The 144,179-nt window shown below is 44.0% G+C and overlaps 1 protein-coding gene across 2 annotated transcripts; it reads left to right on the top strand.

The window, feature by feature from the left end:
• Positions 1-18,010: 18,010 nt before the first annotated feature.
• On the top strand, positions 18,011-117,621 carry LOC120945384 (TRIO and F-actin binding protein). 2 transcript variants are annotated; one of them, XM_040359514.1, is made up of 14 exons: positions 18,011-18,272; positions 43,438-43,494; positions 45,454-45,522; positions 53,786-53,875; positions 56,088-56,197; positions 67,981-68,404; positions 78,705-78,800; positions 79,154-79,301; positions 87,447-87,561; positions 100,972-101,131; positions 103,395-103,508; positions 106,636-106,722; positions 116,557-116,720; positions 116,885-117,621. In XM_040359514.1, exons 1-13 carry the CDS (start codon positions 18,267-18,269, stop codon positions 116,716-116,718), a joined length of 1,638 nt encoding a protein of 545 aa, XP_040215448.1. In that variant the 5' UTR covers positions 18,011-18,266; the 3' UTR covers positions 116,719-116,720; positions 116,885-117,621. The 2 variants fall into 2 exon arrangements, with proteins under 2 accessions (XP_040215448.1, XP_040215447.1); XM_040359513.1 differs by lacking the exon at positions 18,011-18,272 and adding an exon at positions 42,752-43,251.
• Positions 117,622-144,179: the final 26,558 nt, after the last annotated feature.

The raw sequence follows: 144,179 nt of genomic DNA on the forward strand, positions 1-144,179 counted from the left end.
CTTCCTGAGATGTAGCTGTGAAGTAACTGGAGATGGTAGGTTTGACATCCTAGGCATGGGACTCGCCCCTCTCATTAGTAAAAGATGGAAGGACGATGTCCTGGTTATAATGAAAGGAGGAAGTTACCCTTGGATAAAAATGGTCTGAGGGCTTCAGAACCACTCTGTCAGGGGAGAACACTAAATAGGGGTTCCGTAGCCATAAGTGCTTGTATCTCCGACGTCCTCTTAGCTGAGGTGATCGCAATACGGGAAGCCATCTTCAGAGCTAGGTTCCACGGTGAGACTAAGTTGAATGGAGAAAAGGGTGGATTGGACAGGGCCTCGAGTACTACACAGAGATCCCCTGTTGGAAAGGCTGGCCTCCTAGGTGGTCTGATCTTACGCAGGCCCTGAGGAACAGAGTGACCGGGTGATGAAGAGCCCATCTAGTACCCGTCATGGCTGAAAGGGCGGATACTTGCACCTTCAGGGTACCCAGGCCCGGGCCCTTGTTAAGCCCTGACTGAAGAAATTCAAGAATTTGAGATGGGATTCCAATCTCTTTGCTGCGACGACACGAACCTCTCCCAGATCCTAGTATAGGTGACATCAGTGGAGCTCCTTAGAGCTTGTAATAAGGTTGATATTACCTCCTGAGAGTATCCTAGTTCCCCTAACCTAGCCCTCTCAACTTCCAAGCTGGCAAATGCAGCTTCTCTGGGCTGGATGGAAGAATTGCCTCTGATGTATGAGATCCCAGGTTACTGGAAGATGTATTGGAGGCCGCGTACCTAGTTGTAGCAGGGTCGTAAACCATGGCCTCCTCGGTCGGAACGGTATTAGTACAATAACCGTGGCTGAGGACCTCCGAAGTCGGGACAGGAATCTTGTAATCCGAGAAGTTGGAAGAAAAATGTACCCCAGCTCGAAGCTCCATGGAAGAGCTAGGCAGTTTGTCCCTTCGGCTGATGGAAAGTGGGCTCTGGACAGGAACCTCTGACACTTGGAGTTCTTTGGCGTGGCCACTAGGTCGACTTCTGGTATTCCACAAGTTTTCGTAAGAATGGAGAATACCTGTTGGTTCAGGGACCATTCGTTGTTTGAAAGTGTCTCTCGGCTTAGGTAGTTGGCCAACAAATTCTGTATTGCCGGGACGTACACTGCCCATAGATCTAACAGGTGCACTTGTGCCCTTTCCAATATGGGCAAACTTCCTCTTGAAGCGTGCGACTCCTGATGCCCCCCTGTATCTGGATACATGACACCGCTACTTGTTGTCCATCCTGATCAGGACACTCTTCCCCTCTAGAAGAGGCGCAACGGCCAGGAGAGTCTGAAAGGCTGCTCTGAGCTCTAAAATATTTGACACTATGCCCTGAGCCCGAAAGTGCCACTGTCCTTGGGCTACTTGGTCTAGATAGTGTGGACCCCATCCCCCCTGGCTGGCGTCCGATGTTACTACTTCTGGACTTGGGGGAACTGTTGGAATGGACTCCCTGAGGTTAGACGGGTGTGTCCACCACCATACTAATTGCTTTACCCAGTTCGGGATGTGAATGGTTTGGAGTATTGACGTTCCATTCCACTGCCTGAGAAAGGAGTTCTGTAAGACTTGCATGTGTCACAGGGGCCACTGTATCAAAGGTATGGATGCTGACATGGACCCCCGGGTACTGAGGCAGGCTCTGACAGTAGACGTCTGGATGATAGCAGATTCTGTACCTTCTGGAGTAAGGGCTTCAGCCTCTCTTGAGGGAGTTGCACCCGGTACAACCTGGTATATTATTCTGCCCCTAGGAACACCCTGACTTGCTGAATGCTCTGGGTGCTGAGGCGATGCCGAATGGGGGGCACCAAAATTGGAAATGAGATTGATAGATTGAGAACCGAAGGGACCTCTGGAAGGCGGGATGATCGGGACGTGAAGGTAAACGTCCGAAAAATCTAGGAGATAGCATCCAGTCTCCCACGTCCACTGTCAACAAAATGGACTGAAGGCTTTTCCAATCTGAGGGCCTCTATTTTGATCGTCTGTTGAACCGCTTTAGGTCCAGGACTGGACGTAGATCCCCTGTTTTTTTTTTTGTTTTTTTGTACCAGAAATAAAGGGGAATAAAACCCCCTCCCTTTCTGGTGCGGAGGTACTTGGTAGGCTGGAATGTGTTCCCTGGCAATGTGCCCATGAATTTCCAATTGTGACCGGTCTTGATAGAGGATAGTGTCCATGAATCTGTTATACGAGTTGCCCATATCCGAGCGAATCTCTTGAGTCTGGTGCCCACCTGAGCTGGGTGGGCAGACGGACCCTCAAAAAGGACTTCTGCTGTTCCCCGGCTGTGATAGCCTTGGCTTACTGTAAATACATGAAGGAGGGTCGAGTCTTCCAGTCCCTCCTAAATTTCCTGCCGGGACGGTAGGATCTAGCATCCCTGTACTTGACAGGAAGATCGCGTCTGTAAGCGGGGCCCTTCTGGGGCTCTGGTCTCCTATCGGAGGGAATCAGCCCGGATTTTCCCCCGGTAACCTTGGAGATGGCCAAGTCCATCTTTGTGCCAAATACACTTGAGCCGCCATATGGAGTTTTGCACCAGTAGATTTTGATGCTGTCTCCGCTATTCAGGGTCTCAGCCATAAGGCTCTTCCCAGTCATGAAGTCGCCCCCTCAGGAGCCGTAAGCCAACTTAATTTCCCTGCAGGGAGGAGAATATCTTCCCCTGGTCGGCTCCTTCTAGAATGGAATTCTCAACGTTAGCCGCCCATGCAGCGATAGTTTTAGCTACTGCCGCCGTGGTGATAGCCGGCCTACTAGCGTCTCCTGTCGTGGAGCAGGCTTCCTTCAGTTCTATATTGATTTCACGATCAAGAACGTCCCGGATGGTAACTGCATCTTCAATCGGTAGAGAATTGTCTCTAGCGAGTCGCATTAAAGATGAATCGACCGTAGTTGCATTGATCAAAGAATTGATCCTAGACTCCCACAAGGGGTACAATCTGCAAACTTGTTGCTCATACTGGGCCGCTTATGCGATCTCCCCCACTCATCCTTTATAAGGTTTTCTAGCTCTTTGATGAAGGGAAATGATTCAGGACCCCCTTTTCAGCACCAGGAAATATTTCTGAACCTTCAGAGGTTCTGCCATAACCCCTTCACAGCCGATCGCTTCCTCGCTTTAATGGGCAAATGGTTCAACTAAAGAAGAGACAGTCCGACGCCTGCTCACACTCCTCATTCTTAGAGAGGGTTTTTGCAGCCTGGCGTAACGGCCGGGTGCTGGGCGATGTGCTTGGGGAAGGATCGCCCACAATTGATCCCTGTGCGATTCTCCTAGGAGCTCAGTATATACTCTGGCCTCCGAATCCTTGGTTACTTCAATGAAGCACAAGCGGCAGGCCAATTCCCCTGGCAAGGCTGGCGCCCCGCATATTTGGCAAACATTTGCTGTGGTGCGGGTACGATAGCTTCATCTGGAAGGTAATCGTCTGCGGTGGGACCGACTACGACAGGAGTGGCTGTGACGCGAGCGGCTATGCCTTGATTGAAGAAAGCAAGAGGGTAAGCTTGAGTGACTTCTTGCGCCTTCTGCCGGAAGCATGGCTAGAATCTCCCTCTGTGCCGCAAACTTGCGTCTTTTGAACCGATAGGGCTACCAAAACTGTAGCGTCAGTGGCCAAGCTCTCTTTTTTGTCTCTTCTCTACTTACCACCTTCTGGACGGCCTCTATACCTGGTCAGCTGATGGTGGTCTGCGAGGGCAGTGGCCCCCATGAGGATAGCAGGGAGACAGCCCGGAAAGGTGGGAAAAAAGAGAGAAGGGAAAACATTACAATATGTCCCCCCCCCCCCAACATTTCTATTTATTAAATATAATGATTTATATACATATATCTATCCTTATTTTATTTTTTATTTTTGGATTATATTAATTGTTTAATTATGGATATACTTTCTCCTATAATATGTTATAAATTAATATATAAATGTATTATATCTTATATCCTATTTTTTTTTGTGTAATCAATTGGCCCAGGCTGAACTGGGACGAGCCTGCACACACCTGGTGCAATCTTCACTCTGAGTAGAGCAGAGCAGCAGGACTGCAGCCAGAACTACAGAGCGATAGGACTGTTTCCTTTTTTTTTTTTTTTTTAAACGGCGCCGCCATTTGGAAGAGGGCAGAGGAGACCGGCGGCATCATCACTGAGCTGCGTGCATGCGCAGAGCGCTGAGGGGTACGCGGCGGTGACCCCGAGAGTATGGGGTGTCAGAGGAACCACAGGGCTCAGCAGAGCTGAGAAAAAAACAACAGGCAGACAAAGGTACAAAACGGACTAACCTTAGGTGGCAAATGTAATGATACAAATACCTTTGTGGAAGCACACACTGCACTGGAAGGAAAGACAGAGCGAAAGTGGGGACCACTGCGAGATTTGAAGCTTCTTTAAAGCTTGCTACAGATGCCAGTATAATTCCAGAGCCCCTGAGACCACCAGAACGGGGGTTCCCACCATAAAGCTCATTTAGAGACTGTACAGGAGGGACTTCCAAACAGGAGAGGCTGAACCTGCTGGGGCGATCTGCGGTAAGAGGCATGCTTCTTGCTTGTTCGTCCAATCTGTCAGGTGAGGATAAAAAAAGAGAATGGTGCGGGGCGTCTCCCCTTCAAATTTATAGCTAACCAATCCTGTCAGGTTGTGGGGGCGGAGTCACAACCCAGTGTGTGCTGCCATGAATGCGTCAGGAAAATCACATTGTATGATATTTTTAAATAATTAATTTGCATTTTATTGCATGACATAAGTATTTGATCACTTACCAACAAGTAAGAATTCCGTCTCTCACAGACCTGTTATTTTTTCTTTAAGAAGCCCTCCTGTTCTCCACTCTACAAATTACCTGTATTAGCTGCACCTGTTTGAACTCGTTACCCGTGTAAAAGACACCTGTCCACACACTCAATCAAACAGACTCCAACCTTTCTACAATGGCCAGAGAACTGTGTAAGGACATTAGGGATAAAATTGTAGACCTGCACAAGGCTGGGATGGGCTACAGGACAATAAGCAAGCAGTTTGGTGAGAAGGCAACAACTGTTGGCACAATTATTCGAAAATGGAAGAAGTTCAAGATGACAGTCAATCTCCCTCGGTCTGGGGCTCCATGCAAGATCTCACCTCATGGGGCATCAATGATCATGAGGAAGGTGAGGGATCAGCCCAGAACTACACGGCAGGGCCTGGTCAATTTCCTGAAGAGAGCTGGGACCACAGTTTTAAAGAAAACCATTAGTAAAACACTACGCCGTCATGGATTAAAATTCTGTAGCGCACGCAATGTCCCCCTGCTCAAGCCAGCGCAGGTCCAGGCCTGTCTGAAGTTTGCCAATAAACATCTGGATGATCCAGAGGAGGAATGGGAGAAGGTCATGTGGTCTGATGAGACAAAAATAGAGCTTTTTGGTCTAAACTCCACTCGCCGTGTTTCAAGGAAGAAGGATGACTATAACCCCAATAACACCATCCCAACCGTGAAGCATGGAGGTGGAAACATCATTCTTTGGGGATGCTTTTCTGCAAAGGGGACAGGACGACTGAACCGTATTAAGGGGAGGATGGATGGGGCCATGTATCGCAAGATCTTGACCAACAACCTCCTTCCCTCAGTAAGAGCATTGAAGATGGGCCGTGGCTGGGTCTTCCAGCATGACAATGACCCAAAACACACAGCCAGGGAAACTAAGGAGTGGCTCCGTAAGAACCCTCTCCAGACCTGAAACCAATAGAAAATCTTTTGAGGGAGCTGAAAGTCTGTATTGCCCAGTGACAGCCCTGAAACCTGAAGGATCTGGAGAAGCTCTGTATGGAGGGGTGGGCCAAAATCCCTGCTGCAGAGTGTACAAACCTGGTCAAGAACTACAGGAAATGTATGATCTCTGTAACTGCAAACACAGGTTTCTGTACCAAATATTAAGTTCTGCTTTTCTGATGTATCAAATACTTATGTCATGCAATAAAATGCAAATTCATTACTTAAAAATAATACAATGTGATTTTCTGGATTTTTTAATAGATTCAGTCTCTCACATTTGAAGAGTATATATGATAACAATTACAGACCTCTACATGCTTTGTAAGTAGGAAAACTTGAAAAATCTGCAGTGTATCAAATACTTGTTCTCCCAACTGTACGTACCAAGAATTACACTGTCATGGACAAGCAATAATGTCTGGCAGCTTACCTTCTCCTCATGTGTCCATTAGAGCCCTGACTGTCTTCTGGCTGCTTTTTTATCATCTATCCTCCCTGTATGGCCCCACCCCAGGCCATCCCAGGAAGTCTATATTAACTGTTGCACTGCAGGTCTGCTTTGCTGTTCAACTTTGTTTGTTGCTTGTGTTCCTATCTGCCGTGTGCTACGTTTACCTTTCTACGTACCGAATTTGGCTTGTCTCTGACTATTCCTGTTTGCCTGTGACCCTGACCTTTTTGCCTGTCCCTTGGTTACCCTCGTCTGCCTGTTGCCCCGGCCTCTGCTTGCCCATCACTATCCTTTGTGTCCTCAGCGGCTGCTTCCCCTCTCTCCCTATGGAGCGTGACCTGGGGGACCCCAGGGGCTGCGACCTGGGTTTAGTTGCAGCGAAAGCCATTCTCGCCACTAGAGGCTCTGGTGAACACCTGCTGGACCTTAGACTCCGCAACCTGGGGAATCTTGGGCTCACGTTTCCTGTCCATCTGCAGCAGTCAGCTATTAGGTTCACTACCTTGCGGTGCACCCCTGTCTCCAACGGGGTGCATTTGTCACCTGGCCAGAGGTGACCTGACATACACCCCAAAATACATTTTACTGAGCAAAGGATAAAAAAGTTACAAAAAATGGAGTGGGGAATTGAGACTTTAGATGAGGCACATAAATGAACCACATGTACAGTAAGTAAAACATTTATTGAACAATCATTTGCATAACATAGTATGTCAAAAAGTGAGTATTATGCCACGTACACACGACCGTTTTTCAGGTTCTAAAAAATGACGTTTTTAAGGGGCTAGAAAAAACAAAGTTTTCTTCAACCCGATCATTAAAATAGCCATGCCTACACACGATCGTGAAAAAAAAATGCTCTAGCAAAGCACGGTGACGTACAACACGTACGACGCAACTATAAAGGGCAAGTTCCAATCGGATGACGCCACCCTTTGGGCTGCTTTAGCTGATTTTGTGTTAGTAAAAGACGGTTTGTTCTTTTCTGTCTGTTACAGCGTGATGAATGTGCTATCTCCATTACGATCAGTAGTTTTACCAGAACGAGCGCTCCCGTCTCATAACTTGCTTCTGAGCATGCGCAGATTTTTCACCTCGTTAAAGCCTACACACCACCATTTTTTACAACCTTAAAAACGACAACTTTAAAAACGTTGTGAAAAAATAGAGCATGTTCGAAAAAAAATGTGGCCACGGTTGTGTGTACGCGGCATTACAGTAAAAATGTTATATTGGTGAAAGGACCATGAGCAATTGCATAACATAAATAAATCTCCTCTTTTTTTTATATATTTTTTTTCCTGTGGTTTTAGTAGTGCAGTTGTCGAGAGAGGAGAGCATTGGTCCAGGCAGCAGGCAGGGACATAGTCAGTCACAGTGAAAGGTATTGTTCAGGCAGCAGGCAGAAATACTGTCCATAGTCAGTACAGGCAGCAGGCAGAGATATTATCAGCACAGCCAAAGCATTGGTACAGGCAGTAGGCAGAGATATGGTCTGCAACAGCCAAAGGAATTGTCTAGGCCAGGGGTGGGCAATTATTTTTTCGATGGGGCCACATGAGAAACTAAAAATATTTTGGAGGGCCGGGCCAAAAGGCTAAACTCAATACTGCATAAAATCAATTGTATTTCTTTATAAAAAGCAGTAAATATCATTGTTGGACAACTGGTACGAGTACTTGTTATAGACATGGCACAGGAGGGGGACAGAGGCTGGGGACATGGCACAGGAGGGGGACAGAGGCTGGGGACATGGCACAGGAGGGGGACAGAGGCTGGGGACATGGCACAGGAGGGGGACAGAGGCTGGGGACATGACACAGGAGGGGGACAGAGGCTGGGGACATGACACAGGAGGGGGACAGAGGCTGGGGACATGACACAGGAGGGGGACAGAGGCTGGGGACATGACACAGGAGGGGGACAGAGGCTGGGGACATGACACAGGAGGGGGACAGACGCTGGGGACATGACACAGGAGGGGGACAGACGCTGGGGACATGACACAGGAGGGGGACAGACGCTGGGGACATGACACAGGAGAGGGACAGACGCTGGGGACATGACACAGGAGGGGGACAGACGCTGGGGACATGACACAGGAGGGGGACAGACGCTGGGGACATGACACAGGAGGGGGACAGACGCTGGGGACATGACACAGGAGGGGGACAGACGCTGGGGACATGACACAGGAGGGGGACAGAGGCTGGGGACATGGCACAGAGGCTGCAAATAAATTATCATATCACTTCTTCACATCATCAGTTTGCTGTGTCTTCCTCCTGTGCCCCTTTCACCTCTCCACAGACCTGTGGAGAGGTGAAAGGGGCACAGGAGGAGGACACAGCATACTGATGATGTCTAGGTAGGATAGCACTTCACACTCTGCTGCTGGACTGAGGAGGACTCACCAGACAAGGCCAGGGCAGTGGCACTGAGGGCAGGCAGCAGGCGTCGCGAGGAGTCCTACTCCAACGAAGAGAGTGGAGACCAGGGTCCACTCCAGGTCCGGGCACCAGCATGGCGGCTGGCCGACTGCTACAGTCAGTCAGTCGGGCGGGCAGAGCAGGCAGGCAGGCGCACTGGTCGGTCTCCGTCTGCCTTCACTCAGTCCACTCCGTCACAGTGGGGGTGCGTCTGCAGTGTGTCCACTACATCTGCTGCTGTGTGCTATCCCGCCGGTGCCGCTCTCCACAGAGTCCACACATTCTACGATGTTCCTCAGTTTCCCCGCGCTGCTCTTTTGAATAGGCTGGCAGCAGTGTTGTTAGCGCGAAAATGTGCTTTGATAATTGGCTGCGTGGCGGGTGGTGGTGGGCTGGGCGGTCAGAGAGGGCGAGGCTATGCATAATGTAGGAGGACTAGATGCTGCCTGCGCTGCGGCTCACATTCGGATCTTTTTACGGGCACATTTCCCTTATTACGGACTTTTACGAACAGGGAAAAAGTGCCTTTTATTTACGTACTGTCCGTAATTCTACGGACGGTTAGGGTTGTCCCGATACCACTTTTTTAGGACTGAGTACAAGTACCGATACTTTTTTTTATGTACTCGCCGATACCGATACTTTTTTTTAAATGTGTCCCCAAATGCAGCCATGTCCCCCGTATAGCAGCCATGTCCCCCGTATAGCAGCCATGTCCCCCGTATAGCAGCCATGTCCCCAGTACAGCAGCCATGTCCCCAGTATAGCAGCCATGTCCCCAGTATAGCAGCCATGTCCCCCGTACAGCAGCCATGTCCCCAGTACAGCAGCCATGTCCCCAGTATAGCAGCCATGTCCCCAGTATAGCAGCCATGTCCCCAGTACAGCAGCCATGTCCCCAGTACATCAGCCATGTCCCCCGTACAGCAGCCATTGTCCCCCTTACAGCAGCCATTGTCCCCCATACAGCAGCCATTGTCCCCCGTACAGCAGCCATTGTCCCCCATACAGCAGCCATTGTCCCCCATACAGCAGCCATTGTCCCCCGTACCTACTGTTATCACCGCGGCGGGGAACATTACAGACAGCGTTCGTTTGAACAGCTGTTTTCCCCGCTGCGCATAGACACTCCCCCTTGGACGGATCTGTCCAATCGCGAGCAAGGGGGAGTGTCTATGTGACTCCCCCTTGCTCGCGATTGGACAGATCCGTCCAAGGGGCAGTGTCTATGCGCGGCGGGGAAACAGCTGTTTAAACGAACGCTGTCTGTAATGTTCCCCGCCACAGTGATTAACGTGGCAGCGGCGGCGGCGGAGGGGGGGGAGTATTCTATTTTAGTATCAGGGGTATTAGCGAGAGTACGAGTACTCCCGCTAATACTCGGTATCGGTACCGATACTGGTATCGGGACAACCCTATTGGCAACACTGCCCGGGGGCCGGATTAAAAGGTCCGCCGGGCCGTATACGGCCCGCGGGCCGTAGTTTGCCCAGGTCTGGTCTAGGCAGTAACATGGTCAGCAGAGCTAAAGTATTGGTCCCAGCAGTAGGAAGAATCCTGGTCCATTAACAGGCCAGAGTCAGTACAGGTAGCAGGCAGTGGTCCGTTCAGGGGGTAGGCAAAGGCATGATTAATTAACAAACAAGGATCAGTCGGCAGAAGGCAGAATATCAGGCTTAGGACCTCTGTCAGGTAAAACTTGGACACAATCTCTTCAAAGCTTCCGGTCTCCAGACTCTAATTCAGGAATTAAATAATCAAGAGAAAAACAAAAACTTAGTTTTCTCTACTCTGAAAAACTATTCTGACGCACCTCACATATGTAAGACCCCTCAGAGTGCAGGGATCAGGAGTGCGTTATGACATCCAGCATTCTCAGTTGGACCACCAACGTTATAGGGTGGGGAAATTGAGCCTGCAAACATGATACAGTTGTAGGTATCTGAAAAACATTTGATTGGGTAGACCCTGTTAACATTTAATATCGTCAAAGCTGAGAAATCTACCACGAGATACAATATCTCCCAGAGTTTTAATTTTAAACCGAGCCCACAGCACAGGATCTGGAATGGACTGAAAAAGAGGCAGCCGCGGATTACCCCACAGTGAGGTATGTGGAGACCAACTATTAGATTTTTAAACCTTTGTCCGGACAATATCCCATACTCTGAAAGTAGTTTGCATGAAGGCAGTAATGTTTGGATTGGACTGGGGCCCTCTGTGAATCAAGTTCCGTAGTTAGGAGTAGGAGCCAAGCAATGCCACCCTCCCTAGGGTTTTAGGTAATAGTAGAGCGGTTTTTGCTAATCTAGGGGTGTTACCATTCCAGATGATTATACAATCCAGATTATTAACCACTTCCATACCGGACCTATTTTGGCACTTCTTTCCTACATGCATAAATCATAATTTTTTTGTTAGAAAATTACTCAGAACCCCCAAACACTATATATGTTTTTTTAGCAGACACCCTAGGGAATAAAATGCCGGCCATTGCAACTTTTTATCTCGCACAGTATTTGCGCAATCATTTTTCAAAGGCTTTTTTTTGGGGAAAAAAACGGTTTTGTGAATTAAAAAATAACAAAACAGTAAAGTTAGCCCAATTTTTTTGTATAATGTGAAAGATGAAGTTACGCCGAGTAAATAGATACCTGACATGTCACGCTTTAAAATTGCGCACACTCATGGAATGGCGCCAAACGTCAGTACTTAAAAATCTCCATAGGCGTCGGTTATTTTTTTTTTACAAGTTACAAATTTAGAGTTACAGAGGAGGTCTAGTGCTAGAATTGTTGCTGGCGCTCTAACGCACGTGGCGATACCTCACATGTGTGGTTTGAACGGCGTTTACATATGTGGGCGGGACTTACGTGTGTGTTAGTTTCTAAACGCAAACTACCGGGGATAGGGGCGTTTAAAAAAAATATATATATTATTTTATTTTACTAAATTTCTTTAATTTTTACACTTTTTTTGACATTTGTTTTTTTTAATCACTTTTATTCCTATTACAAGGAATGTAAACATCCCTTGTAATAGGAATGGTTTGTGACATGTACTCTTTATGGAGAGATGCAGGGTCAATAAGACCCCACATCTCTCCTCCAGGCTGGAAAGCATTAGATCGTGAAAAAAAATTCACCGATCTAATGCTTTCAGCCGCGATTGCGGCTGTGTTTACATTCCAGCACCCGGGCGTGACGTCATAACATCGCGCCCGGGCCTCCGACGATCATAGAGATGACTGATGACCATCTGGTCACCAGTCTACTCTATGGTTTCCATCGGACGCCGGCGGATCGTTTCTCCGGGTCTCCGATGGCAAAGGAGAGCCCAGAGAAGCACCGGATGGCGGCGGGAGGGGGTGGCGTCCCCTCCCGCTGCCTATAAGAACGATCAAGCGGCGGAACCGCCGCTATGATCGTTCTTATGGTGCAGGAAATTCATCGGCTGAAAAGATGGATACCTGAATGATGCCTGTGGCTGCAGGCATCTTTCAGATATCCCCACTGAAAGTCCAGGACGTCATATGACGTCCTTGGGCTGGAAGTGGTTAAAAAGTGTATTCAGTATATGGACCGGGGTCTGCCTAAAAAAAGTTGAGTGCACATGCTTAGCTTCATATCCGGCAGTTGTCTTTGGGAAAAAGATGTATGAGTGCTGCCAGCATTGCTGCAGAGGTTGAAGGGGTCAGCCTGTCAGTGCTCAGACTGGCTGTCATCCCAGAAGGAAGCCTCTTCTAAAGATGATGCACAAGAAAGCCCACAAACAGTTTTGCTGAAGACAAGCAGACTAAGGATATGGATTAATGGAACCATGTGCTGTGGTCTGATGATGAGACCAAGATAAACGTATTTGGTTCAGATGGTGTCAAACGTGTGTGGCAGCAACCAGGTGAGGAATACAAAGACAAGTGTGTCTATCCTACAGTCAAGCATGGTGGTGGTATTGTCATGGTCTGGGGCTGCATGAGTTCTGCTGGCACTGAAGAGCTACAGTTCATTGAGGAAACCATGAAATCCAACATATACTGTGACATACAGTGGGGCAAAAAAGTATATAGTCAGCCACCAATTGTGCAAGTTCTCCCACTTAAAAAGATGAGAGAGGCCTATATATATATGTCATCATAGGTATACCTCAACTATGAGAGACAAAATGTGGAAACAAATCCAGACAATCACATTGTCTGATTTAGAAAGAATTTATTTGCAAATTATGGTGGAAAATAAGTATTTGGTCAATATCAAAAGTTCATCTCAATACTTTGTTATATATCCTTTGTTGGCAATGACAGAGGTCAAACGTTTTCTGTAAGTCTTCTTATGGTTGTCACACACTGTTGCTGGTATGTTGGCCCATTCCTCCTTGCAGATCTCCTATAGAGCAGTGATGTTTTGGGGCTGTAGCTGGGTAACACGGACTTTCAACTCCCTCCAAAAGTTTTCTATGGGGTTGAGATCTGGAGACTGGCTAGGCCACTCCAGGACCTTGAAATGCTTCCAACGAAGCCACTCCTTCATTGCCCGGGTGGTGTGTTTGGGATCATTTTTATGCTGAAAGACCCAGCCATGTTTCATTTTCAATGCCCTTGCTGATGGGAGGAGGTTTGCACTCGAAATCTCACAATACATGGCCCCATTCATTCTTTAATGTACACGGATCAATCATCATGTTCCCTTTGCAGAGAAACAGCCGAAAAGCATGATGTTGCCACCCCCATGCTTCACAGTAGGTATGGTGTTCTTTGGTTGCAACTCAGCATTCTCTCTCCTCCAAACACGAGTTGTGTTTCTACCAAACAGTTCTACTTTGGTTTCATCTGACCATATGACATTCTCCCAATCCTCTTCTGGATCATCCAAATGCTCTCTAGCAAACCTCAGATGGGTCCGGACATGTACTGGCTTAAGCAGGGGGACAGGTCTGGCACTGCAGGATCTGAGTCCCTGGTGGCATAGTGCGTTTCTGATGGTAGCTGTTATGTACTGGAACGTACCTTGTAGCCAGAGCCTAGTGTGCAGGAGGAGGCCTCTCTTACAGCCCCGGCTCTGGAGTTGGGACAGCAAGCTCGGGAGCGCGGCGAGGTAGGAGTGCCTGGTGATGATAGCAGCCCGGCACCGTTGGTGGTCCTTCGGGACGGTGGTTGTAGGAGACAGCGTCTCTGGAGCTGGCACAGGCACTGGATAGCATGAGCTGGTGAAGCAAACCGGGTTAGCAGATAATCAGGTGGGTTAAGCAAGCGTAGTCAGATTCAGGCACATGGTCTGGTAACGATGGGCAGGAGAGCAGAGCGGAGTCAGAGCAAGCCAGGGGTCGGAGTGGAGAGGGTCGGATAGTCAGACGGAGCCGGGTCGGTTTGAGGTAACAGGTTACAACAGGTCACAGGTTTCACTGATACAATGCTGCAGATCAGACAGCAAAGTGTCACTGCAGCTGCTTGCTTTTTAAAGGCTGAGTGGCGCCAATCGCGCATTAACGAGCACGCGCGCGTTCCCGCCGTCGTGCACGTGTAGTAGGCGCATATGAGCGCGCACATATGCGCGCATTTGGCACATATCCGTGTGCATGTGGGACGCGCCTGCGCACATGAATAGGTGATTGGTGCTGATTCTGACCATCAGTAAGTGTGCGCATGCGTGCACGCCGGAGCCTATTGGCAGGTCCCTGACAGTAGCCTTTGTTAAGTTGGTCCCAGCTCTTTGCAGGTCATTCACTAGGTCCCCGTGTGGTTCTGGGATTTTTGCTCACCGTTCAAGTGATCATTTTGACCCCATGGGGTGAGATCTTGCATGGAGCCCCATTTTTGATTTTGACGGTGGGGATTCGAGTTGTGGGATATGATGGTCGGGAGTTGTGGGACATGACGATCGGGACTCGGGCTGTGGGACATGACGGTCGGGAGTTGTGGGATATGACGGTCGGGAGTTGTGAGATATGACGGTCGGGAGTTGTGGGATATGACGGTCGGGAGTTGTGAGAAATGACGGTCGGGAGTTGTGGAACATGACGGTCGGGAGTTGTGGGACATGACGGTCAGGAGTTGTGGGACATGACGGTCGGGAGATGTGGGCCATGACGGTCGGGAGTTGTGGTATATGACGGTCGGGAGTTGTGGGATATGACGATCGGGAGTTGTTGGATATGACGGTCGGGACTCGAGTTGTGGGATATGACGGTCAGGAGTTGTTGGATATGACGGTCGGGACTCGAGTTGTGGGATATGACGGTCGGGAGTTGTGGGACATGACGGCCGGGACTCGAGTTGTGGGACATGAAGGTCAGGAGTTGTGGGATATGACAGTCGGGAGTTGTGGGATGTGACGGTCAGGAGTTGTGGGATATGACGGTCAGGAGTTGTGGGATATGACGGTCAGGAGTTGTGGGATATGACGGTCAGGAGTTGTGGGGTATGACGGTCGGGAATTGTGGGACATGACGGTTGTGAGTTGTGGGATATGACTGTCTGAAGTTGTGGGATATGACAGTCGGGAGTTGTGAGATATGATGGTCGGGAGTTGTGAGATATGACGGTCGGGAATTGTGAGATGTGATGGTCGGGAGTTGTGGTATATGACGGTCGGGAGTTGTGGTATATGACTGTCGGGAGTTGTGGTATATGACTGTCGGGACTCGATTTGTGGGATATGACGGTCGGGAGTTGTGGGATATGACGGTCGGGATTTATGGGATATGATGGTCGGGACTCGATTAGCGTGACATGACGGTCGGGAGTTGTGGGACATGACGGTCGGGCCTCGAGTTGTGGGATATGACGGTCGGGAGTTGTGGGATATGACGGTCGGGAGTTGTGGGATATGACGGTCGGGAGTTGTGGGATATAACGGTCGGGAGTTGTGGGATATAACGGTCGGGACTCGAGTTCTGGGATATGACGGTTGGGAGTTGTGGGATATGACAGTCGGAAGTTGTCGGATACATACCTCCCAACCCACACGGATTCTGCGGTACTTTCCCGCATAGACACTTTTTTCCCACAGTCCCGCGATAGAGGAAATTTTCCCGCACAGGAAGAGGAGCCAGTGGAGGCGGTTGGCGGCAATACCTGTGGAACCCCCCCCCTCAAAAACTTGGACGTCAGAAAAAAAAGGCGCCGGAACATAACGGTCAGGAGTTGTGGGAAATGACGGTCGGGAGTTGTGGGATATGACGGTCTGGAGTTGTGGGATATGACGGTCAGGAGTTGTGGGGAATGACGGTCGGGAGTTGTGGGATATGACGGTCGGGTGTTATGGGATATGACGGTCGGGACACGAGTTGTGGGACATGGCGGTCGGGAGTTGTGGGATTTGACGGTCGGGACTCGAGTTGTGGGACATGACGGTCGGGAGTTGTGGGACATGACGGTCGGGAGTTGTGGGATATGAGGGTCGGGAGTTGTGGGATATGAGTGTCGGGAGTTGTGGGATATGACGGTCGGGAGTTGTGGGATATGACGGTCGGGATTTGTGGGATATGACGGTCGGGAGTTGTGGGACATGATGGTCGGGACTCGAGTTGTGGGATATGATGGTCGGAAATTGTGGGATATGACGGTCGGGAGTTGTAGGATATATACCTCCCAACCCGCACGGATTCTGCCGTACTTTCCCGCATAGACACTTTTTTCCCGCAGTCCCGCGATAGAGGAAATTTTCCCGCACAGGAAGAGGAGCCAGTGGAGGCAGCACGGGAGGAGGAGGTAAGAAGATATCACTGTGCGCCCCCCACTTATCCACTAATTAATACTGTAATGTCGGGGCGGTCGGCGGCAGTCCCTCCTTATCAACGGTAATGTCGGCCGATTGACGGCAATAGCACGTGTCGCCCCCCCCTCAAGAACTTGGATGTCAGAATAACAAAATAAATGTCGCCGTCCCGCGGTAGCACCCCCCCAACAACTTTGATGCCAGGTAAAAAAAAATTTGAATGCATGTCCTGCATGAATTTTGAAAAGTTGGGAGGTATGATGTAATGGTCGGGAGTTGAGAGGAATGATGGTCGGGAGTTGTGGGATATGACGGTCGGGAGTTGTAGGATATAATGGTCAGGAGTTGTAAGATATAATGGTCGGGAGTTGTGAGATATAATGGTCAGGAATTGTGGGATATGATGGTCGGGATTTGTAGGATATAATGGTCGGGAGTTATGGGATATGATGGTCGGGAGTTGTGGGATATGATGGTCGGGAGTTGTGGGATATGAAGGTCGGGAGTTGTGGGATATGACGGTCGGGAGTTGTGGGATATGACGGTCGGGAGTTGTGGGATATGACGGTCGGGAGTTGTAGGATATAATGGTCGGGAGTTGTGAGATATAATGTTCGGGAATTGTGGGATATGACGGTCGGGAATTGTGGGATATGACGGTCGGGAGTTGTGGGATATGACGGTCGGGAGTTGTGGGATATGATGGTCGGGAGTTGTGGGATATGACGGTCGGGAGTTGTGAGATATAATGGTCAGGAGTTGTAAGATATAATGGTCGGGAGTTGTGAGATATAATGGTCAGGAATTGTGGGATATGATGGTCGGGATTTGTAGGATATAATGGTCTGGAGTTATGGGATATGATGGTCGGGAGTTGTGGGATATGACGGTCGGGAGTTGTGGGATATGACGGTCGGGAGTTGTGGGATATGAGGTCGGGAGTTGTAAGATATAATGGTCGGGAGTTGTGGGATATAATGGTCGGGAGTTATGGGATATGACGGTCGGTAGTTGTAAGATATAATGGTCAGGAATTGTAGGATATGACTGTCGGGAATTGTGGGATATGACGGTTGGTAGTTGTAAGATATAATGGTCGGGAGTTGTGGTATATGGCGGTCGGGAGTTGTAGGATATAATGGTCGGGAGTTATGGGATATGACGGTCGGTAGTTGTAAGATATAATGGTCAGGAATTGTGGGATATAATGGTAGGGAGTTGTGAGATATAATGGTCAGGAATTGTGAGATATGACGGTCGGGAGTTGAATGGATATGACGGTCGGGAGTTGTGGGATATAATTGTCGGGAGTTATGGGATATGACGGTCGGGAGTTGTAGGATATGACGGTCGGGAGTTGTAGGATATAATGGTCGGGAGTTATGGGATATGATGGTGTCACACAGGTGAGAGCTGTGAGGCGGCGACACACACCTCCATGTCTCAGCCTGGCAGAGTGGGAGGAGGGCGGCGGCGGGTGTGAAGTTCCTTATCAGCGGAGTGTAGACATGACAGAACTAGTCCGGGTGTCGCGGGCTTCCTCCACATGGAGACACACAGGCAGAGGCCGGCCATGGAGGGGGGAGGGAATGAGGGAGGGGGAGGTCCCGCTCACACTAAACTTCCTCACTGACTTTTCTGCCCCCTTCCTCCCCCTCCCCCTCCCGGCCGGTTCCTCCTTCCTCGCCCTGTTAGTTTTTCCTGTCCCCTCCCAGGAAGTTTGTAGAAAAAATTATAGGAAACCCACAGAGGGAAAAAGGTTAGAGGAAAAAAGGAGTGGGATAGTGGTGGTGAGGAGGAGGTGGGGGCTGGGAGGGGGTCCGAAGTCTTGTCTGTCTACACCTCAGGCTGGATCGTCTGTCTGTGTCCGGAGGGCTGGGCACCAAGATGACGGTGAGTATGACAGCGATGTGATTGTATGGTGTGTGTCCGGGGATCGCATGGAAGATGGCAGGTACATGGGGGAGAGGGGTGATGTCATATATAATTCCTCTGACGTCACCACGGACCATTGGACAGGTGTCCTGGGCACACCTAGATGTCACCCCCATCTGTACAGAGCCCATGTCTTATGTGTGTGATCTCTGGCCATGCACTCCTCCTATTTCCAAGTGTATCCGAACCCCAGACCAGCAATGTAATCTGTTGCAGATCTCTTATTCGCTTTCATTTTCACCCAACCAATAAAGCTCCATTCATAGGGGTGATGTGGCCTGGCATGAATGACAGTGGCAGGACTCTTCTGCCACCCAGGGCCAGGAAGTGTGTTAGGTTAGGGAATGCCCATGGCAGGAATCTTCTGATACCTGCAGATGTTTCTGCCACCTGTGAGTGGCAAGCTGTGGCCGCCGGGCCCTGTGCACACCAATTACCGGTAAGTGCCAGGGATTATCTTTTGGTGATTGCTGCTAGGTGCACACTAACTACGTCCAACAGCGATCACCACTGGTAATTACTGGCCGGGCGGACAGCCACAGAAAGCTGTGGTCACCACCGACCTGTCATTGACGTGAACAGAGCCACAGGTATCTGCTCACAGGTGGCATAAACAGCTGCCGGACCCTGAAGATTCCCGCCGCTGTCATTCGTCCATGTGAATGTAGCCTAACCAGGGTGGATTTGATTTAAATCATAATTTTGTAGGTGCTATAACTATTGCGCAAACCAATCACTATACGTTTATTGCAATTTTTTTTCCACCAAAAATATGTAGAATACATATCTGCCTAAACTGCGGGAAAAAAAAGGAATTTTTTTTAAAGGCAAAAAGTTAAAAATATTGTGTGTTTTTTTTTTTCAAAAATGTTTATAGTGCAAAAAATAAAAACCGCAGAGGTGATCAAATACCACGAAAAGAAAGCTCTATTTGTGGGAAAAAAATTATCAACATTTCTTTGGGGTACAGTGTTATATGACCACGCAATTGTCATTCAAAGCGTGACAGCGCTGAAAGCTAAAAATTGGCCTGGGCAGGAAGGGGGTGAAAATGCCCGGTATTGAAGTGGTTAAAAAGAAAAAAAAATCATTGATTTTTATCCCCCCTCGAGCCTAATGCTGGCCATACACTATATGAAAAATTGTCCCAAATTTTAGTCATTTAGACAGTTTGTTTTTCGGCCAGTTAAAGGGCATAAAATCGATAATTGGTTGGGACGTTTTTGAGCCGAAAAAACGAAAGGGACAAGTTTGGATATTTTCTGCCAAACGAACGATAAATTGAAAGGTTAATGTGTTTCCCGTCCGAGCTGTCTGCACTAAGGATATGTAAAAAAACTAACAAAAAATGCATTCATTTATGTCCACTGAACAACTTATCGGTCATTACGTGATGGCACTATCGTTTGCGCTCATGGCCGAATGTTTGTTTTTCGAAAATGGGTTTGGCCGATTTTTCGAGTAGGGTATGGCCAGCATAACACACTTCCTGTGCCTGGGTGGTTACTTCACACCTCTGCTGTATGAATGGAGGAAGCCCTGCTTGCTGCTCGGCTGATATGAACTACAAACATATCTGTATCCCCATCTCTGTTATATGAGGGGTAACTGGTAGTTTAAAGGAGAAGTACAAACTTCTGTGGATCAAAGGAGTGCAGATTGTTCTGCACTTCTGTGACCCGTTTTCTGCAGACAGTGGGCTGAAGCCTGCTGTTAGCTGACATCACAGAGCTGGTCCAGACTCGGAAAGATCACGAGCCTATGGTCAGGATCCGCCCACATGCCTGGCTCGGAACAAGGCTCAGCCTCCCAGCGAGCCTCTGAGAGCCTGAGCCGGCTACTCCCTTCCCCCCCACAACCCAGTGCTCCAGTGAGCATGTGGGGGGCAGAGCAGACAGTGGTGACTGACCATCTCTGCTCAGGGAGCTCTGAGAACCGAACAATCAGCAGTGTTTGTTCGCTTGGTTCTCAGCCTTAGAGCCGGTGGGGGACAGATCCTGCATCCACCTAGGTAAGTAGGATAAGTGCCCATACTTCTCTCTTTAAAGGTAAATATGGCCAAAGCGTTCTTGGCTATATGTCTCCTGTAGGTCAAAGGAGTGTACTTACTCTCTCCTCTGACCCAGAATTGGCTAATATTGGGCTAAAGTCTACTATCAGCTGACATCATGGAGCCACTCCAGGCTCTGGAAGGATCCTAGCCATATTGTCGGGATCCACCTAGATGCCTGATTGACAGGTAGCCAGAGCCAGCTATCAATGTGGCATCTGGGTGGATCCTGACAATATGGTTAGGATCCTTTCAGAACCAGCCACCCTCCCCTTCTCAGCCCAGTGTTCCAGTAAGTGTTGGAGGAGCAGAGAGCGGTGACTGTCAGTCACCGCTCTCTGCTCAGAGCTGACTGAGAACTGTGCCATCAGCACTCATGTGATCACTTAGTCCTCAGGTTTAGGGGGTATAGGTGGAAGTGAGTATAAAGGTTTATTTTTTGACCAACCCCAAACTTCTCCTTTTATTAGAAGCATTTTGTATAGATGTTTGATAAGTGCAGCCAACACCTGTTGATCTTGTTTGTCAGTTCAGAGCCGTCCTGTGTCCTCTGCCTACTTCCTGTGTTCTAAAGCTGAGCTCAACACACACAAAAACTTTCATAAACATACAGCATGTTTCTCAATACCAACACAGGATATACATCCACTTTGTGAGCACCAGATGCCTTTACAAATCAAGATATTTTTTGTAACCGTAGGGATGATGCATAGGATGTGCAGACAGCTAGGCTATGGAAGGGGCCCAGAAGGCTCCACCCACTAGAGGCTATTTGGAGAAAACTACAGGAGGGGCAGAGACCAGACCAGTCACCCAGTACATGGAGAGAGCAGCAGTAACCAGTCTTAATTGCAGAGGCAACGTTTCACACTGCATTACTGCACAAATCTGAAAAATACACAAAACACACCAAGATTCCAGTAAAAATACACATGCCTCTTGTATTTAGACAATATTTGTAGTAAAGCTTTAAAGAGAAAGTAAACCCTCATACATTTATTTAATTTTTTTTAAAACCCTGCAAGAGAATGTCATATTGAGCTAGTATGCATAGCATACTAGCTCATTATGATCGACTTACCTGAGATCGAAGCCCCCGAAGTTCTCCTCTGTGCCCTCCGCCACCATGTCTCTGACAATCTTTCTGTTATCGCCGCTCCGGCGCTGTGATTGGCTGGAGCGGCGATGACGTCACTCCCGTGCATACGCATGGGACCGGCCGATCCCTGCGCATGCGCAAAAATTCAGCATTAACCCCGAATTTACCATTCACAAAAACGGCACGCATGCGCCGTAGACATCGGTGCCCGTTTTTGTGAAAATATCTCCTTAACTGTGTAGGTTAAGGACATATTTCTTGCACCTACCTTAATCTAGGCTTACCTGTAGGTGCAAGTTGTGTGGTTGGCTTTACAACCACTTTAAAGTTTGGTTCACACCGACAGGTGCAACCAAGCATGGGCGTATTTTCATGTGTGTGTGTGTGTGTGTGTGTGTGTGTGTGTAGAAAATCATTCATTTTAGTGGGCTGCCCTACGTATGAGAAATGCAGAAAAGAAGTCTGACTCTTCCTAGCCTAAGGCCCCTTTTCACACAATCGGACCAATCAGTCTGTTTTTCAGGCGGATCCGATCGGCCACCTATTGTCCTCTATGGGGAGGCGGATGCCAGTGGACATGGGTCCGCTGACTTCTGATCTGACAAAATCCAGTGAAAACAGACGGATGACGATACATTCGCCATCTGTCCAGCAGGTCGGATTGGATGAAAACGGACTGGCTGTCTGTTTTCTTCTGATCTCGCCATAGAGGAAAGTGGGACTCTCACAGGTCCATCTCTGCACAGTAAGCGGAGATGGACCTGTCACCGGCCTGCTCAGCGGGGATCAGCGGAGCCCGTCAAAACTGATCTGCCTCGTGTAAAAGGGGCCTAAGGCCGGCCATAGATAGTTCCTGCTGAACAGACCAAGTTTCAAATCATGTATGGGCAGGCTGAGTGTACCAAGTAGATTGATTAACTTGGGTACAACCAGCCTGCCGAATTCTACATGCAATTACTGCTAGCGGCTGGTATAGCTGCTAGCAATAATCATTGTCTTCTTGGCTTGGTGGGAGGGATTCCCCTGTCAACACTGTCTGGGGGCAAACAAGGTTGTGTGGTTGCAGGAAATAAATTTGCTCTGTGTATGGCCTGCATAAGCCCTTCTAATTCTTATCTTGGACTATAGAATGATCAGCCTTTAAGTTGTAGAAATCTGGAAGTGGGAATTGTTCAGTAGATTAATCAATCCACAAAAAAATGCTGTGTGTTGTCAGCCTACATCAAGGCTTGGGTACTGAGTGCATTTAGAAAGTTCACCGTATTTTTCCTCAATACAGCTGTATAATAAGAGTTGAGTGTTTATTTTTCATTTTCAAACAGTGCTTTAGAAAACTGGCCATGGGCAGACATATGCCCTTTGTATACCTGTGATAGAGCTGTGCAGGCAGAAGGCACAGAGCCAGTCAGATTGGCTCTGTGCCTTGTGATTCCACAAATCTTAACAGCGCTTGTTTTTACCTCCTGAGTGCCCGCCATTACTTTCTCTGCTGCTGTTTACTGATGTCACAGCTTCTCACAGGTTTGACCCAAAATTTAGCTCATCACTACTTCTAATGAAAGTAATACTGATCCCACAGACTACCAACAAAAGGGAGCACATTGAGCAGCAAGGAGGTACACAGGGCATATTGAGCATAAGCACACTGACCACCAGTGTTATAGGGCATCTCCAACATTTTAAGGGGCACCCACCATCAATCGCTATAATAAGGGCACAACTTCTGACCAAACAAATCTGCAGATTGTTCTGTGTATTACTATTCCTGACCCCCTGCATTTTGACTGCACTGCATATGCCATGTCGTAAACTAAAATAATTTGGATGCATTTTAGTGAAATGCTAGTCTCTCAGAAAATCATGTTTTTACATACTAAAAAATGGCCTGATAATGAAGGCTGTGTATGTACAGTGTATGTATGTATATATGTGTGTGTGTGTGTATGTATGTAATAAATATATATATATATATATATATATATATATATATATATAATTATATACACAGTGCCTTGCGAAAGTTTTCGGCCCCCTTGAACTTTGCGACCTTTTGCCACATTTCAGGCTTCAAACATAAAGATATAAAACTGTAATTTTTTTTGAAGAATCAACAAGTGGGACACAATCATGAAGTGGAACGAAATTTATTGGATATTTCAAACTTTATTAACAAATAGAAAAACTGAAAAATTGGGCGTGCAAAATTATTCAGCCCCTTTACTTTCAGTGCAGCAAACTCTCTCCAGAAGTTCAGTGAGGATTTCTGAGGCCGGAATCACACTAGTGCGTTGCTTTTTTGAGCTGCGTTGTCGTTGCAGATTTCTCTAGAGGGTGTTCTGCAGATCAACTGCGGTTTAGCTGCAGATCAGGTGCGAATTTGGAGACCTGGGAGAACTTCCGGGTGAGAGGAGAGTGGGGGAGAATTGTATTGAGCTGAATGAGAGAAACTCCTGCAGAGAACTGAACACATGTGCGAATCAGATGCGTACCCATAGAAGATAATGGGACTGAATTCGCACCGCAAGACATAAAAACCGCATGCGGTTTGGAGGCAATACGCAGTGCGGATGCATCGCACATATGTGAACCAGCCTCATTGAAAACAATGTATTTTGAAATGTCCTGCGAATTAGATGCGGTTTAAACCGCACTCAATTCGCATAGGTGTGAACCTGGCCTCAATGATCCAATGTTGACCTAAATGACTAATGATGATAAATAGAATCCACCTGTGTGTAATCAAGTCTCCGTATAAATGCACCTGCACTGTGATGGTCTCGGAGGTCTGTTTAAAGCGCAGAGAGCATCATGAAGAACAAGGAACACACCAGGCAGGTCCTAGATATTGTTGTGGAGATGTTTAAAGCCGGATTTGGATACAAAAAGATTTCCCAAGCTTTAAACATCCCAAGGAGCACTGTGCAAGCGATAATATTGAAATGGGAGTATCAGACCACTGCAAATCTACGAAGACCTGGCCGCCCCTCTAAACTTTCAGCTCATACAAGGAGAAGACTGATCAGAGATGCAGCCAAGAGGCCCATGATCACTCTGGATGAACTGCAGAGATCTTCAGCTGAGGTGGGAGACTCTGTCCATAGGACAACAATCAGTCGTATACTGCACAAATCTGGCCTTTATGGAAGAGTGGCAAGAAGAAAGCCATTTCTTAAAGATATCCATAAAAAGTGTTGTTTAAAGTTTGCCACAAGCCACCTGGGAGACACACCAAACATGTGGAAGAAGGTGCTCTGGTCAGATGAAACCAAAATCAAACTTTTTGGCAACAATGCAAAACGTTATGTTTGGCGTAAAAGCAACACAGCTCATCACAATGAGAACTCACCATCCCCACTGTCAAACATGGTGGTGGCAGCATCATGGTTTGGGCCTGCTTTTCTTCAGCAGGGACAGGGAAGATGGATAAAATTGATGGGAAGATGGATGGAGCCAAATACAGAAAACCTGATGGAGTCTGCAAAGGACCTGAGACTGGGACAGAGATTTGTCTTCCAACAAGACAATGATCCAAAATGATCCAAAACATAAAGCAAAATCTACAATGGAATGGTTCACAAATAAACATATCCAGGTGTTAGAATGGCCAAGTCAAAGTCCAGACCCGAGAATCTGTGGAAAGAACTGAAAACTGCTGTTCACAAACGCTCTCCATCCAACCTCACTGAGCTCGAGCGGTTTTGCAAAGAGGAATGGGCAAAAATTTCAGTCTCTCGATGTGCAAAACTGATAGAGACATACCCCAAGCGACTTACAGCTGTAATCGCAGCAAAAGGTGGCGCTACAAAGTATTAACTTAAGGGGGCGGAATAATTTTGCACGCCCAATTTTTCAGTTTTTTTATTTGTTAAAGTTTGAAACATCCAATAAATTTTGTTCCACTTCATGATTGTGTCCCACTTGTTGTTGATTCTTCAAAAAAAATTACAGTTTTATATCTTTATGTTTGAAGCCTGAAATGTGGCAAAAGGTCGCAAAGTTTAAGGGGCCCGAATACTTTCGCAAGGCACTAATAAAAAAAAAAAAAAAAAATATATATATATATATATTTGTGTGTGTGTGTGTGTGTGTGTGTGTATATATAATTATATATATATATATATATATATATATATATATATATATATATATATATATATATATATATATACACACACACACTGCATTTTTTTTTCATTTTCTTTGGCATATACTTTGAAGAATAACTAAAGAATAATAATAAAAAAAAATTATATATATATATTTTTTTTACACTTTCCTTCTTGTATGTGTCTGCTGAATCTGCTCAGTGTGAACCTTATCCAGCCCCCTCATTCGGCTCGGCAGCAACAGATCACTTCAAATAGTGTACTACTGCTACAGGGAGAGGATGCACTGCTACAGCTCTGTCCAAACCTCCGTTCTGTCAGGAAGTGCTGTGATGTCATTTTACTTTCATTGTAAACACAGTGAAGAGGCATTGTTCTTCTTTGTATTTACATTGCCTTCTGACAGCAGTTCTATGGAGCGCTTATTAGCAGGAACAAAAGCCCAGAAGCTGATCACTTCAGTTCCACTGACCTCCACTGACAGCCGCTGGTTTCAGCACTAAAGCCCATCAGGACTGCTGTCACTTACTATGCAGCCTTTGGTGCTTCAGTCCTGAATATGGCAACAATTGTCCAGAGGTGACCATAAGAGGGAAACACAATTTATTGTTAATGAAAACAAAATCTCAAAACAGATGTTCAGGAAGAACTTAATTTGCAAGAATGAGATAAGGAGAAAAAAACATGGCTGTACTTCTTTTGTGGATGCATTTCAATCTCAAAGCTGGGCTTAACTGTAGATTAGATTAAAGGAGATTTTCACCTTTTACAAAACAGAGCTCCATTTAAAACTGACAGCCGCAAAGGCTATCGGTATTTGTAGTACATTGATTCACAGAGATCTGTGAACCAATGACGTGGCCATGTAGATGAAGCCGCGCTCTCTTTGAATTTTGGCATTGAGTACGGGAAGAAGATCCCTGGCTCGCTGTCACAAGGATTGGTGGGATCGGGGGACGAGGGGGTCTGATGCTGAATGTGTTACACCCTAAATATGGGTGTTGCATGTTTAGAAAGGCAAACTTATTCTTTAAAGTTGCCACAATTTGAACTTTCCTGGAGTGCAGCCGGCCTTTTCTCCTTCTTAAACTCATGTCATTTGCAGGGCATAAGATGAGCCCCTACCAACACCTGGATCCTTAGGGCCCTTTCTTGCCGCCTTTCCATTCAGGGCAGTTTTTCAGGCAGACCTGATCGAAAGCTCCAAGGGCAGTCTGATGTAAACAGACTTGTGTCCGTTTACACTGACCTACTTCCGAATCTGCCTATAGGTCAGAATAAAAAAGGCTACCTCCTGAACCTAAATGTGATGGATCAGAGGTAGCCTGATGTAAACAGACAAGTCCATTTACATCTGGCCACCCATAATGTTATGGACACAAACTGAACAGTTACGGATGAAGCAAAAAAAACTAACATTCGTTCTGTTCAGCTATGCTTCAACAGGACATTCGCTTACTGATCCCCTGCTGAATGGAATGGAGGAGCTCTGTGTGAGAGAGCCCTAAGAGTTACCTGGTCTAGGACTGGGGAGCGAAACGCTCTACATGTTTGTCTAGAATGAGCTGGGCTGTAAATGAATAGTGATACTTATGAAATAAAATAGCTGAAGTGATTGTTTTGGATAATGTTTTTAGAACTCATGCAGAAGGGATGTTTTACACCTTTTGCTCCTGGCAGGAAAGAAGCAGCTTAAAATATGCACTGAGTGGGGAGTGGCTCATCGAGCGCCGCTGCTTGTCTATGTAGAAATCGGACCAAAACGGACAGCATGTCTGTTTTTCATCAGATCTCATCCGATCCGCCAGGACAGATTGCCTGATTTTTAGCAGATCAGATGTCAGCGGACATGGCCACCGCTGACATCTGACACTACATAGACTTGTATGGAGCGCCTGTTCAGGACCGCCGAATAAACTGACAGGCGGACCGAACGGTCCTCCTTGTGAAAGGGGCCTAAAGCAGTGTTTTGCATGTGTGTTTAGGCTTGTTTCTGCTGTTTGCATCTTTGGTGTTATTGCATCCTATTGCCCAGAATATTATATTATTTATTCTACCTATTAGAAGGCATTAACGGGCAAAAATGCCTAAACGCATCTGTTTTTTTTTTATGGCCAAAAGCTTCTCTCCTTAATCTGCTAGTGATGGGCTTTTTTCCCAGTCTGTAAATGCTCCTCTTCTAATGTGCAAACCCAATGTTCATGAGGCATAAGAAGTTGATATTCTTGATGAGCCCTTGTGTTCTATAAACACACAAATGGCAAGGATGTATTTAGCAGACTAATGGCAGGAATACACAATAAGAAAATCGGGTGAAATATTTTCTACTCGTTGATGCCCAGCAAGTAATACCGATATCGATATTGTGATTGAAAAAGGCAGATTGTAAAAACAGTGTTGTATTGTTTGCGAACAAACGATATTCTATTCGTTGGTGTGAAGGTCGTCCATGAACCATCTCTTGAACATTATCACGCATGAGCGGAACTAGTAGACGTCCCCACTTGTACGTGAGACGTCAACACTTCTTATGAAATCGATTGCTCTTTTAAAGATTTTTTTTTTTTTTTTTGATTGGTTGATGTTGGCAATGATTTCAGCAATGAGGACAAGGTGCTCTGGGGTGGGGGACACAGAACCCCCTCACCCATGTTGAGGGCATGTGGCCTGGTATCGTTAAGGAGGTGTGGGGGGGGTGCTCGTTTGTCACCTCCCCTTTTCTGACCTGCCAAGCTGTGTACCCGGTATAAGGGCCTGGTATGGACTGGGGGGAACCTACGCCGTTGTGTGTGTTTGTTTTTTTACAATCAGCTGTTAGCGGGAAGCCTACTGACAGCTGATGAGTCATCCGTTGTCAAGGACGCGACGGCCTTGCTTGGCAACCAGATATTTGTCAAAGAGTTTTTTCACAATTTTTTTATTTTACATGCTATCACTGCACCAGAGGAAGAAATAAATGCACACAAAAATACTGTGAAACATTCTAGTGTGCTTTTATTCAAAGAATGATCTTCCTCTGGTAAAATGTTACAATTTGTTTTCATTCCTAAAGTCAAGGCAAAACATTTCCACACTGATACATTGTATACTGTTAATTTACTGGTTAGGTCAGAGTTCCCCTCTGCCTACTGGCAGGTGATGAATAAAACCCCTTTAAGGCTGGGTTCACACTACGTTTTTCCCGTCCGTCAGCCGCAAACGATTTATATGAAAAAACGTATGTGGCTGAAACGGACGGGAACGTATGGCACCGCACATATGTGCGTTTTCCATTAACATTAATGTTAAAGGAAAACGTATGCGGTTGCCATACTGTTTTAAAAACGACCGCAAAACCGTGGTTGAACACGGTTTTGCGTACGTTTAAAAAACGTTTTGCCAGCAAATCGTACGCACCCGGATGCATCCGAGTGCATACGATTTGCAATGCATTGTCTATCTCTACGTTTTCCCGTCCGGGCCCGTACGTTTTCAATACTGAAATCGTATGCGGCTGACGGACGGGAAAACCGTAGTGTGAACCCAGCCTAACACTGAAGGCTTTTTTCAGGCGCTAAAGGGCTAAAAATATGTGTAAAGCGCCTAAAAAATGCCTCCCCTGCAGCCCCAGTGTGAGAGCCCGAGAGTGCGAGAGTGCTTTCACACTGGGGCGGTGTGCTTGCAGGACGTTAGAAAAAGCAGCATCTTTGGAGCTGTGTATACACCGCTCCTCCACCACCTCTGCCAATTGAAACAAATGGGCAGCACTGCCTGCAAAGCGCTTTGGCGCTTTTTGGGCACATTTAACTCCTTTTTTTTGGCCGCTAACGGGGGTTAAAACCACCCCACTAGCAGTTGAAAAGCGCCGCTAAGATGATGGTAAAGCGCAGCTAAAACTAGCGGCACTTTAACGCTAACACAGCCCACTGACATTGTGAAAAGGGGTCTAACTAATGTGCGTGTTCTTTAGTAAATTGACTTTAATGATTTACAGTGCCTTGAAAAAGTATTCATACCCCTTGACATTTTGTGATATTACAACCAAAAATATTAATGTACTATATGTGATGGACCAACACAAAGTGGAACATAATTGTGAAGCGGAAGAAAGATGATAAACATTTTTACAAATAAATATGTGAAAAGTATGTGTATTTGTATTCAGTCAATACTTTGTAGAAAACACCTTTCACTGCAACTACAGCTGCAAGTCTTTTTGGGGATGTCTCTACCAGATTTGCAAATTTAGAGAGTGACATGTTTGCCCATTCTTTACAAAAAAAAAGCTCTGTCAGATTGGATGGAGGGTGTCTGTGAAGAGCAATTTTCAAGTCTTGCCACAGATTCTCAATTGTATTTAGGTCTGTACTTTGGGCCATTCTAACACATGAATATGCTTTGATCTAAACCATTCCATTGTAGCTCTGGCTGTATGTTTAGGGCCATTGTTCTGCTGGAAGGTGAACCTCCACCCCAGTCAAGTCTTATGTAGACTCTAATGCCGCGTACACACGATTGGAATGTCCGACAAGAAAAGTTTGATGTAAGCTTTTGGTTGGAAATTCCGACCATGTGTAGGCCCCATCGGACATTTTCTGTCGGAATTTCCGACAGCAAAAATTTGAGAGCTGGTTCTCAAATTTTCCGATGAGAAAAGTTCTTGTCGGAAATTCTGATTGTCTGTATGCAATTCCGATGCACAAAAATCATACGCATTCCTGGAATCATTGAACTTTTTCTTGGGTCGTCGTAGTGTTGTACGTCACCACGTTCTTGTGACCGTGTGTACGCAACACAAGTTTGAGCCAACATTCCGTCTGAAAAAAAAATCCACGGATTTCTTGTCGGCAATTGTCCTGTATTTGGCTCCATCCATCTTCCCATTAACTTACCATCTTCCCTGTCTCTGCTGAAGAAAAGCATCCTAACAACATGATGCTGCCACTATCAAAATGCACAGATGTGAACTAGGGATCGACTGATTATCAGTGCGGCCGATATTCACTTCTTTTGAAGTATTGGGCACAAACGTACCCGATTATTACCGATTATGCTTCAAGGGGTTTTACCGGGGTGATGCCCGCAGTCCTTCAGAGCGGACGGTCAGCTTTATTGTAATAACAACCAATGCGGCTCAGCAGCCGCTCGGCTGTTATTACAAGCAGCGGGAAGTGATGTCCACCGAAGACCGAAAAAAAAAAAAGCCGATGCTTCATTTCGGGTCTCGGGATCTAGTAACCCGGAAGCGATATCATGACCTAACTTTCTGGATAACTGGCATCTTTGTTTCCCTGCAAAGGTAAAGCATAATGGGCTACTATGCATCTCATAGTAGCCCATTATGTGTCACTTGCCTGAAACCGAAGCCTGCAATGTCACTGCTGTCTCCTGTTCCACAAAGCGTCCATCTTTCTTCTGGGTATGGCGGCTCTGTCGCTGTGATTGACTGATTGACCGTGGAGGTTTGGGAGATATTTCGAGCACCTACAGGTAAAACTTAATCTAGGCTTACCTGTAGGTAAAAGTGGTTGTAAAGGGTTTACAACCACTTTAATGACACCAGTTTAAAAAAAATATAAAGTATTCAAAAATGCCAATCTTGATGTTTTTGAATACTTTCAAGTGCAGAGGAGGGGTTTGGGGTCTTATAAACCCCACCATACAGAGTACCTATCACTGCCTAAGGCTGGGTTCACACTACTACACTACTTTCATCCGGACCAAAGTAGTATCCTGTTCATGAAAGTAGGATGGATGTAGGACCAATGTAGGATAAATGTAGGACCGATGTAGCAGAGCAAAGTAGGATGAAAGTAGTGTAGTAGTGTGAACCCAGCCTCATACTGTTATTAAGGGATTATAACATTTCTTGTTGTGACAACAATAACAGTGATAAATGTACAGATTATCAGCCTAAAAGGTGGGCAAAACATCAGTATCGTATCGAAAAAAACGATATCGTCGGTTCCCTAATGTGAACTACATCTATAGCAAACCATGTTAAATGGGCTGTAGTGTGTTTTTGCAAAACTGAAAACTCGCTAAAAAATGCATCGGTGTGAACCAGGCCTAAATCTAATTTCTCCTATCACCTTCCAGGACGGCACACCTGAGAGATGAGGGCTCCTCCCCACAGGAAACACAATCAATTGACAATTTGTTATAAGTCCCCACCCTTCCCCTTGATCCCCAGTATTGATTGTGTTTCTCCCGAACACAGCGACATTTTTGTTTTAAACCTAAAGACCGGGGAGGGTCGAAAGGTACCCCTGTTGAGACAGGTTTTAGGGAAGCCGGGGAGGGCTGAACTAACCTGTAGGCTTGGTCCATCTCACAGGTCGCTCCCAGGCGTGCACCAGAGCTCTGCGCTGCGGTGAGGCGAGCCATCGCTGTAGTGCCAAGAAACGCCGCCACGGAACTGCTCTCTCCTTCCCGGGGGGGTTGCCGCCATTGGGAGCATTGCGCTCCAAGCCTCTCCCTGAGAGAAACAAGAACCGCGTCACCGGAGCGTGGGCGGTTCCTCACAGTGCAACCAGGAAGTGACGCGACAGCGTGGAGCGGTGGAAGTGGTCGGCTTGCGGATAGCCCTGACAGAGGTACCGACAGCCAGGACCCAGTCAACCTTCTCATGGAAGAGGATGGGAAGACAAATGCGACTGCAGGCAGATCCAGGTCGGGGGGTCCGTGAGTAAAAAACCCCTCTTGGAAAGGTAGAAAAAAGGGAGTGAGAGTCCCTGACTTTCAAGGAACAGCCAGAACAGGAATCTGGATTCGATCTCGCCTTACCCCTTTTTCTCTCCCCAGTACAAAACAGCAGTCTCAGGGGAAGACTGATTATTATTATTATGTCTTATGTCTCCTGTCTTACAGAATCCCCCCCAGTGGAACCCAGGAGGCCCCAAATAAATAGTCTCCTGCCGCTACAGGGCATAGCTCCTCTAAAAATAATAAATATGTGGGTACTGTAAGGATAAACTCCCACTCAATGTCCTTTTTTTTCTAAGAATGCACTAATAACTTAGCAGGGAAAGGGACTCCTGCAATATTGAATTACCTCTCATCTATGCAGACGGAAAGGCCGGCAACAGTCAAAACTTTCCGTGAAGCCACCAGGCAGTCAGTAACCTAAGGTCTGACATAGAGGAGCTTATCCCTAGAGAAGACGCATCCTCCCAGGAAAGCCTCTCCAGAATGGGACCTAGTGCCTTTCCCCCACCTTCACAATCGCTCCCTCTAGCTCAGGTAGAGGAAGCAAAGGAGGACAGGGAGGATATGGAAAGCCAAGCAGAACAGGACGCCCCTTCACCCTAGAGGGTCTGTATGGACTCCTTCAGGCAATACAGGCCTCTGAGGAGATTATAGAAATCCCTAGAATATTTTCATATAGGGGGCTGAGCAAGGCTCAATCCAGGGTGTTTGTTTTCCACTCCAGCAATCCCTAAAGGATTAAAGCCAGCTTCTATGAATCTGACAGATAGCTTACAATGGTGCTGTTAGAGATTTTTTAGCCCCGCAAAAAAACTAGAAACCACTTAAGGTAGGGGCATAGGCGCCCATAGGGGGCATCCTAGTGAAGATATTACCCTTGAGGGGGTTGCTTATTAGTTGCAACATCTTCCCAAGTTCCTCCTTACACTGCTGTTATATCTATCAGTGTGTAAGAGTTAATCAAACCTCTTGTGGCTTAGGCAACAAACCACTTAGGGCGGTATGAGAAGCATAAAATGCTAGCCTGCAACCCTTAATTGAGAGTTTCTCCTCTGGTGCAAACCTCTATGAAAAAGCTATGAAAATAAGCCTGTATTTAGTGTGAAGCCCTACAGGTGTCTGATTGCCTCCAGCCTAATGGCCCGTACACACGATCCGAATATCGTACGACGGATCGTACAACTTTTTTCGCTTAATAGTCGCAAGTAAAATGAAATGGGTTATTAAAGTCACAAATTCTCGTACGATCGAAAAAAATAATCGGAAGTGATGTCACGTGTTATGTATTTGTATTGTATTTTCGGACGACAACTGTACTGACTAAACGAAAATCGTACGATCTGACATCGTACGAGGAAAATTTTCGTGCTTGTCCGATCAAATAATATCGGATGAACTGTCGTGATCGGCTCTCGAAAGTAGTGTACACACGATCCGAAAATCGTACGATTCTTCATCGGACGATCGTTTTCGTCCGATATTCAGATTGTGTGTACGGGCCATAAGATTGTGATCACCTCTTCATGAGAGATCTAATTGATTTCTGGGTCTGTGCTCATTAAGACCTTAAAGGCTTGGACTCACTCCCACCTGTGTGTGGACCAGCTACATCTACTCCGACCTATGCAATAGTAGAATGGCAGCTACCACTATGGTGGTATTGTCACACACCTCAGACTTCCATTATTTGGAACTACCATGTTCCTTCTCTGGTGGATGAAGGATTACTATCTGGAGTTCAGGCTATGCCTAGGATAGATTGTTGGCCTGACCGCACATCAGAAATGCACAACATTGGGAGTTTTATCTTGTGTCTTTTCTGTTATATAAATATCCTATGGCTCACCAGAAATGCATAATGTTGATTATGTAACGGTACACTGTTGCCTATCAAACGCATAACATTGAAATGTTGGTGACACTTCTATTGTATAACCATACACTGTTGCTATTCAGAAATGCTCAACATAGTTTTATTGGTAGTGACATTTCTGTGGTTTATGCGACTTTACAAGGTTGCTAGTCAGAAACGCACAACATTTGGAAGTTGGCTTGTGTCTTTTCTGTTATAAATATCCTATGGCTCACCAGAAATGCATAATATTGATTATGTAGCGATACACTATTGCTTATCAGAAACGCATGACATTGAGTTACTGATAGCGACATTTCTGCTGGTTATATGACTGTACAATTTTGCTAATCAGAAACGCACAACATTGTATTTGATATTTATGTAGGTCAATTGACCGTACACAGTTGCTATTCAGATATGCACTGCATTGAGTTTTTTGTTTGCTAGTTACATCTCTGTTGATTAGATGACCCTACAAGGTTGCATTAAGTTACACATTAAGTTGTCGGCAACATTCTGTTGGTCATATAACTGTACACGTTTCTAATCAAAAAATGCATAACATTGTATTGCTGGGAATGACACTTCTGTGGGTTTAGTGACGGTATACTGTTGCTATTCAGAAACGCACAGCATTGAGTTTTTTGCTGGTGACATTTCTGCCGGGTATATGACTGTGTAGTGTTGCTAATCAGAAATGCACAATGTGATTGTTGGTAACATTTCTGTCTTATGTCCTATACCCTGTTGTTCTGAAGTGTGTTAGTGCCACTCTCTGCTGCTTATGACTGCAGGTAGTCTAGCACCAGCAATACACAGTTGAGGTCGCATATGTCCTTTTTTTTGTTGTCATACTGGCTATGCGACTGCATTTTCGTGATCATCAGAAATACACAAGAGGTATTGGTATTATTTCTGTTGGTTATATGACCGTACTGCGGTCGGTATCAGGAATACACAACACTGAAGTTTGTTCTTGTCCTCCTGTTTTGAATCTATTACCTTAGTTTGCTGTACATCAGAAAAACACAGCAGTGGAAGGTGTCTGTGTCTTCTGTGTTTAATTACTCAGAAAAACACCATATTTGCTAGTGTCCTTTCTGTTGGATGTAGGACCTTAACCTATTAAGTGTCAGAAGCACACATTTTAAGCTTCTGTCCTTTCTCCTTGCTTAGGTTATATGGTACCGTATTACATTTTAGAAATACACATTTTAAGTTTGATTTGTGTCTTCTCTATCCTACAGGTGACTGTATATCAGAAAATACAACCGTAAAGGCTGGGTGTGTCTTCCTGTTTTGGTATTCCATATTAAGCCTGAGCTTGCTACCCTTCAGAAATACAGGGTTTATGACCTGTATATCTGTGATATTAATTATATATCTGTCACTTTATTTCAGACCTTATTTTCCATGCACATGGAAGGAACAGGGTCTCTGATTGCAAAGATTCAGTCCTTTACATCCAGGCATACCAGAGACATTCCCTAGACCTGAACCTAGTAGGGTTTTAGGACACTGGAAGAAGGTCATAAAATCATGATTTTTTTTTAGTAAGAAAGGGGTTACGCTGTTAGGAATTGTTTGCTTGAAGATACAGCATCAGAGCTTATCTGACTAGTTCACCCAATCCAATAAGTTTACAGCTCGCTATGTATCCTTCATGTCACCCCCTTGGACGAACTGGATGTGACTAACCAATATTCGTCTTTTTACTCCTACTATTGAATTAAATCCCTCGTGGTAGGGATCTGCTTAACTTAACACTCATTGGTGCTTGGAGTGGATTATGATCTCAAACACCGGATATTTACAAAAATACTGTATTTTGTTGGCGTGTGGCACTCATGTGTTTGCCCTGAGAATATAGGGTAAACTGTGCCTGCGCGTTATACGCAGGGTGCTGTGGAAAGTTTCTTCCCCGACACTTTTGTGTTTTTCTGTTATATACCAATAAATGCAGTGGTTATTCGCAGTTCTTACCAGGCTCTTTTTTTGCGTAGTTTAATGCATCTACCCGCAGGGCTATAAGGAGACTGGGGATATAGAACACTTTTACATCTGACATGTCAGCATTTAGATGGGAAGAAACCCAGAAGTTGGCAATGCCCAGGGGAAGATTGGACATACTTGCCAACCGGCTTGCAGAGCAGCCGTTTTGACCTGTCTAGCAGTGTGCGTTGGAGACAGGAGTTTTGTCCGCGCGCGTTGGCTGGCGTTTGAGTGAGCCACGCCAAGGCATCCTGTGGTCCTGACACTGACCAATAAGTGTCCTCGCTATAGAGGCACATGCATTCCGATGAATGGGGGGGGGCAGGTGGACTGAAGGGGAGCCACCCCTCCTTGAAGGTGCAGGAGCACACCAAACGCCCTGCTTGGTTACATACCTGTCCAGTCATTTGAGTCCAGGGAATAAGCTTCCCTTAATCTAGTATCCTTAAGTGGGTTTATTTCCTTGTTTCACCATGACTATGGCAAACAAAAAGGGGACCCACAAGGATTGCCTGTCAGGAGACCTTTTTTCTTTCTTCTCCTGAACAGACTAGTGGCTTAAAACCAGATGTTTCTTGGTTGATCAAAGTAGTTCCTTGTTTCACAGAACAAATCTCTGATTAAACTTCTTGGTGGTCCTATGCAGCAGTTGCAGACATTATCGACCACGATTGCTAGAATATTGGCACAGCCAATCTTTCTATCTTAAAAAAATTCACAGACTCTCAGATTTTTTTTCTTTAAGAGCACATGCCACCTAGATCCTGCATCCAAAGAGGAGACCAGGGCATAGGTGGAACAGACCTGCAGATCAATTACATGATCCAGCTAGGATACCTTCATCGCACACTAGGGAGTGGAGGTGTTGAAATAAGTCAGACTCTGACATTTAGCAGAAAGACCTTGCAGGCAAGGGTCCCACCCTAAAGTAGGCCTGTTGGTTACTTGATTATCCTCTCAGGTGTGCCGTCCTGGAAGGTGATAGGAAAAAACCTACGTTAGACTTACCGGTAACGGTATTTCTACGAACCTTCCAGGACGGCAGGCCTACTACCCGCCCTATGTGGAGGGAAAGATAAGCTAAACGCTAGGTGGTAAGTACCTATACGGAACAATGTCCCTTGTGAACCAGTTCAGGTTTACTTTATTACATACTGGGGATCAAGGGGAAGGGTGGGGACGTATAACAAATTGTCAATTGATTGTGTTTCCTGTGGGGAGGAGCCCTCATCTCTCAGGTGTGCCGTCCTGGAAGGTTTGTAGAAATACCGTTACCGGTAAGTCTAACGTAGGATTTTGTCGCTTTCCCTGAATAAGTATGCATATCGGGTGTTCTGACTTTGCTGGCTGCATAGTTTTTCCAGTTCAGTGGTCTGGACTATTACAGGAAATAGATTGGCATAACAGCCAATTGGCATACTCAGTAAGGGATCAGGAGTGACATCTTCCGTATTTCTCTCTTCCTTTAAATAACTGCATAATAATTGCAGGGCGGCATTGACCAGCAGACATACGGTTAAGCTGTAAATATGAATGGTTAGCTGTTTGCAAAAGACATTCTTCTCTCAATTGCCTGGCCTTTATAGAACTTGGCACAGTGTTTACATCCTCTGGAACATATGACAGTCTCCCGGGGCAGATGTGTTCTCCGAGAGGCTGACAGCGGGTGGTATCTGTGTCAGGCTGGTTCACAGGGAATAATGTCCAGTCTGATTGACCCTTCCATCCTCTAGTAATACATTGTCCTCCATCTTGTGACATTATTTGGAGTGCTGAGGGATGTAAACACTGGGTGGGCCCTGTACAGGCACAGGGAATTTCTGCTTTAAACGGCTACGCTTTTGCATTGCCTACTGTACTGTCATTTTTTTTAACAAAAGTACAGATATTTTTTGGGGGTTTGAACTCCCACATGCTGTATTGAAAGCCCAAGCAGTGACTTTCCAGCCAAAGGACCAGGAACCAGTTTAGTGCACTCTTATGTGGCTTGAAAAATGTTGTTTCAGTCCATTTTCTGCTGGTTCTGATGTTGAAAAGTTTGTGTGGGGCCTGCCCAAACTTAACAACTGTGTAGAAGGACTGAAAGTGTCTTCTAGCTCCTAAATCGCAGGGACCATATTCTAGTATTTTATCCATCCTTCCACTATAACTGAATACCGAAGGCTGAATGGAAAGGGTTTCGAGCAAAAAAAAAAGCTGAATTGTAAAAACAAATCTAATCTTAGAGATTTCTGTAGAATAATTACTAAAAATTTAAAGCGTTTGCTAACCCCAAAAATGTTAATTATCCTGCTCCTTTTAAAGCATGTTATATGACACAGTGCCGTGTCATTTGGCCCCCTGTAACACCTAAAAAAAAAAAAAAAAACCTGACTGATCTTGCCAGTTTCTCCCCACCCCTCTGTAAACTGACCACAGTGTATCATAACTGCTGAGCCCTGACGCCGTGGTCAGTTTGTGCCTTCGTCACCAGCAGCCTGCTATCTGCTCAACTCTCCTGTGTCCTCCTCGCCTCCCTGTCTGTTTGTGAGCTGCCCCTCCCCACCTCCTGCTGATGTCATAACGCTACCTTGTGTACACCATCAGCACTACCTCCTATAGCAGGGTCCCCCTCTGTGAATGATATATAAATGCTGTAATTACCTAATTTAAGAGCTGAGATTGTGATCACTGAGATTGTGATCACATGACCAGCCAGCTCTCTGCCTTTCCTCCTCCTCCCTCCTCCTTCTCCCCTCCAAACTGACATCAGCAGGGGAATCTCAGCCCCGCCTACTGCATCTCTCAGAAGAGGAAAGGAAAAAGCTGGCCAGTCATGTGATTGCAATCTCGGCAGTGAAATTAAGTATTTGCAGCATTTATTTTTATAAATGACACAAAGGGGGATACTACAATAGGAGGCAGTGTTGATGGTGTATACAAGTTAGAGTGGCTTCATTTGCATGCACGCGGGAGCCGCCAGCAACGACGCACACGCTTGCTTCAGTGTGCATGTGGCGATGACATCGCCACATACAGGGGATATCTCCTAAACCGTGTAGGTTTAGGAGATATCCTGGGTAGTGAGCTGGACATTTCATAGATGGGCAACTCTTATCCTCATATTGATTAGTGGTTCCAAATTAGAAACTACTGAAGTAGGGAACAGACACAAAAGATGCATTCTGCATCTTTCCAAATAAATGTTCTGCTTTATTATGACGCAATTAAAGGGTTTCATACACATGATTACGTAGGTATCACATTAATATTACAATTGTACTTTATGGTAACAAGGGGCGTAACATAGGCAGACTAATTCTAATCAGTCTTTTTGGTTTTGGGATATCCTCTCCGTATAAGACGACCCCCTTCCTACTAGTCTGTCTGGAAGCTGAGGGGGTAGCCAGAACAACCGCTGACAAACATTTTTTTTTTTTTTTTTTAGCTTTTTTCAAATCTCTCTGTGCCATTACATTACATAAAAAGAAAAAATCGCGCTACAAGCTTGTGAAAAATATATAACCCAATGAAGGCATATGCTAAAACGAACTTCAAAATGAACACTCCTCATGTGCAAATCGTGAATACATAATTAAGGAAACATTGATTGCATTAAAAAAAAAGTCCATAAATATAGTGAATAAATTAAGTGTTGCATCAATGACCAAAGCGAGGGAAACAATATTCCTCCACCAGTGTGAAAGTCCTTAGTTGGTATATTCAAATTATATCACAGATGAAAGTGACAACCCACCCACTGAAATCCTCCACCGACAGAGCACACAGATCTGCTTACAAGATCCCAGTGGTCCCTTGATTATGAGGGACCCCAGGTAGCATGTAGATATGAAAAAACTGCTGGGCTTTAATGGACAGCCTGGTGGATACCAAGTTACATGAGCATGGAAAAAGACAAAAATGCCTCGATCGTGTAAAACCTTTAAAACTTTAATGTAAATAAAAATGTACACACTAAACACTCACAATTTTGCAGTGGTTAGAAAGCCTTAAGTCTGCTGTGCCGGCCGGACACAAGCAGACAGACCCGTCCGTCTAGGGCATGGGTCTTCAAACTACGGCCCTTCAGTTGTTCAGGCACTACAATTCCCATCATACCTAGTCATGTCAGTGTGGTACAATGCCTCATGAGATGTGTAGTTCTACAACAGCTGGAGGGCCGTAGTTTAAGGATCCCTGATCTAGGGAATCCGAGCAGTACAGGGGGGTGACGTCAGTGCGCCGCTCGTTTCGCCCTACTAGTTTCGTGAAAATTTGCACAGAGGCCCTGCTGGGAAAATGAGTGTTCTGCCTATCACGGAACAGTCTGAGGAGGAGGCGCGGCTTTTGAATAATGGATGCCCGCAGCCTGACTGAGACAGGTACTGGCGTATAAGACGACCCCCGACTTTTGAGGCATTTTTTTCATCCAAAAGGTCGTCTTATACACCGGAAAATATGGTAAGTCTTATTATAGGCTTACCTGTAGCAAAAAGTGGTCTGTAAAGGTTTACAACCACTTTAAGGCTGGGTTCACACTACGGTTTTCCTGTCCGTCAGCCGCATACGATTTATATGAAAAACCGTATGCGGCTGAAACGGACGGGAACGTATGGAACCGCACATATGTGCGTTTTCCATTGACGTTAATGTTAAAGGAAAACGTATGCGTTTGCCATACTGTTTTTTAAAAACGGCCGCAAAACCGTGGTTGAACACGGTTTTGCGTACGTTTAAAAATCGTTTTGCCAGCAAATCGTACGCACCCGGATGCATCTGAGTGCATACGATTTGCAATGCATTGTCTATCTATATGTTTTCCCGTCCGGGCCCGTACGTTTTCAATACTGAAATCGTATGCGGCTGACGGACGGGAAAACCGTAGTGTGAACCCAGCCTAAGACTGGTACTATAGAAAACCTCTACTCTCCTAATCTCCATAACATAGGAGGGTGGTGTTCTGTAGTTTACAGATCACTGGATTTCTGGTGGATATATTTCACAGACCAAAGGGGAGAAAAATAAGAGAAGTTCATTGTTAAAAATTGCATGTATACAAACAGATGGACTTCTACCACTTCGACCATAGATGGATCAAAATGTGTCTTCAGGGCCAGTTCACACCATAAAAACGCAGTCCGGATGCATCCCAGATGCTTTTCAGCATGCATGTTTTTGATGCATTCCAGTGCGTTTTTGGTTCATTATTGATGCAGTCCAGTGCATTTTTTTTCCTCCCCATTTTTTTCTTAATCTAAAATAAGGACGTGTGTTTCAGTGCATTTTTTATGCATTTTGCAGCGTTCTAGTGCAGAAAAAATGCAGCATGTTCTACTTTTTTTTTTTTTTTTTTTTTTTGGGGAACTGCAAGCACTGGTGTGAACTATGGCATTGAAAACTATATGACCTTCTTTCCATGCATTTTTTTATGCAGGAAAATGCACTGGACTGCATGTGGTGTGAACTGGCCCTTAGCGCATGCGCCAGTGACGTCAACAGCTGCTGCTCTGTGGAATATCTCCTAAACGGTTATATGCTTACCTGTAGGTAAAAGTAGTCAAAATGACTTTACTACCACTTTAACCACCTAACGACCGCCGCCTGTAGATATATGTCCACAGAATGGCACGGCTGGGCAGATGGACGTACCGGCACATCCTGTACATCTACCCAGCCGTGGGTCGTGGGCGCGCGCCCGCAAACACGGTCCGAAGCTCCGGGACCCGATCACCGCTGGGGTCCCGTGATCGGTCCCCGGAACTGAAGAACGGGGAGAGCCGCATGTAAACACGGCTTCCCCGTGCTTCACTGTGGCAGCTGCATCGATCGTGTCATCCCCTTTATAGGGAGACACAATCGATGACGTCACTCCTACAGCCACACCCCCCTACAGTTGTAAACACACACTAGGTGAAACATAACCCCTTCAGCGCCCCCTGTGGTTAACTCCCAAACTGCAACTGTCATTTCCACAATAAACAATGCATTTTTTGCTGTGAAAATGACAATGGTCCCAAAAATGTGTCAAAATTGTGCGAAGTGTCCGCCATAATGTCGCAGTCACGAAAAAAAAACGCTGATCGCAGCCATTAGTAGTAAAAAAAAAAAATTATTAATAAAAATGCAATAAAACTATCCCCTATTTTGTAAACGCTATAAATTTTGCACAAACCAATCGATAAACGCGTATTGCGATTTTTTTTTTTTTTTTTTTTTAACCAAAAATATGTAGAAGAATGCGTATCGGCCTAAACTGAGGGAAAACATTTTTTTTTTTATATTTTTGGGGGATATTTATTATAGCAAAAAGTAAAAGATTTTGAATTTTTTTCAAAATTGTCGCTCTATTTTTTTTTTTTTTTCTTTTCTTTCTTTTTCCTTTTCCTTTGCATATTTCTTGTATTTTAGGCTGCAGTCATCTGGTACTTGTGGAGTTGTCATCACTGTGTCCCTCTAAAACACTCTGCGTTGATATTCATTACGGTCTCTCTGCTTCTTTTCATTAACCAGCTGTGTGTGTGTCTCTTCATTGAGTGACTGTTACTTGTATCTGTGGTATTAAATATCTGAAACCCTTGGTCATACTCTGTTAAAGGGTAGTCTCACTTTTCGCTAGTCTCTTATATGGCATTCACAACCTGAAACTAAATCTGCTCCTATACCTCAGATGTCTCTTTGCCCTGCGAGGATTCTGGCCAAGGGGTGGGAGTAACTTGTGTCCCTCTCCTACACCCAAATGTAACTGGAGAAGGAAAGGACTGGAGAGAGGGACACAGCTAAATGTCAGATAAGTCAATGCTCATGGCACTGCAAATATACATTATAGAGACTTATACTTTAGAAATGTAAAAATTAGGCCTTTTTCTTCAGCAGTTTATTTTTGGCTTTGTATTGTACAATTACTGGAAGGACTTGGAGATGAAAGCAAGGGGGCAAGTGACATAATATAGGAGGGGAAGGTCACAGAATCAATTGCTTTTAATGGTGCTTTCTAAATTTAATAAGAAACATGGAGAAAAAGAGCTATTTTTCTATAATGTGAACCAAGGATAGGAGGAGGAGATAGTCGAGTATGGAGTTGTAAACAAGACGGGTAGATCAGGAAGTAAGACATTTCTATGTTGTCCAGTGAAGAATCTGCAGATAGAGGTTCCAGCACAGATCTGGAGGTATGATGTCTTGGAAAAACTTAACTGCTTAGTATAAAATATCTTATCCTGCTGTATGTTCTTTCTTTTTTTTTTTCTTCCTCTGTGTCTGATCTCTACTACAGATACTCTGTTCATACCCTCTGATTTCATTATGTTGCACTTGTTATGATCTCCATACATCTAATTGGTTGCTCTTCCCTACAGCCAGACCTGCTGAATTTCAAGAAAGGATGGATGTCCTTACTCGATGGCAACGGAGAGGTGAGAACATCATCTTTTGTCATATAACACGGTAACATGTACAGTATAATATTCAGCTTTGCACTTTGTCATTGCTAGTAGAATAAAGTTGGTCAGTGTATCATGGTTTATGTTTGCTGTAACCAATGGTGTTCTATTAATGCTTAACATTCTGGTAAACGATCACATGTCATTGTTGTGTTGCATACAGTAATTCATTCTGTAATGGTTTTTATTGAAACTGACATTGTTTTAATGTCTCTAAATCCCATTAGATTATCAACGTTTAGCATGAGTTTTGGTGGATTGTGTAACCTTTATGTTATCCTCGAGCCTTTGTGTACAGAGGAAAATTGCAGTGGTACCCAGATTGGCCAATCAGGTTCTATCTTACAATTTTTAAGGCAGGATATGTGTTTTTTTATTTTTTTATGCTGCATTTTAGTATTTGATACTGCTTCAGGAAGAGGAAACTATTGTTATCACCAATAACATTTGTGTGAAGTTGGTTGTTCTAAAAACCGTCCACCTACTTGTACACGTCAGTGCTGGGTACTGTAAACAGCACAAAGCCTGTTCCTAATTTCCCACCTGTACTTATGAGTCATTGGTAGTTGTGTTTTCTGCATCAAATACTAGGAAGCACTGAGCATGCTGCAGGAACCCTTGCAATGCCTAATTTTCATGCGTGTGTGTGTGTGTGTGTGTGTGTGTGTGTGTGTGTACCTGGCATAAAAAGATCTTTAGGCAAGGAAGCACAAATGCACCCATAGACCAATGTGACAGTAGAGAGGAACCTTTCTCCTTGATGGAGATGGCAAATAATGGAAAATGTAATAAAGTATGTATCAAGTCACTTGATCACTTGCTGTTGCCATCATTTTTGCCCGAAGTCTGCTTAGTATTTATGTGTCTATTAAATATAACATGCCTAGCAACTGGCATATTTTGCATGTTGGTACCTTGAGGTTTGTATCTTTGCTATACGGTGCCTTGGAAAAGGTTTCATACCCCTTTGACGTGTTTCACATTATGTCATGTTACTCCAAAAATTTAAATGTATTTTATGTGATAGACCAACACAAATTGGCACATAATTGTGAAGAGGAAGGAAAATGATAAATGGTTTTTAATTTTTTTTTTTTTTTTACAAATATGTGAAAAGTGTGGTGTGCATTTGTATTCAGCCCCCTTTACTCTGATACTCTGTATACATACACACACACACATATATATGCGCACAGACACAGAAAAATGAAGGGAGTGTGTGCTGTGCTCGCTGCATCCCCCTACATTGCAGTACTTGGCTGTGTGTGGGAAGGTACTGTATGGCAGTTGATAATGTGTGTGCGCGCATACACGTGTGTGTGTATGTATGCATGTATATATATATATGTGTATATATGTATGTGTGTGTGTGTATATATATATATATATATATATATATATATATATATATATATATATATATATATATATATATATACACACACACACATACATATATACACATATATATATATACATGCATACATACACACACACGTGTATGCGCGCGCACACACATTATCAACTGCCATACAGTACCTTCCCACACACAGCCAAGTACTGCAATGTAGGGGGATGCAGCGAGCACAGCACACACTCCCTTCATTTTCATTTTTCTGAGTGTATAAAACAGTCTGCTTTAGTTCCCAGTTCAGTTCAGTTTGGTTAGGGATTGGGAGCTCGGTCTGTCCTGACAGCTTTTCTCTACCAGGAAGCTGTGGCATCCCTGGGGACCTCTGACAGCATTCCTGTTGAGAGAGGCTGGTTTAAACAATGCAGTTGAATATACAGTAACCTTTTATTGATTTGGTTGCTCCTGTAATCAGGAGGCAGGACGAATTGTATCTATCTAATAATATAGGTGTGATGACTGCTGCTGTATGAAGTTGAAAATGATGCCATGCACCTTAACATATATTCTTGCTTTCTTAGTGGAAGAAACACTGGTTTGTTCTCACAGACTCCAGCCTCAAATATTACAGGGACTCTAATGCTGAAGAGGTAAGAACGTTTTTTGGGTGGTGTCAGGAAGACGTTTCATTGTTATTAAAAGTAGCATGCACAGCACCATATTACTTTCTACATTCCCCACAATCTTTACTGTGGAAAAAGACCAGACTAACTGGTGTAATTGACCAAGCGATGGCCGCTTTAGCAGGGTCAAGTAGGAGATTATATATATATATATATATATATATATATATCTCTATCTCATTTTGTGAAGGTGCTTTTTTTTGGCAGACAGTAAGTTACATTATTTTCCCTTTATCGTCTTTCAGGACAGCACCTTGAGAGCGTGGCTCCACCCACTTGACAGGAAACACACCTCCACCAAACTTCTTAAAAGGGAGGCTCCTTCCACTTATCAGTCTTTGTTACCTCCGGCAGGAACACATGTGGGGGTTAGGAGCTCTCTAGGTACTACCTGAGAGGTCTTATCTCCCTACTGCACCTGTTTTTTTCTTACCTCAGAGAGTCTGTTTCTCTCATTCCCTGGTAAGAGAGTGCCTTGTGCATGGGCTCCTTATCCCTCATCGGTGCTCAGTGAGCCAAGGACTGCTCCGGGATTCTGCTCCTTGGCAAGGTAGAAGGCACGGACATCTTTTTTTCCTGCCTGGGCAGCCGAACGCCGCCACCATCTTGGGAAGGTCAGTCAGGCTGCTTCCCCCGGAAGTGAGGTAACCGGAAGGGGCGGCATCCTACGAGCGGGCGCAGGGCATGGACGTCATTTCCGCGAGGAAGCGCTGAGGGAGGGGGGAGGAACTGGTCTGGTGCCTTGTTAGCTGGTTCTGGTCTGGTGCAGTGGCGCTAGTGGAGTTCGCAACCGGCAGTTTGGCCACCAGCATCAATCTGCTGCCTCAACATGGATGCAGGATCCGCAGAGTGAAACAGGCACTGGCACCAGCAAGGCCCAGGTAAGAGGTAGACTGAGGTTCTACCCTCATTTACTATGGGGTCTCTCTAGCTCTCTTCTCCCTTGGGGGGGGGGGGTGAGTTTTTTTTTTCCCCTGGTGGCGGGGGCCTGTTTGGGCACATGAGTGTAGTGGATCTCTCACTGTGCACCTGTGGTGAGCATCATGATTGGTTTTCAGGCTGACTCAAATGGATGGTTTTGTCTTTTTTCCTGTTTTTTTATTTTCCCTTATCATGGCAGGCCAAGAGCTCTGATCCTGGGAATAAAAAGAAATGTCCTTCATGCAAGTCTAAACTATCTGAAGGCTGGAAAAAAGCTTTATGTCAGACATGTATTGACTCATTAGTGAAGGGGGAAGCATCTTCCGCTTGCAGTGACATAATCGCATCTGTTAAAGGACTGAATAGTAGCATCCAATTCTTTTTTAAGTCCTCACTCACGAAATCATCCATGTGACAGACCTCTACCTCACAATCCTCACAAGACTCACTGTTCGTCCCTGTAGTGGAGGCAGAAGAGAGTCCTCTGAACCAGGAAGGTCCTTCCCCCTCACATTCTCAAGAATCGTATGAGGAAGAGGATGAGCTGGAGAATATGTCTTCAAAATATAAATTGTCTTTGGAACAAGTTGATGGCCTCCTAGAAGCTATTCATGCAACTTTGGTATTAGAGCAGGGAACGTAAAGAATTATCTTTACACAACAAGATGTATGCAGGACTCAGTGAGCCCAAGATACGTACCTTCCCAGTCCATACAGTAATTTCTGAAGCGATCAAGAAAGAATGGACTGATCCTGAAAAGAAACCTTTCTTTGCTAAGGCACACAAGAAAAGGTTTCCTTTTGACGAAGACCCAGCAGCTCCCTGGAATAAAGTTCCAAAACTCGATGCAGCCTTTTCTCAAGTCTCAAGATCTAGCATTTGAGGACATGGGGATTCTGAAAGACTCCATAGATAAGAGGATAGATCAGCAATTAAAGAGGGCTTGGCAATCCATCATTGGCAACCTTAAGCCAGCAATGGCGACTACTTGCGTCTCCAGAAATATGGAGTATTGGTTTTTTCAACCCTGTCAGCAGCTGTAGCCTATCAGAATGATGGCAAGATCCATGGCCCTTACTAATTCAGTTGGCTGTGGTTAAAAACCTGGCCTGGGGACACAGCATCTAAAAACAAGCTGTGGAGAACCCTTCCAAGGGGATTTATTGTTTGGCCCTGATTTAGATGCAGTGCTCGACAGAACTGCAGACAAGAAGAAATCTTTGCCTGTCAAGAAGAAAAAGCAGACAGGCAAAAGGTTTTTTCGTCCTCAAGGGGCTCAAGAACAAAACAAGCCTCAAGAGAGGAAGAAAGGTTGGTTAGGGCAAAAGGGAAAGGGCAAAGGTAATGTCCTTTTCCATCCTCTTGTGGCAACCAGCAAAACACAATGACAACCGGTTGCAGGTGGGGGGAAGACTTCAAAGTTTTCTCCCTTTCTGGGCAAGCATAACAGAAAATCAGTATATTCTCTCTATGCTGTCCCAAGGTTACAGAATAGAGTTCTCGGACCCTCCCCCAGAGAGGTACCTGTTAACAAATCTACCAAGAGATATAGTCAAGTCCCTAGCAATGAAGAGCCTGTTGAAGGATCTGATGAACCAGGGGGTTGTAACTCAAGTACCACAGGGGGAGCTTTATCAGGGGTTTTATTCCCACTTATTCATGATAAAAAAGCCGTCCGGAAGTTTCAGACTTATTCTCAACCTGAAGCCGCTGAACAGATTGGTCCTATACAAAAAATTCTGTATGAACTCAATCTTCACGGTCAAAAATCTTTTGACAAAGGAGTGCTTTATGGCATCAATCGACCTGCGAGAGGCCTATCTGCATATGCCCAAAACCCCTCAATCCCAAAAATGTCTAAGATTGGCGGTAAACATGGGAAAAGAGGTCGTGCACCTCCAATTCAAAGCCCTCCCCTTCAGCCTTTCCTCGGCTCCGAGAATATTTACAAAGGTCATAGCAGAGGCCCTCGCTTCTCTTCGCTTACAGGGGGTAGCAGTAATTCCATACCTGGAAGACCTGCTCTTCTTTTGCCCCCTCCAGGGAGAAATTGTTGGAGGATCTCGAAAGAGCTCGCAGCCATCTAGAGGCATTGGGCTGGATCATAAATATGGAAAAATCTAATTTCAACCCAACCCAAGAGGCACAATTTCTGGGGTATCAGATGAGCTCAGTGGAGCAAAGAATTTTTCTCCCAGAAGACAAAAAACTAAAGATACTAGGGGTCGTAGCCTCCTTACAGACGAATCAAGAGCTATCAGTCAGACAAGTAATGTCAGCTCTGGGAACCCTTACCTCATCTATGCCAGTGGTGCAGTGGGCAAGGCTTCACGTCAGGCCACTTCAGAGTTTCCTCCTGAAAATATGGGATCACAGGACAGAATCTCTGGAGGCAAAGGCAAAAATACCCACCAAAGTAAAACAATCGCTTTTGGTGGTGAAGTCAGAAAAACCTTTCAGCAAGGCTGTTCTGTTCATTTCCAATAGAAAGAGTGTAACGACAGACGCCAGCCTATGGGGGGGCACACCTGGGTCAGAACTATGCTCAGGGTGTTTGGTCCCGGTCAGAAGCAGAAAAGTCCTCCAATTGTAGAGAACTAAGGGCAGTGGCCTTAGCTTTGGATGCCTTCTCCGCAGACCTTCAAGGTGCCCATGTTCAAGTCTTCTCGGACAATGCCACTACCATAGCCTACTTAAACAGGCAAGGAGGCACAAGAAGCAAGACACTTCAGCTTCTCGCCTTAGACATCCTAAACTGGGCAGAAAAACATTTGCTGTCCTTATCAGCGGTCCAACTCAAAGGCACTTTAAATATAGTGGCGGATTTTCTAAGCAGAAGACGGTTTCAGGAATCAGAATGGACCCTAAATCCGAAAGTCTTCACATTGATCACCCGAGCCTGGGGCCAACCCCAAATAGACCTATTTGCGTCAGAAAAAAATACGCAACTTCCGGTCTTTTTCTCCATTCATAGAAACGACAGTTCCCAGGGAACAGATGCGTTAATACAGCCTTGGAACTTCCAGCTGGCTTACGCCTTCCCTCTGTTTCAACTAATTCCATTGGTACTGAGGAAGATTCAGCAGGAGAAGGTGGAAGTAATTCTAATTACTCCATTCTGGCCAAAAAGGGCTTGGTTTACCACCATTCTTCAAATGTCAGTCAGGCCGCCTTGGCGGCTGCCGCTCCGGCAGGAGTTGCTTCTACTGGGTCCGATATGCCATCTGGAGGTGGCCTGTCTAAGCCTCACGGCGTGGTATCTGAGAGGCAGTTATTGAGACGAAAAGGTCTATCTCGACCACTTGTGACTACCTTACTTTCCATTGAAAGTTGGTTACCAGGAAGATCTATGCTAAATACTGGAAGGTCTACAACTCCTGGTGTCGCTCCTCTAATAAATAGAGTGGTGAAAAATCTAGTGTCAATTATAGAATTTCTTCAGAATGGAGCAGAAAAGGGCTTGTCAGTCAGTACACTTAAAGTGCAGATAGCCACATTGGGAGCTTTCTGGAAAGGCCTATATCTTCAGAGCCATTAGTGTCAAGATTTTTCAAGGCGATTTCTAGGTCCAGACCAGCTCCCGTGCGACACTTCCCCAGTTGGGTTTTGTCAGTGGTTCTTCAGTCACTATCTAAGGAACCCTTTGAACTGCTACAAGACATTTCTCTGACGTACCTTACTCTCAAAACTGTGTTCCTAGTGGCAATTACGACAGCCAGAAGAATCGTTGAGCTGCACTCCCTGTCAATAAAGAAACCCTTCCTATCCGTCTATATGAACAGGGTTGTACTAAAGACTGATCCAGCCTTTCTACCAAAAGTGGCGTCAGCCCTGAATCGGTCGCAGGAAATTGTCAAACCAACCTTCTGCTCTAACCCATCAGGGGAGAAGGAACACCAATTTCGCATGTTGGATGTGAGAAGAACCTTACTACATTACCTTGAAGTGACCAAGGATTTTCAATCTTCAGACTCCTTGCTCATACTTTTTTTTCAGGGAAAAAGAAGGGCCACCAAGCGTCTAAGGGGGCAAACCGCTATTCTGGAAGCCTACTCCCAAGCAGGGCTATCTCCCCCATTGGGAATTAGAGCACACTCTACTAGATCTCAGGCCACTACATGGGCAGAAATAGCTGGTGCCACCCCAGATCAAATCTGCAAGGCGGCTATGTGGTCAAGTTACCTTACGTTCGCAAACATCTATTTTTAAGATTGGCTCCAAAATGTTAGTTTCTATATTATTATTTTTGGAGGTTATGAATGACATCTGAATTTTAAAGTGGTTAACCCACTTCTGTTGCAAGCTGCCATCCTCTCTGCAGCATTATACTAATTGTCCCTGTGTAATGTAAAAAAAACTGCAGGATTGTACCTGTATGAGCTCCGTTCCCGGCGCTCAGCTGATGTCTCTCCTGCCTTGTCTCTCCGACTCACAGCTGCAGTGGGCGGGGCTGAGCCCTCCTGCTGATGTCAGCTGGGGAGAAGGGGGAAAGAGGAGGAGAGCAGAAATACAGAGCTCCAAGCTGCTAACAATCAGCTGAGCGCCGGGAATGGTGCTCATACAGGTACAATCCTGCAGTTTTTTTTTTTTTTACATTACACAGGGACAATTTGGTATAATGCTGCAGAGAGGATGGCAACATGTAATATGTGAAATAAGAGCAGCGGGGGTGGGGGGGCAGGCACTGGTAGAGTAGAGACAGACAGAGGGAGGGGGGAGAAGGACACAGACAGCAGGCTGCGGCTAACGTAACCACGGAAATAGACCGCAGTGTCAGGGGCTCAGCAGCCATGATTATCGTGGTCTGTTTGCACAGAGGACGTAATAATTAAACTGGATCAGCCAGGGGCATTTCTGGTGATCCAAGGAACCAAATGACACCGCACAAGCACTGTGCTGTATAACATGCTTTAAGGGAACAGGATCTTTAGTTTATTTATTTTTTTGGGTTAACAAACGCTTTAAGTGACTGGGTGGATTGAGCAAGTAATGTTTCTGGAGAATCGGGAGACTCGTAAAGGAGTTGTAAAGGCAGAAGTTTTTTTTTTATCTTAATGCATTTTATGCATTAAGATAAAAAAGCCTTCTGTGTGTAGCAGCCCCCCTCATACTTACCTGAGGTCCATTTCTATCCAGCGACGTCGACAATCTGTGGCTCTCCTTGCTGATTAGCCAACACACAGCAGTGGTGCCATTGGCTCCCGCTGCTGTCAATAAGTCAGTTGGCCAATCGGGGAAGAGAGGAGGCGGCTCGGTGCCCCCATAGCAAGCTTCTTACTGTGGGGGGCACTCGACAGGTGGGTGGAGATAGGAGCAGCAAAGAGGAGGATCCAGACTGCCCTGTGCAAATCCACTGCACAGAGCAGGGAAGTATAACATGTTTAATATATATATATATATATATATATATATAGATAGATAGATAGATAGAGATATATATATATATAGATATATATATGCCTAGATATATATATATATATATATATATATATATATATATATATATATATATATATATGCCTAGATTAAGGCTTACCTGTAGGTGCAAGAAATATCTCCTTAACCTACACGCTTAAGGAGATATTTGCAGGAAAGACTGCACCGATGCATGCGCCCTAGACAACGACAATGAGCATGCCGTTAATGAATGTGACCGTGCCGTCCCTGATGGCTCCCACGCACATGCGTGGTAGAGACGTCACAGTGCCGGAGCAGCGATACCCGGAAGTCACTCTGGGTATCATGGCGGAGGAGAGGAACGATCAACCAATCAACGCCAGGACTCCATGGAGAAGAGGACGCCGGGGATGCGCAGAGCAGGTGAAATGGCTCCGGTAAGTAAAACGGGGGGGGGGGGGGGGGGGGGGGACTGGTGATTGACGGGTGTTTTTTTACCTTGAAGGCAGAATTTTTTATTTTTATTTTTTTAAATAACAAACAAGTTATACTTACCTCCACTGTGCAGCTCGTTTTGCACAGAGTGTCCCCGAATCTGGTCTTTTGGGGTCCCTCGGCGGCTGTCTCGGCTCCTCCTCGCAAAAGCTTTCCACCTTCATGCGAGCCAGCTCGCATGGTGGAAAGCTTTTGCGAGCGCGGTCCCGTGATACAGCGGCGGGCATAGCCGCCGGCTGTATCACTCGGCCCTGCCCCCGCGTCATCCGCTGTGATTGACAGCAGCGCCAGCCAATGGCTGCGCTGCTATCAACCCGTCCAACCTAGAAAATCAACGGCCAGGCTGGGAACCGAAGAGGATCACTTGGAGGCGCGCGGGACTTTCGAGGGGTCAGGTAAGTAAAACGGGGATTCGGGGGGGGCCAGTACCATCGGATGTTTTTTCACCTTAATGCATAGGATGCATTAAGGTGAAGAAACATTTACCTTTACAACCCCTTTAATGCATAGGATGCATTAAGGTGAAAAACCATGAACCTTTACAACCCCTTTAAGTCTTTGGGCGTTTAGCTCTGCGCTACCAGTCACAGCATTTTTGTGTGCCCGAAGGGCACAGGTGCAGCATCCAGCCCTGCTTTCTGACAAGCTGTAATACTCTGTGGATGGACGGACGCTGCACTGAGTGACACTGAGCGTTTATGGACCTATGCATTCAGGGACATGCCTGTTACGCAGAATACCTGCATTCCTGGGATATGCCCCTGAACACATACAGCCTTACATGCAAGTACCTCTTGCAACCGCTTCCAGCCGCAGTGTATATATTTAAGACCCTGACAACACAATTTTATTTTAATTTTTTATTTTTTTACCAATAGCAGCAGTTGATAGTGTTTTTACCACACCCGCAACTGTTGCAGAGGCAGCAGCCAGGGGTGTACACATGCTGCAATGCTTTTGCTTTATGGCCATGGCTGGAATTATACCTGCCCCTGTCAGATGATGAGGCCACTCTGCAAGGCCTTGCAACTGTGTGCAATGTACTGTGTTTTCACCTCACCGCCTGCTTTAACCACTTAAAGCCTGTACTAGCACGCCACAACTATGTACATTGTTGAATGCTCTCTGAAGAGAGCACAGATGGACCCTTTTTTTTTTTTTTTTTTTTTCTCCTCTTATCCGTTTTTCAGGATGTTTACTTACACTTCATGATGCAAATTCACATGGTGCCCTCTATTTTACAAATAGACACCTCTATGTTGTGAACAAGTGTTTTTTGTATTTTTTTTTTTGCTTTGTGATAGCATGACTTGATTGCAGTTTTGAAGACTAAACATATTTAATGAAAAATGCTGCCTTGCAGTTCAGATAGAGAATGCACAGAATTTAACATGACCCTTTTTTTTTTATCCTAAGGCTGATGAGCTGGATGGTGAGATCGATCTTAGAACTTGCACTGACGTGCCTGAGTTCCCTGTACAAAGGAATTATGGCTTCCAGATTCATGTGAGTGTAACTTCTTTTTTAGTGCTTACATTGACCTTGTCAATTAACTCCACTTCAAGCTTGTATTTTTATATGTAGCTCATTAAGGTCTCCAAAGGTAATAACATTAACAATTTTCACAGTATGCTAATTTTTACTTTTTTGATTCTTTGGTTGGCTTGTGATCATTTTTTTGTTTTTGTGCTCCTACAGGTGTGCCTCTATGATTTATATTACAGTAGAATGTTTGTATTGACCTGCATTTTATTATGTACTTTCAGGACCCTGAGTCTAAGCCTCCATTCTCTCTAGTGTGACTTGTCGTGTGACTTTGGACACATAAAGTTGCATTTCATGTATTTCAATGGCACTCGTTTCAATCTATGTGAGTTTAAAAAAGGTTCTTGCACTACTTTGATGCGACTTAACTGCCATAGAGTGTAAAAGTCGCATCAAGGGTGCATTGGAAATCGCATGACTTTGGAGTCGCACTAATGAGAGCGGAGGCTAAATCAATAATATTGTAATAAAAAAAAACCTCCATGCAGTAAAAAAATCTGTGAAAAGTCTCGTAAAACAAACTGTCCATAAATTATCCTTCTATATTCAACATCTTAAAGGTGCTAGACTTCAACACCCTGTGTGTCCACTAAGAATGGGCTCAGGCGTGTTCGCAGATGCACTTGCAGAGCCCGCCAGAAAGTCGGCATAGCGCTGATCACAGGCAGTCAAACATCCATAGTTTTCAGTCCTTTCGGTATTTAATAATAAAAAAAATTGCTGCAATTTAATCCCACCAAAAGAAAACAAAACATTAAAAATGTCTCACAAAATAAATGATCCGGGCACTTTAGCCTAGAAAAGTTTTTAGGTTTGAATGCATTTATGTTTAGGGCAGATTTTGAAGGACTAGTAGTTTTGTAATGTAAGTCTGCTCTATTTTGGGTACAGTAGATATCCATTTATAATCAGTACTTTCTTTTGTTTGGATAGTTATGGGGGCAAACTGAAAATATATTTTCAGAGAGCTCCAGAGTTGAGACTGCAGTGTCTTTGCAAACATTCACTGAATTCAAGCAGGTTGGCTTATAATTCTGACAAGGAGGAACACCAAAAGATTTTTAGACTGACCTCATGGTGCCGAATTGCAATAGTGATCGACTTCTAACAGTGCTAGATGATGGAATCGGTTTAAGAAATTGGTCTTGAATAATAATTTAGAAATGGCCAAAGTATGTTTTACCTGAAAGTCTGGAAAAACGCACCCACCAAGGACCAGATTGGAATTTTTTTTTAAAAAAAAATGTTTTTTTATTGGGGGGGCGCGCAAAGGACATTTTCTGGCAGTACAGAAAGTTTTTATTATAAAGCATCTCTAAACCCAAAATTGTAATAGTTGCAACTTATCAGTCCCTAAGTCAGGGCTGAATTTTTTATTTTTTTTTCCAGTCTTTTATTCCCACCGGGCAGTTCTGTGAATAACGTACTTCCTGCCCTAAGATGATGTTCACTCAATGCAGTGTACTGTATCCAAGAAGGCATCAGCGGCATTACCCTAGAATGGCTGTTTTCCTGACTACAAACACCTCCTCCCCTCCATTACATAGGGTAGCTGAGGAAATCAATTATGTTTTAACGATAACGTGTTCCATCCTGCTTTGCAGCCACTAATTTAATGCTTTGGCAGTTGAAACCCTAGTTCTGAGGGACAGGGTTCTTGTGGACTTTGCAGTTCCCACCTTGTTGAAGGCCAGGAAGTTCTCTTCTTCTTGTAGGATTTACCACTGCAGGTGTAGGTTCGTAGTACCTAAAGACTCCTAGAAGGGACAGGCTGCCTCTATAGCTAAAACTTCTGGGTGGATTCTTCCTCCTTATTGGGACAGCAGCAGGCACCATTGGCTCCCACGGCTGTCAATCGGTCAGTGAGTCAGTGAAAGTAGAGAGGGGACGCGGACGCAGAGCAACGGCTCAGCACGGGTGCCCCCATAGCAAGCTGCTTTATGTGGGGGCACTGGGCAGAAGGGAGGATCCAAGAGTGTCGGCGAGGGAACTGAGAAGAGGAGGGTCTAGGCTGCTCTGTGTAAAATCATTGCACAGAGCAGGTAAGTACAAGATGCTTGTTGTTTTTAAATAAAAAAAGCAAGACTTTAGCATCACTTTAAAATGTGTTTTAAAGGTGTGGTGACTTTCTGAAATCTCTATAACTTATTTTTTTTTTGCCTGTTCTTTGCAGACAAATGAAGGTGTGTTCACACTTTCCGCTATGACTTCTGGCATTCGCAGGAATTGGATTGAGGCTCTAAGAAAAAATGTGCACCCAGTAAGCATACCTGATGTGACAAAGTAAGTTGTAAGCATTTTTAAAGCCCAAATGACTTTTATTTTTAAATCACTCAATCACAAGTGGTTGTAAAGGTTTTTTACAGCAATGCATTCTCTTCATTAGGTAAAGAAAAACTATTAATAGTAGCCCACCCGCCCACCCTCAATACTCACGTGAGCCCGATCTTTATCCAGCGCTGTGCACGTCTGCAGCAGTTATTCTCCCCTCTCCCCTGTCTCACAGGCTTGAGTGAGAGCAGGTCGAGCTATTGACTCCTGCTGCTGTCAGTCAAAACGTCTGAGCAGTGGATGGGGTTAAGCCAAGCTGTGTGTCTGAATAGATGTGAACAGCCTGGCTTGGGATCGAGCATGCACAAGTTCCCCCATAAGAAGTGGCTTCCTATGGGGGCAGGAGCACAGAGTAAGTTAATGTGACGTGTTTATTTGAATGAAAAAATATTTAAAACTTTACAATCACTTTAAATGCTTTCTAGGCGCAAAAGGTGTACAACGTTTTAGTTTGTTTACTTTATAAAGCAGGCACAGCCTAAAAGCCTGTCTATTGGCAGCATTCTGCAGAGGATGAGCCTTTCTTTCTGTGGTCTGTCTGCAGAGGTCCGACACCCCCCTTCTGAGTCAGAGATTGGGCTCTTTAATCAGCTGGGAGCCTAAGCTTTGTTTGAATGGAAATCCCCTGCTCTGACCCAGAAGAGGGTGGGTCTTTTGTAGAGAAAACGCTGCTTCCACACAGAAAGCAAGTATCCTGCAGAGAGGGATGTAGTACAAGAGCCTGACTGAATGGACTGTTTAGATATTAGATTTTTTTTTTTTTGTGCAAATGTCAAGGAGATTGTACAGCAATAATATAGTTAGATTGCAATGGGTGTGGTGAGCTAGGACTTTGTACACCTTTTGTGTTTTGATGCACCTGGAATGTATTTAGTTGGTTTAAAATGTCTGTAGATGCTAGATTTTTCAATTAAAAAGAATAAATAATATGTGCTCTGTGCAATGTTTTTGCATGGAGGGAAGGCCAAACCTCCTCTCCTGGGGTTTCCCGCCGGGTCCTCCTCTTCTGTGTGCCCCCATAGCAAGCCTCTTACTTTCGGTGCTGGCTTGCTCCCAAAAAGGGGCTGTATGCATTTATGAACACATACAGCGCTGCTCGGCCCTGCCCCCTGCTCTGCTCACAGTATGTGTTGAAGTCCAATAGCTCCCGCTGTTGCCAGAGTCCCTGTGAGAAGAGGAAGAGAAGACCTGAAGTGGGGACAGCACTGAATCGCTGACCGACTCGGGTAAGTTTCCCGGGGGGTAGAGGGACAATGTTTATTTTTTTTTTTTTTAATACTTACTTTAAAGTGGTTGTAAACCCCACTTTTTGACTTTTACCTGTAATAAGGCTTACCTGTAGGTATAAAGAATATTTTCTAAACCTGTACGGTTTAGGAGATATTCCCCTCGCAATGCTCCGCTGATTGCAGCGGCGCATGCGCAGGGGGGGTCCTCGTCTAAAGGGCCGGCCCTTGCCGGAATGAAATCTCCCGCGTGCGGGAGTGACGACATCGCCGATCCAGCCAATCACAGCGCTGGAGCGGCGATACACGGAAGACACGCCGGAGCAAGATGACATCTCGCTCGGCGTGGACCAGGTAAGTTCCCTACACCTCGTTTTAAGGTAAGTATTTCATAATGAGCTAGTATGCGGTGCATACTAGCTCATTATGGCTTTTACTTTTCAGGTGTAAAAAAACATGCGGGTATACAACCGCTTTAATGCAGGAAATGTATTAAGGTAAAAAACACACAGGCTTTATAACAGCTTTTAAATCATAACTCATGCCCTATATTGCTTTTATTATACGTGTAGGCATAAACAATGGTGATACGTTTTATGTATTTGTTCCAACCCAGGTAACCACATAGCATCCGGCACCTCATCCCAAAGAATCAAATGTATTGGAAGATGGTTTGGGTGGGATTATAATGGAAAACACGGCTATAATCCCACCCAAACCCTCTTCCAATGCAATGGTGAGATGTAGTTGGTGTTGCCTTTGCTTTTATGAGTGAAATTTCTGTTTCGCTCATAAAGCAAGGTCACTGTTAAGGGTAGCTTACAGTATTCTTTCCCTGTTTATCAGTGGTAGCTGAATGTTGTATTTTGGGTTTAGCAGCCTGGTGTATCAGCAGTCACATCCTTAACTCTGTGCAGTTCCACTACCACCATCTGTGTTGAACTGTGTACACACAAATCAAATTTCAATCTGACTGTAGCATAGTGTTCAACAGAAGCCTATCCTTAGACTGGTTTCTGTTGAATGGTTCTGCTGGAAAAGAAGCACTTGATCAGCTGCTGCAGCCAATGGCTGGTACCCAGCTTTACTTGTATCACTTTTTGTTATTGCCTGTTGCATTTTTAGTCCTAAAAGGTGTGTGTGTGTGTGTGTGTGTGTGTGTGTGTGTACATTTCATACAATCTCTTTAAGGAACATTTTCATACAATAAGAAAAAGAAAGCGACACATTGCATAGCAAACATTAACAGGGTTATTCATAGAGAAAGGGGGGGGCTATCCTTCCGCGAGGGGCAAACCATGTGGACCCAGGCAATCTGTGTCAAGAAAAAACAAGACACTTGTAACATAGACAAAACATGGTATGTAACCATAAGTGGCCATTCAAAATGTGCCAGGACTGCAGGCACCCACACCAATCCGGGAGGCTGGAAGAAGATGAAAAGGTAGTAATAAACATAAGCTGCCCCCAAAAAATACGAGAACAAAATTCGGTAGTGGCTGTAGTATACAAGTAGGTACCTCAACTGAGGGCTCGGCTAACGCCAACAAAGCTACATCTAAACTAGATGGGACCAAAGTAGGGTCAGGTATGCGAGCCCGCCATGTCACCCAAACACTAGAGAAGCACTCCCAGCTGCCCTTGCATGTCACCACCCACTCCTCCGCATCCATGGTTTCATTAATTTTCTGATCCATTTATCCCTATTGGGAACCTGAGCCCTTTTTCAGTAAATGGGAATCGGTCTCTTAGCCGCATTTAAAAGGAGCGGTAGGGCAGTTTGCTTATAATGACCAAGTGGTAGGGATGGAAAATGGAGCGAGAAGTGAAACCGGGGACAATAGGATATCTACATTCAAAACTGCTTTTATCTGACCAAAAAAGGACGAATTGTGGGACACTCTCTCCACAAGTGCAGGAGAATACCATGCTGGCCGCAACCTCTCCAACAAAGATCTCTAACTGAAGGGTATATGCGTGACAAGTCTGAAGGTATACAATACCAGCACGTCAGCAAATTATAATTGGTCTCCTGAGTCTTAGAATCAGTAGAGCTAGAGTGTGTTAATTGGTAGAGATGTGTAAGTTGCTGAGATGATTTTGGCACCTTTTGAGGAAGTTTTAGGCGCATCAGAGCAAATGATTGGGTAAAGAATATGAACTTCAAACATTGCATCATAATAAAAGCCTAGCATTAGTCAGAGACATGTTTCATTGCAAGCAAACTTGTATAGAGGGACTAGGAAGGTTGCTACTGCTGACTTCTGAATAATAGGTTATCTGACTATCGTGATGATTCAGTACTTTCAAAGTGATTGATTTGGAATACAAAGATAAGAAACTTGACTTTATTTACCTGTCCCAGGTTGCTAACTCTGAGGCTGCATTCCTGATTGAACTGAGCATAGCAATAAGGTCGTTTTTACAGGCTTTTTTCATTAAAGGGGAGTTCCAGCCATTTGTGTGTTTATTAAAAGTCAGCAGCAACAAAAAGTGTAGCTGCTGGCTTTTAATAAACAGGCACTTACCTGCTCCAGCGCTCCAGCGACGCGCCGGCCAGGGCTCCGCTCCTCTCCCCCCCTCCCCGGCCGGCGTCTTCATCTTCAGTGTGGGCACCCGGCCGTGACAGCTTTCGGCTTCACGGCCGGGCACCCACTGCGCATGCGCGAGCGCGAGCGGCGCGGCACTGCGCATGCGCGAGCGGCGCGGCCCGGCGCCGCGCCGTGTAATTGGCCAGGAGATCGCCTAGGACCTGTGACGTGTCCTAGGCGATCGCCAACAGCAGCCACTTCCTGAAGGCGACTAAGCTTAGTCGCCTACAGGAAGGAGGAAGTGGGACAGGAAGTCCCACTCGTGCTGAAGCCCCCACTCCCCCCCCAAAAAAATTACATGCCAAATGTGGCATGTAAGGGGGAGAGGAGTGGGTTAAGAGGAAGTTCCAAATTTGGGTGGAACTCCTCTTTAAGCGTTTTTGAGCATTTTTACAGGCGTCTTGGGTTTGACAATTTTTAGTTTTGTTTAATTATTTTTTGTTAATGAAAAGCTAGTTACTGGGGACGACGTTCTTTTCCAAGTCCGCTTTCCATTTTATATGCTGAAAAATACACACGCAGTTGTACCTACAATATTACAATCTTTCTAGATCAATGTTTATAGTGACATTCGTGAAATATGTTTTTTGAATGAACAGGTTTTTTTTTTTTTTTTTTTTTTTTACCAAACATCATGTCTGAAATTTTTATTTAGTAAAAATATGATTGCAAATTCTTCCCCTTTGTTACAGAGTTATATAGTGGCGAACCATCATTTCTCCCTTCGCCTTTAGGACAGCACTAAGGAGAGAGCACAGCTCCACCTCTTCACAGGAAATACTGCCATGACAACGCCCCTTTAAAAGTGGCGACTTCCACCATGCCGTCAGTCTTGGTGTTTGTGTCGCTATGGTGGAAGTGCTGCTGGGGAACTAGAGAGGGGGGGCTGCATTTTCTCCATGGGGAGGGGGTGGCAGTACCCTCTGGCTTCTCCTTATTCTATGACCAGCCCAGCACCCCCTCAGCACGGGAGGGTGGTCCGGTGTCCTCTTTCTCCTCCGCCTCAAGGGAGTGATGGCCAGTCGGAAGGATCCCACTCCAGGGAAGCGGGGTCGGGTCCGCTCAGGGCTAGAGTTCCCATTCCAATCCTCTACCCTCTACTTCAAAACAGGCGTAAAGTGAGTCAGAGGAGAAGAGCGACAGTATTCTCTGAACCCAATGTTGAGGGGGGGAGGAGGATGTAGAGGAGGAGGCAAGGACCTCTCGTTACAAACTTACATTGGAGGAAGTGGAGGACCTATTAAAAGCGTCTTATACCACCCTGGATATACAGGAGGAGAAAACTCAATTATCGATGCATGATCAGACGTACCAAAGTCTACAAGGGACTAAACATAGGGTATTCCTAGTCCATAAGTTACTCGCTGAGGTGGTAAAAAAAAAAGAGTGGAAAGACCCGGAAAGGGGCCTATTTTTCTCACGGTCTCTAAAAGGAGATTCCCTTTTGAAGAGGACGAGTCTTTCGTTTGTAACAGACCAAAGATTGATGCAGCCTTCTCCCAGGTCTCGAGGCTTACTGATCTAGCGTTTGAAGACATGGGGGTACTCAAGGATGCCATGGACAAGAGGGCAGATTTCCTCCTGAGAAAGGCTGGGGACTCCTCGTTGTCCAATTTGAAGCAGGCAATGGAATCTACTGTAGTGATGAGAAACCTTGAATGCTGGGTAGAACAGCTAAAAGGACATGTGGAAGCCGGCACTTCTAGAAAAGATTTACTGGAATCCTTTCCTACACTGCTGAATGCAATTGGGTACATGGCTGATGCCTCAGCCGAGTCCATAGTGATGTCGGCGAGATCCTCCGCCCTGATCAACCTACGCCAGACGGGCCCTATGGTTTAAAACCTGGATGGAGGGACTCTGCTTCGAAGGTAAAACTTTACGGGATCTCCTTCACGGGGGATTTACTGTTTGGGCTGGAATTGGGAACCGTGTTGGACAAAGCGGCGGGCAAGAAGGCCTTTCTGCCAAAAAAGAAAAGAAAACCACCAAGGAAATTTTTTTTTTTTGTTTTTTTTTTTGGCCTTTCAGCAGCCCCAAAAAGAGAGGGAGCCCCCAGAACAAGTTGCAAAAACGCAATGACAATCGCCTTCCGTTTGGCTTATTTTCCGAAAAAGCCCTGACCATAGTGTCCCTTCTAAGGGAGCTGATGCAACAGGGTGTTGTCATCCAAGTTTCCAGGGAACAGGAGAGGGAGGGATTCTATTCTATTTATATTTGGTCAAGAAACCTTCAGGAAAACTTTGCCTGATCTTAAATTTGAAAATCCTGAACAAATCAATAGGATACAAGAGATTCTCGATGGACACTATCTTTTCTGTAAGAAGTCTGCTCACTCCCAGTTTGTTTTATGGTGTCAATCGAATTGAGGGACCCATACCTGCACATCCCAATCGTATAATTGTCTCAGATTTCTGCTTCTATCAGTCAACATGGGAGATATGTCATCTCCAGTTCAAAGCCCTGCCCTTCGGCCATTCCTCCACACCAGAGTGTTTACAAAGGTCTTGGCAGAGGCCTTGGAGCCCCTGAGGCTGAAAGTACCCTATCTCGATGACCTACTACTTTTTGCAGAGGCCAAGGAAAAAGTAGTGGCCAACCAACAAATAACCCAGAAACTCCTGAACATTTTGGGTTGGCTGCTGAACTAACATAAATCAAATCTAATCTTGGTTCAGTGAGTAAGATTCCTAGGATACGAGATAGATTCAACACTGCAAAGAATCTTTCTCCCGACAGAAAAAAATTGAGAAAGTTCAGTTAGCCTTAAAGTTGGTCCAATCCAACCTAGAAGTATCCGTACAAAAGGCCATGTCAGTACTGGGGCTATTTACGGCAACTTTTCCGGCGGTGCAGTGGGCCAGACTACATGCTCGCCGCTTTCAGTGGGACATACTCCAGAAATGGTCGTATCGGAAGTCCCTAGAGAAAAGGATCAAGTTGGCTGCGAGAGCGAAAAGTACCTATGGTGGTGGGGGGATAAAAGGAACCTCTCAAGGGGCCTCCCTTGGGTCTTTTCAGTAACCAAGCATTTAACAACGTACACAAGCACATGGGGTGGGGAGCCCACCTCGGAGAACAGTGCAAGGTAAATGGTCCAAGGCGGAGGCCAGAAGATCGTCCAACTGGAGGGAACTAAAAGCAATTCACTGGAATCTTTTGGTCTTCCAGCGGTCCTTGGGAAATCAACATTTGCAGGTTCTGTCAGACATGACAGCTGTCCTGTACCTAATGAAAAAACGGGGTGGAACAAGGAGCAGGGTGCTTATGGAACTGGTGCATCAGATCTTATCTTGTTGATCAGTTGATTCCGCGAGTACTAGCAAAGTTCAGAATAGAATCCACAGACTTGATTCTAATAGTGACCAAGAAAATCTTGGTTCTCAACTGTTATGAACCTATCAGTAAAAATCTTCTGAGTCCAGGTTGCCTCTATCACCCAATTTTATTTTAAAGTGCGGAAGTTTTCTTACTTCTGGTGTTTCAGCAAAAATTTTGATTTCAGTAGTTTAATTTCCATTCTAGAGTTTTTCCATGCAGGAATGGAGAAAGGCCAAGCAGCAAACGCCCTCAAGGCGCAGGTGGCAGCACTATCAGTCTTTCTAGGGAGCCATTAATTTGTATTTTTAAAGCCATGGCTAGAAATAGGCCAGCGCCCTTTAAGTTTTTTCCGAGTTGGGTTTTATCTTTAGTTCTGCAGGGTCTCACAAAGGCTCCTTTCGAACCTTTGGAAGCTACATCCTTAAAATTTCTTGCCCACAGGATTAGCAAAGTTCAGGACCTATTGAATGCTCAGCCTTTTTTGAGAGGTCTCCCAGACAGCATAATCTTAAGGACTGATCCAGGTTTTCTTCCAAAGGTGTCTTCCACCGCACGCAGATTATACTAACATTTTATCCAGCACCCTCAGGCCCCAGAGAAGAGGCCTTTCACATCTTGGATGTCAGAAGGTGTCTTCTGAAGTACCTGGAAGTAATCAAAAAACATAGGAAATCATCTTCCTTGTTTGTTCTGTCAGCAGTGCATAAAGGAGAGAGAAAATCCAAGAGTATCTTGGGAAGATTTTGTAGGTAAAGAACCTTCGGAGGGGATAATGCCCCACTCCACACAGGCAGCGCCAGCTTCGAGGGCGGAGAGGGCTGGGGCATCGCCAGAACAGATCTGTAAGGCAGCCAAATGGTCCAGCTTCTCCTCCACATTCATAAGGCACTACAGGTTGGATCTTCTGTCGGCCTCAGTTCAGTACTTTGACAGGAAGGTCTTACAAGCTGTGGTCCCACTCTGAAATAAGTTCTGTCATCATCTCCATGGTACTGTCCTGAAAGGCAAAGGGAGAAAACTTTAGACTAACTGGTAACAGTATTTCTATGAGCCTTTCAGGACAGCAACTACTTCCCTCCCTGGCATGTTATGTATATGGATGTATAATCTCCGGTGCTCAATGTTTTGCTGATATCTTGCAGCATGTCAGAGGAAGACTGACGGCATGATGGAAGCAGGCGCTTTTCGAAGGGGCGTTGTCACTGCAGTGTTTCCTGTGAAGAGGTGGATCTGCGCTCTCCATGTGCTGTCCTGAAAGGCTCATAGAAATACAGTCTAATGCCGCATACACACCATCACTTTATGTGATGGAAAAAAACGACATTTTCTGTGAAGTAAAAAACGACGTTTTTGAAACTTCAATTTTCAAAGACGAAGTTGCCTACACACCATCGTTTCTCTCACAATGTTCTAGCAAAGCGAGGTTACGTTCCACCACGTTTTTCCATTGAAGCTCGCTTCATAAGTTGCTTCTGGGCATGCGCGGATGAAAAAACTTCGTTTTAAACGACGTTTTTGCTACACACGGTCAATTTCTGTGAAGTAAAAGTTTACGTTTTGAAAAACGACACATAAAATTGAAGCATGCTTCAATTTTTTTTGGTCGTTTTTTAGAAGACATAAAACAACGTTTTCCCCCACACTTTCCCCCACACACGGTCAATTAAAGTGACGTTTTTAAAAACGTATTTTTTTCATCACATCACTTGGATTGTCGTGTGTTTTTTTTTTTTTTACACTATGTAGTAAGAGAGAGAATAGTTTAGTGTTTTCCTGACCCATCAAACTGCTGACAGTGTTGACATTTATTTAAAAGAGAAGTTTAGAATAAAAAAAAAAAAAATGTATACTCACCTGGGTGGATGCAGCATAAATCTGTCCCCCTTGATCGCTCAGTCCTCCCCTCCACTCTGAGCAGAGAGCCGTAACTGTCAGTCATCGGCTCTCTGCTTTTTCCTACAGCACTCACTGGAGCACTGGGCTGTGGAAGAGGCAAAAAGAGCTGGCTCAGGAATTGCAAGAATTGCACTCCTTTGACCCAGAGGAGAAGCCCAGCCTAAAAATCTCAGGCTGGACTTCTCAGTTTTAATATCTAAACCGCTGGCAACAAAAGTGAGTACACCCCTAAGTGAAAATGTCTAAATTGGCCCCAAAGTGTCAATATTTTGTGTGGCCACCATTATTTTCCAGCACCGCCTTAACCCTCTTGGGCATGGAGTTCATCAGAGCTTCACAGGTTGCCACTGGAGTCCTCTTCCACTCTTCCACTCCTCCATGACGACATTGGGGAGCTGGTGGTTTTTCGAGACCTTGTGCTCCTCCACCTTCCATTTTAAAGGATGCCTCACAGATGCTCAATAGAGTTTAGGTTTGGAGACATGCTTGGCCAGTCCACCTTTTACCCTCAGCTTCTTTAGTAAGGCGATGGTCATCTTGGGGGTGTGTTTGGGGTCATTCTCATGTGGGAATACTGCCCCGCGGCCCAGTCTCTGAAGAGGGTGGGGGGTCATGCTCTGCTTCAGTATGTTACAGTACATGTTGGCATTCAGGTTTCCCTCAATGAACTGTAGCTCCCCAGTGTCGGCAGCACTCGTGCAGCCCCAGACCAGGACACTCCCACCACCATGCTTGACTGTCAGCAAGACACACTTGTCTTTTATACTCCTCACCTGGTTGCCGCCACACACGCTTGACACCATCTGAACCGAATAAGTTTATCTTGTCTCATCAAACCACAGGACATGGTTCCAGAAATCCATGTCCTTAGTCTGCTTGTCTTCAGCAAACTTTGCGGGCTTTCTTGTGCATGATCTTTAAAAGATGCTTCCTTCTGGGACGACAGCCATGCAGACTAATTTGATGCTGTGTGCGGCGTATGGTCAGTGCACTGGCAGTCTGACCCTCCCCGTCACCTATTCAAGCTCTGCAGCAATGCTGGCAGCACTCTGGATATGATGCTGAGCATGTGCACTCAACTTCTTTGGTCAACCATGACAAGGCCTGCTCTGAGTGGAACCTGTCCTGTTAAACCGCTGTATGTTCTTGGCCACCGTGCTGCAGCTCAGTTTCAGGGTCTTGGCACTCTTCTTATAGCCTAGGCCATATTTATGTAGAGCAACAATTCTTTTTTTCAGATCCTCCGAGTTCTTTGCCATGAGGTGCCATGTTGAACGATAATGCCAAATTTAACACACCTGTTTCCCATTTACATCTGAGACCTTGTAACACTGAGTCGCATGAAACCGGGGAGGGGAAATGGCTAATTGGGCCCAATTTGGACATTTTCACTTAGGCTCCATGAACGTTGAAGCTCAAAAACAGCTGTTTTTGGGAGTTTGGGCATTTTTTATAACCGCCCATAAACTCCCCTCTGTTATGCTGTGTGTCCATGCAAACATGGAAGTTTTTGGACTTTTATCAGCAGTGGAGTTTATGGGCTGTTGTCTGAACGCCCTAAAATCCAGTTCAAGAGCTGTTTTTATGACCACAAAACCCGCTAATAAACGTTATTGCAAAAACGTTAAACGCTGAATGACTCACTACAAACCTACTGATGTTTTTATAACGTTATTTTAACATCCAGTGTGCATGGAGCCTTAGGGGTATACTCACTTTTGACAGCAAATTTACACTGTTATGCAAGATGTACACTGACTACTTTACATTGAAGTGAAGTGTCATTTCATCACTGTTGTCACATGAAAAGATATAATAAAATATTTACAAAAATGTGAGGGGTGTACTCACTTTTGTGAGATACTGTACATTTGTTGTAACGTTAATATAATTGTTTGAAGTAGATTTAGCTGTTTCTGGAGATCTAAGCAGTGCTCCGCAGTCTTCCTCTCATGCTGTAATATGTGAATGAGGCTGCAGTGGGGGTTATACAGTGGATAGGGTGGTTCTATATTCCCACAGGTTTAGATTTATGGCCATGCACAAGATCTGGATAGTGACATCTAGAATGTTTTGGATGAGATAAGTACAAGAATAAAAAACTTTTTAGCATGTGCACATTGTCCTCTAAGTGACTGTAAATGCAAAATACATTTCTCCCATGAAATCAATATTAATAGATTCCAGAAGGCACTTGAACAATGCTAGAAGTTCAAGGCATTAAGTGTTAAAGTTCATTATAAAGTCAGTGCAGAAGTCTCACACATAATATAACTGCAAATAGCCATGTTCCAATCGTGCAGGAAAAATGATGTGATTATCACACTTCTCAAGCAAATCACCAAGTGCTCACCCTATATGAGTCTCACTCACCAAATGGTTATAAACATTTTGGAACCATTTTTGGATTTCATGGAAGAAATGTATTTCTTATAAAGGAGGCAGCAGGATTGTTTTTGCTGTTATAGCTTAGTTGTTAAAACACATATTTATCACTATTTTTATTATTGTTTGAGTTATGATTTAGGGTAATTCTTTACAGCGCAGTGTTACTAGAGGTTTATTAAATGCAAAATACACTTGTTTGTACTTTTTTAAATATACGTTTTTGCATTGACATGTACTGGTAGTTTTTGTGCAGTATAGGACTTGCACATTAACATAAAATGTTTCTTGTATCTTTTCTTGTTTTACATTTTAGACTGTCTGAAAGTAATAAGGAAAATACATTTGTGCCTCCTCGTGCTACACCAAGGCCAGAAGAGCTGCGTCTGAGTTCAGAAGTAAGGCAGAGGAAAATAGAGTTGGTAGGATCGCGACAGGGCTCATTTGACTATGTAGAGTTATCACCACTCTCCCCTGGGGAAGAGCGGGATCAAAGATTAGAGGAAAGGAAACGTTGGTTTGAAGCTACTCCAGGAGGCGACACACTGAACACTCGTCGAACTCTCACTACTCCAGTGACTGAAGAGCAGAAGCAGCGGCTCAATGATGACATTGAATCTAAATGGAAAGAGCTGGAGCGGTTGCCATTGCGGGAGACTAAACAGACTCCTCTTACTTGTTTGCTTGCAGGAAACAAAACCAAAGCTATGGGAGAGAACACATCAGCACTTGAAAAACAGGTACCGTACATTGTTGTGCATAGTTCAATTTAAGAATTGTACAATTCAAAGTAAGTGTTTACATATTCTGAGCAGTAAAATAACTTTAAAACACGCTATCATTCACCTCTGTATCAATGGGCATTGTGGAGTGATTTATTTTGTATTTTTTTTCCATTTATGGATGTTTTTTTTCTTGCTGACTGTGTCCCTGTTAGAGAATATTACCCACTCTTATTGTCTCTGTGACCATTTTCATTGGGAATGAAAGTAAGGCCCCTTTAACACAGACAGACTGATAATGTATTATTTTTTTTGACAGACCCGATCGGACCATCCATTGCCCTTTGTGGAGTGGCAGGTGTCATAGAGGACAGTGGGCTGTTCTAAAAGGGGGGGAAAAAGAACAGAGAGCGCACATGCCTTGCTCATTACCTTTGCAACACTTTATTGAATGAAAGATGTAAAAAATGCATACTCGCAAACGAGTTACATATTCAGGCATAGAGTGTATATAGTCCATAAGATGCATCATCTTATAGACTATAAGATGATGTATCTTATGGACTATATGAGCTGACAAGCTGAGCAAGATGAGCGGTCAAGCAACAGTAGTGGGATGTATAGTCCAAAAAACAGCTGACATGTTTCGAGGGTGTTCCCTCTCCTTCTTCAGAGCTAGATTTGGTAAATAGGTCAATGGTCTTTATAGAGGAATCTGGGGTCAAAGGAATGGCCCATGTGATTGAAGTGATAAAAGAATATGGAGCACCGCTAGCAGCCTATATCAAACAGTACATATCCCAGTGCTAAGTGCACAATACATCAATATATTTGTGACATAAATTAACTACTTAAGGACCCCCCACTGTATATATACGTCCTCTTTTTAAACATGGATATCTCAGTAACGGCAGCAGCTGCTGCCACAACTGAGATATCCATGTTTTCAGCGGGCGGCCGTGTAAACGATAACGGCGGTCTCCGCGGCAGATTCGCCGCGAGATCGCCGTTATCGGTGGCGGGAGAGGGGCCCCCCCCCCTCCCGCCGCTTTTCTGCGCCCTCCGCCGCTTACCGGAGCCGTCGGTAGCGGCGGAGGAGATCCGATGCTGCCGCCTGGAGAGTGAGGACTTGAGTGAGGGCAAGATGGCCCCCACCCGTCCTCATAGCTCTGCTGGGCGGAAGTGACGTCAAAACGTCAGTCCCGCCCAGCCTCTTAAAGAGAAAAAAAATTTTCTGTCATTCTTTTAAATGACAAATTTTCCTTTTTTTTTTTTTTTTTTTTTTTTTTTTTGCATTTAAGCCTAAATATGAGATTTGAGGTCTTTTTGACCCCAGATCTCATATTTAAGAGGACCTGTCATGCTTTTTTCTATTACAAGGGATGTTTACATTCCTTGTAATAGGAATAAAAGTGATCATTTTTTTTTTTTTTTTTATATTTTAGTGTAAAAAATAATAAAATCAATAAAATTAAATAAGAAAACAAAAAAAAAAATTTTTTAAAGCGCCCCGTCCTGACGAGCTCGCGCGCAGAAGCGAACGCATACGCGAGTAGCGCCCGCATATGAAAACGGTGTTCAAATCACACAAGTGAGGTATCGCCGCGATCGTTAGAGCGAGAGCAATAATTATAGCCCTAGAGCTACTCTGTAGCTCAAAAAATGCAACTTATAGAATGTTTTAAACGTCGCCTATCTAGATTTTTAAGGGTAAAAGTTTGACGCCATGCCACGAGCGGGCGCAATTTTAAAGCGTGACATGTTGGGTATCATTTTACTCGGCGTAACATTATCTTTCACAATATATAAAAAAATTGGGCCAAATTTATTGTCTTATTTTTTAATTCAAAAAAGTGAATTTTTTCCAAAAAAAGTGCGCTTGTAAGACTGCTGCGCAAATACGGTGTGACAAAAAGTATTGCGATGACCGCCATTTTATTCTCTAGGGTGTTAGAAAAAAAAATATATAATGTTTGGGGGTTTTAAGTAATTTTCTAGCAGAAAAAACTGTTTTAGTCTTGCAAACACCAAATCTGAAAAACACCTGAGGTCTTTAAGTGGTTAAACAACAATATATTATCACAAAATGTATAAAAATTTATGAAGTGCTTAATTTAACAATGAAAAATTACACCGGTGCTTCCACAAAAGTAAGATGATTCCCCCTTTGGTGAAACCACTCACCAAAAATAATGGATCCTCAGCTTCGCAGTCTGGGATCAAATAAAGTAGTGATCCTAAGGATCTAGGGAAGCTCTTTCCAAGAAAATACTTTACGGCAGGAAGGATATACCACACTCCATAGATAAAAAAAAAAACAGAGAAAAGCTCATAGTGATAACTCACCGCTAAACATGAGTTATCAAGCGCATTTAAGGTGCAACTTAAAGGATTTTTTGTCAAAGACAGACTTCAGAAAAAAACATCCAAGCTCGCTGCTGTATGGTGTGCTTTCCACAGAGGCGTAAATTGCGTCACTAGTTGCTATGAAGCAGAAGTAACGTTGACTTGTTTCGCCCTCCCTCCAGGGCGTTATCAAAGGACATGAGATTGAAGGCCCTCCCTCTTATGGGAGGGCTAATAATGATAGATTATTGAAATGAAAACATGTATCTTTCCTTTTTAGGACAAAGATCACCAGCTACAAAATGCGTATTCTTACATTGTGTATACACTAAACATAGAGAAACAGAGTATCTTAATCTTAAATTCATATATTATCGAAAGAGTGGAATTAAAATCAAATGAACTGAAACTTGCTACTCTATTGTCCCAAGCACTATGGCCCAGTATCTCCTGATACGCCGTCGTATCTCTGTTTTAGGGTCTTCCTAACTATGCGACTGATTCATAGAATCAGTTACGCATAGTGGGCCCTAAGATCCGACAGGTGTAATTGTTTTACACTGTTGGATCTTAGGATGCAATACCGCGGCCGCGGCCGCCGCATCGGGTATGCAAGTTAGGAGTTGCGGCGATCCACGACGGTTTTTGGCGTTCGCTACGTCGCTGCTAGTCTAGTATCCCGTCGCAAAGTTAGTCGTCGTTTTAGGTGCCCTAACTTTACACAGCACACGTATGTGCTGTATAAAGTATGGGCGTCGTTCCCGCGTCGAAATGTAAAAATTTTTGCTTCTTGCGTAAGACGTCCGGGAATACGGAAGTACGCTACGCACGTCGCCGTTCGAAAAAATGACGTCACTTCGCGCAAAGCACGACGGGAAATTCAAAAGGGAGCATGCGCAGTAGGTCCGGCGTGGGAGCGCGCCTAATTTAAATGGCACACGCCCCTTTGAATTACGCGGGCTTACGCCTGAGGCCGCCGGCGAAAGTTTTCGATTCTACGTGAATCTGGCCCTTTGCGTCCGATTTGTGATTTTTCGATATACATATATACGCAATCTTCTTGGGTGGGGGAGATCTGAGCGTGGAATGGTGTTGCATTACTGGGTGATGTTTGTAATGGACAGATGTAGGGAAGATGGCTCAAAAAGAGGTGCTCTTCTGGCACGTGGACATCTTGCTATTGCTACCTCAGGCCGTGGAACGCATACTGGCTTGATTCCCAGAGGAATCGCCGCACTGTGCGTGTTATGGGCTATATACTCTATGCATCTTATGGGCTGTATATGCTATGCCTGAATATGTAACTCGTTTGTGAGTATGCATTTTTTTACATCTTTCATTCATTAAAGTCTTGCAAATGTAATGCGCAAGGCGTGTGTACTCTTTCCCTTTTTATAATTTTCTCTGTGTACCCCCTTGACCTTTTGTGAGTGGTAGCACACTCCATCTCTCTATAATCAATCACATGGCAATCTCTTAAGCGCAGGAGTTTTTGACTTTTTTCTTTATTGACAGTGGGCTCTGCCTGTGCATTAGTAGAGAGCGGACATGGACAAGCCATCCGCCTGCTCGGCGGGGAATAGGGGACAGATTCCCTGCTGAGCAGGCAGAGTCTGCCCTATGTGATAGAGGCCCTAAAGAAAATCCCAAATTGTGAAGGGAAATCATCCAATGCAAACACTAGTGCTAATGACTGGGTGACTGCCACATATTTCCCTTACTTTTCAGGGATTTCCTCCCACTTTTGGCTATCCGATAGGAAGTTAAAGGACATCTTCCCAAATGGAACACAGATGGCAAACAAGCTGGCAGGGTTAGAACACATCCTTACTCTATCCAAAATGGAAAAAACTATAACGCATTATAAACTTTCCTACAATCATGGTGTCATTTGCTGGCCTGGACACAGTCTGTTGTATAGCAAACTTCTACATTCATGTGTCAGAAGTTTCAGTTTGTGTTCAATCACAAGGCAGGTGACATGGCACTGCACTGGTTAATGCATGACCCGTTTGTGGTGTGAGAACTGGCATTTCCTGTGGAAAAAAAAAAAACTTGCATCCCACAATATCTGGGTGATTGTCTAGTACTATACAGCTGAGCGCTAAACAGTAATTGGAACTGAAATAGAAACAGGCAGAGCAGTTTACAGAGAGAGCTCGCCATGCAAGGTTTCATCACATTTGCACTCCCACATTTGTGATGCATCACAAAGGATATGGCAAGGCATGGATTGGACGCTGTGGGGGAGGTTTACTAAAACTAGTGCACACAGAATCTGGTGCAGCTCTGCATGGAAGACGATAAGCTTCTAACTTCAGCTTGTTCAATTAAGCTCTGACAATAAAACCCGGAAGCTCATTGGTAACTATGCACAGTTGCACCACTGCTGAGTGCACCAGTTTTAGTAAATCTCCCCCTGTATGACCTGGAACAAGAAGACATCTGTCCTTTTTGTAAATAGTTAATGTACGTAGGTTAAAAGAACATCTAGTTCAGTTAATAGTTTAAAAGAAAAATTGGAAACCTCCATATACACAATCCTTATGCCGCGTACACACCACTGTTTTTCGGGTTCTAAAAAATGACGTTTTTTTTTAATGTAATTAAAAACGATTGTGTGTGGGCTTCAGAGCATTTTTCGGGTTCTAAAAAAATGGGCACATTTTTTTTTTCGAACATGCTCTATTTTTTTCACAACGTTTTTAACGTTGTCGTTCTTAAGGTTGGAAAAAAAGTTGTGTGTGTGTGTGGGCTTTAACGACGTGAAAAATCTGTGCATGCTCAGAAGCAAGTTATGAGACGGGAGCGCTCGTTCTGGTAAAACTTGCGTTCGTAATGGAGTAAGCACATCACGCTGTAACAGACTGAAAAGCACAAATCATCTTTTACTAACACGAAATCGGCTAAAGCAGCCCAAAGGGTGGCGTCATCCGAATGGAGCTTCCCCTTTATAGTGCCGTCGTACGTGTTGTACGTCACCGCGCTTTGCTAGAGCATTTTTTTTTCACGATCGTGTGTAGGCAAGGCCGTTTTAATGAACGGGTTGAAGAAAACATTGTTTTTTCTAGACCCTTAAAAACGTCATTTTTAAGAACACAAAAAAACGGGTGTGTATGCGGCATTATACTCTTTGATCCAGATGAAGGCAAAAAAAAAAAAAACTATAAAGCATGAGCCAATTTACTGTAGCAGGAAAAAGTCTTTCCTGATCCCTCAGGAGGCAGTTGGATATTCCTTGGATCAACTTACACTTATGTTATTACCTAATAAATGTTAGTATCCAGTTATACATCCGCAGAATGGCACGGCTGGGCACAATCGCGTACCTGTACGTGTCTCTTTAAGCCCTGCCGTGGGGTCGCGAGCGCGCCGCCGGCAGAGCGCTTGCGACCCAGTCCGAAGCTCCGTGACCCGCGGACCCGATCGCCGCCAGTGTCCCGCGATCGGTCACCGGAGCTGAAGAACTGGGAGAGGTGTGTGTAAACACACCTTCCCTGTTCTTCATTGTGGCAGTGTTAGTGATCGTCTGTTCCCTGATATAGGGAAAGACGATCACTGACGTCACACGTCCAGCCCCGCCCCCCTACAGTTAGAAACACATATGAGGTCACACTTAACCCCTACAGTGCCCCCTAGTGGTTAACTCCTAAACTGCAATTGTCACAGTAAACAGTGCATTTTTATAGCACTTTTTGCTGTGAAAATGACAATGGTCCCAAAAATGTGTCAAAATTGTCCGATGTGTCCGCCATAATGTCGCAGTCATGAAAAAAATAGCTGATCGCCGCCATTAGTAGTAAAAAAAAAATATATATTAATAAAAATGCAATAAAACTATCCCCTATTTTGTAAACGCTATAAATTTTGCGCAAACCAATTGATAAACGCTTATTGCGTTTTTGTTTTTTTTTGTTTTTATACCAAAAATGGGTAGAAGAATACGTATCGGCCTAAACTGAGGAAAAAATGTTTTTTTTTATATATTTTTGGGGGATATTTATTATAGCAAAAAGTAAAAAATATTGAATTTTTTTTCAAAATGGTCGCTCTATTTTTGTTTATAGCGCAAAAAATAAAAACCGCAGAGGTGATCAAATACCACCAAAATAAAGCTCTATTTGTGGGGAAAAAAGGACACCAATTTTGTTTGGGAGCCACTTCGCACGACCGCGCAATTGTCCGTTAAAGCGACGCAGTGCCGAATCGCAAAAACTGGCCAGGTCCTTTACCTGCCTAAAGGTCTGGGTCTTTAGTGGTTAAGGATTCGTAGGTGTATGCCATCTGGTCCAGGTGCTTTATTCTGTCTAAATATTTGTGAACCATATAACTTTTGAGCCATTGTGGATAATTTGCGGCTGTGTCAATGCCATCCTCACTATGGACATGAGCTACCCCATGCTCCTTCGTTTGTGAAGTGAATATTTTTTTTCTCATTTAAATACCTTGCTATTGCTGATTGAAGTTCGACTTCCGTTTATTTCTCCCGCGGGAGTAGGCGTTGCTACTCTTTTATAAAAAGGAAAAAAGTGCGCTTACCAAAAAAACAAATAGTGAACAAGCTGCTAACTCAAAAATGTTATACTAACATAAAATCTTATACAAAAATATGGAGTAGCGCTGAAAAAACTAAACTGAAGGCCTTCAGAAGACAGAAGGCTATGTGAAAGAACGATGTCAATCAGAATTGTGTGGTACACATGAGTGAAAACAAATGGTTAATAGTCCAAGTGAAAATCAGATTTGGAGCGTGACACCCCAATGTGAAACAGAAGAGAGAAGTCTGGCTCCAACATGGAAAATGCAACTTGCTGACCCTTACCACAAAGGAAGGTCCTAACGGACCTAGTCAAGCTGAAATCACTGGATATGCTGAAGTAGAACTTGTCTATATATACGGTCCCTCCAGGGGTCACCAATCCATCAATAAAGCAACCAGAAGAGAAAAGAAACTCATATAGTGTAAATCCGTGTAAGATAAAACACATAAGTGCATCCCCCAGTGACTGGCAACAGACAGTGTGAACATGAAGAAACCACCACCGGTACACACACTGACCCTTACCAGAGCATATGATCCATCAGGATCAGTCAGAGCATAGGGGATATACACAGTAGGCAGCAATGGAACGTCTCAGCCAATGGTGGAACGGGAGAAACAGCAGGTCCAATATGTGAGAGGAGGAAAGAGAACTCACATGGCGTGATATCGTAAAGGTATTTAATAAAAAAGGTAGTAACACTTACAGTTAAATAACAAAATAACAGCAGAGAAAGAGAAAGCCGGCGTGTCAGAACAGGTCCTCAAATCGCGGTGACGTCAGCTACTCTTTTCCCCGGCGCCGCAGTGTTTACTGGGAGCACAGTGTCATGCTTCCCAGAAGACAATGCAGAACGCCGTCCAGCGAAATCTCTTGAGATTTCTCGAGTCGCGTGACGAGGGCATATCAAATTCCGGTAGTCTGTGCTTGTGGGCTTCACAATGCCCACAAGCAAAATGGGAAATGTCACGATCGTTTTTTCAAAGTTTATCTTTGCAACGCCAACGGACGGGGGATGGTTTTTGTCACTGAACAAGTGAGTACCTAATCGTAATTGAAATCCCCATTGTATGCACACCAAAAAAATAAAAACGGCTGCGGAACCTCCGCTTTAAGAAGGTATTTCATAAATTTGTCTTCTCTTTGTCCTCAGTCACCCACTGTAAGGGCCTACATGCTGACCTTTTTCACTATTAATATATTTGAAGAATTGTTGGGGGGCGGTTTGCAGTCTGTTTTTTGTTTTTAGTTTTTGCGGCCTGGATATTTCATGAAAGTGAATACCTCAACAACAAGTTCACTTAAAGGGGTTATAAAGGTAAATGTTTTTTCACCTTAATGCTTCCTATGCATTAAGGTGAAAAAACATCCGATGGTACCGGCCCCCCCCCTGAACCCCCGTTTTACTTACCTCACCTGTCGAAAGTCCCGCGCGCATCCTTATGATCCTCTTCGGTTCCCAGCCTGGCCGTTGATTGGCTAGGCTGGACGGATTGATAGCAGCGCAGCCATTGGCTGGCGCTGCTGTCAATCACATCCGATGGCGCGCGCCAGGAGCGGGGCCGAGTGATGCAGTCGGTGGCTATGCCCGCCGCTGTATCACGGGAGTGCGCCCGCAAAAGCTTTCCACCATGCTCGCTCGCATGAAGGTGGAAAGCTTTTGTGAGGAGGTGCCGAGACAGCCGCCGAGGGACCCCAGAAGACAGGATTCAGGGACACTCTGTGCAAAACGAGCTGCACAGTGGAGGTAAGTATAACATGTTTGTTATTTTTTTTTAAAACATTTTTGCCTTTTAGTGTTCCTTTTAATGGACTACTTGTGTATTTATACATGATGATCATATTCCTTCTTATATTGGCCTTTTCTCAAGAAAGAATACATTTGGTTCAACTAATCTTTCTCCATAGCTGAGCTTCTCCATGCCTCTTATCACTTTGGTTGCCCTTCTCTGTACTCCAGCTCTCTGATATCCTTTTTTGTAAACAGATGCCCTCTATTATTGCAAAGTATTTTTACTAGCTTTAGAAACTGCGGCTTGGTATTGCATGCTATTAAGTCATGAGATCTTCTAGAGTCATGTCTGTGAATTTCAGAGTTTTTCAATGCCTCATGGGACGTGTAGTTCTGCAACAGATGGAGAGCCGTAGTTTGGAGATCCCTGTTCTAGAGCCCCCAAATCCTTCTTGACCATTGACACCTACAGCTGTCGTCGTCCTAGTATCTATGATGCAGGAATATTTTTAGCCCCTGTGTGCCATTGTTGCCCTATTCATTTTTAACACGGCACTCATGGAAAACTATGTTGGTAGAATGACTTGCGAATTTGAGCAATCGCAACGGATCAAATTCGCAAAAGAATTCGCAGCAGTGTGAACCGGCCCAAATAAGCAATCGTGATGTAAAAAAAAAAAAAAAAATCCTGATCACTATGCCAGAGTAGTACAGTGCCACCATGGTGACAGTATGTACAAATAAATGGAATTATTTATTAATAATAATTATTTTTTACATACTATCACCAGTCAGTATTCCTAATCACAGCATACCAGTCATATTGTCTCTGATCACCGCAACACCAGTCAGTGTCCCTGATCATGGCCACACCAGTCATATTGTTGATCACGCCCACACCAGTCATATTGTTGATCACGCCCACACCAGTCGTTGTCACCATAAGGGCTTGTTCAGATGTACGCAGCATGTGACAAGAATTGCCTCCTCACCACCTGCTTTAGCCCCTTAGACCCCACACAACAACCCCATTAACTTGAATGGGTCATGATCGGCGGGCATACAGGGGGTATAATTCCTGCCACAGCTGCAAAGAATCGCAGCCACAGTATTTCCAATGAAAAGCTCACATCAGACTTTTGCTGGCGGAAATTCCGCTCATGTGTATGGAGCATAAGAGTGCCAATGCTGTATGAGAGAAATTTCCTATTAAATTGACAACTTTTAATGTAAAAAAAAAAAATCTATTTTCATTCTGCATTTTCCAAAAACTTGTGGCAAAGAAAATTAAGTCTTCAAAAGACCCACCATATCTTGGAGTGTTTACTCTCCAAATTTGTGGTCATTTTATGGGTTTCCTCTGTCCTGGTGCTCCATGGCCTCCAAAAAATGTGAAGGGTAGTCAGGAGAATAGATGTGCAATTTTATGCTTCTTGGAAGCCCAAAGGTGCTTCTTGGATTTTGGGCCCCTCTATCCATATAAGCTGTAAGAAAGTCTCACACGTGGTATCACCATATTTGGGAGACATAGTAGAATGTGTTTTGGGGTGTAATTCGAAGTATGCTGTGTGTGTGTGTGAAATAACTTGGTAACTTGGTAAAATCACAACTTTGTGGAACAAAAACCAATTTACTTTATATACCATAGTTTGGTGTTTTCACATTAATTTTATAAAAGTTTTTTATTGCACTTGTTTAGATACAGAGTTTAAAGATGCAACTTGAGAAGGCAAGGAAAGAAATAGAGTCTCAGAAAGGACATGAAGGCACAGTTCCTGCGGGCTTAATTTCTCAGGTGAGTCACACAGGACTTGTAAATATCTTACAGCGTGTATGAAAATATGTAAACTCTAAAGTATGTACACTCCTTCATATCTGTGCACTGTAACTGACCTTTGACTATGTTCCCAGGGCAGGGAAGGTGTCCTGTGGCTATGTTAAACCTTTTAAAATCTCGGCATGCTGTATGGTTTTTGACTACTGCAATGTGATACTCTCCTGTATATAAGATGCCAGTTACTCTAATGTACTTTAACTGTATTGTACTGTCTATTAATGCACAATTGCATGCCCTTTTTCACATGGTGAAGGCTCTAGCATCAGTTAGCCTGCATTACTTCTTAGACTGTCTTCCTGTCTGTTTTACAGGAATCCTGTGAGCACAGTCTGTCTCAGATGGAGTCTTTTCACAAGCAGCTCCTGTCTGAGCTTCAGAGACATCACGAGTGGGAGATTCAGAGACTGAAACAGGAGAAGGACCAGCTGTTAGCTGAGGAAGCCGCAGCCACAGCATCTGGTAAGTCTTTGTGTAACAGGCCATTTTAGCAGTATTAAAGGCTGTGTAGTATTTATTTATATTTGATACATCTTCCTTTAAGGGAATTCTGGCATATACAAAATGTTATATCTGTGTTGTAAATGAAATATATTTTTTTTACTTAATGAGCAAAAGTGTGCCCATTCCAGAATAATCAGAGTTGGGGATATAACAGACAATGCTAAATAGGTGTCTAGTGGCAAGTACGTGGTGTGAAGGTGGGCAGCAGAGGAGGTCAGAGGGTTTGGTGGCATGCCAGTTTTATTATTATTATTATTATTATTATTATTATTATTATTATTATTATTATTTTACTTGTATAGTGCCGTCAATTTACGCTGCGCTTTACATGAACATTATACATTCACATCAGTCCCTACCCTCAAGGAGCTTACAATCTAAGGTCCCTAACTTGCATTCATAAGACTAGAGTACATTTCATTGAGCCTGTGCAAGAGACAAGGGTATAAAGGTAAGCTGCCTACACAGAAGAGGAGGGCAGAATGTGACGGAGAACTAGCTGTGTAGGAGTGGATGTCGGAGGGAGGGACGGTGAGACTTCTATGCAGGAGAGGAAAGCATGAAGATGCGCAGTTTGCACGAGGATGCAGGATAGAACGCTGAGCCATCTGTGCAGGAAAGGAGCGTGAAGGGCAGAACAGTAACCCATCCATGCAGAAGAGGGTAGAGGATGTGACATTAAGCTATCTGTGCAGAAGAAGGTACATGTGCAGAGGGAAGAAGTTATTATGGCAGCCTTTCATTACATAGAGGAGAGCAGACAGCATACACAATGAGAAATTGCATCCGTGTCCATGCAGGAGATGGCAAAACCGAATGCTGTTTAAAAGATCAAAAAATAGAAAGAACAGTCAAAAATAAAGTGCTGGCGCTTGTGCCAAAATATTCAACATGAAGGTTGTGCAGGAAGGGATGCCAATATCATTTTGGCGTTTAGTGAGGGTGTCCCCTTGCCTTACTGCTGTAAGGTAACAGCATATATAATACAGCCAAAGGCGTTCCAGTCGTTTCAAAATGTCCCAGTAAACTGTAATCTCTCTCTGTGGATAGAGTCCCCCTTGGGAGTCACGTCCAATGGACAACAATGACCCTCACCTGGGGAGATAAAAAGCACCAATAGTGCAGTATCGTTTAATAGTAAAAAGGCATACACTATGGTACTCACATGGATGCAATAAAAACAGGCATAAAAACAAGTAGCGAGTTCGCAAGCGTCACCTCCGGTACCTCTTAGTGGACTCTGGACTCTTGCGTGTATTCGTCACGTGACTTCTTCAGGAGTAGTGAGAGGTACATTAGGGATGCATTATATAGTATAGTGGGATTCATCCAATTGGGTGGTCGCCATTTTCCAAACAGGCGAGCGCCAGGAAGTGGAGCGGTGGCCATCTTCCGAGAACCGGAAATGGGGCAGCGGCCATTATGTTGTGGATCTAATCATGGAGCCAGGGGAGGGTAGGGGAACCATCCTCTGATCAGACCTGGGACAGCGGACACAAAATACACTGGATGACGGGATGCGGTACATGGACCACCAACCCTGTCTCCAGAAGCAATGGCAAAGATGTACAGTAAACATTGCAACGGTCGCCTTTGTTGGTAAATCAGACGCCGTAAGTGGGGCGGTGGCCATCTTCTGGAAGCCGGAAGTGGGGCCGCGGCCATTTTAGAGTGGATCTGGCCCTCAGGTCACCGATCACCATTTACTAGTGAAGCAGGCGCCGGAAATGGGGCAGCTGCCATCTTCCACAATATCGGAAGTGGGGCAACGACCATGGTGGCCACTAAATAAAAACAATAATATAGTAAATGGACAACGAACTTAATCTCAGTTAGTAAGACAAAGTGTGTCCTATTTACGAGAAAGAAGATGGTATTAATTATTGGGATAAAATATGAATTAAGATGCATTAATAAAATTCATTAAAAAAGGAAGGACTGGATATGACATGTGCGGACCATATAATGACGGCTAACATATCCCAAACTACATATAAGGGTAAAGTATATTAGAGATGGCATGAATTAATAAAATATGTATATAAGAGATATATAAACATATATAGACCACTATATAGTACTCGTACGTATGGACTTACTTAAAAAGAGGAGAAGGGAAAATTAAGAGATTACTCAAAAGGTAAAAAGTTAAAAATCACTGAGGAAACAATTGAGAACGAAATCTATATTCAAGCCCCGAGGTGCAAAAGTGTCAAGGGTAAAAATCCAACAGAATTCGAGCTGGCTCAATGTCCTAACTTTATGACTACCTCACCAGTGTCTCACATAGGGCTCTATGCCCCAGAACTTCAACTGTGTGGGATCTTTATTATGGTGGGTGGCAAAGTGTCTTGATACACTATGTTTATCAAAGCCTTTAAGAATGTTTTGAAAATCTTCTTTTATTCGTATTCACAACAATCTTTTTGTCCGACCTATATATTGCAGTCCGCAGCTACATTCAAGAGCATAAACTGACCCCTCTGTGTTACAGCAGATGAATTCTTTGATTTCATATGAGTCTCCTGTGCTAGTTGAAGTGACATCATTCTTTTCATTAGATCTATGTGTTCTCAAACATGCAAAACACCATTTACATGGAAAAAAGCCTTTACCGGTGAAGAATGAAGAAAAGCCGCTCCTAGAGGGATCAGGGGCGCTTTTCACAATTTTATCCCTGATTGTAGGGGCCCTTTTGTACACAAACTTGGGGAGAGGGGGAAGAACATTCCCCAAATCTTTGTCAGCCAACAGTATGTTCCAATGGCGTTTGACAATTTTTTCGATTTGTTTGTGTTGTATGCTGTAATCAAAAATAATGGGCACCAGATCTTTTTGTGTTTTTTGTTTGGGTTTATCACTCATTAGAACTTGCCTATCCATAGCTGCTACTTCAACTATTTTTTGGTTAATGAAGGAGTTCTCATATCCCTTTTGTATGAAGCGTTCCCCCATATCATTTGCTTGAATGAGAAAGGTATCTTTATCTGTGCAATTCCGTCTGAGACGCATTAGTTGCCCCTTAGATATGGTATAAAGCCAATTTTTATGGTGGCAGCTTTCTAGCGGCAAATAGCTATTCTGATCTACATTTTTTAAATGGGTTTTGGAACATATTGCATTGTTCTCTTTCAATTTCTAGATCCAAAAATGTGATATTTTTATTGCTGATTTCCCAACAAAGTTTGATGTTTCTGTCATTGATGTTTAAATCTTGCAAGAAATCAAGCAAAGTCTCTTTTTCACCCTTCCACATAATGAAGATATCATCAATATATCTTCTATATGTGGACAGATCTTCAGGTGGTTCAGAGAATATTCTTTCTTCCCATTGAGCCATAAAAAGTCCAGCTACGCTAGGGGAAAATTTGGCCCCCATGGCTACACCGGTTTTCTGGAAGAAGTAATTGCCGCCATACCAAAAAATTATTTTTAAGGCAAAAATTCAAGCATTTTACCAGATATTTGCGTTGAATGCATGGCAGTTTGGAGTGCTTCCTTAAACCCCACTTGACGGCTTTGCACGCTTGATGGTGTAATATAATAGTGTATGATGATACATCCGCCGTTGCTAGCCAAAAAGGTCCGTCTTCTTTCGGGATATCTTCTAGATGCTGTAACATATGTTTAGTGTCTCTGAGATACGCTCTTGTTTTTTGAACTGATGGCTGCAAATAATAGTCAATGTATTAGCCCATTCTTGCTGTGAGGGAGTGAGGGATATTGGAATCCCTTCCTGCACAACCTTCACGTTGAATATTTTGGCACAAGCACCAGCACTTTATTTTTGACTGTTTCTATTTTTTCTCTTGTCAAATGTTTTTGAGATTTCAATCGGGGAACAGAAGTTGGGGGAGGAGAAAATAAAAAAGGAAATGTACTGAAATACATAAGTGTGTGTGTGTGTGTGTGTGTGTGTGTATATATGTGTGTATGTATAATATATATATATATATATATATATAATGTATGTATGTATGTATGTATGTATGTATGTATGCATGTATGTTTCATTTGCAGTACCTAGTACAACACATTTAATCAATACATATGCAGTTAACTGTTCCCTATAATTAATAAATACACACACACAGAAAATTAAGTGAGTATATAAACTAAGTAGGAAAATATAGAAGATGTATCGATCCAACTATTTGTCAAGGAATTATTATAATGTAATAGGACATAATAAAGGGTACAGGAGAGGAGAAAGTCAAGAATATGAGAGAAATAATAAGCACCCGGGATGGTGGTCTGACTCCTAGCATACATATACATATACTTTGAAAAATTGTAAAAGATTCTAGTTTGGTAACAACAAAGACTGGTCAAAATCGGCGTAGAGGTAATGTTTCACCCAAGGCTGCCACATTTTATGAAATGTACTTCTATGCAAAAATAACATAACATTGCTCTATTCACTCTGTTTAGCCTCTGCCAAGATTAGAGAGTTTGATTTCCAAGATTTGGCAGCTGTAGTGAGATGAATTAGTAATTGAAATTGAGTATGGGTAAGTGTGGAAGGCTTAAGGTTTAGTAAAGCAGTAGCAGGGTCTGGAGGAATTGGATAATCGAAGATTTTAGACGCCATTGAAAATGTATTCGTCCAAAAATCTTGGACCACCGGACATTGCCACCAGATGTGGAAATGTGTGCCTGGTAAATCGCATCCTCTGAAACAATTCGGTGAGTACGTGGGGACGAATTTTGCAACTCTAGCTGGGACTAGGTACCAGCGCACTAGAACCTTGTAATTCGTCTCTACCGCATAGCAATTTGGAGGGGAATTTTTTGTGGCTAGCCATATACTTGACCAGTCTTTGATGTCAAAAGAACGATTCATGTCTTGTTCCCATTTGGTTGCATATAAGGGTAATACATCATTAGGGTTTGCAGTGAGTAGTTGATATAAAGTTGAAATGTGTCCTCTAGTATGTGGGTTGCTTATACATATCCACTCAAATTGAGACATTTGAGTAAGCGATTAATCTGTATTGATGATTGGTTCGTAAAAATTCTTAATTTGTAAATAGCGGAAATATTCAGTTCTGGGAAGCCCAAAAGTTTCACGAAGTGCAGGAAATGTGTGAAAATTTGTAGTAGATGTTAGTTTGTGTAGATGAATCAAGTTTGCAGATGACCATGCTGGTTCTTTGTTTTCTGATCTTTTAAGCAGCATTCGGTTTTGCTGTTTCCTGCATGGACACTGACGCAATTTTTCATTATCACTTATGTGTGTTGTTCAGTTTTTGCTACTTCATATAGCAACGAATGCTTCAATTTAGTACTACTGAGCACTTTGTATTCATTGTTGTTTTGATTTGATGTCATTTGCATTATCATTATCAGCAATTATTTTTTGCTGTTCACATATATCAGTTATAGCAACTGTCTCTTCTTTAATTCATTCACCTTATCACACATCGCAGCACTACCTATTCATCACATTTACTTTGGGTTTGATACACCTTCAGTGCTACAGCAGTACTCCTCTTCCACTTCCTTCTCCCCCCTCCTCCTCTTTGGTAGTGCGGTAATACTCTATCCCCTTATACACAATAACCACTTCCCAACCTCCTCATGTACATATACGTCGGCAGAATGGCACGGACAGGCACATGTACGTACCTGTACGTCCTCTGCTAGACGTGGGTGGGGGGGCCGATCGGACCCCCCCCCCCCCGGTACATGCGGAGGTCGGGTCCGCTCGGGGAGCGATCCGGGACGACGGTGCGGCTATTTGTTTTTAGCCGCTCCGGAGCTGAAGAACGGGGAGAGCCGTGTGTAAACACGGCTTCCCCGTGCTTCACTGTGGCGGCGCATCAATCGGGTGATTCCCTTTTATAGGGAAGACCCGATCGATGTCATTCCTACAGCCACACCCCCCTACACTAGTAAACACACACAAAGTGAACACTAAATGTTACAGCGCCCCCTGTGTTTAACTCCCAAACTGCAACTGTCATTTTCACAATAAACAATGCAATTTAAATGCATTTTTTGCTGTGAAAATGACAATGGTCCCAAAAATGTGTCAAAATTGTCCGAAGTGTCCGCCATAATGTCGCAGTCACGAAAAAAATCGCTGATCGCCGCCATTAGTAGTAAAAAAAAATAAAAAAAAAAAAATAAAAAAAAACTATCCCCTATTTTGTAAACGCTATAAATTTTGCGCAAACCAACCGATAAACGATTATTGCGATTTTTTTTTTTTTTTACCAAAAATAGGTAGAAGAATACGTATCGGCCTAAACTGAGGAAAAAAATAATTATATATGTTTTTGGGGGATATTTATTACAGCAAAAAGTAAAAAATATTGATTTTTTTTCAAAATTGTCGCTCTATTTTTGTTTATAGCGCAAAAAATAAAAACCGCAGAGGTGATCAAATACCACCAAAAGAAAGCTCTATTTGTGGGGAAAAAAGGACGCCAATTTTGTTTGGGAGTCACGTCGCACAACCGCGCAATTGTCTGTTTAAGCGACGCAGTCCCGAACTGTAAAAACCCCTTGGGTCTTTAGGCAGCAATATGGTCCGGGGCTTAAGTGGATAAGGATGTGTGCAAGACACAGATGGGCAAAGGAGTGGAATGTGTAGAGAATAGGTTAGTTGCAAGCCGACAATGTTGTAGCTCAGGGGTCCTCAAACTACGGCCCGCCAGTGTGATTTACCCGGCCCGCAGACTGCCCCTTTTTAATATTGCAGCAATCCCCTTCCCCTCTGCTACCTTTTTATCACACAAGATGAGAAACCTGACAGGTCCGGACAAAGGGAGGGTCTTTTGAGTTAAGCAGCGGGGCGGTTTCAGTTATCAAACACCTGCCTTTCACTAGCAAATTCCCGCTCTTTGTCCAGACCTGCCATGCTTTGCGTCTTGTGTGATTGAGGTAGCAGAGAGGCGGAGTGTTGGGATGTTATAGGAGGGGCGACAGTGTAATATCAATGGGGGTGGGTCTGTGATGGGGGGTGGGTCTGTTATGGGGGGCTATGTGAGGAGAGGAGTTTGTTGGGTGGGCTTTGTGATGGGGGGGGGGGCCTGATATGGGGGCTTTTTGATGGGGGAATATGTGATGGAGAGAAGTCTGTGATGAGGGATCTTTTATGGGGGTCTGTGATGGGGAACGTCTGTTATTCTGGGCTTTGTGATGGAGAGGGGTTTGTGTTGGAGGGGGGGGGGGGTTGGGGGTGGCTTATGATGGGGAAGATCTATTATGGGGGCTTTTTGATGGAGAGGAGTTTGGTGAGGGTGTGGTTGGAGGTCTGTTGTTATTGGGGGGGCTTTGTGATATAGAGGAGTTTGTGATGGGGGGTTGGTTATTGGGGGCTTTATGATGGAGAGAAGTTTGTGATGGGGGGATCTGTGATGAGGGGGGTCTGTGAAATCCAATTTTTTTTTTATGTTGATTAAAATTGTTCTTTATTTTAAATATTGTATTGGTTTTTCCTGTTGTGTTTTTTTTTTTTTTTTTTTTGCACTTCAAATAAGGTGTGCATAGTTTCATATTTTTTTAAACTATAGTCTGGCCCCCCAACAGTCTGAGGGACCGATCAATAAAAAATAAATGTTGAGGCATTATGCCAACCTACTGAAACTATTTCTGGTTTACATACACTGTATCAAGCTCAACAAAAATGTTTTACCTAAATGGTGGTCTTTTTAAGGTTACATTGCACATTTTGTGGTGACAAAGGGGTTGATTTACTAAAGGTAAATAGACTTGCAGGCAAATTTTCCCCATTGCTTAGTGGTGAATCTGCTGACCTCCATCATACAGTAACCTGTAGGCAAACTTTCCATGCCTGTGGTATCCTTTTGTAAAGTACATTTTCACTGCATTCACAAGGCTAAGGGAATATTCCCTGGCAAAGTAAACAGCCTATTCCTCTGTAGTAAATCAACCCTCAAGTATTTTTTTCCTAGCTTTGTGTGACACTTTTGAAAAAAGACTGTTAATAAAATCTTGGTGCATGCTCTGTCTGTTTCCTTCTAGAGTGCCCACATGGCCCCAAAACATGAGGTCTTTATATGCAAATGTCAACCCCAGCTAGGAAATGGGTTTGTTTTTTTGTTTTTTTGAAAATTCCATATTTGTTTTCTCTAGTAATTGAGGCAATCAGAGCTGCCCACAAGGAAGAGCTGCAAAGAGAAGTGGAGAAGGCTCGTACATTCCAACATGGAGGATCTACTGGAAATGAAATTATTCGGCGGCAACACCAGTATGTATATTTCCAGCCTTATATTTTACGTGGTAGGTAGGGCTTGTTTGTTTTAAAGTGGATCTACTGTAAGCCCTACCTGGATGACGTTGAAATCACTTTGTCACAATTAGTCACTTTTTTTTTCTTTTTTTTTTTGTGTGTTTTTCTTCTTTGATTTCTGGATTGGCATCCTAATGGTGGACCATGTCTGTGCAGGTGACACATATGAGCGCAATTGTGACACTGTTAAGCTATATTATAAGTGTCTGAACAACGAAGGCCTTTCATGGCAGATTTACAAGCTGTTTATTTTCTGGAAAGCTGAATTTTTTTAAATGATTTAGATATAACTTTTGAAATTGCATGAACATGTTAAAGCTTGCATGAGAATTTGGTGATGGGATTAAAATATTTAAGTATATCTGGATCCAAACGCCTAAAATTCAAGTTAATTTGTCCGCTAGCGGAGTTAAAAGAGCAGCTAAAACTAGCGCCACTTTACCGCCGATGCCCTGGCACTGGTAGTGTGAAAGGGCTCTTAAAGTGAAGTTCTAGGAGCTGGAAATTGACATTATTTATATTATAAGTGAGAAAGGGTTTTTCAGGGTTAGTGTTGAAAGACTCCTGGACCACTTGAGCCCTACCTGCATTGGGTTGTGCTTGTCAATTTTGCCAAGCAGGGTGCCAATAATATTAAATGTAGCAAAATGCATGTACAAGAGAGGGCGCATTATTTAAGGGCTGGTTCAGACCAGAACACATTCTGTGCGGGTTTCCCACATCGCTTTCAGAAAGCGCTGGTTGTGAGATCTGCTGTGGGTAGCAATATATTAACAATTCAGATTGAATTCGATGGACTGGTGTCTTTATTTAACCTTACCAACTATGATACCCCATACTCGGGTTGCAAACAATGCGTTTTCCTGCACTAGATTACATGGTAATGCAGGTTTTGAAGAGTAGTGCATACACTACCCACTGCTGAGTAGGCAGATGCGGACTATGGAGAACACCTGTGTAAAACCAACCTATAGCTAAAATGCGTGAATGGAAGAATTTCACCTACACACCTATTTCAACTATTGTATTCTCACAGCTGCAGGTGCCTGCTGTCGGAATACAATAGCCAGCAGGATAGAAGCTTAAAGAAAAGGCGACTGCATCTAAATGGATACAGTCACTGTTCAGCCGACATTTTTCCACCCAGCTCTTTGAAAAAATTTATTTTTCCCTGCGCTGAAGAGACCACACACGGCATCTATGGCAGAATCCTTAAAGCTGCAATATGGACTTCTTGGGGTTGATTCACTAAAACTGGAAAGTACAAAATCTGGCGCAGCTCTGCATTGTAGCTAATAAGCTTCTAACTTCAGCTTGTTTAAGCATTGGAAAAAGGAAAAACAACCTGGAAGCTGATTGTTTTCTATGCAGAGCTGCACCAGATTTAGCACTCTCCAGTTTACGCACATCAATCCCCTTGTGTTTTTTTCCTGTAGGGAGAACACATGTGAATTCACACAAAATGTGGAGGCCTTGTCTCACTAATGGCTTCTAATTTAACTGCTCTGCATTTTATTTTTAGACATACATGGTATAATAAAAGCTGTTGGCTTTATCATCTCACAATGTTAATTTTAATACATTTTAATTTAAAATATTAATTTAGTATGCATGTATTCTATTCATGAAGGTAAAAAACATTCTGTGTTCAGCTCCCTACCCAGCCTCCCTAATACTTACCAGAGCCTGATCACAATCCAGCGATGTGCAAGAGAGCAACTGCTCTCCCTATTATCTCCCTCCTCATTGGCTCCCGCTGCTGTCATTCACAGCCAGTGAGGAGGGTGTGGGGACGGGGCTGAGTCCTGTTCTGTCTGACATTGCACACATAGAGCGGGGTTCGGGGGTGAGCACACCTGAGTGCCCCCCCTAAGCAAGCAACTTGCTAAAGGGGGCACTGGGCAGGAAAATGAGCCCAGAGCACCGGCAGAGGACCCGAGAAGAGGAGTATGGCGCTGCTCTGTGTAATGGTTTTGCACAGAACGGGTAAGTACACCATGTAATTTATATTGACTTTTTTTTTTTTTAAACCATTTCACACTGTCCTTTTGCCTTGCACTGCGTGTTCATAGCTGATTCCCTGACTGCATAACATGGGTCTTCTAGTTCCCCTGCTTCACTTGTCAAAGCTCCCTTGCCAACAAAACAACCAGTTTACTGACGTCCCTTCTGCGATCCAAAAGAGGACAATTCTAGTCTAACACTGTACACTGCAGTAGATACAGCTTTTGGTGTAGTTTAACTCAAACTCTTAAAATGCTTTTAAACTAAATTTTATTATTGGGCGAAGTATGGTAAAGGCAAATCAAATAGTACATATCACCATCATTCTTCTATGACTTTTTTTTTCCTCCTGTCTTTTAACAACTTCAGCCCCGGAAGGATTTTCCCCCTTAATGATCAGGCCATTTTTTACGATATGGCACTTTAATTAACTGACAATTGCACGGTCCTGCGATGTTGTACACAAAAAAAATTATGTCCAAATACCCCCCCCCCCCCCCCCCCCCCCCCACACACACACACACAAATAGAGCTTTCTTGGTGGTATTTGATCACCTCTGCGATTTATTTATTTTTGCGCTAAAAACAAAAAAAGACCAACCATTTTTGCTATAATAATATCCCCCCCCCCCCCCCCCCCCCAAAAAAAATCTTCATCAGTTTAGGCCAATATGTACTCTTCTACATATTTTTGGTAAATAAATAAATAAATAAGCGTATATTGATTTGGTTTGCACAAAAGTTATAGTGTCTACAAAATAAGGGATATGTTTTTTATAGCATGGTTTTATAAAAAAAAAAAATACTAGTAAGGGTGGTGCTCAGCAATTTTTGGCGGGTTTGCGGCAGACAGATCAGACACCTTTTTGGGACCAGTGACATTTATGCAGAGGTCTGTGCTAAAAATTGCCCCCGATTACTGTATAAATGACACTGGCAAGGAAGGGGTTAACACTAGGGGCGATCAAGGGGTTAAGTATTCCCTAGGGAGGCGTTTCTAACTGGGGGGGGTGTGGACTGACTGGGAGTAGAGAGAGAGATCGCTGTTACTGATCACTAGGAAACAGCAGATCTCTCTCTCCTCCCCTGTCAAAACCGTGATCTCTTTGTTAACATTGAAAGATCCCCATTCTGGCTCCCTGTGGAGCAATCGCGGGTGGCCAGCTTAAATCGCGGTCGCCAGCCACGTCCATCGGCAAAGCAAGCACACCTTCAGCGTGCGCCTTCTATTACTCTTAAAGCGGCTGATGTACATCTACGGCGATTCACACAGCTGTGCCAACCTGCCACAGTATAATGACGGCAGCTGGTCGGCAAGTGGTTAATGTGTAAGATACATGCATTTGAACTGTCAGTAAGGAGCTAATAACGGCTGATTGTCTGTTTAAAAGTGTGAAGGGGTGGATACTACTCAAGCAAAATGCTTTCTCTTTCAGTCCCTCCTTCCCTTGAGCATGTGGCTGTGCTTGAAGAAGGGTGCACACCTGAGCTGGCAGCGAGAGTGTGCACGCTTTTTCACATGCCGCCGTTTCCATGTGTGTACCACGTTAAAACTAGGAAGTGGAGGCAGTGTGACAAGCCCTGTACTCATCCTCACCTCCAGCAGCTGTGCGGTCCTGTGTTCTCGGCCGCTTTCAGCTTCGGCATGTTCTCTCCTCTGCTGCACTCCACCACCTCCTCTGATCCTCTGTGACCCCCTTCAAATATCATGTGCAAAAATGTGCAGATTTAAGAAAAGTTTAACTATACAGTATGTGAAATGTCTGTGCCGAATAAAGTGCTTAATTGCAGTCCACTCCTGTGTCCGCATGTTTTCCTTAATCGTCACACCTCCTGAACTCGGCCACTAGTCACACCATACATTCACCTCTCACTTTGACCTTTATATAGATGGGTGATAAGCACCTCCCCCCTTCTGGGGTCTTATCCACTGGTATTGGATCTCAACAAATTCACCAACAACTCTCCTCGTTTAAACCTTCAACAATGGATCGGCAGTTTTTAAAGTACCAACTTCATCAATGAAGATTGCTGATTCATTGTTGGAGGGTAAAACGAGGAGAGTTGGTGAAGTGGGAGGTGCTTTGGGACCTATTAAAATGTTCTAATGTATGTGTCAATGTATGGTGTGACTGTTTGTTTGTTTTTTGTTTTTTTTTATTGAAAATGTATACTTTTTTTTTATTTTGCAAGAAAATATACAAAAAACAAATACTACACCACGTGTGACTGGTGGTCAAGTTCACGAGGTGTTGCTGTTTAAGAACACATGATTACACAGGAGTGGCCCACTAACACACAGCTCCTTTCTCTATCTGCAAAATAGATGGCGACCTGACCCACCTGCCCACCCCTTCCCCTCCTCAAGAGGCTTTCTCCACACCAGGGAGAAAGCCTCGCATTACGGTATGTAGTTAGACAGAACAGGAAGTGAGGATTTCGCAGAAGAAATAAGGACATTTAAAAGCAAAATGGAAGGATGAGGTAAGTGAAGGAGGACTGCACTAAAGTAAAGGAAGCTATTGAGGGGAAACATTTTTTACCTTTACAACCCCATTAACCCTTTCAATGCCAGACCCAGTTTTGCATTTTTTTGCATACATGCCTGAAGACTACATAAAACATAAATTTTCTGAAAGTAGACACCCTAGAGAATAAAATAGTGGTAGTTTTATTTATTTTTAATTCACACAATATTACCACAGGTCTAGTAAATACAAAATTTCTGTACAAAATACACTAAAGTAAATTTTACTTTAAATTACTTAATTTTTTGATCAAATATAAAAGCCAAAGTTGCACTAAGTAAATCGATACCCAACATGCCAAACCTTAAATTTGCGTGCGCCCGTGAAATGCCGACATACTTCAGTACCCTATATATTTCCATAGGGAACACTTTTTAAAAGTCCCCTATAGGTGATCAGTTTAGCGTTTATGAAGGAGTTGTGGGGTCTGGTGATAGAAAAATTGCTCTGACATGCGCGGTGATGTGTAACATGAGTATAGCAATCAGTGTTTTCGTGTGGGGGGGGGGGGGGGGGTTTATATGTTCTTGGGTGTGACTTCTTTTTTTTTTCCCCCCATCACATAGGGGACAAAAAGTCCCCTCTGTGATGTTTTTTTGGGGTAAAAGTTTATTTCTTTTTAATGAGACATCCAGAGTCTAAAAGACTCTACATGTCTCCCCTGTGCTCTACTGAATGTAATGCAATGAAGATCACATTGTAATCCATGCTGGCCAGGAACACATAGAGGCAGAACGGGAAGTGACATCAAACACGTCCCTTTCCTGGTTAGCAACAAGGAGAGGAGAACTGACATGTGTCCCCTCTGCTCCCTTCCATTTACCTATCGGCACCCACTATGTTGGTCCCGGGCCCACAGATGGGCAGGTGGAGCCCTGGATACATGGCGGGGCGCTGTTACCTGGGGTGTGTGGAAGCAATCGAACAGCAGCTTTCATCTGACAGGCAGGAGTCTGTAAAAGCAGAGTAGGAGATATTCGGACAGATTAGGGTAGTGAGATCCATAGGATGGAATAGGCTATGGAAAAGTCCTGGAGGCGAGCCTGGCATGAGGTCTAGGGAGGAACAAAGAAAGATTAGGTTGGTATTTTTAAACTAGGCTAGTGATGTAGCTGGGGGCTGAGTTGTGGATGGCTTTGTGTAAATTGTTAGTATTCAGAATTTTTTATTTGTTGGGTGAGCAGAAGCCAATGGAGGGATTGACAGAGAGGAGTAGCAGACACAGAGTGGTTGGTAAGGTGGGCGAGTCTGGGAGCAGCATATGTCAGGGGTGCCCAACCAGTGGCCCGCGGAGCCCTCTGATGTGGCCCGCGACCTCCTGCTCTGGGATGGAATAGAATACTGTTATTAAAGGTCAGTTTATTACTAAAATCACAGTGTATATTTGGGCATATCTATTCTGCAGTGGTTTCTGGGCTGCTTTCAAACTGATCCGCTGGTGCAGAGCAGCGCACCTGCGGGTTACCTGCACTGAGCCATAGACTTCTGTTATTACCTGCGAGTTTGGTGAGCTTTCTGAAAGTGCACCAAATCTGCAGAATATAATGGAAGTCTATTGCAAAGTGCAGAAAAGCCAAAGGTACACTGCGGTGTGGGTAAACCGCAGAGCATCAGTGTGAAAGCAGCCATGGGCCCCTTTCACACGATCAGGCCGACACAATTGGACCCGTCATTCACCTCTAAGAAGTGGCAGATGTAAACCCACTTGTGTCCTACCCCCAATCCGGTCAGGCTGTGTCTGCTCTGCATATGCAGAGCGGACACGGACCTGCCATCCACTCGCTCCGCTGTTTGTGGCCTGCGACCAGTTACCAAGTCGCTTAAGTGGCCCTCGTGCTTAAAAAGGTTGGGCACCCCTGCCCTATGTAAAGGTAAGCCAATGAGAAGGTAGTTGCAGTAGTCGAGGAGAGAGGAGACCAGGGAGTGAACTAGGAGCTTTGTGGTGTGGTTGGTTAAAAAGGGCAGTAATTTGGAGATGTTGCGGAGATTGAGGCAGGGTTACACCGAGAACCTTTGCATGCAGGGATGGGATGATAGTTGTGCCATCGATTTTGACAGAGAGATCAGGGGAAGGGCCACATGGGGGAGAAAAAATTATGAGCTTGGTTTTGGATAGATTTAGTTTGAGGAAGTGTTGTGACATCCAGACTGATATGTCTGTTAGTAAATTAGTAATATGTGAGCTGAGGGGTAGAGAGATAAATTTGGGCATAGTAGAGATGGTGTTGGAAGCCATGGGAGGCTGTCATCTGACCCAGGGAGGAGGTGTAGATGGAGAATAGGAGAGGTCCAAAGAAAAGAACCTTGGGGGGACCCCAACACAAAGGAAGAGGAGAGGAGGAAGCAGAATTGTAAGTAATGCTAAAGGTACGATTGGTTAAGTAGGAAGCGAACCAACAGAGTACAGTCGGAGACAAAGGCATGGAGTTTTTTGAGGAGGAGAGGGTGGGTCAACCGTATCAAAGGCAGCAGAGGGGTCTAGGAGTAGGAGTACAGAATAGTCTCCATTGGTTGTGGCCGTTAGTAGATCGTTTGTTAGTTATGATGTGACTATGCTCTGGATAGTACTCCAGTATATGCTCTAGTCCCATTTGAAAATATAAGGCTATTTTTAGTGCTGCTCTGCAGTTTGGTCACAGTGTGGGTCTACCTGCATTTTTTGTGCCGTTAACCCGTGATTTCCCATAGACTTTCTATTAGGTTATGTGTCTTTGGTGCATTTTAGAAAGTTCTTCATGCTGCATCTTTGGTGCGTTTTCGGAAAATACACCAAAAACGTGGGACCCAATAAAAGTCTATAGGAAGCCGTGGATCAACTGCATGAAATGCAGGTACACCTGTGCTGTGACCAAATTGCAGTGCAGCAATGTGAAAGCAGATGGGAATGGAGCAGTCCACACTGATGCAGTGCGGGAACCGCGTGCAATTTTTAACATGAATCGCACCGCATTCCTGTTCAAAACGCATGCGATTCTTCAGCAGTGCGATTTGAGCCATTCATTCTGTATGGCTCAAATTGCACCGCATTCGTAGCAAAATCGCACAGGGCCCTTTTTTTTTGCCGCACCAGAATCATTCGCAAATTTGCAGGAGCGTTTTTTTTTTTAGAAAAATTATACTCCCACAAAAGCGTTATGGCTAAAAAAAAATGATTTTTAAAGCTTTTTTTTTAGAGTTAGGCTGGCCATACATTATACAGTTTTCTGGTACAATTTTCCTTTGGATTTACCAAAACCATATAATATGATGTCAAACCTAAACACTTTCATTTTGTATGCAATGAGGCAGGTCCTTGCACTCCTTAAACACTTCCTTACCGAGTCATAGTAATATGACGTTGGCAGGAACCCTCCCTCCGGGTGGACATCATATGACGTCCTGAGCTTCTCGGGGCGCGCGCCGCATCGCCCAGGACCCCGTGCGCATGCCCAGCAGCCACGATGTCCGCCAGGCACCCACGATTGCCCGCAAATAACGGCAGGACCATGGATCTGTGTGTGTGTGTGTGTGTGTGTGTGTGTGTGTGTGTGTGTATGTATGTAAACACACAGATCCATGTCCTGTCAGAGGAGAGGAGACCGGTGTGTGTTCCCAATACAGAGGAACACACATCGGTCTCCTCCCCTTGAGTCCCCTCCCCCTACAGTAAGAATCACTCCCAGGGAACATATTTAACCCCTTGCTCGCCCCCTAGTGTTAACCCCTTCCCTGCCAGTCACATTTACACAGTAATCGGTGCAGTTTTATAGCACTAATCGCTGTATAAATGTAAATGGTGTCAAAAGTGTCCGATGTGTCTGTCGCAATGTCACAGTCACAACAAAAATCGCAGATCACCGCCATTACTAGTAAAAAAAAATATGAAAATGCCATAAATCTATCCCCTATTTTGTAGATGCTATAACTTTTGCGCAAAACATTTAATAAACGCTTATTGAGTGTTTTTTTTTTTATTTTTTTTGTTTACCATAAATATGTAAAATACGTATCGGTCTAAACTGAGGAAAGAAGAAAAAATTGTGATATTTATTAAATCAAAAAGTCAAAAATATTATGTGTTTTTTTTTTTTTTTTTTTTTTTTCCCTCTTGTTTTGTTTATAGAGCAAAAAATAAAAAAACGCGGAGGTGATCAAATACCACCAAAAGAAAGCTCTATTTGTGGGAAAAAAATAAAGATTTTATTTGGGTACAGTGTTGCATGACTGCTCAAAGTGGGCCAGCGCTAAAAACTAAAAATTGGTCTGGGCAGGAAGGGGTTGTAAATGCCCTGTATTGAAGCGGTTAAGGTAAATCTAAAGGGAATTGAATAAGAAGATTGTATAATGTATGGCCAGCCTTGGAGCATTTTTACAGCTGAAAAACTCCTCTCAAAACCCATTAGTTCTGGGGGGGGGGGTTCAGCCAGGAAAACGCTTCTGCCAAAAACCACTGATAGCAGCCTATGAGTGCATGAACACATAGGTTAACATGCTCGGGAGTTGAATGGATGCAGAAAAAACTGCCTGGAGCCAAAAACAGCAGTTGTAGAAACCTCCAGTGTGCATGAGGCCTATTATTTAAGGCTTGATAGTGTGTTTAGGGAGGAGGGAGGAATGGGGGGGGGGGGGGGAGGAGCTCTGCAGTGTGAACTCCAGGGAGCCAGCATCAATCACCGAGAGGAGAAGGAAGGGGGGGGGGGGCCGATTCAGACCCCATTGTCGGCATTACACTCCAGGAAAGTCTCTAACCCCTCCCACAGGTAAAAAAAATATTTTTTAACAGAAAAGCCTCGTGCACACTGAACGTTATAAAAAAAAGCCAGTAGCGTTAACTGTAGAATCGGTTTATACTCCCACAAAAGCTTATATTTAAAAAATGCTGATAAACGCAGCATAGCCGCGTTTTTAAGCTATTTTCAGAGTTGGGCTTCATGTACGCTGCTGCTGGTAAACGGATGTTTAGGAGCAGTTGGGCATTTTTTTAGCTGCCCTTGAACTCTGTTATCTTATCAGTACATGTACACAGGGTCGTTTTACAGTTGTTTCTATGCGTTTTTAGAAGCTTTTTTTGGAACGCAAAAAAATGCATTCAGGACGGATGTTCAGAGGCATTTGAAACGGCAAATGCCTGCAACAGCTTGTAAATGCAATAACTCGCATTTAGCCGCGTTTCGTTTACAGGCGTTTATAATTTTTGTCTATTTGGAAAAAAAACGCTGCTAAACACGGCATGTAAATGCGGCAAAACAATTTTATTTTAATGCTGATTTTCTATCTGTCAAGTTAAATCATTCAGGAGAGGTTGTAAAAACGTCCTGTGTACATGAAGCCTAAGACATTTTACAGCTGAAAAATTCCTCTCAAAATACACTAGTTCTGCCAAAAACTGCTGATAAGACTGTGTGTGCATGGACACATCCGATAAAATGCTGCAGAAAAAAATGTCTGAAGTCAAAAACAGCAGCTGTGAAAATGTCCAGTGTGCATGAGGCCAAAGGGTGCGCTTCTCAGAGGGCAGGAAAGATCTGTAGGCACTAGCAGCTCATTAGGATTAAGTATATATATATATATATATATATATATATCTATATCTATATCTATATCTATATCTTTTATGCTTCTCTTTTAGAAGAAATGGAGCAAAGTAAGGACTTGTTCACATCGGAACGCAGTTTCACAATGCATGTGTTTTTCATTCCTTGTGGTGCATTGTGTTAAACAGTTGGGTGTGGGTATGTGAACAATTAGTGTGTTCTGGTCAGAGCATTCAATCGCTGGTGCCTGTTGGACTGTGCAGTCATATTTAGCCACACTGAGAAAATAGAATAGAGAAGGTCTCTCACGCTACTAATGAGTATATGTGAAACGAGAGAGAACTAAAAAACAAAAGCTGCTAAATCTAATGGTGTTCACTAAACACTTAAAACATGGACTGAGTTGCAGTTTACTTGCATTATTCAGAGTCACTTTATTTGCACAGTAGCACTTTACATATATTTATAATTTTTTTAGATCACTTGCTTATACTCGATTTTCTACACGTGTGAATGATATATTAATTGCTTGTCACTTACTATATAGCACTTTATCACCATATTGCACAGTGACAGGATTGTTTGTATTTATTTATATATTTATTTACTTTAGCGCAAAATCATTTATTTATCCACGCTGAGAAAATGCCATAACAGAAAAGTGGCAGGGATGTATGTTATAGAGTATTCATATACAGTGTGGGAAAAAGGTGGAAATAAGGGCCGTCTAATTGAGCCACCCCCACTGCGCGTAACTGGAGAATATAAGTGAAAATATAGTGATATTGATAATATAAATAAATAAATTAATAAATAAATATATGTGAGCTGCTGCTCTAAAAGTTAAACAATCAAAATGTAATATGCAAATACAGTGCTACCTGATGTGAAAAAAGGTATCAAATGTGATATTAAGCAGCGCTCAAGAGAATAAAATAAAAAAAACACACATATAATATTGCTAGACTATTAAGTGAAAAATAATGAGTGATCCACCCTCTATGTGAAACAATATATCAGTGTCAAAAAATAGGTGTCAATAATACACCCAAAATAACAGGTTGGCAAAAAAAAATCCATAAACTGATTGTGTGAACGTAAATGAAGTTCATAAATGGAGAACAGAAGAAGTCCCTTCACGATCTTCAGACAGTGCTTTCACCACACCACAGTGACTGCGTGATTCCACCACCCATCAGAATGCAAACTCACCACAATAAATGGCCTGACACTCTCGTGTTAAGGCACACAGGCTTTTTAACTGAACCACTCAGTTTAATTGATGGAACTCCCTCTTTGGAAACTGGAGCACTCAGTTAAATAAATGGAGATCCGTTGGAAAAAGGAAAAACTCCAAGATGACAGCCACATGTATAATGAAGAGAGAGAGCACAATAGTGTGATATTGCAACACAACTTTTAATAAAAACACTAAAAATCTCCCAATAGATGCACTCACAAAAATGGCTCTTGTCATAAGCAGTGATTAAATCCAAACATCACACGGTGTAAACACAAACGAAAATTTTCCTCCAGGTGAACCAGTGGTCACGGCGGACCAACAAATAGCCCAGGTTTACTCACAGGATCCCCATGATTAAATCAGTATGATGAAACATGTCGGGGCGTGGGTACTAAGTTACAACCGCATACCTTAAACTGAACTGGTCGGGCGTGGAACGGTCCATCTGTCACCAATATAGTCATCTGAAGAGCGACTCCAGTACACCTTCATAGGGCTGTGAGTAAACCTGGGCTATTTGTTGGTCCGCCGTGACCACTGGTTCACCTGGAGGAAAATTTTCGTTTGTGTTTACACCGTGTGATGTTTGGATTTAATCACTGCTTATGACAAGAGCCATTTTTGTGAGTGCATCTATTGGGAGATTTTTAGTGTTTTTATTAAAAGTTGTGTTGCAATATCACACTATTGTGCTCTCTCTCTTCATTATACATGTGGCTGTCATCTTGGAGTTTTTCCTTTTTCCAACGGATCTCCATTTATTTAACTGAGTGCTCCAGTTTCCAAAGAGGGAGTTCCATCAATTAAACTGAGTGGTTCAGTTAAAAAGCCTGTGTGCCTTAACAACACGAGAGTGTCAGGCCATTTATTGTGGTGAGTTTGCATTCTGATGGGTGGTGGAATCACGCAGTCACTGTGGTGTGGTGAAAGCACTGTCTGAAGATCGTGAAGGGACTTCTTCTGTTCTCCATTTATGAACTTCATTTACGTTCACACAATCAGTTTATGGATTTTTTTTTTGCCAACCTGTTATTTTGGGTGTATTATTGACACCTATTTTTTGACACTGATATATTGTTTCACATAGAGGGTGGATCACTCATTATTTTTCACTTAATAGTCTAGCAATATTATATGTGTGTTTTTTTTATTTTATTCTCTTGAGCGCTGCTTAATATCACATTTGATACCTTTTTTCACATCAGGTAGCACTGTATTTGCATATTACATTTTGATTATTCATATACAGTAGCTAAATCTTTTTCTGTGACTACAGTTGAGCTTTAACTACTTGCAGCCCCCCATATAGCAATATGACGTCTGCAAAGTGGTTCTGTTATCCTGACCGGACGTCATATGATGTGATCAGGATAACAAGCCGGCACGCCGCATCTCTGATCGTGATATGGAGCCTCTGACGGAGGCTTCTTACCATGTGATCAGCTGTGACCAATCGCAGCTGATCATCGCGTGAACCAGGAAGTGCCGGTAAAAGGCTGTTCATGCTGACAGGGAGAGCCGATCGGCGGCTCTGCCTGTCAGAAGGGGGTGTCTGCTGATAACCAGCACATTAACTATCAGTGGTGCCCATCAGCTGCCAGCCTGTGCTCTATAAATAACGCCTGTAAGTGCCAATCAGTACCCATAAATGTGCCCCATAAATAATACATGTCAGTGCCCTTCAGATGCCTGTCAGTAGCTCCTCATCAGTGCCATCTTTTCGTGCCCATCAGTACTCATCAGTTTTTTTTTTGTTTTTGTTTTTTTAAATGTCAGTCTTTTTTAGTTTATTTAGCAAAAAATAAACCCCCGTGGTGGTCAAATACCAACAAAAGAAAGCTCTATTTGTGGGAAGAAAATTATAAAAATTTTGTTTGGGTACAGTGTTGCATGATCACGCAATTGTCATTCAAAGTCGGCACTGAAAGCTGACATTTTTTCCTGGGCAGGAAGGTGCGAAAGTGTCTGGTATTGAAGTGGTTAAGGACAGATCATTTGTGCACGTGTTTATCATTTTGCTCAATAATTCTGCTGAATTTTGCAGTTAAATGTTTTTTTGTGTCGCACCTTCTGTTACTAGATCTGATATGGAAGCTCTAAGACGGGAGCTGCAGACCCTGTCCGAACGTTACTCACAGAAGTGTCTGGAGATTGGAGCACTGAATCAAGCCGCTGCAGAGCGGGAGAGAGAACTACAGAGGTGCCAGCAGGAAGCGCAGGAACTGCTGAGGCAGAATCAGGCAAGTGGAACAAAGCGATCCTATAAAAAAATTAATTGTGAAGTTCGTAATGAAAATGACTACATGCATCTGGTATTGTACAGTATTTACATTTAACACCTGATAACACAGATTGGCTGCTAAGACATTTGTGAAACAGAATGTGTGTTGTCCTCAATTGCACTTTGTTTTTTTAAGTCTGATTTTCCACTACACCGTCTCAATAATGCGGTTTCTCCACCGATCTGGTTATTCATTACAAATTCTGTTGCTTTGACATGCCTGAAACGGGGTTTACATATTTATAGAACTACTGGTGGTTGACAGACAGATGAAATCACTGGAAGATTAAGGTAAGTGTTTCTCAGGCAGACGGGTAACTTAGGGAAGAGTAATGTCATGTCACAAGTAATTTGTGCCAGCAGAGAATTTTAAAAGTACAACAAAAATTCTAAAGGTCGGGGTGACCATACAATTATGTGACCATGAATAGCGTTGTCGTATTCTGTGTCCAAGTTCCAGTTACACATTTCATTGATTTCCTCGATTATATGTTAATGCTGCGTTACAATTTTCCTCACGCTTTGGAGTGAAATTACTATTTATCTGTTATGTTAGTAGCTACAAATTACTGAAAATCTGCGGGGGGGTGAAAACATGCCGTGCATCCAGGACAGTCCTGAGAATGTTTGTTCTGCTAGGAATATTAAATTCCTAAAGTCGAAACTAAGACTGTAATTGGCTGGCTGTAAGAAACATGCTGTGCTTTCTGAAAAGGGGTGTTACTGAAAAATGATTGACACTGTGACCAGACGTTTTTTTTTTTTTATTTAGCATTTTTAACATTTTTATTTGTCAAAGTGATTGTAAATGCTTTATTTAAAACAAAAAAATAAAATTACATGTTCTACCTACCCACTCTTTGCAATGGTTCTGCACAGAGCGGCCCGATATTCCTCTTCTCAGGTTCCCCCAACAGCACTCCTGGCTCCTCACCCACGTCACGTGCCCCCGTAGCAAGCCGATTGTGTGTGTGTGTGTGTGCACGCTCTCGCGCCCTGCTTCATGGCGTTATTGATGCGCACACACAGCTTGGCTCAGCCCCACTTGCTCCACAGTGGCTGTGATTTAACAGCAGCAGGAGCAAATGGCTCCCGCTGCTGTTTCTGAGCCAATGAGGATGGGAGAGACCCAGGAGAGCCACTGCCCTTGCGATCATACCTGTATTGAGATCTGGCTCGGGTAAGTATAAAGCCTCCTTTTGTCCGAAGGGCGTTGTCTGTGAACTTGTTCTGCATACAGACGGCACAACATTTTCAGCCAACATACACCAAACTAAGTGGTTTTTCAGCTCTTTACCACCACCCTTTGGGCAACTTCTGCTGTTGTCTGATGTTTAGCATTGGTTCGGTGCATGCGTGTTTGTACTTTGGATTTTAGTCTGACAGATTTGTGTACACATGATCGGATAATCCGGCGGAACACATTTGTTGTCAGACAATTTGAGAGCATGCACAGCCAACATTTGTTGTTGGAAATTCCACTTTTTTTAATAAAAAAAATAAGACAACAGTAAAATAGCCCATATTTTTTTTTTTTTATATATATATTGTGAAAGATGTTACGCCAAGTAAATTGACAACCAATGTCACGCTTCAAACTTGTGCCCACTCGTGGAATGGCGACAAACTTTTACCCTTAAAAATCTCAATGCAACGTTTAAAAAATTCTGCATGCTTTGAGTTAGAGGAGGTATACTGCTAGAGTTATTGCTTTCGCTCGAACAATCGCAGCGATGCCTCACACTGTTTTCATGTGCGGGCGCTACTCACATTCACTTCTGTACGTGAGCTCGACGGGAAGGGGCACGTTTAAAAAAAAAAAATCTTATTTATTTTACCTTTGTTTGTTTGTTTGTTTTTTTTTTTTTTTTTAAATTGTCACTTTTATTCATATTACAATGAATGTAAACATCCCTTGTAATCGAAAAAAGCATGACAGAACCTCTTAAATATGATATCTGGGGTCAAAAAGACCACGGATCTCATATTTACACAGTTGCTTTAAGAGCTAGGGGACGGAAGTGACTTTTTTGACGTTGCTTCCGCCCTGCAAATGGTATGGAGACAGGTGGGGGCCATCTTCCCCTCACTCATCTCCATACCTAACAGGGGAGCCGACACAATCACTTCTGTGTCTGTATTCACTGCTTACTAGAGTGAGAATTTCGTTTGTTTTTCAATAAGTCCTAACTCTGAGGTTTGCTTTTTTTTATTTTTTTCAGGAATTGAATAATCGTTTTTCAGAAGAGATTGCAAAATTGCGAACATTCATGTCTGGTAATGGCCCAAACGATGGACGGCTGCAAGTTGGCGAGAAAAACAGTACTGAGCTTGAGGTATTTAATGTAATGTAATGTATTTTTAATGTAATCAATCAAATGCATCACCACAATTCTTGAATTCTGAAAATTTACCTAGGCACATATATCTGCAGTGCATAGGCGTGCGCAGGGGGTGTGCCTAGGCACACCCTAATCATTATGTGCGGTGCCCATTCCCCCTACTTCTCGGGTTTTGCCCCATGTTGGCCCCCCTGCTCTGCAGTGCTACTGGCTTCCCTCCTCTCCCCCTGGCTGCTGTGGGGGGGTTTCAGGATGAATAGTAGGAGAAATTGCTAGTAAATATGTAATCTGCCAGCCCCTTCCTTTTTCGAAATAAACACAGTGAATGCACTCGCTCACTGTGTCTATTCATAACTAAACTGAAGGATAGAAAATTGTGTTTAATATGCTTCAGTTTGTAAATAAATGGGAAGCCACAGATCACTTCCCATTCATTCACTGTCCAGTGCAGCTGAGGCGGCAGAGAAAGGCGTGTGTGTTTGTGCTTTGGGGTGCACACCCTAATAGAATAGGCTGCGCACACCTATGCTGCAGTGTATTCTTGGCTCTCTCCAAAGTCCTGTATCTTACTGCTGCTCCATTCTCTTGTTATCAGCATGACAAGTTCTGACAACAGAGATAAAACTAGCCTGATTTTGTGTCTAGGTGGGTGCTAGAACTAGATTAGCAGAGAGCTGGTCTATTCACAGCACGTGCCTTCCTTCCTCTGCCTGTGTGGAGGGGGGGGTGTCTTTCCTCCAATCGGCTGTCACACAGTGTATGCCAAGACTAAACTCCCAGTGCTGAACAGAACATGTCTAACGTGCACTTTCTAAAAAATATAGCAAGTTGAAGACAGCAGATATACATGTAAAACTTATGTAGGGAGATTTGTTTCATCTCTGTGTATCATCTGAGGATGTTCACTTCACTGGGTATATGTGAGGGTTTACATCCACTTCGGTCCTATAGAACATTTATGGAGAGAGTGGACACTTTGAGTTGGCAAGAAACCTTAAGGTTTTAGAGAAGATCTGTAAAGAAGAGTAGACCAAAATCCCTCCTGAGATGTGTGCAAACCTGATAACCAACTACAAGAAATGTCTTACCTCTGTGCTTGTCAAAAGGGGTTTCACTACCAAGTACTAAGTCATGTTTTTCTTTGGAATCTAATACTTCTTTTACTCACTGAGCTGAAACTTAAAGTGGATGTAAACCCGTTCTCATCCTTTCTAAACTACTGCCATAGTGCTGATGTATAAGGATATGGATGCCTCCTGCATGTATTCTTACCTGTCAAATGTCTCCCACCTCTACACTCCCCTTGTCAACATGCATTTTTTTTCCTATGTATTCCTTACACTAAATTCTGCTATAAGCACTAAAATCCAGTCAAAATCCAGAATAGTAACCACATGACTTCAGAAAAGGAGTGGGGGTGGGAATTAAAAAATAATGCCTGTCTCAGGCTAGTGCATGAGATATGTAAATAACCTGTCACTTACAGCAAGGGGGCGGGAACGGACTAAGGTTTTTCTCTGTAAGTCCCTTTTATTTCACTGAACAATACAAGAGGATTGCTCAGAGTTGGATTAACTCTGTGTGGCAAGACTGGGCACAGATGATGGGATATCTTATACTGTACATTGTGACATCAAAAAAATAAATACAACATTTCGGGTTTACAGCCACTTTAATTTATCTTTATAACATTTGTATCTGCGTTTTTCCTGGATTTTTGGTTGATATTCTGTCTCTATCATTTAAAATGCACCTCTGATAAAAATGATAGACACTTAGGGCCAGATCCACAAAGAAATTACGGCAGCGTATCTATTGATACGCCGCGTAATTTCAAAGTTCCCACGTTGTATCTTTTGTTTTGTATCCACAAAACAAGATACGACGGAATGAGGGATCGATCCGACAGGCGTACGTCATAGTATGCCGTCGGATCGTAGGTGTATATTTACGCTGGCCGCTAGGTGGTGTTTCCGTCGAATTCCGCGCCGAGTATGCAAATTAGCTAGATACGGCGATCCACGGACGTACGTCCGGCCGGTGTATTTTTTATGTCGTTTGCGTTCGGCTTTTTCCGGCGTATAGTTATAGCTGCTATATGGTGGCGTACTCAATGTTAAGTATGGCCGTCGTTCCTGCGTGGAAATTTGAATTTTTTACGTTGTTTGCGTAAGTCGTTCGCGAATAGGGATTTGCGTAGAATGACGTCACCGTCGTAAGAATTGGCTTGTTCCAGTTTAATTTCGAGCATGCGCACTGGGATACCCCCACGGACGGCGCATGCGCCATTAAAAAAAACGTTGTTTACGTCGGATCACGACGTATTTACATAAAACACGCCCCCATCACATCGATTTGAATTGCGCGCCCTTACGCTGCCGAAGATGCACTACGCCGCCGTAACTTACGGCGCGCATTCTTTGAGGATTCGAAAAACAAGTAAGTTGCGGCGTAGTGTATCTTGGATACGCTACGCCCGGCGGAAATATGCGCCGCTGTACGTGGATCTGCCCCCTAATTTCTATGTAAGTGGGCAAATGTAAAAAATCTGCAGGGGATTAAATAATTTTTTTCCCGCTGTATAGTCCAGACACTGTACATCTTGGGAGATTTATGCAAATCAGGCTTTTTTATATCTAGCTTCACAGAAAACATACTTTCATAAAACCTCATCCCCTTCCTATATCTAATCATTTTTCTTTTTTTGGTTTTTGGGCTCCTGGAATGCTTGCATAAAAATAGTTAGACTGTTGCCAGTAGTGGGTAAAGTTGTAAAGAAAAAAATGTTGGCGCTATGACTGTGCCATGAGGGTGCTTCATTATTTTTATTTTTTTTGCTAGTGCCTTTTTTCATATAGTCATACTTGTAAGGAAAAGATTCAGGTTACTAAAATCAGGAGATCCAGATTGGCAGCTGTACAAAGATGCACTATAAGAATATACTGTAGGTATAGTGTTTGAGAAAATGCCTCTTATCACATCTAAATGCAACACAACAGGATTTAAAATGTTAAATTAAAGGATACCTGAAAAATAATATTTTTATTATTATTATTATTATTATTATTATTATTATTATTATTGCACTTTTTTTACTTTGGCGGTAATCTATTCTGCTCAGGTTTTACTGCGAGTAAAAGAAAACGAGCTGCAGTATTTGCGAAAAGAGGTCTCCTGTTTACGTGAGGATCTCCAGAACATGCAGAAGGTAATCTATTCTTTAAAGTGTATTCCACTTTTCTGTTGTAGTTGTGTTGTTTTCAAAGAACTTGTATATATTTCTGAGTACAAACCAAGTGAGCGACAGAAAATCAGTAGGTGAATTATATGAGTAGTAAAACCATGTTCATAAAGTCCATAATGACCTGTTATGTCCTGGGAACCCTATCTATTTGCTTATTTAAGTTGCTCTTTCTTTCCCATCTGCTGTCATCAGTATTGTCATGATGCAGGCTAAAGGTTGAGGTTTAAATAATGTTTGCTTATTGTCCTAAACCTTTTTTATTTTTTTCACAATTCAGCAAGACAAAAGTTAGTGTTACTAAACCCACAACCGTAAAATCAGTCTGTATATACAGTAAAGCATGCTTGTTATACTCACTGTGGAACCTAAGGGGTTAATCCTCTGCATTGTGTAAAAAGGCTGTTTGATCCTGTCTTCTCTGATCCACCTCTTTTTCTACAGTTCCCAATCCATCTCCTTATAAGATTCAGGTGATCTCCCTTCTCTAGTGCTTCAATCACCCAGTGTGACCTCCGCCAATGTCAGAAAAACGCACTTAACAGGTAGTTGCTGTTTTTAATGATTAAAATCGCATACAAGATGCAGGTCATCATTCACTCGCACTTATCCCCTCTATCTGAATCACAGGATCCTGTTCAGAATGTATCCTACCAGGAAGTTTAATTTCTCATGGTATAGGATAGAGGGGATAAGTGCGAGCTAATGACTACATACCTCTGATGTCCTGGATCTTATTTGTGATTTTTGCTGTTCTCTACATTAGACCGCAGCAATATCTTGGTAAAGGTTGCACTGGATGATTGAAGCACTAGAGACGTGAGATCACCTGAATTTTATCACTTGATATTTCTTCATAAGAACTATTCTATGTTTAATTCTTTTGAATAATTTCAATATTGGATTCACTATCATAACACTTCAGGTACTTTGGGTTTTTTGATATAGAGCTGGGCGCTGCAATTTTTTTTTGTTATTTATATCACTGTGCTTTGTATATCTACACTATTTGCTAGCAGCTATATATCATTAAGTGCTGACACCATTTTTTATTTTATCTCCTGATAAGATAGAGGCTGGGGGACAAGCTGCACATACTCAGTTTGCTGTGTATTGCTAGAGAGTTATTTTTTTTTTTTTTCATGGGATAGTGCATGTGATCAGCACAGGGCCAATCGACACTGTCCAGACAAGATGGTCAGGGGTCCTGCAGCCTTAAGGCTCCATTCACACCTAGGCGTATTGTCGCCTGTAGCGCGACACTATTGCAGCCTGCAATACGCTGGAGGGGTGATTTAACATTGTCGGCTATGGAGATGGTTCACATCTCCACGCCGAACGCCAAAAGGGCGTACGCCTGAAGCTCAAAACAAGTCCCGGACCTTTTTTTTCAGGCGGCTTTCGGCGTTCGGCATATCCGACAATGTTGATCACCCCTCCGGCGTATGTTAGGCTTAAAAAACGCTGCGTTTTGTCGCGGCGAATCGCGGGACAAAATGCCGCAATTTGTCGTGGCAAATCGCTGTAACATACGCCGCGTTCAGGTGTGAATGCTGTGTTGGACAGTCAGCGCAGAATGAAAACTCCCCTCGGAAGCTTTTACCAGACAAAGTCACAATACTACTCTAACTGCTGTTGAGAAAAAGTATTTAGCAGTTTTATATTTACTAAAACAATTTCATTTCGTTGTGAACAAGCCGGTACACTCGTGTGAAATGAGTCAACTGTAACCCTGCATTATTGTCTGGCTTATGACAATAAAGACTTTATTCAGCAATTATCCTTTCGGCTCTCATGTGCGACCATTTCTTCTTTGTGCTAGGTGGTGAGCCGGGGTCTGCACCTGAACATTGCCTGAAGCTGTGTGTGTTTCTTGTTTTGATTGCATTTCCATGTTCTGTGTACTGTGGGAGACCAGATATAGTGAACACAGGGTCCTGGGTTTAGTAACACTTAAAAAAAAAAAAAAGCAAACTCTTTTTTTTTGGGGGGGGGAATAGAGTAATGAAAAGCTATAACCCCTTCTATTTTTTTTTTTTTTACCATACACATCCACTACTTAAAGCGGAGTTCCACCCAAAAGTGGAACTTCCGCTTAATCCACTCCTTGCCCCCTTACATGCCACATTTGGCATGTAATTTTTTTGGGGGGGGAGTGGGGGCTTCAGAAGGAGTGAGACTTCCTGTCCCACTTCCTTCTTCTGCCCAGCGACCGCCTAGGTGATATGTCATATTGCCTACAGCGGCCCTCCCTGTAGGCGATCGCCTGGGACACGTGACAGGTCCCAGGCGATCGCCTGACCAATCACAGTGTGCAGCACCGCTCGCGCATGCGCAGTGAGTGCCTGGCCGTGAAGCTGAAAGCTGTCACGGCTGGGTGCACACACCAACAATGAAGACGCCGGCCGTAGATTGCGGGAAAGGAGAGGAGCTGAGCTTCTGGCCGGCGCATCGCTGGACCATGGAGGTGAGTGCATGTTTATTAAAAGCCTGCAGCTACACTTTTTGTAGCTTCTGACTTTTTTAATAAACATTAAAAAAGCCTGGAACTCCCCTTTTAATATTCCTGTAATCTATTTTGATGAAATAATGTCTTGCTGCATTTTTTTGCCACCTTGTAATGTCCTCCATATGAGCTCCCCAACCTCTCCTTGGAGTCGTGTGCAATGCTCTATGCAAACTGCATATCCCATTTTCAGTTCCTAGTCCATCATGGAAGCCAGCAAGAGAGAGCGACTATGTTCCTACATACAATGACACCATGTTGAATGAATATAGCCACCCTCAGGAACAGGAAGTCAGATTACAGCAGCAAAAAAGGAGTTGAACATACTTAAATACAATATACATATTTAAATACTTTAATAAAATAGAAAGGGGAACCGTGGGAAAGGTGAACACATAGGATTCTGGCTCACAGGACAGCTTGGTGAATTTAATTCACATTTAGTCTGCCACATAACATTAGAATGCATCAGATTGTATTTGAGATTTGCCCTCCGGTGGAGACCAGCAGTTTTCCAGACTGTGATGGCTGTCTCACAGCCCTGTTTTCTAGTAAGAACTGTGTGTGTGTGGTCTGCAAAGCCTGTGCTTGGGTGTGCTGACTAGAGGCATCAGGAGCAATGTTTGCCACAAGCCTGTCGAATGTGGGTGGTTGCATCCTAGATGCGAGTGCATGTTATGTTTACGATTGTTGCCTGTGTCCGGATTGGGGAACTTAAGGTTTTCTTAATGATTGGCATGCTGGTCAAATTCTAGGCATATTCAACAGACAGCGATACCACACATCTTACCACCCTCCCTTGTCCCTCTACCCATTCTTCGTACCCCTGATACATGACGCATATCTATATTCCATTTTAATTTCTTTGCTTCAGATTTTGAGAACAGCCCCCATTCCCCATGGAAAACAATTCTCTCATTCAGATTTTAAAGTTATATATAGCAATGACATCATTTGACAATAAACTGAATTTCTACATGGCACTAAATTATATCTGCAGAGTAAAAAAACAGTAACCCCCTTGTCAAACAATGTATAAAGTGTCTACGACGCTACACTGTTTTCAGAATGGATGATGAGGTCTAACGAACATTAATAAGGCTTCAAACCACAATTGTATATAAGAACTAGCTCAAACTTTGAACTTAGGAAAAAAAGTCATGTTTTGTTAGGGATGGTAATAACCTGTCAGGTTATTACCATCTCTTTTATATCCCTTAACTGCTGTCAGTTTCCCCTCCCTTACCCCAAAAGGCATGATATAAAGTAAGAGAAATTTCTCCTCAGAACCTGGGGTCGGGACCCCCTCGGGGGTCGAATGACTATTTGCCAGGGGTCACCAAATCCTGGGCTGTTTCTGAAGCGGGCACTGCTTTCCCAGCATTTTCATGATCACCCAGCAGGGCTGTTCCTGGAGCCTGTGGCCGGCCGCCCAGCTGGGCTTGTCCTGGAGCCTGCGGCTGCCCACTCAGCCTCTTTGCTGCCGCCCATTTAGTTCATGGCATGACTAGGGGGCAAAGACTGGAGGTCAGCTGACTGGTGAGGAATGTGAAGTGGGAGGGGCTGGAGGAGACCCTATATCCTGATTTTGGCATAGGAGTGACTTGGAGACACCACAGAGCTGGAGACACAGCGAGTAACACTACCTGTGATTAGATTTGCAATTAAAAGTCCCTACTACAGTTCTCAGATCAGTAGATGACCTTGATCAAAAGCACCTTAATTGGCTGATCAGAATACCCCCCGGCACGGCCATTGATCCCACCACACACCAGCACTGCCACTCATTCCATTCCCCCCACCAATGAGTAAGAAAAGGAAAAAAAAAATGAAAATACATGGAAGGGGAGGGAAAGTGGGGGAGGAACAAAGAAAAAGGGGGAGAAAGAATAAGGAACTTGGCAAGAAAGAGGGATGGGGGGGGGGGGCAAGAAATTAGGATAAAGAGAGATAAAAGGCAAAGAAAGGAGAACAAAGAGAAAGAGGGGTACATCCTAAAATGTACCATAAGGGGTTTTAATACTGTACGAGTGGAAAGGACTCGGGGAGAGCTTTCCGTGGGTTACGGCCGCAAATTACTTGTCTTGCCTTGGGTGCCGACAACCCACGCTACAAAAAATGTACTGTTGGGGTCCCCACAACTTGGGAAATTTTATCAAGGGGTCACGACACTAGCAAGGTTGAGAACCACTGCCCTAGACTTTACCTACTCAAAGTGTTTTCCACTAATTTGGCTGGTGTTCAACTTTAAAGAGACTCTGTCACTATTCAAGGCAAAGTGACATGTTCCCTTGTAAGAACAACCATCTATGATACTCGCCCTTTTCACACTTCCCTGCTACAACTTCGACAGAAATCCAAACTGTGTGTAAGCTTCGTAATGTTGATTCCAGAGCTGACACAGTTTGCCTGTTCCTCCTTCTCACGTGATTGTGTTTGGGCCTGATTATTGACTGCTTAAACCTAGGAGAGGAATGCCTGAATTGGCCTGAACTGGAATTGATAAAACCAAATTAAACTTCCTACACTCGCCTCCCTTGCAGGTGTTCTTATCTTCTCCTAGTTGTCTTCTGAAATGTCAGTGTCGTTCACCATCTTTATTGACTGGCCGGGTTAAAGTTAGTTCATTCTTAAACCAAGGCATGCTGAGAAGGTACCCTGAGCTGCACATGTTCAGCTCATTGTATATTTAGTGGAAGAGGCACGGGCTTTAAGAAGAAAACTTTTTACTGCAGAAAATACACAAAGGTGTTTTACAGATGCTGAGGAAGCATTATGTCACCTCCCTACCCGTTGTAACCCCCAAAAACCTGCACCTCCACACTGTAACTGTGTGCATTGAGGTGTAGTTGGGATACAGCTCCATTCAGCATTACGACCTCCTAATGTGTACCCCCTTCTCCACTGCCTTTGCAGCTTAAGGATAAACATAGCTTTGCGCTTGCCCTAGGTTAAACAAATAATAATCCATCCACACAAGCATGGTGAACGCAGGCTCCATCAACCGTTTTTTCTAGCTTGTCCGTTAAAAGTTGATTTAATAATTGACTTCTGTCGAATGGGGGTGGCCACACAAGGATTGAAATTCGGCCAGTTCCTGCTGAACCAGCAACATTTAGATCCTTTAATGCCAGCCTAAAGCCTCGTACACCTGATGAGAATATTGGACAAATGATCTTCTTTTTGCAAGCTAGTCTCATATCAAAAATTTTATTGGTTTGTAAAATTACTAAAATTTTTATACAACAAAATACAACTTCGGAAGTGATATAATGTATTGTACTATAGTCAAACTTATTCTTTCATTTCTGAACATGAGTGGTCTTGGTCTTCTGACTTTTTTTTTTTTTCTTTTCGGGTGAGTACTTTACTGATTTAATAAAAACGGTACTGGTATTGTGCAAGAAAAAAAAATTGTACTTGTCCCTTCTGATAAAATCAACTCTCGAAAGCTGTGTACAAACAATCAGATTAACGGACGATTGCTTCGAAAGCGGTATTTTTTTTTTATCCAATTTTTTATTTTTATTTATTTTCCCTGATTTTTGTGTACTAGCCATAATACGGACAGGAGATTTTAATCTGGCTGTCTGTAGCCGTTTGAATCTTGAGGGGGGGAAAGAAGCGTTATTGTGTTCAGTACCATGTTCCCATTCTCGCCACAGGGTTTGAAGCAAATCGGACCTCAATATCGTTACACAATTAAAATATCTAAAAGGTGAAAAGAATCAAGGGGGTAATGAAGTGCCGGTTCACACTACAGCGACTTGGGATCCGACTTGTCAGACCTCAAGTCGCTTGACATCAGAAATCCCATGTTAGTCAATGAAAGCCATCTTAATGTACACTACTGAAGTTGCTCCGACTTCAGAAAAGGTTCCTGTACTACTTCAAGGCGACTTCTAGGCAACTTGTACCCATAGATTTCAATGGAAGTCGCCTCCAAAGTCGGATCACCATCTTAACTGAAGCAACTTTACAGAAAAAGAAAATGGTTTACTCAGGCAAACCCCTCCCTCCCACAGAGCTGATTATTCTGTGATTAGCCACAGCCAGTCGCCTGTCCTGGAGGCAACTTTAAGTCGCGCTGAAGTTGCCTTGCAAAGTCGCGCTGTAAGTCGGGTTGCCCCTGTGTGAACCGGCACGAAGGGTAATGAAAGTGAGCTAGATAAGCAGCAGAGAAGTTGGCTATGAGATGGGAGGGAGAAAGAGTCACAGGGGTTAGATCCACATTCAGTCAACTAGAACTATCAGTTGTAATACAAACAAATAAACAGAACATTTCCCAGCATATCTCCCAGGTAGCCTGTAAAAAAACTGAAACTAATTGACACTCAATTTGCTCCTCTGTAAAGTGCAGTCCTAATGCTGCGTACACACGGTCGTTTTTCGGCATGAAAAAAAAGACGTTTTTAAAAACGTCATTTAAAATGATCGTGTGGGCGTCACATCGTTTTTCGGCTTCTGAAAAACGACAAAAAATTTTGTTCGAACATGCTGCATTTTTACACGTCGTTTTTTAAAATGTCGTTTTTCGTGTTGTTAAAAATGATCGCGTGTGTGCAAAAACGACGTTTTAAACCCACAGATGCCCAGAAGCAAGTTATGAGACGGGAGCGCTCGTTCTGGTAAAACTACCATTCATAATGGAGTAAGCACATTCATCACGCTGTAACAGACAAAAAAGCACAAATCGTCTTTTACTAACAAGGAATCCGCTAAAAGCAGCCCAAAGGCGAATAGAACTTCCCCTTCAGAGTGCCGTCGTACGTGTTGTAAGTTGCCATGCTTTGTTCATCATGGTGTGTGGGCAACATCGCGTTGTGTGTACGCGGCATCACTCTTAAATGTGAGTTTCAAAACTGGAATATATATATATATATATATATATATAACCTTGTATAAATTTAAGGGCAGGTATGGCCTAGAGGGAGTCTATTCCTCAAAGGCACAGGGATACATTTCAAGCCCAGCAAGAGCACAATGGCAGCTGAAGGTGTCTAATATGTTCCCACGACAAATCCAGCGAGCAAGCTACACAAAAATGGCAACCTCTTCAACTTATATCTAGCTTTAAAAATAAGTTGCACAAAACCGGTATTGTGCAATATAAACAAACAGAAAATTTCTCAGCACACTTACCAGCTAGCCCAAAAAAAGAATTAAAAGTGTCTAACAATGTGAAAAACAGGACACATATGCAAATATATACAGAAGCCAAACTGCCTTGCCAAGGCTCCTCTGTAAAGTGTGGTCCTAACCATTTGAGAGTCTCCAAATTAGAGTATATATCGCAGTGGATAAATTGAGGGCAGGGCCAGCGCCAGCATAAGGCGGCTTAGGTAGCTTGGCGTCCCAGCAACTGATGATGGGCTTTGCACAGGAGGACACTTCCTCTGTGCACAGCAGCTCTGCCCTCTGACTCAAGCGCCTATTTCTTGCCTTCAACCATGCTGCTATTAGCTGGAACTCTGATGTGAGGGATCTGATGTAAAGAGGGACTCTGATCTCATAAGGGGGCCACTTATGCTCAGTAGAGAGCTCTGAATGTAGGGGGACTCCTAATGTGAAGGGGGGGGGACTACTGATGTAAAGGGGGATCTTAATTTAAAGGGGGACTCCTAAATTGATGAGGCAACTTCTGATCGAAAGGGGACTCTGATGTGCAAAGGGGGACTCTGATGACTCTGACTCTGATGTGCAAAGGGGGATTCCTGATGTGAAGAGGGGACTCTGTTGTGAAGGATTGGGGGGCTCTGATTTGAAGGGGGAACTCCCAGTGTGAAGGGGAGACTCCTTATATGAAGAAGGGACTCTGATGTGAAGGACGTTAGTAGCAGTTTGAGGGATATGACAAACCATTTACCACGGACGGGTGCTTACAATGATCAACTTATTAATGTAAAACTTTTATCCCAAAAGGAAAAAAACTTTTACTGTAACTGATTATAAAGTGTGAGTTGGACTTCGGTTTGTTAGTGTATTTAAATCTGCAAACAGTCCCCGTCCCCCCAGACTGACAATGCTGCTATCTGCTCTGCCCCCTGTGCTCCTTAATCCAGAGTGGGGATGCTCTAATACAGGAGGTGCATTACTGTGTGTAAGGCACAAAGGGGTGGTGGCAAAATGCATCTTTGCTCCCTCCAGGCTCGGGCCCTGAGGGCAGGTTTGGCTGGAGGGAGCCCATTCCTTCTTACAGCCACAAGGACACAATGGCAGCTGAAGATGTCCATTGTGTCTCTGCCAAATCCAGTGAGAATTATCAGCCAATAACTATTGTAGGTGCAGCTTATTTAACCACTCCCCCCCCCCCCCCCCGGCCTATAGCAGAATGACGGTGGTTCAGTTATCCTGACTGGGCGTTATATGATGTCCAGCAGGATAAAACCCCCGCCACGTGCCCGCATGGGCACGCATCGCGACGATCGGTGGTGTGACCTGTCGGTCTGACACACCGCTACACCGATCTCGGTAAAGAGCCTCTGACAGGGGCTCTTTACCACATGATTAGCCGTGTCCAATCACGGCTGATCACGATGTAAACAGGAAGAGCCGTTGATCGGCTTTTCCTCACTCACGTCTGACAGACGCTAGTGGAGGAGAGACGATCGACTGCTCTCCTAACAAGGGCGGTTTGTGCTGATTGTTTATCATCTCAGGACCACCAGGGATAACCATCCACACTGGACCACCAGGGATATGCCAATCAATGCCCAGGCAGCTTCCAATCTGTGCCAGTGCCACCATGAATGCCTATCAGTGCTGCATATCAGTACCCATTAGTGCTCAGCGGTGCCACCCATAAGTACCCATCTGTGTCACTTATCAGTGCCACCCATGAGTGCCCATCAGTTCCGCCTATCAATGCATATCAGTGACACCTCATTCGTGCCGCATTTTCAGTGCCCATCAGTGAAGGAGAAAACTTACTAATTTTACAAAATGTTATAACAAACAAAAGAAAAAATTGTTTTTTTTTTCATTTTCAGTCTTTTTTTTTTATTTGTTTAGCAAACAATAAAAAATCGCAGGGGTGATCAAAAAACACCAAAAGAAAGATCTATTTGTGGAAACAAAATTATAAAAATTCTGTTTGGGTACAGTATAGCATAACTGCACAACTGTCATTTAAACAGCGACAGTCCTGAAAGCTGGAAATTGGCTTGGGCAGGAAGGGGGTGTAAGTACCTGGTATTGAAGTGGTTAAATAAGTTATTAAAACATATAAACTTCTTTTTTTTTTTTTTTTTTTTTTATTCTGAACAAGTTGTGCTTTTCATTCCATCTTTTTCAAGGACAAGAGGTATGCATCCGAGAAGTACAAAGACATTTATGTGGAACTCAATAATATCAAATCCCGCTCAGAGCGTGAGATTGACCAGCTAAAGGAACACTTGCGGCTCGCCATGTCAGCACTGCGTGAAGAGGCTGCACTACGGAACAGTGTAGGAGAATAGTGGTGAGAATGGTTTATACTAAATATTAGCCTGTGTTGTTCTACACATCACATGTAACATAATATGCTGCCTTTGTGTAACAAAGTAAAATTGCCATTGTAGGGTGTATAGTAGCGTATTCCAAATCATACTCTGTCCTAATACTTTATTCTTCTTTAATTCACAGGATGTTTAGATGCCTTTTTTTCATGGAGATACGAAAATCGTGTATATGCAGACACTGTGACGTCACTGCATCTCTGGCTGCGCCACACAACTGCATCATTTTATATGTGAATCACAGGATTTTATACAGTTTATTATTTTTATTATCATACGAAGATCCTCTTTGACGTGTCTTAAGACAGTAGCACAAGGTCATATAGCCCAAAATCTGCAGCATCAGTTTTGGGATATTTTAGTATGTTTTACTGTTACGTATGGCAGAATGTAAATGTTTGCTTTTAAAGACCAACTGTATATGTGGACATGTAAGTGATATAAATGCACTGGGAGCAATTGTGGGAAGACATAGTAGAGCACTGGGTGGAGCTGAGCTGTGCAGAAGCGAGTGCACTGAATGTTGGGAATGTAAACAATGTCAGTAATTTAACAGAGTGAATACCAATTGTATACTAAGAGGTCATTGATCAGATGACTGGCTAGAGAAAGGCCCTTTACAGACATATAATAAACTGCTGGGGAGTGGTGTTATGTTTGATGAAAGACGTTTCATTCCTCACATGTAAGTACAGAGTATTGTTCAGTTCAAAACTGAATATTGTACCAGTGAGGACTGGTTTGTATGTCAGCAGTGTGACAGTGATGTATGTTTTATGTAGATCTCTTTTTCACAAGTGTGAACACAAACACATTTAAAATAAAATATTGTTACCGTTAGCATTAAATAATTTGTATACCGAAGATGTGAAATATATTGATCTTCTCACTCTCTTTGGGATCATCTAGTTCAACATTCCTGCAAAGTATTTACCAGTGTGAACCAGGCTCACTTGACCTGTACTCTGGATCTCTGGTGCTCAGCCTTGTCTGGTATCAGATGGCAGATAGCATCGGTATGGTGGAATGTCCAGCTATATACTATTGGGATTTGGCTCCACAAATGAAAGCTACTATATGAATCATTTCACACTATAGAAACCTGTACGTATGTTTCTATTCATGTTTTTCTTTAATTGGACTACTTGTGTTTCAAATCTAGGGATCTATTTATGCAGTGCAAAAACTGCCAATTTAATGCTATTTTACTTTGCACTGTATTATGCCGTTATATTTCTCGTTTACAGAAATCGAATGCAGAATAAGTAGTGGAAACATTGGGGGTTATTTACGAAAGGCAAATCCACCTTGCACTACAAGTGTACTTGGTAGTGCAGTCGCTGTAGATCTGAGGAGAAGTTCTGAAATGAGGGGAAGCTCTGCTGATTTTATCATCCAATCATGTGCAAGCTAAAATGCTGTTTTTTTATTTTCATTGCATGTCCCCCTCGGATCTACAGCGACTGCACTTTCAGCGCAAAGTGGATTTGCCTTTCGTAAATAACCCCCATTGTGTGCTGTTGGCACCATATAGTTTCCAGTGCAAGTGCCTGTCAGTAAATTGGATGAAATATGTCTGCAGTTGGCTTTTCTGCACTTTCTTGGTGCAAAACAACTTTTATACTATTAACCAGCAAAGTAAATATAAAGGCACCAATGTTCAATTTCTGAAAAAAATAACTAATCATGTGAGCATAAGCAGTAAATGAAGGTTGCACATCGTACACCTTTGTAGAAAACAAGGACACTGGGGGGGTTATTTACGAAAGACAAATCCACTTTGCACTACACGTGCAGTCGTTGTAGATCTGAGGGGGACGTGCAAGGAAAATAAACTGCATTTTAGCTTGCACATGATTGGATGATAAAATCAGCATTTCAGATCTTCCCCTCAGATCTACAGCGACCGCACTTCCATGTGCACTTGTAGTGCAAAATGGATTTGCCTATAGTAAATAGCCCCCACAATTCTCACTACCGCTTGCTGACATTCCTTGCACACAGCCCTCTGTGGATCTTTGCCCCATGTGCTGCCTGAATTCCCAATTTCAAATTTGTTGAAAGCCTGCAGGAATCGAAAACTGAATAAATACAAATAGTGTTCAAGACACAATGGGGGTTATTTACGAAAGGCAAATCCACTTTGCACTACAAGTGCAAACTACAAGAGCACTTGACATTACACTGAATGTGCACTTGGAAGTGCAGTCGCTGTAAATCTGAGGGGTAGATCTGAAATGAGGGAAAGCTCTGCTGATTTGATCATCCAATCATGTGCGAGTTAAAATGCTGTTTTTTATTTTCCTTGCATGTCCCCGTCGGATCTACAGCGACTGAACTTTCAGTGCAATTTCAAGTTCACTTTGCACTTGTAGGGCAAAGTGGATTTGCCTTTAGTAAATAACCTCCAATATGAGGATGGGTATACACACAATATTTCTAACCAGGTTTAGATTCCAAATCTACAAAACCCACCACCAACCTTTTCTACCGCTATTATAAAAAGCTTGAAACTGTTGGTGATAGGCTTTGTTGATCTTTTTTTGTTTTTATATTAAATTGAAAGCTGGTTGAAAAGTACCTAAATATTGTTGTGTTCATGATCATCTTTACTACTCATTCTTGCTATCTCTCAAACGATGAGCAATGAGATGGCTCTTCTCCCTGCAGGGACTCGGCATTGGGGATGTATGATGGTGACAATGGGGTAAGGGCTGTAGCTGCAGATGGAATGAAAGTATAATCAATGCTGCTATTCTATTAAACCCTGGTCTGGTATACTGCAAGGGTCTCCTTGCTAAACGTTATGACCCCTCACAAGTCACTAGACGATGAGACTGCAATTTTATGACTACTACTGTAATTTGTGAATGGGTCATATAGTATATTATAGGACACAAGTCCTCACCCTGTCGCTCATTACAGTAAATAAAATTATTTTTTTTGGCTTATTGTAATTGATGTGAGAGATAATTCTAACCCATATTACACCATGTGGCTTATTTACAAATGATAATAGTCACATGGTGTACACAAATGGCATATGAATTGAGCTATTTGCTTTATATTGCAAATAACATGCAGATTCTCTGCACCAATTCTTTAAACATCAGTGGGCATAACAAGCTGAACAGTGATAAATGGACCAATTATGCAGTGCAATGGAAAGCTTGTTATGCACAGCTGAGTGTAGAGTGTATTTAAATAAATTACTATATATGGGTCATTCAGTCTTAAATTATTATAAATATGTGGGCATATTTATAAAAAATGATTGTCCTCCTTGACACAGGCTTCCAATTTATGGACATTTAAATACAAATCATAGTACATGTGCTGATGGTTTACTTTACCCAGATGAGCTTCAGAGCCTTATTCCCGTTTTGGCTATGGGCTTATACATTTTTCAATCATTTTTATTTATTTACAAATTAGGCTTTCTTTTGGTGGCATTGTCATCCATGTGTAGTTGAATGTTCTATAAAAGCAGTACAAAATTGCATAACCTGTGTTATCTTACAGTAACCTGTATCTTGTCACCAAAACTTTGTGTCAACATTATTAAAAAATTAAAGGCTAAGATTACCTTTTGAAAACAAATTAAATAAATGCACATTTTTTCTCAGGTAAAAAAAATGTGCATTTATTTTTATTTTTTGTAAGGAGCCTGCAGAGCATTGCACCCATGATCAGTAGACTGTGGATGCAATGCCAGGACCCTGTTGACTCCCAGGATAGCTGTCTGCCCGTACCTCCTGATACAGACAGGCAGTTACTTGGGAGCAGAAAGATCAAGAACTATGAACACCCTCGCAGTTCATTGTGAACTACAAGCTGTCGCCCCGCAATGGCTGATGGTACTTAGTCTATTCATGGGGTAAAGAGCCATGCACGGCCACTGTCAAATTGTGACAGTGCAAGCACCTTCCCCCTGCTGTCATAGAGAGGGGGTGATTGGAAGACGAGGGTGCAGATGCTGGAACATGTTACAAAGGTGAACTTTATCCTTTTTTTTAAATGTGTGTGTTTTTTTTTTTTTTACTTTTTGCTACTTTAACCAAGAATATAAAAAAAAAATCTAATGTGAGTCGGGAAAAGGAAGGCATTACAGATGGTTGGGATATTAAGGGTTCAATAAAGGGCAAAGATTTTAGATTTTTATTTTTATTAAAAACAAAAAAAAAACTTTCAGATTCTGTTTAAGAAAACATTGTATGTAGTTTGTTGCTCTGAAGAGGTGAAGCAGAATTCAGAATGTCAAGATCTGCTTACATTCTGACAAAGTACTGATCTCCTTAGGCCTCGTACACACGACAGAGATTCTCGGCAGAATTCGCCGAGAAACTCGGTCAAAACCCGGATTCTGCCGAGAATCTCTGTCGTCTGTACAGTTTTGGCTCGATGGAGCCGCCGAGGAGCTCGACGAGAAAATAGAGAACATGTTCTCTATTTTCTCGTTGGCCGCGTTGTTCTATAGGAGAAGGCGGCCCGCCGAGCTCCTCGGCGGCTTCATCCCAAAACGAGACGAGGAACTCGACGTGCCAAGCACGTCGAGTTCCTCTGTCGTGTGTACGGGGCCTCACAATTTGTTAGTTGGCTGCTAAAGAGAACTCTGCTACCACTGATCAGGAGTGCAGCCGTACAAATGACGGAAGGTCCCTGCAGCTGGGTGCAGAAAATTGTACTCAGCAGGCAAGGAATAATCAAATGTACTGGGTACTTTTGGATCCTTAACAGCCCAGACAAGCTGCTAGCAGGCTCAGCACTTACTTCAATCTTCCTGAAAGCCTGCTATCAGCCTATGTCATGTAACAGCCAGCAGTTCCATTATGTTTTGTGCTTAACCTTACCAAATTTCAAGGTTGCTCCTGTACAAGCTGAAACCCATGTGTACCCTTTTTTTTGTCTGAGTCTGACCCTGACCCTTTACCTTAAAGGGGTTGTAAAGGTTCATTTTTTATTTTCTAAATAGGTTCCTTTAAGCTAGTGCATTGTTGGTTCACTTACTTTTCCCTTCGATATCCCTTATAAGTGTTTTTTTTTTCTTTGTCTGAATTTCTCACTTCTTGTTCCTCCTTAGTAAGCTTGCCCCCATTATCTGAGCTGTTCTGGCTGGGGGTTAGTCAGCGTGCTCGCCCCCCTCCCTTGGGACTAAATCCCTGCAGGGAGATGCTGTGACTACAGCGTCTCCCCACATGGATGTAGTCCCAAGGAAGGGGGCGAACACGCTGACTAACCCCCAGCCAGATCGGTTTGGATGATGGGGGCAAGCTTACCCAGGAGGAACAGGAAGTGAGAAATTCAGACAAAGAAAAAAAAAACACTTAGAAGGGATATCGAAGGGAAAAGTAAGTGAACCAACAATGCACTAGCTTAAAGGAACCTATTTAGAAAATAAAAACAAACCTTTACAACCCCTTTAAAGTGGGGCTAAGTTAATGCCACGGATGGTACCATCTTAGCCTCTGTGAAGATGCACAGTTGCCATTGTTCTCATCTGACACCGGCTATTTGATGGCTTGAAAGATCAGTTGAGAGCTGATCTAAAGCACACTGGTAGCTGTGACCGTTCTCCCCAGAGGCATGCCTTGAATGTAACATACACTGAGCATGCACTACTTGGCACACTTGAAATAAAAACATGGCAAAAATGACTGTTAAATCTGTGGTTTTGTTTTGCTGTAAGAGACAGGGTGAAAGGTTACCTGAAATCCAACCGTTTCTGCCTTGCCTACTGTGTTACTCCAGGCACTGTCCCTCAACTATAGGGTGCAAATAACTACCTCAGATATCGGAGCTTTGCATTTGTCTACATTCCCCCTAAAATAAAATCTATCTACACCCACTACCCCCATTTACAATACTGTGCGTTGCACGATGTCAGGCATTGTACAAGTACATATAATTATTTTTTCATCTCGATGGGCTACTTTGTGTGACACGTGCAGCAAAGAAGCTCATGCACATTTTTGAGCTTTCGATGTTTTTAACCGCACATTTTGCCTCATTTGCTCTGTGTACAAACACGTCTTGCTTGCTGTTTTTAGAGTGCCATTAAAAATGAATGTCACAGCAAACCCAACACACATTTTCAAAAAGACTGAATGACTGTGCATACGTTCACATGCTATACCAGTGTGACTTCAGCCCTATGACCAATAAGCAGGCTTCAATGGATTACCTCCTGAAAATAATTACCTGGCTGTTATGTAGACTAATTGGCTTTACCAGTTTATTCGTTACAGTACCTGAACAAGTATCGATCAGAGTCGCCCATCCAAAGTATTAAAAGATGAAGGCCATGACAACTGGGAAATTATTTTTTATTAGAGATGTCAGCAATGGAAGCCTTTGACTTTCTCATAACCAGTGTCCCTCTCTTGTTAGAGAAGTATGTGAGATTTTGAATTCAGGTGACACTCAAACTAAAATGTTTTCATCTACTAGGCATGATGAGCCCCCCCAGTGTGTTAAAGGGCACCTGCATTGTACTGATTTGATGCACAAAGGACTACGTTTCCATTGATTCTTCCACTAATAGAAAGTAATAGTAGACCTGGTTGAAAAATACATACTATATGTCAGCTTTTATATACTGGAATTAAATAAACCTTTGTATACTCGGCTGTGTGAAATGGTTTAATGCTTGTGTGGAGAACCCAACCACAACTTGTGGTTCATTTTCACTAAGGGCTAGATTCAGGTAGCCCTGCGTAATCTTGTGCGGGCGTATCTCCCATCCGTTACGCCGCCGTAAATTAGGGCGCAAGTTCCGTATTCATAAAGAACTTGCGCCCTAAGTTGAGGCGTAACGTATGTGGGCCGGCGTAAGCCCGCCTAATTCAAATGTGGATGATGTGGGCGTGTTTTATTTAAATTATTGTTGACCCCGCGTATTTTAAGTTTTTTACGAAGGGCGCATGCGCCGTACGTGAAAGAATCCCAGTGCGCATGCTTGAAATCCCGCCGCAAACCGTCATTGTAAATTATGTTCAGCCCTATTCGCGAACGACTTACGCAAGCGACGTAAAAAATTCTAAATTCGACGCGGGAACGACGTCCATACTTAACATTTTGTACGCCTCATAGAAGCAGGAGCAACGTTACGCAAATGACGTAAAAAATTTCGCCGGGCGCACGTACGTTTGTGAATCGGCGTATCCAGGTAATTTGCATATTCTACGCCAAACTATGGAAGCGCCACCTAGCGGCCAGCGTAAATATGCAACTAAGATACAACGGCGTAAGAGACTGAAGCCAGTCGGATCTTAGGCAAATTTTGGCGTACCTTGCTTTCTGAATACAGAAAGAAGATATGCCGGCGCAGATTTAAATTTACGCGGCGTATCCATAGATACGCCGGTGTAAATTCTCTCTGAATCTAGCCCTAATCCTGTAATCCTTCATGTGTGCTGAAGCCTTACAAGGTTTCAGAACTTGTCGGGAGAAACAAAATAATCTCTATCCTTGTAGACTGAAGCTACACAAATGTAGCTGTATATGGAATGCATGGGCACTGGATGTCAATATTTACAGTAACCTTAATGTGCCCTGTAAGAGCATGGGCATTTGGAGTTACAAGTATATGCAGGCCTTAAATACTCCAGCATTGCTTAAAATGATATTAAAGGCAATAAACAGGTTTTACTGGCCTGCTCTGTGCAGTCCCAAACCTCTTCTTTTTCGGATCTCCTGCTGGTGCTCCTGGCCCCTACCTCCTCAAATGCCCCCAGACCAAGCAGCTTGCAATGGGGGCATCCAAGCAGGCACGCCCCCAGAGCCGCTGCTCTGCGTGTCCATTCTGACATAGAGCCACGACTCGGCCCTGCCCCTCTATCACTTCATTGGCTCACTGGCTGTGATTGACAGCCAATGGCTCCTGCTGCTGTCTCAGCCAATGAGGAAGGAGAGTCCCCAGAGAGCCGATGCTCTTGTGCACATCTCTGGATCGAGAGGGAGCTCAGGTAAGTATTAGGGGGTCTGGGGAGCCTGCTGCACATAGGTTTTTTACCTTCATGCATAGAAAGCATGAAGGTAAAAAAAAACTTCAGCCTTTAGAACCACTTTAATCTTTGCATGTTTATAGTCATCAGGTTTACAAAGCATTTACCAAGCATTGAACAACTTTCTTGAATTAAAGTGGCTCTGTCACCAAAACAAACAAAAATAAAGAATAACTAAAGACAAAACTTTTTCCCTCACTTTGGAGGGATTTCCTCTTACTTCCTGTTTTGGCTATGGGACAGGAAGTGAAAAATCTCCTCATTGGATATGAATAACATTTACAGGGGTTTTAACTCGCCCTTATTCTGTCTAAAATAAAAAAGAAGCCGGACAAAGAATATGAATGCTTACCTGTCCTGCTGCGTATGCCTCAGATCTCTGTTCCCTTGCAGAGCTATGACTGCCAACAGAACCTTGAGCATCAGGAGTGTCTTGATGCCATTGGATATTTTTGGTGGTGTTTTTATTTGGTTATTTTTAGCTAGTTAATTTTGTTTCCTCTAGATATGGTTTGTAGATCTGAAGAGCCCCTTTTATAATTACATTTCAGTGGTGTAAGCGGGTCCTCCCCTACTTAGGGGGTAAAACTCACCCTGGACGTATCTGCCCTATATAAGGCAAATTATGTCCCTCTTCTTTCTTCTATGACAGAATATTTAAATAACTAGCAAAACTATAGTCTTTCTTGGATGGTCAGTATAGGTGCCATTTAAAATGACTCTTCCCAGAATTCTTTATTTCGATACCAGTTCCCGTGACATTTTTTAAGCAACTCCATTCAAGATTTTTTTCATTTATCTGGAGCCAGGGAGGGTGCAGAGTGGCTCGATCTTCCTTGTATGTCTCAAAATGGCACAGTGGATTGGGGGTTCCACACTTTTTGCATTACCATAGAGTGGCCCAGTTGATGCAACTCCTATCAATTTTTTTTCTACAACTTATTAGCCTGATTGGGTATAACTGGAGGGGCAGGCTACTGTGGTTACCTCCTAGGGAGCGTAGAGCTATTCTGAGCCCCTCTTTCTCGCTCACTGGGTCTCTGGGACAGAATGTGTAAAATATATATTCTCTAAAGTCGCCTCATACCCCAGTGGCCCCCCATTTTCAGAAATCTGCACTTTCCACCAAGACAACGCTTACAACAGTTTAGATCAGTGTTTCTCAACTCCAGTCCTCAAGGCGCACCAACAGGTCTTGTTTTCAGGCTTTCCATTATTTTGCACAGGTGATTTTATCAGTTTCACTGCCTTAGTAATTACCACAGCAGTTTCATCTGGGGGAAACCTGAAAACATGACCTGTTGGTGCGCCCTGAGGACTGGAGTTGAGAAACACTGGTTTAGATGATGGATTAATAAAGGTCTATACAAGATGGCACATTTTATAGATCATAAGAGCACATCAGACAGACCTCTTACTTTCGAGATACTCTGGAACTTACCCCAACTGAGTTTTTTCGTCATTATTTACAATCACTTTGTCGAGATCAGGGGGACATTACTACTAGAAGATTTTACTAAAATAAATGCCTGAGCAGTCCTGGGACGTGGGGTAGTATATCAGTTATATATTCTGTTAATGGATCAGGGCTCTAAACTCCCCTACCAATTGGCCTGGGAGGGAGACCTTGGGGAGACTATTGATGAAAACATTTGGTCCAAATGGTCGACCATAGTGCACAAGGGAATTTTGAACACTTGTCTGGTGGAGGCGAACTACAAAGTAATGTCACGATGGTACCTCATTTCCGACAAGGCTAAATAAGATTTACCCAGATGCATCCCATATGTTTCAGGGGGTGTGACCAGGAGGGCACAGTGCTCCACATCTGGTGGACATGCCTGAAAGTCAAAAGGTTTTGGATGAGACTTTTTAACTTGGTTTAATCGGTAACACGAGTGAATATACCTAAAAACGTTAAGACGCGAGCATGGAAAATCCCTCTGATAAATTAAATTAAATTTAGCATTAGTGAAAAATAAATTTCCTGAATTATGATAAATTAAAAATTTACTAGTATCCTTCATGATCAACAAAATCATTTTGAAAGGGTTTGGAACCCCTGGATTGAATATCTCCATTTACCGGGTGGGGTGGGGGGAGGAGTCGGTAGTCTGGAGCGTGGTGATTGACCGCAAACCTCTTCTTTCTCCTTTTTCTTCTGCTTTGCTTACTACTTCCCTTTTTTCTTTTTTATGCCTTCATACAAACTCTCACTTTGCCCTATTTTGGGTTCCCACATGTTTGATAGTGAGCTTCAAAGTTACGTTAAGCCTAGCTTATACTAGATAATGAGTTTTCTATTATGACTGCAAGTTGGGAAATCTGGTTCCACTACATGAGTCCCTCAGTGGAGATGCCTTTGCTGTCTTCTATGCAAGGCTTTTTGAAAATCATACAAGCAAAATATCCTTGACTTGTAATGAATATTATTAATAATATTGTTTAGGTATACAGGGTTTTCATCGATCATTGAGTTATAGGCATCTCATGAATCGCCACCTTGTTTTTGGGACGGGATGGTTATGGTTATAATATGGTTGATATGTTATAGTTCTGCAATGATCCCACCGCACTGATTGGACACTATTATAACACTGTTGTTGACATGATATTTGTGTGTTTGAGAACGTTTTTGTCTTTTAAAAACGTATTCTCCATTAAAATCATTGGGAAAGAAAAAGTTCAATATTGTAGACTCATGGTGGTTGATTAACTAAAGGCAAATCCACTCTGTACTACAAGTTCAGTCGCTGTAGATCTGAGGGTAAGATCTGAAATGAGGGGAATCTCTGCTGATTTTATCATCCAATCATGTGGAAGCAAAAAGCAGTTTTTTTATTTTCCTTGCATGTCCCCCTCAGATATTCAGCGACTGCATTTCCAAGTGCACAGTGGATTTGCCTTTTAGTAAATATCTCCCATTAGTAAATATCCCTTTAGTAAATATCTGCGTCTAGAGGCAACAGTGCTGGTGGTGGACACGGTGCATCCTCTTCAGCACGTGGCCGTTGGACACGCTCGTCCTTTGTTTTCGGGAGCTGGCCGTGTTGAACCTCAACATGCAGAAAACTTGGTAGAGTGGATGACCAAGCCGTCCTCATCCTCTCTCACCCAGGCTGAGCTTACTTTGTCTGGCAAAGTACCTGCCAAGGTGTCCTCTTTCCTCCTGCTCAATGGTATCACTAACTCCTTCCCTAGTCCCATCATGTCCTCCTGAGGAGTCCCCCGAACTGTTTGAACACAGTGTTGGGTACATGCTGCATGAGGATGCGCAGCGTTTTGAAGGCTCCGATGATGGAACACAGATAGAGGAAGGCAGTAATGTGAGCCCAGAGAGAGGGGGTGCCCAAGAAGCACAGCAATCTGGCAGTCATGTTCCCCCAGCTGCAGCATACTGCCAGGTTTTCGACAGTGATGAGGAGGGAGGGGATAATGAGGTCACTGACTGTACGTGGGTGCCTGATAGGAGGGAGGAGGCACAGGCACATCTCCAACGAGGCAGGATGCCCTCCAGGGGCCAGCTTAAGGGCAGCACACCGACTGCATTACAACACAGATCTACGCCTGTGCAGGGCGCTGCTGTGTCTCAGCGTTATTGCAAAAGTTCTTTGGTGTGGGCCTTTTTTGAGGCATGTGCATCAGATCGCACCGTTGCGATTTGCAACATATGTCTCAAGCGTATCTCGCGTGGCCAAAACATCACCCGCTTGGGCACCACATGCTTGACCAGACATATGTCGACCTGCCATGCAGTTCGTTGGCAAGCATACCTGAAAGACCCACACCAAAGAACAAAGCGGACCTCATCAGCTGGGATCTCCAACCCCACTATACCCTCAGTCCTATCTGAAGCCTGCACTGACAGGACTGAAGGTGTAGAATTAGGTGTGTCACAGCCTAGTAGTACATGCAGGCAATCTACTATCGGTACACCGATGGCAGATTGTACCAAGCAAATTTCCCTGCCGCTGCAGCACCGAAAGAAGTACTCTCCCAGCCATCCACATGCCCATCGGTTGAATGCAAGCTTAGCTAAATTGCTAGCACTTCAACTGCTGCCTCTTCAGTTGGTAGATTCTGCCCCCTTCCGTGAGTTTGTGGAATGTGCGGTACCTCAGTGGCAAGTTCCGAAACGCCACTTTTTCTCACAGAAGGCGATTCCGGCTTTCTACCGGCATGTGGAAGGCAATGTCCATGCCTCGCTGGACAGGGTGGTCAGTGGTAAGGTGCATATTACCGCTGACTCATGGTCCAGCAGGCATGGACAGGAACGTTGCCTCTCTTTCACGGCGCATTTGGTGACTCTGCTGGCAGATGGGAAGGACACAGGGAAAGGTACAGTAGTGTTGGAGGTTGTTCCGCCACCACGCCTCCAAAATACTACTACTGGTTGTGACACACCTCTCTCCACCCCCTCTTCTTCATCTGTGGCATCTTCCTGTACTGATGTGTCCTCGGAACCAGCGGTGCTCCGTAGGCGTACGAGGGGCTACACAGGAATGCAGGCAAAGAGATGCCATGCGGTGCTAGAGCTGGTGTGCTTGGGAGACAGGAGCCGCACTGGGGCAGAGGTTCTGTCAGCTCTGCAGAGGCAGGCTCAGAGGTGGTTGATGCCACGCAAGCTTAAGCCAGGAATGGTGGTTGGCGACAATGGCACCAACCTCATCTCTGCCCTGCCACAGGGACAACTGACCCATGTACCCTGTTTTGCTCATGTTCTTAATTTGGTGGTGCAGCGGTTCTTAGGCAGGTACCCGGGCTTACAGGATGTCCTGAAGCAGGCCAGGAAAGTCTGTGTGCATTTCCGAAGGTCATATAATGCCAGTGATCGGCTAACAGACCGCCAAAGGAAATACAACCTGCCCAAGAACCGCCTAATCTGTGACATGCCCACCAGGTGGAACTCTACGTTGGCCATGCTGCAGTGGCTGCACACGCAGCAGAGGGCCATCAATGAGTATCTGTGCCAATATGGCAGCAGAACTGGGTCAGGGGAGCTTGTTTTTTTTCCCTACTCCAGTGGGCCTTGATCAGGGATGCATGCACTGTCCTGTCACCATTTGAGGAGGCCACAAGGATGGTAAGCAGTGACAGTGCATGCATCAGTGAGACTGTCCCTCTTATTTACATGTTGGAGCACACACTACGTGGAATAATGGACAGGGCCCTTGAGGAAGAACAGAGGGAGGAAGAGGAGGAATTCCTTACCTCTCAAGGCCCCCTTTATCCAGACAGTGGTCCTGCTTGCCCGCCTAGCACACAGGAAGAGGAGGAGGATTGTATCAGCAGCATGGAGGTGGAGCCTAGCACTCAGCATCAGCAGCAGTCTTCAAGGGATCATTTACAGTCCCAAGGAACCCATGAACTTGTACATGGCTGGGATGAGGTGGCTGCGGATCTGTTGTCCTCAGTGACCCAGAGGACTCGGCCCCGAATGCCTCAGCAAACCTACGCTGCATGGCCTCCCTGATCCTCGTAAAAAGCCTGCGGAAGGATCCTCGTATTCGTGGTATCAAGGAGAGGATCATTACTGGCTGGCAACTCTCCTTGATCCACGTTACAAGAGTAAGGTTGTGTACCTGATCTTGCCGTCGCAGAGGGAGCAGAAGATGAAACCTCTTCGGGAGGCCTTGCAGAATGGTCTGTGCAACGCGTTCCCAGAGACTGGGGGGTTACCAAATCCTGGTCCTGGACAACGTGTTGCTGAGGCTTCGGTCAGTCACAGAAGGAGTGGTGGAGAAGGTGACCGTCTGACCGATGCGTTCAGACAATTTTTTAGTCCGCAGCCCCAAGGTATGACCGGTTCCAGCAACCATCGCCAGCGTCTGTTTTACTATGGTGCGTGAATACCTAGGGGCAAAATTCGACTTGGACACCTTTCTCACCGAAAATCCTCTGGCTTACTGGGTCTTGAGGATGGATCACAGGCCAGAGCTTGCACAGTATGCAATTGAGCTACTGGCTTGTCCTTCATCCAGCGTTCTTTCAGAACGCACATTCAGTGCTGCTAGAGGCTTTGTGACCGATCACAGGGTGCGCCTCTCCACCGACTCGGTCGATTGACTGACCTTCATAAAAATTAATCAGGCTTGGATCACCACCAGCTACCAAGCACCTGATGCTGATGTAACTGAGTAATTTTTTTGAAATGTCAGATCCCTTGGAGACTGCCTATGCTGATTCTGAGTGACTGTCCTGTTAGGCTGACTGAATATCCTAAGGCCCAATTTTTCTGCCCCTGTTTAACATGGGTGTGTAATAACAATTTTTGATGCAATTCTTTGCATGAGGCTCTTTGCTGCGCTCCAATTACAGTATCTGTGAGGGGTTGCAGTGTTGTGCCACCAGCAACAGTGCCTAAGGCCCAATTTTTCTGCCCCTGTTCTAGTATTTTTCTTTGTTTGATTATTTTCTAATTTGGGTTTATTGTAGCTTTCTCTTAGGTTATCATAGTGCCATGTTTATTTTCCTGTACTAAATACTCATCATTGTCAATGTAAACACCACAAATCTAGATTTGTTCTTTTAGGCAGCATTGATATAATAAGCCACACATTGTTGAGTATCAAAAAATATTTATTTTTTCACATTTAAAATGTCATTATTTTTTTTTATTTTTTTATCCAAAAATATCTTATTAGAATTTTTTATTTTTTTATCAAGAAAAAATATTTTTGGTTAGAAATGTTTGTCAACAGAATTTTTATTTTTTTAATAATTTTTTTTTTGTTATTTTTTTAGAGATCTTTTTTTTTCTTGTGTATTTTCTTTGAGAATCCCAAAATTCAAAAATTTCTGGTTAAAACGCATGAACAATGACCAACTTTTTAGCATTTGTAATTGTTCATGCGTTTTAGCCAGAAAACTAGAGATTCCACTTGAAAAAAATTAAAACAAAACAGACATATAAAAACAAAGAAAACTTAAAAAAAAAAAAATTTAAACCCTCCCCAGAACATCCATTAAATTCTTTAGTTTTCGCTCCCCTGTTTTTGTTTTTTCTCTCATCTGCACCAAACAGATGTGGATGTCCTCGATTTCAGCCCTGCAGGCCAACACCTCTCCAATTAACAGCTGGGCGCTGTATGTGTCCAATCCACCATCACCAGCACGAAAATCTCCTGAAATTGGGAAAGAAACCATGTATTAAAATTATGCAGGCCTACATCTATTACCTGAAGCTGTGGTGTATGACACTGACCTGATGATGTGGTGGCAGTTTCCACTTCCTGCACATCCTGTGGGGATTGGGTATGATGTGTGGGGTTTCTCTGCTCCAGTCTTGAAGCTTGATTGCGCCCTATGAGATTGTAAAAAAGGGAAACATGATTCAAAAAGATTAGAGGCCTGAAAGGGGAATATGAATCATTCTTTTTATAAAGTGTGTCACAATTGTCTGTTTTTACAATCCTTCTAAGCTTAACACAGGATTGTATCCATTACCAAAGCTGCTACATTTCTCTAACTTTGGCCAAGTTTCCTACATGGAAACACACCAAGTATCCACTGGATCACCTCTGTGTGACACCCTAAATAGGTTGTTCTTGTGGCCAACACTTGTGCTACTGAGTCCATATGTGTAACCAACTGCTGAGCATACTCTCCTTTTACTGTATATTGACTTAAGTTGGATTATTTAAATGTAGTTAAGAACACATCTACATTAAATAAAAAATTGGTCTCACATAAATAGATCAAGATGTCTCAAGTTTCATGTTTGTGATCACACCAAATTTATGGCGGAGACTCTTCAGCACTTTGTCCATGATTTGGGCCTTTACTTTGTTTGGATTCTTGTAAGGGCCATGTTTTCCATCATAATCCTCCCTCCCAAATATTGCCACCATTTCCACCATCTCCTCAAACGCCATATTTGTGGCCTTGTACCTCCTGCTCCTGTATCTGGTGTGTGCTATCGCCTGGCTTCGCTCCTGGCTTGAGGTTGCAACTTGCTGAGTGTCCTCCATGTTGTGTTGCATTAAATGACCGAGAAGGGGCGGGGAAAGCACTAGAACGATCGTCAGGGGCGGGGAAACGTGCGGAGCTTCACGCATGCGCAGTGTATAAAGGGATACCGCGTGAGTGAAAATGTTGTTCACAGTCTGTGGAAGAAGGCGGAAGAAACGACCGTGTACTACGACGGTACGTAACTTGATTTTGGACTTTATGATCAGTGGATGAGTTTGTGGGCTAGATATGGGGAGAAAGCATAGTAGTAGAGGCTTGACTGACATTAGCTTTTTTTGCTTAATTTTGACAGAAATAATGGAGGCCTTCAGAGAACAGGAGTTCTTCACAGAATTTGTTCAAAGGGGGCCCCTGATTGAGACTATACTTTTCTATCTTGCATAAAGATGGTTCTCGTGTAAGCTCTGAAGTACTTGTTTCACATTGGAAAGTGTTCCTGGTAAGTCTTGGAGAAAACTAAGATATTGTCTAAATAGATCATTAAAAATTTGTTTTGATGGTCGAGGAACACCTCCTTCATGAAATGCTGGAAGACGACTGAGGCATTACAGAGCCCAAAGGGCATAACCAAGTAATGTCCATTGCGGGTGTTGCATGCTATCTTCCACTCATTACCCTCCCTTATGTGGATCAGGTTATAGGCCCCATATAGGTCTAATTTAGAAAAGACAATGGCTCCTTTTAACCGCTTGCCGACCTCCGCCTCTACTTATACGTTGGCAAATTGGTACGGCTGCGCAAAGCAATGTACCTGGCAGGCGTGTGCCCGTCGCGAGCTCCATGACTGACCGTGCCCGTGGACTTAATGTCCACCGGTGTGCCGCAATCTGGTCACGGAGTTGTAGAACGGGGAGTTGCCTATGTAAACAAGGCATTTCCCTGTTCTGCCTAGTGACAGGACAGTGATCTACTGCTCCCTGTAATCGGGAGCAGTGATTCTGTCCTGTCACTCCCCACAGTTAGAATAGCTCCCTAGGACACACTTTACTCCTTCCTTGCCCCCTAGTGGTTAACCCCGTCCCTGCCAGTGTCATTTACACAGTAATCGGTGCATTTTTATAGCACTGATCGCTGTATGAATGACACTGGTCCCAAAATAGCGTCAAAAGTGTCCGATGTGTCCAACATAATGTCGCAGTCATGATAAAAATGGTAGAATGCCTTCATTACTAGTAAAAAAAAAAAAATATTAACAAAAATGCCATAAAACTTCCCCTATTTTGTAGATGCTATAACTTTTGCGCAAACCAATCAATATACACCTAATGCGATTTTTTTATTTTTTTTACCAAAAATATGTAGAAGAATACATATCGACCTAAACTGACCTATTTTTTTTTTCAAAATTTACGCTCTTTTTTTTTGGTTTATAGCGCAAAAAATTAAAACCACAGAGGTGATCAAATACCACCAAAAGAGAGCTCTATTTGTGGGAAAAAAAGGACATCAATTTTATTTGGGTGCAACATCACACAACCGCACAATTGTCAGTTAAAGCGACCCAGTGCTGAATCGCAAAAAATGCCCGGTCATTGGGCATCCAAATCCTCCGGGGCTGAAGTGGTTAAGGATATCAAACAATTGTAGGATAAGTGTAGGGTAGAACCTCTACCTTTTCTTGCAAAAGACATCAGCAAAGCCGTGGTGTTCCTGTGGCAAGGTGGATGGTATGGAAGCTAACAAACTTTGAGGTGATCTTCTGGGAAGAAGTACACAGTTCTGGTGACAATATGTGGCCCAGAAGATTAATTTTCCATTGAGCCAGAAGGACCCAAGTTCAATCCCAGGGACGTGATAGTGGGGATCTCCCTCCAATCCATACTAGGCCCTTTGGGTCTGGAATAGAGGGGGAGGGGGGCGGGCATGCCCATGCTATGCCTTTTTTTTTTGCATGGGGTTCATCTCAAACTTCTGGTCTGGTATGGATTATTTTTATTTATTTTTGAAATGCCAGTTTTACTTTTGTTTGCATTCTGCTGTCAGCAGTGAATCCCGCTGACAGCAGATGAGCCATAGTTGTTAAGGACCCAGCTCCCACTGCATTCCTAACAACCAGCAATGCACTGGTTGTTAGGACACCGGCAGGCACCGGCTCATTTACAACCAGCTTAAATAAAATGTATTCTTTAATGCATGCCTGGACCACTTCCTATTTAATGCATACATATATTTATTTATTTAATTTACTGAATAATAATAATTTACTTAATACTTGGTAAATAACACATAAAGTGACATTTTCGGTATTGAATGCGATATTTAGGGAAAAATGTGTCATGTTGCACAAATACTGCATGCGATATGCATTAGTGAATGGAGCACTATATTTCTATACTCCATCTATCCATCTCTGGACTTTTCTATACACATTTATAATCTTTAAGCCAAAAGAGTGCTCACTAGAACAAGGGCGGACTGACCTGTCGGGCACTTGGGCAGTGCCTGAGGGCCAGTAGGAGGCCCTATGAGAGGCTTGTGACAGGGCCAGTGACTCGGGTAACACTGCCTGCAGCAGCATGGGGCTCTGTCTTCAGCTGGGGTCTCCTCAGGCAGTGAACAGAGCGGGAAAGCCGTCGGCTTTATAACCTCTGCTCAGCTCAATCCCGCCCGATTCAGCTAATCGGTGACCTGTTGCTATGGTGTACCACAATCTGCCGTCACTTGGTGCACCCTAAAATGAGAAAAGAGGAGGGGAGAACAAGAAGAAAGGCAGTCCTCTGTACTGTGCCATGGAGCCCCGCATAAGCGCTAGGGGCTCAGTCATTCTGTTGTCTCCCCTAAATATTCCTGCTCTGCATGGCATTGCAGAGCCCGATAACGATTGTCCAGCTGGACCAGCCTGTCCTACTCAGCCACCCATTTCTCCTAGGCCGCTCCCCCAGGAATTCCATCCGTAACTCCCGTTGTTCACTGGCCTGTTGCTCTGGGGTTGGAAAACACTTGCCCTGTTGCATACCAGCAACCTGAAGGGCTCTAATCCAGAGTCCTACCCGAATCTGCTGCCTGAGCTCCAGGTCTTCATCCGCAGACACAGTCCTGGAGTATGCTGAAAAGACGATCTGCAGCAGCCCTGGGAACTCTGATGCCAGATCCATATCTCCGCTGGTGTGACTGAAGTCTGCTATCCTGATCTTGGATCCAGGTGGAGGTTTGGATGTGTTCACAGCCAAGAAGCACAATCCCACTGCTGCCAACCAGTTGTGACAAACCTTTGTCCTCAAAAGGACTATGTCTGCCAAAAAATGCTTCCTCTGTCCAGAATCATCACTTTCTAAGCACTTTTAGCAAACCCAGTCACCAGCCGTACTTCAGTGTAGAGTGAAAACCAGCAAACTCTCTTTATTCAAGCAGATGCTACAACAGATCTCTATAGCTTAGAGACCCCTCCCCCCCAACCTTGGATTCAGGGTGGGTTAAACTGTCCAATAACTATTAAAAACACACAGGTCAGATGTATTAAAACTTATCATCAGTAAACAGTCTTATCAGCAGGGGGAGCTGTTGGAGGAACCTGCCCCTACCAATCTCGCAGCTAATCTACATACACATCCCATAATATCCAAGGCAGAAAGACACATTGGAATACAGCCACACCCCAAATGACCCGGCAAACAGTACACAACAAAATGAGACAATATATCTATACACACACACACAACATTCCAGTGGGGCTGTACAGTGAGTCCGATTAGTACAGATCATAGTGGGGTTCTCAGTAACCCTGGGCCCCTAATGGACACAGGGTTTTTTTACACATAAGAGGGGTTGGGGAAGCTGGACACAGTTTCCAGAGCTCTCCAAGGTAAGCTGAGTTCCACAAACCCCCCACCAAAAGTGACTCCTGTCACACTGACACTTTAAATAACCCTGTCTGATAAAAACGGAACATTAATAATGACATTGTAAATAACAAAAACAAATGACAATTACACACAGAGTAATCTTAAATTTACCTTGAATGTTATATAGTCTGATAAACACTTGCATGAACAATGCAGGTCAGTAAGAAGCCATTTACTGCTGAAAGAAAGGTATCCAGTTTTCAATACAATACCGCCATCTAGTGGTAGATAACCTGTTTGCCCATGTTATAAGTTATTTGACTTCTAATATTTTTTGAGTGTATAGGGATGTAGCATTTCTAAATTCTCTTTTTGCATTTTTCTGGCCTGTTAGATTTATACACCTTAGCTGTGTGCTGTTTAGTATTCTCTAAGCATGTTGTGAATTATCCCAGTCACATGCTTTGTTGAGCTTGCTTCATCAGTGCTAAAGATAACATGTTTTAAGAAGGTTTATACTGGATTGGGGCCAACTGTGCATGCTGGGAGAGATCAAGAATTGTAATTACATGCCCCTGTTGAACAGGGGCAGAAAAATTGGGCCTTTGTTTGGTGGTGGTGGTGTTGATGTTGGTGCCACAACACTGTAAGCCCTCACAGTTACTCTTGGTGGGCGCAGGAATGGGCCCTGCTGTGAAATATTAGATCAAGAATTGTAATTACATGCCCCTGTTGAACAGGGGCAGAAAAATTGGGCCTTTGTTGGTGGTGGTGTTGGTGTCACAACACTGTAAGCCCTCAAAGTTACTCTTGGTGGGTGCAGGAATGGGCCCTGCTGTGAAATATTAGATCAAGAATTGTAATTACATGCCCCTGTTGAACAGGGGCAGAAAAATTGGGCCTTTGTTGGTGGTGGTGTTGGTGCCACAACACTGTAAGCCCTCAAAGTTACTCTTGGTGGGTGCAGGAATGGGCCCTGCTGTGAAATATTAGATCAAAAATTGTAATTACACGCCCCTGTAAAACAGGGGCAGAAAAATTGGGCCTAAGGCACTGGTGGTGGTGCCACAACACTGCAACCCCTCACAGATACTCCTAGTTGGAGCACAGAAATGAGCCCTGCTGTGAAATATTTGATCAAGAATTGTAATTACATGCCCCTGTTGAACAGGGGCAGAAAAATTGGGCCTTAGGTACTGGTTCCACAACACAGCAACCCCTCACAGATACTCTAGTTGGAACGTACTAATGAGCCCTGCTGCAAAGTATTGAATCAAAAATTTTAATTACAAGTCCCTGTTAAACAGGGGCAGAAAAATTGGGCCTTAGGCACTGGTGCTGGTGCCACAACACTGCAACCCCTAACAGAGACTCTAGTTGGAGTGCAGGAATGAGCCCTGTTGTCACTCAGCATAACAGGATAGTCACTCAGCATCAGCATAGGCAGTCTTGAAGGGATCTGACATTTCAAAAAAAAATATTCAGTTACATCAGCATCAGGTGCTTGGTAGCTGGTGGTGATCCAAGCTTGGTTCATTTTTATGAAGGTCAGTCGATCTACTGAGTCGGTGGAGAGGCGCACCCTGTGATCGGTTACAAAGCCTCCAGCAGCACTGAATGTGCATTCCGAAAAAGAACGCTGGATGCAGGACAGGCCAGTAGCTCAATTGCATACTGTGCAAGCTCTGGCCAGTGATCCATCCTCAAGACCCAGTAAGCCAGAGGATTTTCGGTGGGAAAGGTGCCCAAGTCTGATCTTGCCCCTAGGTATTCCCGCACCATGTAAACCAGACGCTGGCGATGGTTGCTGGAACCGGTCATACCTTGGGGCTGCGGACTAAAAAATTGTCTGAACGCATCGGTCAGACGGCCATCTTCTCCACCACTCCTTTTGTGACTAACCGAAGCCTCAGCAGCACGTTGTCCAGGACAAGGATTTTGTAACCTCCCAGTCTCTCGGAACGCGTTGCACAGACCTTTCTGCAAGGCCTCCCAAAGATGTTTCGTCTTCTGCTCCATCTGCGCCGGCAAGATAAGGTCAGAAACCTTACCCTTGTAACGTTGATCAAGGAGGGTTGCTAGCCAGTAATGATCCCTCTCCTTGATAGCATGAATATGAGGATCTTTCCGCAGGCTTTGCAGGATCAGGGAGGCCATACAGCGTAGGTTTTCTGAGGCATTCGGTCCGGAGTCCTCTGGGTCACTGAGGACGACATGATCCGCAGCCATGTACAAGTCCATGGGTTTATTGGGACTGTAACTGATCCCTTGAAAACTGCTGCTGATGCTGTGTGCTAGGCTCCACCTCCATGCTGACACAAACCTCCTCCTCCTCCTTGTCCTCTTCCTGTGTGATAAGTGGGCAATCAGGAACACTGTCTGGATAAAGGGGGCCTTGAGATGTAAGGAAGTCCTCCTCTTCCTCCCTCTGTTCTGCCTCAAGGGTCCTGTCCATTATTCCACACAGCGTGTGCTCCAACAGGTGGATAAGAGGGACAGTGTCACTGATACATGCACTGTCATTGCTCAACTTCCTGGTGGCCTCCTCAAAATGGTGACAGGACAATGCATGCATCCCTGATCATGGCCCACTGGCGTGGGGGAAAAAAACAAGCTCCCCTGACCCAGTCCTGGTGCCATATTGGCACAGATACTCATTGATGGCCCTCTGCTGCGTGTGCAGCCGCTGCAGCATGGCCAACGTAGAGTTCCACCTGGTGGGCATGTCACAGATTAGGCGGTTCTTGGGCAGGTTGTATTCCTTTTGGAGGTCTGCCAGCCGAGCACTGGCATTATATGCTTATTGGAAATGCACACAGAGTTTCCTGGCCTGCTTAAGGACATCCTGTAAGCCCAGGTACCTGCCCAAGAACCGCTGCTCCACCAAGTTAAGGACATGAGCAAAACAGGGCACATGGGTCAGTTGTCCCTGTCGCAGGGCAGAGAGGAGGTTGGTGCCATTGTCGCAAACCACCATTCCTGGCTTAAGCTGGCATGGCGTCAACCACCTCTGAGCCTGCCTCTGCAGAGCTGACAGAACCTCTGCCCCAGTGTGGCTCCTGTCCCCCAAGCACACCAGCTCAAGCACCGCATGGCATCTCTTTGCCTGCGTACCTGCGTAGCCCCTTGAATGCCTATGGAGCACCGCTGGTTCCGAGGACACCTCAGTACAGAAAGAGGCCACAGAGGAAGAAGAAGAGGAGGGGGTGGAGGAGAGAGGTGTGTCACAATGACCAGTAGTAGCATTTTAGAGGCGTGGTGGCGGAGCAACCTCCAACACTACTGTACCTTGTCTTGCATCCTTTGCAGCTGCCAGTAGAGTCACCCAATGCGCTGTGAAAGATAGGTAACGTCCCTGTCCATGCTTGCTGGACCATGAGTCAGCGGTAATATGCACCTTACCACTGACCGCCCTGTCCAGCGAGGCATGGACATTGCCTTCCACATGCTGGTAGAGAGCCGTAATATAGTGAATAGCTCAATGGACACAGTTTTCTACATCACAATTACTTTGATTGAATGGACTATACCGTATGATATGGGAATCCGTTTAACTGTGGCCACATCATTGCGACTTTACTAATCGCATTTTTGGTGAATAATATTGTGAATATCTACAGCGCTTTGCCATCTCCTCTATGTCTCCCAAATAATTCTAATAGCTGGGTTCAGGTAGGCGGGTGCATAGTTGCGGCGGCGTAGCGTATGGCATTTACACTACGCCGCCGTAAGTTTGCAAGGCAAGTACTGTATTGACAAAGTACTTGCCTGCTAAGTAACGGCAGCGTAGCATAAATGCGGCGCGCGTAAGCGCGCCTAATTCAAAATTGGTTGAGGGGGCGTGTTTTATGGTAATATGGGTTGACCTGACGTGATTGACGTTTTTTTAGGAACGGCGCATGCGCCGTCTGTGTACATATCCTTGTGTGCATTGCGGCAAAGTACGCCGCAAGGACGTATTGGTTTTAACGTGGACGTAAATTACGTCCAGCCCTATTCACGGACGACTTAGGCAAACAACGTAAAATTTTCACATTTCGACGCGGGAACGACGGCCATACTTAACATTACTAGTCCAGCTATTTGATGGAATAACTATACGCTTAAAAATGCCTTACATAAACGGCGTCTGTACTGCGTTGGCCAGGCGTACGTTCGTGAATAGACGTATCTAGTGATTTACATATTCTACACCGAACTCAATGGAAGCGCCACCTAGCGGCCTGCCTAAATATTGCACCATAAGATACGACGGCGCAAGCCGTCGTATCTTAGATAGGTTGAAGTGTATCTCTGTTTGAGAATACACTTAAACTTAGGACAGCGCAGATTCCGAGTTAGGTCGGCGTATCTACTGATACGCCGGCCTAACTCTTACTGAATCACCCCCTAAGAATCAATGAGATCAGACCCATATGGAGGTTACACCTGTCTGACATGGTGATTTCTATGGAAGGATTTTTAATCTACCCATCCACCCATTCCTTGTCCCTCTGGTATTTTCATTGACAATCTTGCTTGTTATAAGTTATCCATCCGAGTGGAGTGGTGCACCATATCTTTATACCACATTCATGTGGTTTGTATATTTATTTCCAGGTGTCTTTTCAGTGCTGTGTTTCCACACATAGACAGTGGACATCTATCAACTGTTATTATAGGGAATCACTGCCCTGTGTGGGAACCATCAGGGGTACATTTAGCTAGCAATTGGGCTCTTCATCTAGGGGGGGGTGTCTGTGTTTTGTGGAGGGTGGGTGTGCTATTCATATACCTCGGTCCTCCTGCGGGGAATCGAGTTTGTTTAGTTACCAGTACATGCCGTTATTGGGGTTCTTTTAATGGGGAATGATCTGGGTAGGTCCACCTATTTATAGGGGACCAGTTTTTATGTCGTATATATGTTTTTAAAATAGCTTATAGCTTCAATAAATTTGTAGTTAACTCTTTAGGGTGTGCAGCAGTCTGTTTCTTTTTTCTTTTTTGTCAAAGAGCCGGAATCACCTTCCGTGAGAAAAGTGGCGTTTGGGAACCTGCCACTGAGGTACCGCACACTACACAAACTCACATAAGGGGGCAGAATCTACCAACTGAAAAGGCAACAGTTGAAGTGCTAGCAATTTAGCTAAGCTAGCATTCAACCGCTGGGCATGTGGATGGCTGGGAGAAAACTTCTTTCGGCGCCGCAGCAGCTGGGGCAGGGAAATTTGCCTGGTACAATCTGACATCGGTGTACTGATAGTAGATTTCCCGCAAGTGCTTGGCTGTGATAAACCTAATTCTACACCTTCAGTCCTATCAGTACAGGCTTCAGAGAGGACTGAAGGTATAGTGGGGTTGGAGATCCCAGCAGATAAGGAGCAAGGAGAGGTCCACTTTGTTCTTTGGTGTGGGTCTTTGAGGTACGCTTGCCAACGAACTGCATGGCAAGTCGACATATGTCTGGTCAAGCATGTGGTGCTCAAGCTGGTGATGTTTTGGCCACGCGAGATACGCTTGCAACATATGTTGCAAATAGCAGCGGTGGATCTGATGCACTCGTCTCAAAAAAGGCCCACACCAAAGAACTTTTGGAATAACGTGGAGAGTCAGCAGTGCCCTGCACATGCGGAGCTCTGCGTTGTGATGGAGTCGGTGTGCTTCCCCTTAAGTTGGCCCCTGGAGGGCATCCTGCCTCGTTGGAGATGTGCCTCCTCCTCCTCCCTATCAGGCACCTACGTGGAGTCAGTGACCTCATCATCCTCTCCCTCCTCATCACTGTAAAAAACCTGTCAGTATGCTGCAGCTGAGGGAACATGACTGCCAGATTGCTGTCCTTCTTGGGCACCCCCTCTCTCTGGGCTCACGTTACTGCCTTCCTCTATCTGTGTGCCATCATCGGAGCCTTCAAAACGCTGCACATCCTCCTGCAGCATGTACCCAACAATGTGGTCAAACAGTTCGGGGGACTCCTTAGGAGAACATGGTGGGGCTAGGGAAGGAGTGACTGATGCCATTGAGCAGAGGGAAGAAGCACTTTGGCAGCTGCTTTGCCAGACAAAGTACCCTGAGTCTGGATGAGAGAGGATGAGGACGGCTTGGTCATCCACTCTACCAAGTGTTCGGCATGTTGCGGCTCAACGCGGCCACCTGCCGAAAAAAAGGACGAGCATGTCCCACGGCCACATGCTCATGAGGATGCACCATATCCACAACCAGCAGCACTGTTGCCTCTAGACGCAGAGCCTGCTTGCCCTCTTTTGTCCGCTTGTGACTCTCTGCCTCTCCTTGTTGTCTTTCCAGACATACTAATGGCTTGCAGGAAGATATAGCTGCACAAATACTGACAATACTTGCTGATCAGTCACTGCCTGTGGTATTAATATGAGAACAACAGCAATTGTATTGACATAGCTTTAGGTGCACACTGTGCATATGACACAGTACACCAAGTGAAAATACTTACAGATCCCTGCCTGTGGTATTAATATGAGAACACCAACAAATGTATTGACGTAGCTTTAGGTGCACACTGTGCAGAGGACACAGTACAACAAGTGAAAATACTTGCTGATCAGTCACTGCCTGTGGTATTAATATGACAACAACAGCAATTATATTCACGTGGCTTTAGGTGCACACTGTGCAGAGGACACAGTACACCAAGTGAAAATACTTGCAGATCCCTGCCTGTGGTATTAATATGAGAACAACAGCAATTGTATTCACATAGCTTTAGGTGCACACTGTGCAGGGGACACAGTACACCAAGTGAGAATACTTGCTGATCAGCCACTGCCTGTGGTATTAATATGAGAACAGCAATTGTATTCACGTAGCTTTAGGCGCACACTGTGCAGAGGACACAGTACACCAAGTGAAAATACTGCAGCTATCACAATCACCTGCCTGCCTGTCAGTATATTAGGAAGAGCAGATCTAGCTAAACTCAGTGTATAAATATATATACAACACCTGGGATGCACATATATCCTCTACACACTGTAACTGACTAGCCTACCTGACTGCTCTAACTAAAAAAAAAATGACACTCTCTCTCTCTCTGTCTTAACCACCGCAACACACTACACAAGACCGCCATGGAGGCAGCCTTATATAGTGTGGGGTGTGTACTAAACCCCCTGAGCCATAATTGGCCAAAGCTACCCTGGCTTTGGCCAATTATGGCTCTCTGTTTTGCGCGCTGTGATTGGCCAAAGCATGCGGATCATAGTGCATGCTTGGCCAATCATCTGCCAGCAATGCACTGCGATGCTGCAGTGAATTATGGGCCATGACACGCCACTCGAATTTGGCGCGAACGGCCCATAACGTTCATAATTCGACGACCGGTCGAACATACGATGTTCGAGTCGAACATGAAGCTCATCACTACCGAAGAAGCAGATCTGAACATCTGGAGCCAGGTATAGTATTTTTATACTTATTTATTGTCCTATAATTATTGTTGGGAACTAGATGTTATTAATGACAAATTAATGATTAATCAAAAAGTGATTTACATATCAATAGACAGTAGTGGCCAAACATGATTGGGACAAGAATGAAAACTGCTGGGGTCAGAATGATAGTCTTTTCTATTTTTTACCAGTCATGAGCTGAAAATTGTGTGTGATTGATGTACCAAAAAGTAAACCTATGTCCCTTTTTCATACAGAGGAAGAGC

Source organism: Rana temporaria, chromosome 7 (genome assembly GCF_905171775.1).
Source record: "Rana temporaria chromosome 7, aRanTem1.1, whole genome shotgun sequence".
In the NCBI taxonomy this organism is placed as follows: Eukaryota; Metazoa; Chordata; class Amphibia; order Anura; family Ranidae; genus Rana; species Rana temporaria.

What these genes read in the sequence shown, in the direction of transcription:
- LOC120945384 (XM_040359513.1), top strand. Translation starts at nt 43,201, where the DNA reads ATGTTGTCCAGTGAAGAATCTGCAGATAGAGGTTCCAGCACAGATCTG. An exon ending in GGGACTCTAATGCTGAAGAG is followed by an intron (nt 45,523 to 53,785) that starts GTAAGAACGTTT and finishes TTTTATCCTAAG; the next exon opens with GCTGATGAGCTGGATGGTGA. An exon ending in CTGCGGGCTTAATTTCTCAG is followed by an intron (nt 78,801 to 79,153) that starts GTGAGTCACACA and finishes TCTGTTTTACAG; the next exon opens with GAATCCTGTGAGCACAGTCT.